This window comes from Oncorhynchus clarkii, chromosome 18 (assembly GCF_045791955.1).
Source record: "Oncorhynchus clarkii lewisi isolate Uvic-CL-2024 chromosome 18, UVic_Ocla_1.0, whole genome shotgun sequence".
Taxonomy (NCBI): domain Eukaryota; kingdom Metazoa; phylum Chordata; class Actinopteri; order Salmoniformes; family Salmonidae; genus Oncorhynchus; species Oncorhynchus clarkii.
In genome coordinates, this window is record NC_092164.1 from 48702954 (window position 1) to 48847132 (window position 144179).

Here is a 144179-nt window from a genome sequence, read left to right on the forward strand (position 1 = left end):
TTCTTTCTGCATCTTGAGATGCTGTCAGCATCATAAAAGCTGATATTATTTCAACCACAAAATATGCATTGAAGCCGAATTGAAATGTTAACAGAAACACTTTGGGTCATTTTCACAGCTTCTATATTCCTACAACACGTTAAGCTGATGTCATTTGGACATTTTGCACAGAAAATCTTTCAATTTGTTTTGTTTTTTTTACATATTGTATTTTCTCCCCAGTCCTTAAACATCTTTGCTCCGCGAAAGAAGTTGACAGAGAAAACTTTACCTAGTAGTAGATTGAAGTATTAATTCTATTGACCTATTACATAATTTGGTTGTGCAAGGGTTTATTTAGTCTTCTAGGTCAACATATAATGACAAAAGAGAAGCTGACTAACAAATAGCCTACCCAAATTTTAGAAATTATAATCAGAAATATATCTAAATCAGGCAAAAACTAAAAATCCTGCATCCCATGTCAATTTGTTTTTGGTATCTTTGACTGTAGCCTACAGCACATTTTCTATATTAGTGGGTGAGGGTTGGGTGCAGGCCTCAGATTTTCACTTGATCACATAATGTCTTGTGGTTGCTGATTATTAGCAATTGCGGGCGGTTGCGGGTTAACAAACACCTGACCCGCGCAACACTAATGTGTATGTTTGTGTTGAGGCCAACGCTGTCAAAACATAGATCTACCTGATTAACGTGTGACATGTCATAAATATAAATACTAGGGCTAACTGGAGAGGAGAAGCACAGACAGTTTGTCCACTTTTTACTGCTAAGCTAAGAAACCTTTCACCCAGTTGTTTCTGCAAGAAGTGTATTAATGACAGGCAAATAAGAAGGATATCAAAGCATCTAAAACCTGAAATACTATTTCTACATTGTAGCATTTTGTTATAATCATAGATCAGCACATCAACTTAAGCAGCCCTGTTGTCGATAAGCTGTTCAACATCAAGAAAACATCCCTTCATAAAGAGGACATATACAGTATAAAGAAACAGGGCGTGGGATCACATCTCCTTGGCCCTGTGTATGGCCTCAATAAGATCATTTTTTGTTGTTGCATTAATTCCGCCTGGTTTCAGGGTTAAAACAGAAACAACTCAAATGGTTAAGTTTAGGTATTAATTCCTAGTGGTTAAGGTTAGGGCTATGGTTTGGGAAAGGCTTAAAACAAAATAATGAAAAACAAAGTGCTGTTTCCATCAACTATCATCAACTATTCTCATGGCTTGCTAGAGCATTGGGAATTGTGTTGGTGCAGTGGTCTAAGTAGTGCCCTCTTACTCTGAGCATCACGAGTTTGTGCCCAGTGCTGGGCAATCATTTATTCTATTCTTTGTGAGCACCGAGGAAGGCATATATTCAGGGGCGCAACTTTGGTTTAAGAAACTGCGGGAACATAATTATACATTTTATTTACATTTTATTTTTATCCAGTCCGATAAACACCCGACTGCTCGGAGGTGTCCGCATGGTCCTAAATCACACTGTTGCCCTGTTTTGTATCACATTCCAATGATAAAACTGTGGGGACCAAAAGGCAATTTCAGAATGTGTTGGGGAGGGGCATTCCTCCCCCCCCATTCCCAGTTGCGCACCTGCATATATTGTTGTTCTCAGGACCTTTTCAAATGTCTGAAATCCGCCATCTATGTATGGCCACACATAAAGAAACATTAATACATGAGTGCTTTGTTCATTCTTCTCTTTTGCTCTAGACAGCTGGCTGTTGATCTGTATAAGGACTTTTAAGACCTGTGCTGCGACTGTAGATAGGAGTGTAGACGAGAGATTGGCGGGGCACGCACACAGATTGGCGGAGCAAGAGGCGACGGAGCGGGCCACTGTCATTAACGTGCCCATCGCTGTTATTGCAGGCCTAATGACATCCTTCTCAGATGGCATGCTGGGAAAACGGAGGCGGGAGGCCCGGCTCTATCGTCTGCCGGCACCAGCCGCCCCTCCCATCAAAGAGCATTGTAACATGTCTCTTCCTTTTCCTGAACGAGGGACACACACACACTCTTCTCTCTCTTTTCCTCCCACAAAAAGGAGAGACACAGGCCCTCCAGATAATGTCTTTCACGGTTCAGCGGCTGTACAGGGGTTCCCTCCTGCCTCCCTGACATGGGAAAATGAATAGTTCCTTTTTGAAACAAATTGGCATTACACCCCTCAATGAATTAATGCCTGGATGCTTCTCCGTGCCTTGACATGGGGGATGGGGACAGGGGTTTGTGAGGCGATAAAATATAAAGATCCATCTGACAGCGTTTCATTTTTCAATCTTTTTGTATATTAATGTGTGTGAGAGGGACAGAGAAGCAGACAGAAAGGAGAAAAGAAAGAGAGACTGAAGGAAGGAAGAGGGGGGAGGAAGAGTGTGTGTTTGTGTATAAATGTTCGGAGGATTGTAAAGATAAGCATGAGTGTGTGTGGAGCACCGCCCCCTACTAGTGCTGGCACATGACTGCAGTTTAAATGGGGCTGAGTCCTTTGTGAGGATAAATAATATAGAGCAACACATTATGACCCAAGGAACACAGAGGAGTCACTGTGCTGTCTCTGGTCCTACGCAACACTCCATTACTGTAGGCTAGGATCTAGCATGGATCCCAAATGGCACCCTATTCCCTATATATATTTAATGTAAAATGATCAAGCAGAATGGTTGCAATTTCCTTTCTCATTTTTATGACTGCAGTTGACCCAGACTGCCGTTGTCCCAAAGCTTTGTATAAGGAGGGTTCTTTTTGGATGTTAACAAAGTCAAATTGAATGAATGTCATAGAGACAGAGACGATATTAAAACCATACTATATTTGTGGAAATTAAGTTAATTGGTATTTAAACATTTCCAAAGTATCTAAATACATACTCTTGGCAAATGCATATCCCCCCCAGGAAAAAAAAAGACATTTTCCTTGTTGCGTTCATGTTAAATCAAAACATAGAATAATACATTGGTAGCACTTAAACAGGCAAATCAAAGGCAAAACGCGTTGACTTGGATTGTAGTTTCTAGACAGCCTGTGTTAAACGCCTAAGAAATCCTACTTGTGTTTGTTTCCTTTGACTTGTAGAGCGGCCACAAACAAAGCTGATCGCTGACGTCAAATGGATTGTGCTACCAACAGGCCACATCATGTGTATAAGGTTACTGACATGTCAGACAGTATGAACATAAATGCATACAAATATAAAACTAAAACTAGACCAAATAGCACCAAAACAAAAGTGATACAAGACCTGTACGACAAAACTATTTCAATTCAATGGTGATGAGAGATTGTATAAGAAATACTCGCCACCACTGAATACTCAACATACAGTGTATGTAAGCCAGGCATTGAAGATATAATAAGATCCCAGATCTGTTGGTGCTGTGCAGCCAACTCTAATGCAGCCAACTCTTCTTGTTTGTGACAGCACAAACAGATCTGGGATCAGACTACTGAGAACATCATACTGTATTCTGATTAGTGTATGAAAATAGATCTGAGGGAAAAAGTTTAGTTGGTCAAGTTCATAAAAACATCAAGCAGGTACATATCCTTTAACAGTCTGACTGGACTGGTCCAGCCAGGCACTTTCCCTGGGTTTTATATTTATTTGATTTCATCTCTGCTGCAAATTAAATCCAGGATGGATGCCCCTGAAAACACAAATCTATTACTGGGCCCCGCTGAATGAAAACCTTCTCTGTCAGAATACATTGATGTGCTTTTTCATTAAGTTCTTATATACAAACCATAGAAAAACATTTTAGAATATATATCCTAGAATAGATTCTAGATTGTATGATAAAACCTACATATCAGTGACATCTCCAGTTACCATAGCGAGTGTGAGGGTTCAACCCTGTCCCGTTAGAAAACACATACTATTCCCTCTAAAAGATAACCAAATGCATTCTGTTCTCTAAAATATACTGTTCCTCTGGCTACAAAACTAACGTGGGTAGTACCTCTGTGCTCTGTCCCATATCTTACTGAAGAGAAAAGATGAGTTAGCATGGTCCCAGATCTGTTTGGGCCATCTTGTGGTTGTGTAGTCATTAGCTGCAAGAAAGCACAAACAGATCTGGGACCAGGCTAGAGATGAGCAGTAATGGCAGTAAAACGGTGAGACACTGCAGACTGTCCTGTTTGCCTCAGATCTTTCAAGCGGAATTGACGACACTGACCATTCGGTGACCACTAACATTTGATCATTGTGCTCAAGATATGGTAAAACTGTTGTTTTTGTTTCAGTTGGGAATTTCGTATGGGAATTTGTGCTCTGTCGTTTCCTCTTGGACAGAATCGTCCTCTTCATGTTCCTCCTGAAACATAAAACAACATATAAATCGGGTCAACACAGAATATTCAGGCACGGTATTTTCCTCACCTGGGTCCCCAAAATGGGTCCGTAGAAGTTGAAACATATCAAAGTCCTTTAGACCATAGTTGGACAAATCACATTCACATGCATCCTCACAACCACAAATTAGATTTTTAGAAAGGTCTGTCAAAATACTAACAGGGATAAGTAGTTAGTGTTGGTAGGTTAGTGTTGTGCCGGTGTTAGTTAGTGGTGACTTCCCTGCTAACAACATTGCTCAGCAGCCATTTCCTATTAAAACATAGAGCTGTAGAGAGGCTGGGCCCAGAGGGGGCAGGCGACAGCAGCAACAGTGACTAAACGACTCTGACAGATGCAATTATCTCCATCTCTAGAGGTTAATATACACACTGAGTTAGAACCACATCTACACACTATACACACTGTTAGAAACAGCTGGCCTTTACATCTACACCAAGAATCTACACTAGGCCTACACCTCATGTAGGTCTGTCCATCTGCACGTTCGTGTGTATGTACAGTGGGGCAAAAAAGTATTTAGTCAGCCACCAATTGTGCAAGTACTCCCACTTAAAAAGATGAGAGAGGCCTGTAATCTTCATCATAGGTACACTTCAACTATGACAGACAAAATGAGAAAAAAAATCCAGAAAATCACATTGTAGGATTTTTAATGAATTTATTTGCAAATGATGGTGGAAAATAAGTATTTGGTCACCTACAAACAAGCAAGATTTCTGGCTCTCACAGACCTGTAACTTCTTTTTTAAGAGGCTCCTCTGTCCTCCACTCATTACCAGTATTAATGGCACCTGTTTGAACTTGTTATCAGTATAAAAGACACCTGTCCACAACCTCAAACAGTCACACTCCAAACTCCACTATGGCCAAGACCAAAGAGCTGTCAAAGGACACCAGAAACAAAATTGTAGACCTGCACCAGGCTGGGAAGACTGAATCTGCAATAGGTAAGCAGCTTGGTTTGAAGAAATCAACTGTGGGGACAATTATTAGGAAATGGAAGACATACAAGACCACTGATAATCTCCCTCGATCTGGGGCTACACGCAAGATCTCACCCCATGGGGTCAAAATGATCACAAGAACGGTGAGCAAAAATCCCAGAACCACACGGGGGGACCTAGTGAATGACCTGCAGAGAGCTGGGACCAAAGTAACAAAGCCTACCATCAGCAACACACTACGCCGCCAGGGACTCAAATCCTGCAGTGCCAGACGTGTCCCCCTGTTGAAGCCAGTACATGTCCAGGCCCGTCTGAAGTTTGCTAGAAAGCATTTGGATGATCCAGAAAAAGATTGGGAGAATGTCATATGGTCAGATGAAACCAAAATAGAACCTTTTGGTAAAAACTCAACTCGTCGTGTTTGGAGGACAAAGAATGCTGAGTTGCATCCAAAGAACACCAAACCTACTGTGAAGCATGGGGGTGGAAACATCATGCTTTGGGGCTGTTTTTCTGCAAAGGGACCAGGACGACTGATCCGTGTAAAGGAAAGAATGAATGGGGCCATGTATCGTGAAATTTTGAGTGAAAACCTCCTTCCATCAGCAAGGGCATTGAAGATGAAACGTGGCTGGTTCTTTCAGCATGACAATGATCCCAAACATACCGCCTGGGCAACGAAGGAGTGGCTTCCTAAGAAGCATTTCAAGGTCCTGGAGTGGCCTAGCCAGTCTCCAGATCTCAACCCCATAGAAAATCTTTGGAGGGAGTTGAAAGTCCGTGTTGCCCAGCAACAGCCCCAAAACATCACTGCTCTAGTCTTTTACCAAATAGGGCTATCTTCTGTATACCCCCTACCTTGTCACAACACAACTGGTGGCTCAAACGCATTAAGAAGGAAAGACATTCCACAAATGTACTTTTAACAAGGCACACCTGTTCATTTAAATGCATTCCAGGTGATTACCTCATGAAGCTGGTTGAGAGAATGCCAAGAGTGTTTAAAGCTGTCATCAAGGCAAAGGGTGGCTACTTTGAAGAATCTCAAATATTAAATATATTTAGATTTATTTAACACTTTTTTGCTTACTACTTGATTCCATATGTGTTATTTCATAGTTTTGATGTCTTCACTATTATTCTACAATGTAGAAAATAGTACAAAAAATAAAGAAAAACCCTTGAATGAGTAGGTGTGTCCAAACTTTTGACTGGTACTGGATATATATATTTTCTTTCTAAGATGCACATTCTCTCCTCTCCTCAGTTCCTGAATTCATGTGCTGCTGCTGTAGGGAGGGGGGCATTGTCTAGGCAACTGAAGACTGGTTTGCTACAACACCTTGCTTGTTTCAGCAAGGAGCAACAAAGTTTGGACTCAACCTCACGAATGCCCGGCCGTTCAGTCATCTGTTCGTTCCACAAAAAAAAAACATTGTTATGACGATTTTGTTTTTATGAGTCTTCATCCATAACCCTATTTCCTATGGAGCAAATCTCCCAAACCTCCCAAGTGCACTTCAACAGCAGCTAATTGGGTGAATTGAGTATCTAAACATCAAGCCCCCTCCCAGGTATTCAGAGTATCAGAGTACAGTATCTAAGGATGCGTCCCAAATGGCACCTTTTCACCTATCTAGTACACTACTTTTGACCAGAGCCCTATGGGCCCTCCCTATTGGCCCGGTGAATAGAGTGAACTGGGACTAGGGTGCCAATTGGGACGCAGCCTAACTACGTAGCAGGATCCCCCAGGCTTGTTAACTATAAGACAGTAACTGTGGAGTCATAAATCAACCAGGGGCCAGAGTTTAGTTCTGGTTCATATATCACCCTGTAACTCACACAAACCTTGTCTGTGTCTGCACCTCTCTGGACACACTTTTGATATGCAGCCTGCCCCTGGTGAAAAATGCCTTACTTTTTCCTGAACTCAGGATGCTTCTCTACTTCCCTCCTCCGCCCGGTCCTTGTGGGCCGATATAAATCTATCGTTGCCGGGGATGACATGTTGTGAACCCCGGCCGCCGTACATATCGGCCTGTGCCATCCACCAAATCTCTCTGACAAGCCTGCCAATTTTCCAATTACCTGTGGTACCATTCACTATCACATCCCCAGGCAGATCTCTCTCTCCCTCCCTCTCGCTCTCCCTCTTTCTCCTTCCTTGATGTAGTGTCTGTCCCTGGAGAGAAGGGGGAGGGGAGACACCCCTGTTCCTGGCCTCTTGGGGACTGATTTGCAGGGCCTGCTGCTAATCTCCTCCTCTCCCCTCCATCCACCTCCCTCCCAGGAGTATGACGGCACTACACAATATACACTGAAGGAGCTAAGGAGAGAGATGGCCAATAGAAACGTGCTGATATGATCATTACTATCACTGCTGTGGGATTCATTAGATACGCCATTGGAAATGGAGGACATGAACAATGACAAGTAACTAACCGCAACTATATGCTGTGGTGTACCCTTTCCATTATGACCACGGCCATTAGATCTGGCACCAGGCTAGGAGAAACCCTGGGCCTGTTCTGTAACAGAAACAGGAGAGTGAGATAGTGGGTCCAGCCTTGTGTCAGGGTCCCTGACAGACAGAGTGATATTTGCTCTGTGAGGAGCAGAATGGAGAGGCAGAGAGCCACCAGAAAGATGTCTCAGAGGGCCTGGCGAAAGGGAGAGAGCAGTGGAGGAAGAGGGGATAAGAGGGAGAAACTGACAGGCTCTGGCATATCTCCATCCCTCCCCTCTGGAAGAGAGGTAGGGGGAGAGGGGGATGGAGGGGATGGGGGAAAGAGAGAGACAGGAAGGGAGAGCTCTCCATGGGTCCCCAGCCCTCTGGCACCAGCAGCATATACAGATGATAATGAAATGCCATACTTTTTATTCTAATTGAGTTTGGTGTTCTTAAAGGGCATGCAGAGCCTGTCGTCCACCGCGCTCCTGCTTTCTCACACACTGCTACTGCTGCTCTCAACATGTGAGTCTGGAAGGAGAGGAGGAGGAGAGAAAAGAAGGTGGGTAGAGAGGAGGGGGAGAGAGAGAAACAGGGAGACTACTCCCCCCACACAGGAGAAGGAGAGGAGGAGGAGAGGAAAGAAGGAGGGTAGAGAGGAAGGGAAGAGAGAGAAACAGGGAGACTACTCCCCCCATAAGGAGAGCAAGGAGGAGAGGGGGAGGAGGAGGAGAGCGAAGAGAGGACAGAAGTGAACCCTAGGTGGCAACAAAGGCTCATGGAGCTGCTAATGTGCGTGAGGCTGAGACCCCGCTGCCTGGTAGGAAGAACGACATTGCTCTAAAAGACGAGTGAAGCACCCCCCTCCTCCCTCCCTCCCTCCCGCCCTCCCACACACGCCATGCAGGCAACTTCATAAAGCGGGATTAAAAATAATGCTGTAAAAGAAATGTAAATGTCCAACGCTGCATGTCTCATTCTTTAATGAGCTTTAGCACTGGTCCTTTATCAAGCCGGCGCAGTCCTCAGAAGAATTAGCAGCTAATTAGTATGACTTATTTTCCTTATCGTGTTTTCTGCTTTTATTGTATTTAGTAGTGTGGTTGTCTGCGGTGCACTGTGTGTGTGTGGTGGAGGAAGCAGTGCTATGGTACTGGGTTTCTTTGATAGGTGCTGCTGGGTGGTTCTGGGGGTTTCACAGCATCCCAGCAAGGTATTGATGCTCCTAGAGCCACATGAAAACACCCACAGTGTAAACAACATTAAAGCACACAAATAACTACCGATCAAAACACCTCATGTAACCCAAACTAAAGACCAAAAAAGAGCACACACAGACAGACACTGGTGTGAAGCCCTGTGTGTATTCATAGTCATCAAACACAATTTTTTCATAAAGATGTTTAGTCATTTTGAAAAGGACAGATTCAATTCCAATGGCACAAAACAAATTGATTAAGCCAATGAAGAGTCGTGTGTCTGTGTGAAGAGCTGTGTGTCTGTTTGAAGAGCTGTGTGCCTGTGTGTGAAGAGTCGTGTGTCTGTGTGAAGAGCTGTGTGTCTGTGTGAAGAGCTGTGTGTCTGTGTGAAGAGCTGTGTGCCTGTGTGTGAAGAGTCGTGTGTCTGTGTGAAGAGCTGTGTGTCTGTGTGTGAAGAGTCGTGTGTCTGTGTGAAGAGCTGTGTGCCTGTGTGTGAAGAGCTGTGTGCCTGTGTGTGAAGAGCTGTGTGTCTGTGTGTGAAGAGCTGTGTGTGTGTGTGAAGAGCTGTGTGTCTGTGTGTGAAGAGGCGTGTGTCTGTGTGTGAAGAGGCGTGTGTCTGTGTGAAGAGCTGTGTGCCTGTGTGTGAAGAGCTGTGTGCCTGTGTGCGAAGAGCTGTGTGCCTGTGTGTGAAGAGCTGTGTGTCTGTGTGTGAAGAGTTGTGTGTCTGTGTGTGAAGTTATGTGTCTGTGTGTGAAGAGGCGTGTGTCTGTGTGAAGAGCTGTGTGCCTGTGTGTGAAGAGCTGTGTGCCTGTGTGCGAAGAGCTGTGTGTCTGAAGAGATGTGTGCCTGTGTGTGAAGAGCTGTGTGCCTGTGTGTGTGTGAAGTTGTGTGTCTGTGTGAAGCGCTGTGTGCCTGTGTGTGAAGAGCTGTGTGCCTGTGTGTGAAGAGCTGTGTGCCTGTGTGTGAAGAGCTGTGTGTCTGTGTGTGAAGAGCTGTGTGCCTGTGTGTGAAGAGCTGTGTGCCTGTGTGTGAAGAGCTGTGTGCCTGTGTGTGAAGAGCTGTGTGTGAAGAGCTGTGTGTCTGATGAGTCGTGTGTGCATGTGTGTCAGTGTTTGAGCATGAATGTGTGTGAATATGTGTATAAGTGTGTGTGTGTGTGTGTATGAGAGTGGGAGGTTATGAGCGTGAATGTGTGTGTGTGTGTGCACTGGTGTGTTTTAAAGCCTCTTTTGCCATTCAGGTGAGGACACAATAGCATTGGTTGGGTCATAAACAGTCGCTTCATTAGCTTGCTCAGACTGTGCGTTACGCGCTACATTTAGCCCCCTCTCACTCACACACTCCGCCTCTTCTCCTCTCTCCCCTCCTCTACCTCGCTCTTCTCTGGTCCTCTTCTCCCTCACTTTTCCCTCCTCTCTCCCCTACTCTTCTCCCTCTCCTAATGTCTTCCTCTCCATTGCTCCCTACACACCACCGCCCAGCCAAACCAGTTACCAGAAAGCAGCACAATTACATTTCATGACTGGGCATATTTGCGATTCCCATTTCATTTATTACAAAGGGCATTCATTAATCTCCCTTCTTTTCCGAGAAGTGGAATTTCATTTTAGTGAGCCGTGACAGATACTAGGTGAGCCTACCAGGCCAGGTCTAATTTAATCAGAGGTAAAATGCACAAGCGGGAGGTTTTTTATCCTCTGTTTGATAAGCGCTGATGCTCACAGGGAAAGTATATGGTGGTGGTGGGAAGATAAGTCATTTCTCTCTGTTTCCAATTTCAACCATTTAAAAAGTGGCACGGAATCATAAATAGCGGCTAAAGTGCTTGGTAGGAATCTGCAGGCCAAATTGGCCCAAGTGCCTCCTCCATTATCTCTGAGTGCTGGAGAGGAGAAACGAATCAGGAACAAATAAAAACAACAGAAACATCAAAGAAGCGGAACATGAGGGACCAGAGGACATGCCAATGAGAAGCCTGGCTGCTTGAGAGATTGTTGACTGCTGAATGTGGCTATGAAGGACTGGAAAGAGCACTAAGATGCATTCCAATAATCTCTTCTTTCTCTTGTGCACTTGTTCACTTCCCTCCACGTATTTGACAGGAAATGACTGTCGCAAGTAGTGAACACGTCAGGAGGAATAATTCATTATTGGGAAATACCCCTAGAGAGGTAATATATGGTGATTAAACTACAGGACTCTACACTAAAGAGGTTGACTGGTCTGTTGACTGATCATGTAACTACAGGACACATGAGAGGTACTGTACTGAGACTGGTCATCTAACAACAGGACACTAGAAAGAGGTACTGTACTGTTGACTGGTCATCTAACTACAGGACACTAGAAAGAGGTACTGTACTGTTGACTGGTCATCTAACTACACGACACTAGAGAGATACTGTACTGTTGACTGGTCATCTAACTACACGACACTAGAGAGGTACTGTACTGAGACTGGTCATCTAACTACACGACACTAGAGAGAGGTACTGTACTGTTGACTGGTCATCTAACTACAGGACACTACACTAAAGAGGTACTGTACTGTTGACTGGTCATCTAACTACAGGACACATGAGAGGTACTGTACTGTTGACTGGTCATCTAACTACAGGACACTAGAGAGGTACTGTACTATTGACTGGTCATCTAACTACAGGACACATGAGAGGTACTGTACTGTTGACTGGTCATCTAACTACAGGACACTAGAGAGGTACTGTACTATTGACTGGTCATCTAACTACAGGACACTAGAGAGGTACTGTACTGTTGACTCGTAATCTAACTACAGGACACTAGAGAGGTACTGTACTGTTGACTGGCCATCTAACTACAGGACACTACACTAGAGAGAAGTACTGTACTGTTGACTGGTCATCTAACTACAGGACACTACACTAGAGAGGTACTGTACTGTTGACTGGTAATCTAACTACAGGACACTAGAGAGGTACTGTACTGTTGACTGGTCATCTAACTACAGGACACTAGAGAGGTACTGTACTGTTGACTGGCCATATAACTACAGGACACTACACTAAAGAGGTACTGTACTGGTGACTGGTCATCTAACTACAGGACACTAGAGAGGTACTGTACTATTGACTGGTCATCTAACTACAGGACACTAGAGAGGTACTGTACTGTTGACTGCTAATCTAACTACAGGACACTAGAGAGGTACTGTACTGTTGACTGGTCATCTAACTACAGGACACTACACTAGAGAGAGGTACTGTACTGTTGACTGGTCATCTAACTACAGGACACTACACTAGAGAGAGGTACTGTACTGTTGACTGGTCATCTAACTACAGGACACTACACTAGAGAGGTACTGTACTGTTGATCTAACTACATGACACTATAGAGAGGTTCTGTACTGTTGACTGGTCATCTAACTACAGGACACTAGAGAGAGGTACTGTACTGTTGATCTAACTACATGACACTATAGAGAGGTTCTGTACTGTTGACTGGTCATCTAACTACAGGACACATGAGAGGTACTGTACTGTTGACTGGTCATCTGACTACAGTACACTATAGAGGTACTGTACTGTTGACTGGTCATCTACCTACAGGACACTAGAGAGGTACTGTACTGTTGACTGGTCATCTAACTACAGGACACATGAGAGGTACTGTAATGTTGACTGGTCATCTAACTACAGGACACTAAAGAGGTACTGTACTGTTGACTGGTCATCTAACTACAGGACACTAGAGAGAGGTACTGTACTGTTGACCAGTCATGTAACTACAGGACACTACACTAAAGAGAGGTACTGTACTGTTGACTGGTCATCTAACTACATGACACTAGAGAGGTACTGTACTGTTGACTGGTCATCTAACTACAGGACACTAGAGAGGTACTGCACTGTTGACTGGTCATCTGACTACAGTACACTAGAGAGGTACTGTACTGTTGACTGGTCATCTAACTACAGGACACTACACTAGATCGGTCAACAGTACAGTACCTGTTATCTAACTACAGGACACTACACTAGAGAGGTACTGTACTGTTGACTGGTCATCGAACTACAGGACACTACACTAAAGAGGTACTGTACTGTTGACTGGTCATATAACTACAGGGAGATACAGTACAGATTCATTGCAGCCAAAATTAAGCGGGGGCCTGTAGGTCTAGTTGGGGTGTCACTTCATTATAGGCTGACTCTCGGTGCTTATCTTAATGATTCCCCTCATGTGGTGGAAGACTGGTGCTCATCAAGGTTCCAGGAAGGTATAGTCTATTATGGACAGGAGAGAAAAATCTCTCTCTCTCTAAACTATTATATTATGGACATGAGAGTACAGTCTCTCTCTCTCTCTCTCTAGACTATTATATTATGGACATGAGAGTACAGTCTCTCTCTCTAGAATATTATATTATGGACATGAGAGTACAGTCTCTCTCTCTCTCTAGACTATTATATTATGGAAATGAGAGTACAGTCTCTCTCTCTAGACTATTATATTATGGACATGAGAGTACAGTCTCTCTCTCTCTCTAGACTATTATATTATGGACATGAGAGTACAGTCTCTCTCTCTCTCTAGACTATTATATTATGGACATGAGAGTAAAGTCTCTCTCTCTAGAATATTATATTATGGACATGAGAGTACAGTCTCTCTCTCTAGAATATTATATTATGGACATGAGAGTACAGTCTCTCTCTCTCTAGACTATTATATTATGGACATGAGAGTACAGTCTCTCTCTCTCTAGACTATTATATTATGGACATGAGAGTACATTCTCTCTCTCTCTAGACTATTATATTATGGACATGAGAGTACAGTCTCTCTCTCTCTAGACTATTATATTATGGACATGAGAGTACAGTCTCTCTCTCTCTCTAGACTATTATATTATGGACATGAGAGTACAGTCTCTCTCTCTCTAGACTATTATATTATGGACATGAGAGTACAGTCTCTCTCTCTCTCTAGACTATTATATTATGGACATGAGAGTACAGTCTCTCTCTCTCTAGACTATTATATTATGGACATGAGAGTACAGTCTCTCTCTCTCTCTCTCTAGACTATTATATTATGGACATGAGAGTACAGTCTCTCTCTCTCTAGAATATTATATTATGGACATGAGAGTACAGTCTCTCTCTCTAGAATATTCTATTATGGACATGAGAGTACAGTCTCTCTCTCTCTATACTATTATATTATGGACATGAGAGTACAGTCTCTCTCTCTAGAATATTATATTATGGACATGAGAGGACAGTCTCTCTCTCTCTCTCTCTCTCTCTCTCTAGACTATTATATTATGGACATGAGAGTACAGTCTCTCTCTCTATAGACTATTATATTATGGACATGAGAGTACAGTCTCTCTCTCTCTAGACTATTATATTATGGACATGAGAGTACAGTCTCTCTCTCTGTAGACTATTATATTATGGACATGAGAGTACAGTCTCTCTCTCTCTCTCTCTAGACTATTATATTATGGACATGAGAGTACAGTCTCTCTCTCTCTAGAATATTATATTATGGACATGAGAGTACAGTCTCTCTCTCTAGAATATTATATTATGGACATGAGAGTACAGTCTCTCTCTCTCTAGACTATTATATTATGGACATGAGAGTACAGTCTCTCTCTCTAGAATATTATATTATGGACATGAGAGGACAGTCTCTCTCTCTCTCTAGACTATTATATTATGGACATGAGAGTACAGTCTCTCTCTCTCTCTCTCTCTCTCTCTAGACTATTATATTATGGACATGAGAGTACAGTCTCTCTCTCTCTAGACTATTATATTATGGACATGAGAGTACAGTCTCTCTCTCTCTAGACTATTATATTATGGACATGAGAGTACAGTCTCTCTCTCTAGACTATTATATTATGGACATGAGAGTACAGTCTCTCTCTCTCTAGACTATTATATTATGGACATGAGAGTACAGTCTCTCTCTCTCTCTAGACTATGATATTATGGACATGAGAGTACAGTCTCTCTCTCTCTCTCTCTCTCTCTCTCTAGACTATTATATTATGGACATGAGAGTACAGTCTCTCTCTCTCTAGACTATTATATTATGGACATGAGAGTACAGTCTCTCTCTCTCTAGACTATTATATTATGGACATGAGAGTACAGTCTCTCTCTCTAGACTATTATATTATGGAAATGAGAGTACAGTCTCTCTCTCTAGACTATTATATTATGGACATGAGAGTACAGTCTCTCTCTCTCTCTAGACTATTATATTATGGACATGAGAGTACAGTCTCTCTCTCTCTCTAGACTATTATATTATGGACATGAGAGTACAGTCTCTCTCTCTCTAGAATATTATATTATGGACATGAGAGTACAGTCTCTCTCTCTAGAATATTATATTATGGACATGAGAGTACAGTCTCTCTCTCTCTAGACTATTATATTATGGACATGAGAGTACAGTCTCTCTCTCTCTAGACTATTATATTATGGACATGAGAGTACATTCTCTCTCTCTCTAGACTATTATATTATGGACATGAGAGTACAGTCTCTCTCTCTCTAGACTATTATATTATGGACCTGAGAGTACAGTCTCTATCTCTCTAGACTATTATATTATGGACATGAGAGTACAGTCTCTCTCTCTCTAGACTATTATATTATGGACATGAGAGTACAGTCTCTCTCTCTAGAATATTATATTATGGACATGAGAGGACAGTCTCTCTCTCTCTAGACTATTATATTATGGACATGAGAGTACATTCTCTCTCTCTCTAGACTATTATATTATGGACATGAGAGTACAGTCTCTCTCTCTCTAGACTATTATATTATGGACATGAGAGTACAGCCTCTCTCTCTCTCTAGACTATTATATTATGGACATGAGAGTACAGTCTCTCTCTCTCTAGACTATTATATTATGGACATGAGAGTACAGTCTCTCTCTCTCTCTCTAGACTATTATATTATGGACATGAGAGTACAGTCTCTCTCTCTCTAGACTATTATATTATGGACATGAGAGTACAATCTCTCTCTCTCTAGACTATTATATTGTGGACATGAGAGAAAAGTCTCTCTCTCTCTAGACTATTATATTATGGACATGAGAGTACAGTCTCTCTCTCTCTAGACTATTATATTATTGACATGAGAGAAAAGTCTCTCTCTCTCTAGACTATTATATTATGGACATGAGAGTACAGTCTCTCTCTCTCTCTAGAATATTATATTATGGACATGAGAGTACAGTCTCTCTCTCTCTCTCTCTAGACTATTATATTATGGACATGAGAGTACAGTTTCTCTCTCTAGACTATTATATTATGGACATGAGAGTACAGTCTCTCTCTCTCTATAGACTATTGTATTATGGAAATGAGAGTACAGTCTCTCTCTCTAGACTATTATATTATGGACATGAGAGTACAGTATCTCTCTCTCTCTAGACTATTATATTATGGACATGAGAGTACAGTCTCTCTCTCTCTCTAGACTATTATATTATGGACATGAGAGTACAGTCTATCTCTCTCTAGAATATTATATTATGGACATGAGAGTACAGTCTCTCTCTCTAGAATATTATATTATGGACATGAGAGTACAGTCTCTCTCTCTCTAGACTATTATATTATGGACATGAGAGTACAGTCTCTCTCTAGACTATTATATTATGGACATGAGAGTACAGTCTCTCTCTCTCTCTAGACTATTATATTATGGACAGGAGAGTACAGTCTCTCTCTCTCTCTCTCTCTCTCTCTCTCTCTCTAGACTATTATATTATGGACATGAGAGTACAGTCTCTCTCTCTCTAGACTATTATATTATGGACATGAGAGTACAGTCTCTCTCTCTCTCTCTAGACTATTATATTATGGACATGAGAGTACAGTCTCTCTCTAGACTATTATATTATGGACATGAGAGTACAGTCTCTCTCTCTCTCTAGACTATTATATTATGGACAGGAGAGTACAGTCTCTCTCTCTCTCTCTCTCTCTCTCTCTAGACTATTATATTATGGACATGAGAGTACAGTCTCTCTCTCTCTAGACTATTATATTATGGACATGAGAGTACAGTCTCTCTCTCTCTAGACTATTATATTATGGACATGAGAGTACAGTCTCTCTCTCTAGACTATTATATTATGGACATGAGAGTACAGTCTCTCTCTCACTAGACTATTATATTATGGACATGAGAGTACAGTCTCTCTCTCTCTCTAGACTATGATATTATGGACATGAGAGTACAGTCTCTCTCTCTCTCTCTCTCTCTCTCTCTCTAGACTATTATATTATGGACATGAGAGTACAGTCTCTCTCTCTCTAGACTATTATATTATGGACATGAGAGTACAGTCTCTCTCTCTCTAGACTATTATATTATGGACATGAGAGTACAGTCTCTCTCTCTAGACTATTATATTATGGAAATGAGAGTACAGTCTCTCTCTCTAGACTATTATATTATGGACATGAGAGTACAGTCTCTCTCTCTCTCTAGACTATTATATTATGGACATGAGAGTACAGTCTCTCTCTCTCTCTAGACTATTATATTATGGACATGAGAGTACAGTCTCTCTCTCTCTCTAGAATATTATATTATGGACATGAGAGTACAGTCTCTCTCTCTAGAATATTATATTATGGACATGAGAGTACAGTCTCTCTCTCTCTAGACTATTATATTATGGACATGAGAGTACAGTCTCTCTCTCTCTAGACTATTATATTATGGACATGAGAGTACATTCTCTCTCTCTCTAGACTATTATATTATGGACATGAGAGTACAGTCTCTATCTCTCTAGACTATTATATTATGGACATGAGAGTACAGTCTATATCTCTCTAGACTATTATATTATGGACATGAGAGTACAGTCTCTCTCTCTCTCTCTAGACTATTATATTATGGACATGAGAGTACAGTCTCTCTCTCTCTAGACTATTATATTATGGACATGAGAGTACAGTCTCTCTCTCTCTAGACTATTATATTATGGACATGAGAGTACATTCTCTCTCTCTCTAGACTATTATATTATGGACATGAGAGTACAGTCTCTCTCTCTCTAGACTATTATATTATGGACATGAGAGTACAGTCTCTCTCTCTCTCTCTAGACTATTATATTATGGACATGAGAGTACAGTCTCTCTCTCTCTAGAATATTATATTATGGACATGAGAGTACAGTCTCTCTCTCTAGAATATTATATTATGGACATGAGAGTACAGTCTCTCTCTCTCTAGACTATTATATTATGGACATGAGAGTACAGTCTCTCTCTCTAGAATATTATATTATGGACATGAGAGGACAGTCTCTCTCTCTCTAGACTATTATATTATGGACATGAGAGTACATTCTCTCTCTCTCTAGACTATTATATTATGGACATGAGAGTACAGTCTCTCTCTCTCTAGACTATTATATTATGGACATGAGAGTACAGTCTCTCTCTCTCTCTAGACTATTATATTATGGACATGAGAGTACAGTCTCTCTCTCTCTAGACTATTATATTATGGACATGAGAGTACAGTCTCTCTCTCTCTCTCTAGACTATTATATTATGGACATGAGAGTACAGTCTCTCTCTCTCTAGACTATTATATTATGGACATGAGAGTACAATCTCTCTCTCTCTAGACTATTATATTGTGGACATAAGAGTACAGTCTATCTCTCTCTCTAGACTATTATATTATGGACATGCGAGTACAGTCTCTCTCTCTCTAGACTATTATATTATTGACATGAGAGAAAAGTCTCTCTCTCTCTAGACTATTATATTATGGACATGAGAGTACAGTCTCTCTCTCTCTAGACTATTATATTATTGACATGAGAGAAAAGTCTCTCTCTCTCTAGACTATTATATTATGGACATGAGAGTACAGTCTCTCTCTCTCTCTAGAATATTATATTATGGACATGAGAGTACAGTCTCTCTCTCTCTCTCTCTAGACTATTATATTATGGACATGAGAGTACAGTTTCTCTCTCTAGACTATTATATTATGGACATGAGAGTACAGTCTCTCTCTCTCTATAGACTATTGTATTATGGAAATGAGAGTACAGTCTCTCTCTCTAGACTATTATATTATGGACATGAGAGTACAGTATCTCTCTCTCTCTAGACTATTATATTATGGACATGAGAGTACAGTCTCTCTCTCTCTCTCTCTAGACTATTATATTATGGACATGAGAGTACAGTCTCTCTCTCTCTAGACTATTATATTATGGACATGAAAGTACAGTCTCTATCTCTCTAGACTATTATATTATGGACATGAGAGTACAGTCTCTCTCTCTCTCTCTAGACTATTATATTATGGACATGAGAGTACAGTCTCTCTCTCTCTAGAATATTATATTATGGACATGAGAGTACAGTCTCTCTCTCTAGAATATTATATTATGGACATGAGAGTACAGTCTCTCTCTCTCTAGACTATTATATTATGGACATGAGAGTACAGTCTCTCTCTCTAGAATATTATATTATGGACATGAGAGGACAGTCTCTCTCTCTCTAGACTATTATATTATGGACATGAGAGTACATTCTCTCTCTCTCTAGACTATTATATTATGGACATGAGAGTACAGTCTCTCTCTCTCTAGACTATTATATTATGGACATGAGAGTACAGTCTCTCTCTCTCTCTAGACTATTATATTATGGACATGAGAGTACAGTCTCTCTCTCTCTAGACTATTATATTATGGACATGAGAGTACAGTCTCTCTCTCTCTCTCTAGACTATTATATTATGGACATGAGAGTACAGTCTCTCTCTCTCTAGACTATTATATTATGGACATGAGAGTACAATCTCTCTCTCTCTGGACTATTATATTGTGGACATAAGAGTACAGTCTATCTCTCTCTCTAGACTATTATATTATGGACATGCGAGTACAGTCTCTCTCTCTCTAGACTATTATATTATTGACATGAGAGAAAAGTCTCTCTCTCTCTAGACTATTATATTATGGACATGAGAGTACAGTCTCTCTCTCTCTAGACTATTATATTATTGACATGAGAGAAAAGTCTCTCTCTCTCTAGACTATTATATTATGGACATGAGAGTACAGTCTCTCTCTCTCTCTAGAATATTATATTATGGACATGAGAGTACAGTCTCTCTCTCTCTCTCTCTAGACTATTATATTATGGACATGAGAGTACAGTTTCTCTCTCTAGACTATTATATTATGGACATGAGAGTACAGTCTCTCTCTCTCTATAGACTATTGTATTATGGAAATGAGAGTACAGTCTCTCTCTCTAGACTATTATATTATGGACATGAGAGTACAGTATCTCTCTCTCTCTAGACTATTATATTATGGACATGAGAGTACAGTCTCTCTCTCTCTCTCTCTAGACTATTATATTATGGACATGAGAGTACAGTCTCTCTCTCTCTAGAATATTATATTATGGACATGAGAGTACAGTCTCTCTCTCTAGAATATTATATTATGGACATGAGAGTACAGTCTCTCTCTCTCTAGACTATTATATTATGGACATGAGAGTACAGTCTCTCTCTAGACTATTATATTATGGACATGAGAGTACAGTCTCTCTCTCTCTCTAGACTATTATATTATGGACAGGAGAGTACAGTCTCTCTCTCTCTCTCTCTCTCTCTCTCTCTAGACTATTATATTATGGACATGAGAGTACAGTCTCTCTCTCTCTAGACTATTATATTATGGACATGAGAGTACAGTCTCTCTCTAGACTATTATATTATGGACATGAGAGTACAGTCTCTCTCTCTCTCTCTAGACTATTATATTATGGACATGAGAGTACAGTCTCTCTCTAGACTATTATATTATGGACATGAGAGTACAGTCTCTCTCTCTCTCTAGACTATTATATTATGGACAGGAGAGTACAGTCTCTCTCTCTCTCTCTCTCTCTCTCTCTCTCTAGACTATTATATTATGGACATGAGAGTACAGTCTCTCTCTCTCTAGAATATTATATTATGGACATGAGAGTACAGTCTCTCTCTCTCTAGACTATTATATTATGGACATGAGAGTACAGTCTCTCTCTCTCTAGACTATTATATTATGGACATGAGAGTACATTCTCTCTCTCTCTAGACTATTATATTATGGACATGAGAGTACAGTCTCTCTCTCTCTAGACTATTATATTATGGACATGAGAGTACAGTCTCTCTCTCTCTCTCTAGACTATTATATTATGGACATGAGAGTACAGTCTCTCTCTCTCTAGAATATTATATTATGGACATGAGAGTACAGTCTCTCTCTCTAGAATATTATATTATGGACATGAGAGTACAGTCTCTCTTTCTCTAGACTATTATATTATGGACATGAGAGTACAGTCTCTCTCTCTAGAATATTATATTATGGACATGAGAGGACAGTCTCTCTCTCTCTAGACTATTATATTATGGACATGAGAGTACATTCTCTCTCTCTCTAGACTATTATATTATGGACATGAGAGTACAGTCTCTCTCTCTCTAGACTATTATATTATGGACATGAGAGTACAGTCTCTCTCTCTCTCTAGACTATTATATTATGGACATGAGAGTACAGTCTCTCTCTCTCTAGACTATTATATTATGGACATGAGAGTACAGTCTCTCTCTCTCTAGACTATTATATTATGGACATGAGAGTACAGTCTCTCTCTCTCTCTCTAGACTATTATATTATGGACATGAGAGTACATTCTCTCTCTCTCTAGACTATTATATTATGGACATGAGAGTACAGTCTCTCTCTCTCTAGACTATTATATTATGGACATGAGAGTACAGTCTCTCTCTCTCTCTAGACTATTATATTATGGACATGAGAGAAAAGTCTCTCTCTCTCTAGACTATTATATTATGGACATGAGAGTACAGTCTCTCTCTCTCTAGACTATTATATTATTGACATGAGAGAAAAGTCTCTCTCTCTCTAGACTATTATATTATGGACATGAGAGTACAGTCTCTCTCTCTCTCTAGACTATTATATTATGGACATGAGAGTACAGTCTCTCTCTCTCTCTCTCTAGACTATTATATTATGGACATGAGAGTACAGTTTCTCTCTCTAGACTATTATATTATGGACATGAGAGTACAGTCTCTCTCTCTATAGACTATTGTATTATGGAAATGAGAGTACAGTCTCTCTCTCTAGACTATTATATTATGGACATGAGAGTACAGTCTCTCTCTCTCTCTAGACTATTATATTATGGACATGAGAGTACAGTCTCTCTCTCTCTCTAGACTATTATATTATGGACATGAGAGTACAGTCTCTCTCTCTCTAGAATATTATATTATGGACATGAGAGTACAGTCTCTCTCTCTAGAATATTATATTATGGACATGAGAGTACAGTCTCTCTCTCTCTAGACTATTATATTATGGACATGAGAGTACAGTCTCTCTCTCTCTAGACTATTATATTATGGACATGAGAGTACAGTCTCTCTCTCTCTCTCTAGACTATTATATTATGGACATGAGAGTACAGTCTCTCTCTAGACTATTATATTATGGACATGAGAGTACAGTCTCTCTCTCTCTCTAGACTATTATATTATGGACAGGAGAGTACAGTCTCTCTCTCTCTCTCTCTCTAGACTATTATATTATGGACATGAGAGTACAGTCTCTCTCACTCTAGACTATTATATTATGGACAGGAGAGTACAGTCTCTCTTTCTCTCTCTCTAGACTATTATATTATGGACATGAGAGTACAGTCTCTCTCTCTCTCTCTAGACTATTATATTATGGACATGAGAGTACAGTCTCTCTCTAGACTATTATATTATGGACATGAGAGTACAGTCTCTCTCTCTCTCTAGACTATTATATTATGGAAATGAGAGTACAGTCTCTCTCTCTAGACTATTATATTATGGACATGAGAGTACAGTCTCTCTCTCTCTCTAGACTATTATATTATGGACATGAGAGTACAGTCTCTCTCTCTCTCTAGACTATTATATTATGGACATGAGAGTACATTCTCTCTCTCTCTAGACTATTATATTATGGACATGAGAGTACAGTCTCTCTCTCTCTAGACTATTATATTATGGACATGAGAGTACAGTCTCTCTCTCTCTCTAGACTATTATATTATGGACATGAGAGAAAAGTCTCTCTCTCTCTAGACTATTATATTATGGACATGAGAGTACAGTCTCTCTCTCTCTAGACTATTATATTATTGACATGAGAGAAAAGTCTCTCTCTCTCTAGACTATTATATTATGGACATGCGAGTACAGTCTCTCTCTCTCTCTAGAATATTATATTATGGACATGAGAGTACAGTCTCTCTCTCTCTCTCTCTAGACTATTATATTATGGACATGAGAGTACAGTTTCTCTCTCTAGACTATTATATTATGGACATGAGAGTACAGTCTCTCTCTCTATAGACTATTGTATTATGGAAATGAGAGTACAGTCTCTCTCTCTAGACTATTATATTATGGACATGAGAGTACAGTCTCTCTCTCTCTCTAGACTATTATATTATGGACATGAGAGTACAGTCTCTCTCTCTCTCTAGACTATTATATTATGGACATGAGAGTACAGTCTCTCTCTCTCTAGAATATTATATTATGGACATGAGAGTACAGTCTCTCTCTCTAGAATATTATATTATGGACATGAGAGTACAGTCTCTCTCTCTCTAGACTATTATATTATGGACATGAGAGTACAGTCTCTCTCTCTCTAGACTATTATATTATGGACATGAGAGTACAGTCTCTCTCTCTCTCTCTAGACTATTATATTATGGACATGAGAGTACAGTCTCTCTCTAGACTATTATATTATGGACATGAGAGTACAGTCTCTCTCTCTCTCTAGACTATTATATTATGGACAGGAGAGTACAGTCTCTCTCTCTCTCTCTCTCTAGACTATTATATTATGGACATGAGAGTACAGTCTCTCTCACTCTAGACTATTATATTATGGACAGGAGAGTACAGTCTCTCTTTCTCTCTCTCTAGACTATTATATTATGGACATGAGAGTACAGTCTCTCTCTCTCTCTCTAGACTATTATATTATGGACATGAGAGTACAGTCTCTCTCTAGACTATTATATTATGGACATGAGAGTACAGTCTCTCTCTCTCTCTAGACTATTATATTATGGAAATGAGAGTACAGTCTCTCTCTCTAGACTATTATATTATGGACATGAGAGTACAGTCTCTCTCTCTCTCTAGACTATTATATTATGGACATGAGAGTACAGTCTCTCTCTCTCTCTAGACTATTATATTATGGACATGAGAGTACAGTCTCTCTCTCTCTCTCTCTAGACTATTATATTATGGACATGAGAGTACAGTCTCTCTCTCTCTCTCTAGACTATTATATTATGGACAGGAGAGTACAGTCTCTCTCTCTCTCTAGACTATTATATTATGGAAATGAGAGTACAGTCTCTCTCTCTAGACTATTATATTATGGACATGAGAGTACAGTCTCTCTCTCTCTCTCTCTCTCTCTCTAGACTATTGTATTATGGACATGAGAGAAAAGTCTCTCTCTCTCTCTCTAGACTATTATATTATGGACATGAGAGTACAGTCTCTCTCTCTCTCTAGTAGACTATTATATTATGGACATGAGAGTACAGTCTCTCTCTCTCTCTAGTAGACTGTTATATTATGGACATGAGAGTACAGTCTCTCTCTCTCTAGTAGACTATTATATTATGGACATGAGAGTACAGTCTCTCTCTCTCTCTAGACTATTATATTATGGAAATGAGAGTACAGTCTCTCTCTCTAGACTATTATATTATGGACATGAGAGTACAGTCTCTCTCTCTCTCTAGACTATTATATTATGGACATGAGAGTACAGTCTCTCTCTCTCTCTAGACTATTATATTATGGACATGAGAGTACAGTCTCTCCCTCTCTCTAGACTATTATATTATGGACATGAGAGTACAGTCTCTCTCTCTCTAGAATATTATATTATGGACATGAGAGTACAGTCTCTCTCTCTAGAATATTATATTATGGAAATGAGAGTACAGTCTCTCTCTCTCTAGACTATTATATTATGGACATGAGAGTACAGTCTCTCTCTCTCTAGACTATTATATTATGGACATGAGAGTACAGTATCTCTCTCTCTCTCTAGACTATTATATTATGGACATGAGAGTACAGTCTCTCTCTAGACTATTATATTATGGACATGAGAGTACAGTCTCTCTCTCTCTCTAGACTATTATATTATGGACAGGAGAGTACAGTCTCTCTCTCTAGACTATTATATTATGGACATGAGAGTACAGTCTCTCTCTCTCTAGACTATTATATTATGGACATGAGAGTACAGTCTCTCTCTCTCTCTCTAGACTATTATATTATGGACATGAGAGTACAGTCTCTCTCTAGACTATTATATTATGGACATGAGAGTACAGTCTCTCTCTCTCTCTAGACTATTATATTATGGACAGGAGAGTACAGTCTCTCTCTCTCTCTCTCTCTAGACTATTATATTATGGACATGAGAGTACAGTCTCTCTCTCTCTAGACTATTATATTATGGACATGAGAGTACAGTCTCTCTCTCTCTAGACTATTATATTATGGACATGAGAGTACAGTCTTTCTCTCTCTCTCTAGACTATTATATTATGGACATGAGAGTACAGTCTCTCTCTAGACTATTATATTATGGACATGAGAGTACAGTCTCTCTCTCTCTCTAGACTATTATATTATGGACAGGAGAGTACAGTCTCTCTCTCTCTCTCTCTCTCTCTCTAGACTATTATATTATGGACATGAGAGTACAGTCTCTCTCTCTCTAGAATATTATATTATGGACATGAGAGTACAGTCTCTCTCTCTCTAGACTATTATATTATGGACATGAGAGTACAGTCTCTCTCTCTCTAGAATATTATATTATGGACATGAGAGTACAGTCTCTCTCTCTCTAGACTATTATATTATGGACATGAGAGTACAGTCTCTCTCTCTCTAGACTATTATATTATGGACATGAGAGTACAGTCTCTATCTCTCTAGACTATTATATTATGGACATGAGAGTACAGTCTCTCTCTCTCTAGAATATTATATTATGGACATGAGAGTACAGTCTCTCTCTCTAGAATATTATATTATGGACATGAGAGTACAGTCTCTCTCTCTCTAGACTATTATATTATGGACATGAGAGTACAGTCTCTCTCTCTCTAGACTATTATATTATGGACATGAGAGTACAGTCTCTCTCTCTCTCTCTAGACTATTATATTATGGACATGAGAGTACAGTCTCTCTCTAGACTATTATATTATGGACATGAGAGTACAGTCTCTCTCTCTCTCTAGACTATTATATTATGGACAGGAGAGTACAGTCTCTCTCTCTCTCTCTCTCTAGACTATTATATTATGGACATGAGAGTACAGTCTCTCTCACTCTAGACTATTATATTATGGACAGGAGAGTACAGTCTCTCTTTCTCTCTCTCTAGACTATTATATTATGGACATGAGAGTACAGTCTCTCTCTCTCTCTCTAGACTATTATATTATGGACATGAGAGTACAGTCTCTCTCTAGACTATTATATTATGGACATGAGAGTACAGTCTCTCTCTCTCTCTAGACTATTATATTATGGAAATGAGAGTACAGTCTCTCTCTCTAGACTATTATATTATGGACATGAGAGTACAGTCTCTCTCTCTCTCTAGACTATTATATTATGGACATGAGAGTACAGTCTCTCTCTCTCTCTAGACTATTATATTATGGACATGAGAGTACAGTCTCTCTCTCTCTCTCTCTAGACTATTATATTATGGACATGAGCGTACAGTCTCTCTCTCTCTCTCTAGACTATTATATTATGGACAGGAGAGTACAGTCTCTCTCTCTCTCTAGACTATTATATTATGGAAATGAGAGTACAGTCTCTCTCTCTAGACTATTATATTATGGACATGAGAGTACAGTCTCTCTCTCTCTCTCTCTCTCTCTCTCTAGACTATTGTATTATGGACATGAGAGAAAAGTCTCTCTCTCTCTCTCTAGACTATTATATTATGGACATGAGAGTACAGTCTCTCTCTCTCTCTAGTAGACTATTATATTATGGACATGAGAGTACAGTCTCTCTCTCTCTCTAGTAGACTGTTATATTATGGACATGAGAGTACAGTCTCTCTCTCTCTAGTAGACTATTATATTATGGACATGAGAGTACAGTCTCTCTCTCTCTCTAGACTATTATATTATGGAAATGAGAGTACAGTCTCTCTCTCTAGACTATTATATTATGGACATGAGAGTACAGTCTCTCTCTCTCTCTAGACTATTATATTATGGACATGAGAGTACAGTCTCTCTCTCTCTCTAGACTATTATATTATGGACATGAGAGTACAGTCTCTCCCTCTCTCTAGACTATTATATTATGGACATGAGAGTACAGTCTCTCTCTCTCTAGAATATTATATTATGGACATGAGAGTACAGTCTCTCTCTCTAGAATATTATATTATGGAAATGAGAGTACAGTCTCTCTCTCTCTAGACTATTATATTATGGACATGAGAGTACAGTCTCTCTCTCTCTAGACTATTATATTATGGACATGAGAGTACAGTATCTCTCTCTCTCTCTAGACTATTATATTATGGACATGAGAGTACAGTCTCTCTCTAGACTATTATATTATGGACATGAGAGTACAGTCTCTCTCTCTCTCTAGACTATTATATTATGGACAGGAGAGTACAGTCTCTCTCTCTAGACTATTATATTATGGACATGAGAGTACAGTCTCTCTCTCTCTAGACTATTATATTATGGACATGAGAGTACAGTCTCTCTCTCTCTCTCTAGACTATTATATTATGGACATGAGAGTACAGTCTCTCTCTAGACTATTATATTATGGACATGAGAGTACAGTCTCTCTCTCTCTCTAGACTATTATATTATGGACAGGAGAGTACAGTCTCTCTCTCTCTCTCTCTCTAGACTATTATATTATGGACATGAGAGTACAGTCTCTCTCTCTCTAGACTATTATATTATGGACATGAGAGTACAGTCTCTCTCTCTCTAGACTATTATATTATGGACATGAGAGTACAGTCTTTCTCTCTCTCTCTAGACTATTATATTATGGACATGAGAGTACAGTCTCTCTCTAGACTATTATATTATGGACATGAGAGTACAGTCTCTCTCTCTCTCTAGACTATTATATTATGGACAGGAGAGTACAGTCTCTCTCTCTCTCTCTCTCTCTCTCTATTATATTATGGACTGAGAGTACAGTCTCTCTCTCTCTAGACTATTATATTATGGACATGAGAGTACAGTCTCTCTCTCTCTAGAATATTATATTATGGACATGAGAGTACAGTCTCTCTCTCTCTAGACTATTATATTATGGACATGAGAGTACAGTCTCTCTCTCTCTAGAATATTATATTATGGACATGAGAGTACAGTCTCTCTCTCTCTAGACTATTATATTATGGACATGAGAGTACAGTCTCTCTCTCTCTAGACTATTATATTATGGACATGAGAGTACAGTCTCTATCTCTCTAGACTATTATATTATGGACATGAGAGTACAGTCTCTCTCTCTCTCTCTAGACTATTATATTATGGACATGAGAGTACAGTCTCTCTCTCTCTAGAATATTATATTATGGACATGAGAGTACAGTCTCTCTCTCTAGATTATTATATTATGGACATGAGAGTACAGTCTCTCTCTCTCTAGACTATTATATTATGGACATGAGAGTACAGTCTCTCTCTATAGAATATTATATTATGGACATGAGAGGACAGTCTCTCTCTCTCAAGACTATTATATTATGGACATGAGAGTACAATCTCTCTCTCTCTAGACTATTATATTATGGACATGAGAGTACAATCTCTCTCTCTCTAGACTATTATATTATGGACATAAGAGTACAGTCTCTCTCTCTCTCTAGACTATTACATTATGGACATGCGAGTACAGTCTCTCTCTCTCTAGACTATTATATTATTGACATGAGAGAAAAGTCTCTCTCTCTCTAGACTATTATATTATGGACATGAGAGTACAGTCTCTCTCTCTCTAGACTATTATATTATGGACATGAGAGTACAGTCTCTCTCTAGACTATTATATTATGGACATGAGAGTACAGTCTCTCTCTCTCTCTAGACTATTATATTATGGACAGGAGAGTACAGTCTCTCTCTCTCTCTCTCTCTAGACTATTATATTATGGACATGAGAGTACAGTCTCTCTCTCTCTAGACTATTATATTATGGACATGAGAGTACAGTCTCTCTCTCTCTAGACTATTATATTATGGACATGAGAGTACAGTCTTTCTCTCTCTCTCTAGACTATTATATTATGGACATGAGAGTACAGTCTCTCTCTAGACTATTATATTATGGACATGAGAGTACAGTCTCTCTCTCTCTCTAGACTATTATATTATGGACATGAGAGTACAGTCTCTCTCTCTCTCTCTCTCTCTCTAGACTATTATATTATGGACATGAGAGTACAGTCTCTCTCTCTCTAGACTATTATATTATGGACATGAGAGTACAGTCTCTCTCTCTCTAGACTATTATATTATGGACATGAGAGTACAGTCTCTCTCTCTCTAGAATATTATATTATGGACATGAGAGTACTCATGAGAGTACAGTCTCTCTCTCTCTAGACTATTATATTATGGACATGAGAGTACAGTCTCTATCTCTCTAGACTATTATATTATGGACATGAGAGTACAGTCTCTCTCTCTCTCTCTAGACTATTATATTATGGACATGAGAGTACAGTCTCTCTCTCTCTAGAATATTATATTATGGACATGAGAGTACAGTCTCTCTCTCTAGATTATTATATTATGGACATGAGAGTACAGTCTCTCTCTCTCTAGACTATTATATTATGGACATGAGAGTACAGTCTCTCTCTATAGAATATTATATTATGGACATGAGAGGACAGTCTCTCTCTCTCAAGACTATTATATTATGGACATGAGAGTACAATCTCTCTCTCTCTAGACTATTATATTATGGACATGAGAGTACAATCTCTCTCTCTCTAGACTATTATATTATGGACATAAGAGTACAGTCTCTCTCTCTCTCTAGACTATTACATTATGGACATGCGAGTACAGTCTCTCTCTCTCTAGACTATTATATTATTGACATGAGAGAAAAGTCTCTCTCTCTCTAGACTATTATATTATGGACATGAGAGTACAGTCTCTCTCTCTCTAGACTATTATATTATTGACATGAGAGAAAAGTCTCTCTCTCTCTAGACTATTATATTATGGACATGAGAGTACAGTCTCTCTCTCTCTCTAGAATATTATATTATGGACATGAGAGTACAGTCTCTCTCTCTCTCTCTCTCTAGACTATTATATTATGGACATGAGAGTACAGTTTCTCTCTCTAGACTATTATATTATGGACATGAGAGTACAGTCTCTCTCTCTCTATAGACTATTGTATTATGGAAATGAGAGTACAGTCTCTCTCTCTAGACTATTATATTATGGACATGAGAGTACAGTCTCTCTCTCTCTCTAGACTATTATATTATGGACATGAGAGTACAGTCTCTCTCTCTCTCTAGACTATTATATTATGGACATGAGAGTACAGTCTCTCTCTCTCTAGAATATTATATTATGGACATGAGAGTACAGTCTCTCTCTCTAGAATATTATATTATGGACATGAGAGTACAGTCTCTCTCTCTTAGACTATTATATTATGGACATGAGAGTACAGTCTCTCTCTCTCTAGACTATTATATTATGGACATGAGAGTACAGTCTCTCTCTCTCTAGACTATTATATTATGGACATGAGAGTACAGTCTCTCTCTCTCTAGACTATTATATTATGGACATGAGAGTACAGTCTCTCTCTAGACTATTATATTATGGACATGAGAGTACAGTCTCTCTCTCTCTCTAGACTATTATATTATGGACATGAGAGTACAGTCTCTCTCTCTCTCTAGACTATTATATTATGGACATGAGAGTACAGTCTCTCTCTCTCTCTAGACTATTATATTATGGACATGAGAGTACAGTCTCTCTCTAGACTATTATATTATGGACATGAGAGTACAGTCTCTCTCTCTCTAGACTATTATATTATGGACATGAGAGTACAGTCTCTCTCTCTCTAGACTATTATATTATGGACAGGAGAGTACAGTCTCTCTTTCTCTCTCTCTAGACTATTATATTATGGACATGAGAGTACAGTCTCTCTCTCTCTCTCTAGACTATTATATTATGGACATGAGAGTACAGTCTCTCTCTAGACTATTATATTATGGACATGAGAGTACAGTCTCTCTCTCTCTCTAGACTATTATATTATGGAAATGAGAGTACAGTCTCTCTCTCTAGACAATTATATTATGGACATGAGAGTACAGTCTCTCTCTCTCTCTCTAGACTATTATATTATGGACATGAGAGTACAGTCTCTCTCTCTCTCTAGACTATTATATTATGGACATGAGAGTACAGTCTCTCTCTCTCTAGACTATTATATTATGGACATGAGAGTACAGTCTCTCTCTCTCTCTCTAGACTATTATATTATGGACAGGAGAGTACAGTCTCTCTCTCTCTCTCTAGACTATTATATTATGGACATGAGAGTACAGTCTCTCTCTCTCTCTCTAGACTATTATATTATGGACATGAGAGTACAGTCTCTCTCTCTCTCTCTAGACTATTATATTATGGACATGAGAGTACAGTCTCTCTCTCTCTCTCTCTCTCTCTAGACTATTATATTATGGACATGAGAGAAAAGTCTCTCTCTCTCTCTCTAGACTATTATATTATGGACATGAGAGTACAGTCTCTCTCTCTCTCTAGTAGACTATTATATTATGGACATGAGAGTACAGTCTCTCTCTCTCTCTAGTAGACTGTTATATTATGGACATGAGAGTACAGTCTCTCTCTCTCTAGTAGACTATTATATTATTGACATGAGAGTACAGTCTCTCTCTCTCTCTAGACTATTATATTATGGAAATGAGAGTACAGTCTCTCTCTCTAGACTATTATATTATGGACATGAGAGTACAGTCTCTCTCTCTCTCTAGACTATTATATTATGGACATGAGAGTACAGTCTCTCTCTCTCTCTAGACTATTATATTATGGACATGAGAGTACAGTCTCTCTCTCTCTCTAGACTATTATATTATGGACATGAGAGTACAGTCTCTCTCTCTCTCTCTCTAGACTATTATATTATGGACATGAGAGTACAGTCTCTCTCTCTCTCTAGACTATTATATTATGGACATGAGAGTACAGTCTCTCTCTCTAGACTATTATATTATGGACATGAGAGTACAGTCTCTCTCTCTCTCTCTCTCTAGACTATTATATTATGGACATGAGAGTACAGTCTCTCTCTCTCTCTCTAGACTATTATATTATGGACAGGAGAGTACAGTCTCTCTCTCTCTCTCTCTAGACTATTATATTATGGACATGAGAGTACAGTCTCTCTCTCTCTCTCTCTCTCTAGACTATTATATTATGGACATGAGAGTACAGTCTCTCTCTCTCTCTCTCTCTCTCTCTCTAGACTATTATATTATGGACATGAGAGAAAAGTCTCTCTCTCTCTCTCTAGACTATTATATTATGGACATGAGAGTACAGTCTCTCTCTCTCTCTAGTAGACTATTATATTATGGACATGAGAGTACAGTCTCTCTCTCTCTCTCTAGACTATTATATTATGGACATGAGAGTACAGTCTCTCTCTCTCTCTAGTAGACTATTATATTATGGACATGAGAGTACAGTCTCTCTCTCTAGTAGACTATTATATTATGGACATGAGAGTACAGTCTCTCTCTCTAGTAGACTATTATATTATGGACATGAGAGAAAAGTCTCTCTCTCTCTCTAGACTATTATATTATGGACATGAGTGTACAGTCTCCCTCTCTCTCTAGTAGACTATTATATTATGGACATGAGAGTACAGTCTCTCTCTCTCTCTCTAGACTATTATATTATGGACATGAGAGTACAGTCTCTCTCTCTCTCTAGACTATTATATTATGGACAGGAGAGTACAGTCTCTCTCTCTCTCTAGACTATTATATTATGGACATGAGAGTACAGTCTCTCCCTAGACTATTATATTATGGACATGAGAGTACAGTCTCTCTCTCTCTCTCTCTCTAGACTATTATATTATGGACATGAGTGTACAGTCTCTCTCTCTAGACTATTATATTATGGACATGAGAGTACAGTCTCTCTCTAGACTATTATATTATGGACATGAGTGTACAGTCTCTCTCTCTAGACTATTATATTATGGACATGAGAGTACAGTCTCTCTCTCTCTAGACTATTATATTATGGACATGAGTGTACAGTCTCTCTCTCTCTCTAGACTATTATATTATGGACATGAGAGTACAGTCTCTCTCTCTCTAGACTATTATATTATGGAGATGAGAGTACAGTCTCTCTCTCTCTAGACTATTATATTATGGACATGAGAGTACAGTCTCTCTCTCTCTCTAGACTATTATATTATGGACATGAGAGTACAGTCTCTCTCTCTCTCTCTAGACTATTATATTATGGACATGAGAGTACAGTCTCTCTCTCTCTCTCTCTCTAGACTATTATATTATGGACATGAGTGTACAGTCTCTCTCTCTAGACTATTATATTATGGACATGAGAGTACAGTCTCTCTCTCTCTCTAGACTATTATATTATGGACATGAGAGTACAGTCTCTCTCTCTCTAGACTATTATATTATGGACATGAGTGTACAGTCTCTCCCTCTCTAGACTATTATATTATAACATGAGAGTACAATACAGAATGTTATAAAGGGGAAGATACAGTATACAGGAGGCCCTCTCTCTCTCTCCCCTGATCCCCATTAGTGTGATTTATGCCATTGATGAGACACACTCCTCCACCCAAGGTAGACCCCCTCCCCATTTAAAACAATTCCACATAAACCACGTTGGACAAACAGCCATCAAACTCAAAGTAATTTGAAGAAATGTAATGAAATACACAAGAGGCCCAGTTAGATCTAGCCAATGGACCTTAGTTGCATCAACATCAGGTGTGTGTACATAGGGATACTCAATGTCACCTTTGTGTTGCTGATAAGTTAGCTCTATTAATAATGCATTGTCTGTCTGGGAAGCTACAGATGCTGGAGAGGGAGCGAGGGAGAGAAGGAGAGAGAAGGGGGAGAGAGAAGGAGAGAAGGAGAGAGAAGGGGGAGAGAGGAGGAGAGAGAAGGGGGGAGAGAGAAGGGGGGAGAGAGAGAGACAGAGAGAGAGAGAGAGACAGAGAGATACTTGGGAGAGAGAGGGAGAGATGCTGGGAGGAAGGGAGGGAGAGAAGGAGAGAGAAGGGGGGAGAGAGAGAGAGACAGAGACAGATATTTGCGAGAGGTGCTGGGAGGAAGGGAGGGAGAGAAGGAGAGCGCGAGAGAGAAGGGGGGACAGAGAGATAGAGAGAGATGCTTGGGAAAGAGGGAGAGACAGAGAGATGCTGGGAGGAAGGGAGGGAGAGAAATAGGGAGAGACAGAGAGATGCTGGGAGGAAGGGAGGGACAGACAGAGATATGCTGGGAGGAAGGGAGGGAGAGAAGTAGGGAGAGACAGAGAGATGCTGGGAGGAAGGGAGGGAGAGAAGTAGGGAGAGACTCTAGCTATTCTCCTGCAGTCTTCTTGTCATCTGGAGGGTTGACATAACTTTTTCTCCAAACCATTTCCACACTGTCTTTTATTTTAGTTTTTAACCCATTTTTCTCCCCAATTTCGTGATACCCAATTGGTAGCTGCAACTGCCGTACGGACTCGGGAGAGGCGAAGGTCGAGAGCCGTGCGTCCTCCGAAACATGACCCCGCCACACTACTTCTTGACACACTGCTTGCTTAACTCGGAAGTCAGCAGCAACAATGTGTCAGAGGAAACACTGTACACCTGGCGACCGTGTCAGCGTGCACTGCGCCCGGCCCGCCACAGTCGCTAGACTGTATTTGCTCAGCCACATGCAAGATGCTTAGCCCAAACACTGGTGATTATTCCTACGTTACCTTTACGTGTCCTGGTCATAAATGTTGTAGCCACAAAATGTTTGTTTTTGATTTTCACTTGCAATTAAATCTGGCCACGTTTGAAAAAGGCCATTATCAAAAGATGAGCTGAACTCACCTAATGCCCTAAGACCATTGCTTTACTTCCACCAACAAAACGGCATCGCAAAGAGGTTATAAGCTGCATCAGCAGGTCTCAGAGTGTGGTGGCATGTGCAATCTTTTCTGTCTTTGTGTCTGCTGCTCCCACAGTCTTCATAGAGTACACATCCAGTATGTAGTGGAGCTGGTCCTGGGAGCTGAGTACACATCCAGTATGTAGTGGAGGTGGTCCTGGGAGCTGAGTACACATCCAGTATGTAGTGGAGGTGGTCCTGGGAGCTGAGTACACATCCAGTATGTAGTGGAGGTGGTCCTGGGAGCTGAGTACACATCCAGTATGTAGTGGAGCTGGTCCTGGGAGCTGAGTACACATCCAGTATGTAGTGGAGGTGGTCCTGGGAGCTGAGTACACATCCAGTATGTAGTGGAGGTGGTCCTGGGAGCTGAGTACACATCCAGTATGTAGTGGAGCTGGTCCTGGGAGCTGAGTACACATCCAGTATGTAGTGGAGGTGGTCCTGGGAGCTGAGTACACATCCCGTATGTAGTGGTGGTGGTCCTGGGAGCTGAGTACACATCCAGTATGTAGTGGTGGTGGTCCTGGGAGCTGAGTACACATCCAGTATGTAGTGGAGGTGGTCCTGGGAGCTGAGTACACATCCAGTATGTAGTGGAGCTGGTCCTGAGAGCTGAGTACACATCCAGTATGTAGTGGAGGTGGTCCTGGGAGCTGAGTACACATCCAGTATGTAGTGGAGCTGGTCCTGAGAGCTGAGTACACATCCAGTATGTAGTGGAGGTGGTCCTGGGAGCTGAGTACACATCCAGTATGTAGTGGAGCTGGTCCTGGGAGCTGAGTACACATCCAGTATGTAGTGGAGGTGGTCCTGGGAGCTGAGTACACATCCAGTATGTAGTGGTGGTGGTCCTGGTAGCTGAGTACACATCCAGTATGTAGTGGAGGTGGTCCTGAGAGCTGAGTACACATCCAGTATGTAGTGGAGCTGGTCCTGGGAGCTGAGTACACATCCAGTATGTAGTGGAGCTGGTCCTGGGAGCTGAGTACACATCCAGTATGTAGTGGAGCTGGTCCTGGGAGCTGAGTACACATCCAGTATGCAGTGGAGCTGGTCCTGGGAGCTGAGTACACATCCAGTATGTAGTGGAGGTGGTCCTGGGAGCTGAGTACACATCCAGTATGTAGTGGAGCTGGTCCTGGGAGCTGAGTACACATCCAGTATGTAGTGGAGCTGGATCTGAGTTGCCACCATGTAACAGGGTCATTATGCCGCCTCAGCACATTTCAGGGAGTGGTGGCGTAGTCCCATTTTCATCATATCTTCATGGTCTGCTCCAGTCTGAGAGTCTATTAATTCATGGCAATACAGCAGGTATTGTACTGTAGGGGTCCCAGTAGTGAAGTGGCCACCATGTAACAGGGTTATTACTTGGCTCCTGAGTAATGCTCCTATGGCGGTGGTCACATGGGACCCCAGCAGAACAGCAATCACAGATCACACAATGCTGTTTACTTTCTGCAAATTGGCCCCTGAGAGGGGCGGCCGGAGGCCCGTGGTGGCTTAGTTAAAGTGATGGAGGTGACGTCTGGTCATTGATTTTCCCTCCGTCTTCAGTTCAGCCTCTCTCCCAGCCTACTCGGCCACCCTGGGCCGCGGACCGCTGATACGGCAGTCCCCACGATCGAGTTTAGCCGTCCCCTCTAGCCTTTAAATCACACTAAACTGTGGTTAAACTTGGGCCGTATGTGAAACACAACCTCCGTTTATGAGTTCATCATGCTTTGGTTGGATTGAGAAGGAGTGGCTTGTTATTGATCTGGTAAGTCTTTAAGGCATGCAGGTGTCCTTACGGAGGGAATATTGAATAGTGTAGGGATCACACACTAGTACAGGGATTCTTGTCTTCAACTATGCTGGACCAAACTATTTTATTTGACAGGTTTTCCTCATTGAGATAACATCTCTTTTCCAAGAGAGACCTGGTCCAATAGCAGCAGGGGGAACAACGTTTCAGACAAAACAACAATACACTAACACAACAATAAACAAAACTATAAACACACAAACAGTACAACAAAAAACATTGTATGTTAAAAACACAAACATCCTGACTAAAAACAGCTGATATGTACATCGATCAAGTGTTTAAACTCCACCAACAAAACTAGATCACCACAAAGTTCAGGAGAGAATTCCAGGACCACGTTGCTAAGTAACTAAAACTATTTCTACCATGTCCTGTTCTAATTTTTGGTATGTTAGAAGCAAATCAGAATGGGACCGTAATTTATATATATTTACTGACCTGACTAAAAAAGAACAGAGATAAAATGGCATTTTACCCAACATGGCCTTATAAATCAGTGTATACCAGTGTTTAAGCCTACAATACGGCCTTATAAATCAGTGTATACCAGTGTTTAAGCCTACAATATGACCTTATAAATCAGTGTATACCAGTGTTTAAGCCTACAACATGGCCTTATAAATCAGTGTATACCAGTGTTTAAGCCTACAACATGGCCTTATAAATCAGTGTATACCAGTGTTTAAGCCTACAACATGGCCTTATAAATCAGTGTATACCAGTGTTTAAGCCTACAACATGGCCTTATAAATCAGTGTATACCAGTGTTTAAGCCTACAATACGGCCTTATAAATCAGTGTATACCAGTGTTTAAGCCTACAATATGGCCTTATAAATCAGTGTATACCAGTGTTTAAGCCTACAACATGGCCTTATAAATCAGTGTATACCAGTGTTTAAGCCTACAATACGGCCTTATAAATCAGTGTATACCAGTGTTTAAGCCTACAATACGGCCTTATAAATCAGTGTATACCAGTGTTTAAGCCTACAATACGGCCTTATAAATCAGTGTATACCAGTGTTTAAGCCTACAACATGGCCTTATAAATCAGTGTATACCAGTGTTTAAGCCTACAATACGGCCTTATAAATCAGTGTATACCAGTGTTTAAGCCTACAACATGGCCTTATAAATCAGTGTATACCAGTGTTTAAGCCTACAACATGGCCTTATAAATCAGTGTATACCAGTGTTTAAGCCTACAACATGGCCTTATAAATCAGTGTATACCAGTGTTTAAGCCTACAACATGGCCTTATAAATCAGTGTATACCAGTGTTTAAGCCTACAACATGGCCTTATAAATCAGTGTATACCAGTGTTTAAGCCTACAACATGGCCTTATAAATCAGTGTATACCAGTGTTTAAGCCTACAACATGGCCTTATAAATCAGTGTATACCAGTGTTTAAGCCTACAACATGGCCTTATAAATCAGTGTATACCAGTGTTTAAGCCTACGCAAGGTCAATGACGACCAGCCAACAGCGCTGTAGAGATCACAATGATGTGTTAGACGTTTCTGATTTGTACTGAACCTGAGGGCTGCATGATACACTGAATCAAGTGCTCTCAGAGTAGTGGCTGAGGCCTGCATATATATAACATCACTAAACTGTAAAACCGACAGTAATGTGCATCGTACCAGCTCCTTCCTGGCCTCAAAAAACAAATAGGTTGAAATTCAAACTGAGTGGGAAAGGATTGTCAATAGAAAAATCAGTACAATACTAACTGAACTGTTTTTATTTTTCTGAGATAAAACCTGATCTGATGTTAGTTGGTGAAACATTGTCTCCCCCATCTCTCATATCAGACGTGAGCGTTATAAATGTCATTCCATCTGATGAGTAATGATTCCTATTTTTCTTTCAATTCCCTCTCCTCTAGTAAAACCAGCGGTGTGTGACAAGTCATTAAGTTAATTAGGCTAACTTAATTAGCTACCTTCACAGGTCAAGCGCAAAGCCTCCTGATTGATGGCGCCGCGTGTAGAAGGTAATCGTCCTCCGAATCGGGTAGAACATCAAAACAACATCCAAACGCACATTAACTGCAACCCTGTAAACAATTACAAAACACTTAGTGTGCATCCCAAATGGTACCCTATTCCCTACAGATGAATCTGTTCGACCAGGGCCCAAATAGAGAATAGAACGCCATTTAGAATTCCTGAGAAACTGCATCAAAAAGCACATTAATTGTAAACCCCAGTAAACAAGGACAAAACACTAGAGTAGGTCTGACTCATTAACGGCTCATACCATCAAATGAAACACAGTAACGCACGCGCACGAAACCACCAACGTTGACGACTTTAAACACACAAGTGGTGTTGAACTTCAAGGTCACGCTACAAACAAATGACGCCATTTTGAACTTGGTCATTTCTTGGTAAAAAAAAAAAAAAGGACAAAATCATCACTCTTTCATGGACATTTAGAAGTCTTTTGATGACAAGAAAAGTCCCAAGTGTATCTAAAGAAGCTCTGCCCACACACTAACCCTCCGTCCAGCCGCTGCAGAGCGTTCCAACTGCTTTAACTGCTGCCTGGGCAACTTGAAGCTGCTGGCATTTCAAAGCCCTCCACCCCCTCTCCTCTCCACATCTCCAGGCCCAATACATTACAGAGGCGTCTAGATAGAGAGCAGGCCGGCCGGTAGAGACACGGCCACGATGCGGGGTAGAAATAAAGCTGTAAACAAGCCCCTCCCGGCACCGTGGCTGCCGAGTAACGGGCTCTGGAATTAAATGCCATCTGTATGTTACGGTAAGACTGTCAGTTTAATACTGGGATCTATTGGGCCAGGACCTGGAGTGATGGGGGAGGCAGGGATGTCAGGAGGGATCTGGCCTTGGTCAGGCCACAGGTTTATCTAAGCCAGGCAGGCAGGGAGAAACAGAGCCTCTGTAATGAACTCCTGGCTGTCTAATAAAGACTTTTATTACCCTGTCCTAGCCGCGCTCACACACACACAAACAGAAATGTGTGCGACTGCCGACACCAACGAGTGCATTCCTACATGCAACCGTAGAGCGATGGCGACGCAGGGAAAGACCACTCATAACGCATTCCATGTTATAATCGAAACAGACAAATCATCCTCGGAGATTTCAGAATTAATCAAGAGCTCCGAGGCAGAACCTTATTTACTGTGACCTTTAGAGAGAGAGAGAGAGAAACACTCTGAAACAAAGAGAGAGGATTGATGGATGGAAGGTAGACAGAGTGACTACATGTGGGCTCCACAATATCATGGACCAGACTCATCATCAAGTGAAATCTTGCTGCTGTACTACTTCAACCCAATGTTTGGACCAGACAAACGGTTCACAGGCATATCTGTGTGCTTTATTCAAAGGACGGTGAAGGCATGAACAGGGCACACTGCCCTGTAACACAAATATTTGTTGGTCACACAAAAACAAAATAAGTTTAAAAGTTCATTGACTATTTCAAGCTTAATCAAGCTTCATATTGTGTTACCTCAACTTACATCCAATTTACTTTGACTCACTCGCTGGCACCAGTGTCCTCGCTGACAACCTACCTCCCAATTGTCTTTCCTTCTCTTCCTTAACTATGTTCCTTCCACTCAGCTACCAGTCAGCCAGGGTGGGGACGGACACAAATCATCATCCACGTTGCAGCACGTTCTGTTCATCCTCCCCCACTGTCAGACCAACAGGCTGACACAGCTCTGTGTGACCCACCCACACCCACTAGCTCCTCTCCTCTCACAGGTAAATCACCGTTGAGATGTTTGGTCAGGTACGATTCAGTTGCACTTAAAGTTGGCATTTAAAGCAACATTGCTATCCCACAGGCACAAGCGATTTCGCAGCAGGCCGCAAAGGCTTGGCATTTACAAGCTCCATATTATAGAATAACTTTCCTTAAATACTGCTCTCATCTCCCAGAGGGCAAAGTCGAGGAAATTATCTCCAACACGCACTTCCACTTCCGTCTATTACTGCCGTAAAACCTTAAAACACATTGGAAGGTTTTTGAACCGTTTGTGTACCATTTATCAAAAATAGGACATTGTGGTATTTGTACAAACAAGCTGAATGTACGTAATGATTGTGAGATGTTTTGACAAACACTAACTCCACTATTGTCTGCTGAAGAGGAGTTAAAGTCCCCTCTACTAACTCCACTATTGTCTACAGAAGAGGAGTTAAAGTCCCCTCTACTAACTCCACTATTGTCTACTGAAGAGGAGTTAAAGTCCCCTCTACTAACTCCACTATTGTCTACAGAAGAGGAGTTAAAGTCCCCTCTACTAACTCCACTATTGAGTTAAAACTAACTCCACTATTGTCCCCTCTACTAACTCCACTATTGTCTGCTGTCTGCTGAAGAGGAGTAAAAGTCCCCTCTACTAACTCCACTATTGTCTAAAAGTCCCCTCTGAAGAGGAGTAAAAGTCACTCCACTATTGTCTGCTCTACTAACTCCACTATTGTCTGCTGAAGAGGAGTAAAAGTCCCCTCTACTAACTCCACTATTGTCTGCTGAAGAGGAGCCCTCTACTAACTCCACTATTGTCTGCTGAAGAGGAGCACTAACTCCACTATTGTCTGCTGAAGAGGAGTTAAAGTCCCCTCTACTAACTCCACTATTGTCTGCTGAAGAGGAGTAAAAGTCCCCTCTACTAACTCCACTATTGTCACTAACTCCACTATTGTCTGCTGAAGAGGAGTAAAAGTCCCCTCTACTAACTCCACTATTGTCTGCTGAAGAGGAGTAAAAGTCCCCTCTACTAACTCCACTATTGTCTGCTGAAGAGGAGCAGAGTAAAAGTCCCCTCTACTAACTCCACTATTGTCTGCTGAAGAGGAGTTAAAGTCCCCTCTACTAACTCCACTATTGTCTACTGAAGAGGAGTTAAAGTCCCCTCTACTAACCCCACTATTGTCTGCTGAAGAGGAGTTACTAACTCCACTATTGTCTGCCCTCTACTAACTCCACTATTGTCTGCTGAAGAGGAGAGTTAAAGTCCCCTCTACTAACTCCACTATTGTCTGCTGAAGTCTGCTGAAGAGGAGTAAAAGTCCTGCTGAAGAGGAGTAAAAGTCCCCTCTACTAACTCCACTATTGTCCTCTACTAACTCCACTATTGTCTGAAGAGGAGTTAAAGTCCCCTCTACTAACTCCACTATTGTCTGCTGAAGAGGAGTTCCCCTCTACTAACTCCACTATTGTCTGCTGAAGAGGAGTAAAAGTCCCCTCTACTAACTAACTCCACTATTGTCTCTACTGAAGAGGAGTAAAAGTCTGCCCTCTACTAACTCCACTATTGTCTACTGAAGAGGAGTTAAAGTCCCCTCTACTAACCCCACTATTGTCTGCTGAAGAGGAGTAAAAGTCCCCTCTACTAACTCCACTATTGTCTACTGAAGAGGAGTAAAAGTCCCCTCTACTAACTCCACTATTGTCTGCTGAAGAGGAGTAAAAGGCCCCTCTACTAACCCCACTATTGTCTACTGAAGAGGAGTAAAAGTCCCCTCTACTAACTCCACTATTGTCTACTGAAGAGGAGTAAAAGTCCCCTCTACTAACTCCACTATTGTCTGCTGAAGAGGAGTAAAAGTCCCCTCTACTAACTCCACTATTGTCTACTGAAGAGGAGTAAAAGTCCCCTCTACTAACTCCACTATTGTCTACAGAAGAGGAGTTAAAGTCCCCTCTACTAACTCCACTATTGTCTACTGAAGAGGAGTAAAAGTCCCCTCTACTAACTCCACTATTGTCTGCTGAAGAGGAGCAGAGTAAAAGGCCCCTCTACTAACTCCACTATTGTCTGCTGAAGAGGAGTAAAAGGCCCCTCTACTAACTCCACTATTGTCTGCTGAAGAGGAGTAAAAGTCTGTCTGCTGAAGAGGAGTAAAAGTCTGAAGAGGAGTAAAAGTCCCCTCTACTAACTCCACTATTGTCTGCTGAAGAGGAGCAGAGTAAAAGTCCCCTCTACTAACTCCACTATTGTCTGCTGAAGAGGAGCAGAGTAAAAGTCCCCTCTACTAACTCCACTATTGTCTGCTGAAGAGGAGTTAAAGTCCCCTCTACTAACTCCACTATTGTCTGCTGAAGAGGAGTTAAAGTCCCCTCTACTAACTCCACTATTGTCTGCTGAAGAGGAGTTAAAGTCCCCTCTACTAACTCCACTATTGTCTGCTGAAGAGGAGTTAAAGTCCCCTCTACTAACTCCACTATTGTCTACTGAAGAGGAGTAAAAGTCCCCTCTACTAACTCCACTATTGTCTGCTGAAGAGGAGTTAAAGTCCCCTCTACTAACTCCACTATTGTCTGCTGAAGAGGAGTAAAAGTCCCCTCTACTAACTCCACTATTGTCTGCTGAAGAGGAGCAGAGTAAAAGTCCCCTCTACTAACCCCCTACTCCTCAACCCTGCTGTTATCTGCCTTGGGGCACAGAGAGGGAGCCGCCACTGCCAAGGTTTACACAGTGATGTAGAGAGAGGTGGGAGGGAGGGAAGGGGAGGATGAGGACAAGATACTCTGGGGGGATGAAACGATTTCAGTAGTGTGTGTAACGAGAGAGAGGGCAAGTGTGTGTGTGTGTGTGCACGTTGTGTGCTATATCAGATGGATGTGTCTGTGTATGTGTCTATATCAGATGGATGTGTGTGTGTCTATACCAGATGGGTGTGTGTGTGTGTGTCTATATCAGATGGATGTGTCTGTGTGTGACAGTATGTTCATGTAAGAGATGCTGAGTGTGTGCAGGCCAAGTATTCTAGTGTGTGTTTGCCTGGTTGTGTATGTGTTTTGTTTGTTCCAGTGTGTGTTGCACGGGGGTGATTAAAGAGGATTGGGTCTGGTCCTGGGGGTCTCTCTCTCTCTCTCTCTCTCTCTCTCTCTCTCTCTCTCTCTCTCTCTCTCTCAGCAGGCTGCTAACAGCAGCACTTTTAATAAGAGACTTGTTTAATCCCTGTGTGCCCCCCTTCCCTTCCCTTTCCACTTCTTTCCCACCTACCAACCTTGAAAATCTCCTTTCCATTGTTTGTGTGTGTTTGTGTGCTTCTTCCAGTGAGTGTGTGTCCTCACACAGCCTCTGTTCAGATCAACACACTCCACACACACTAACAGCAGGAGTCTGTCTTCTCCCCTTTGACTAATACTATTTACACTAGAGCAGTAGACACAGGCAGAGCAGTAGACACAGGCAGAGCAGTAGGCAGAGCAGTGGACACAGGCAGAGCAGTAGACACAGGCAGAGCAGTAGACACAGGCAGAGCAGTAGACACAGGCAGAGCAGTAGGCAGAGCAGTAGACACAGACAGAGCAGTAGACACAGGCAGAGCAGTAGACACAGGCAGAGCAGTAGACACAGGCAGAGCAGTAGACACAGCCAGAGCAGTAGACACAGGCAGAGTAGTAGGCAGAGCAGTAGACACAGGCAGAGCAGTAGACACAGGCAGAGCAGTAGACACAGGCAGAGCAGTAGACACAGACAAAGCAGTAGACACAGACAGAGCAGTAGACACAGGCAGAGCAGTAGACACAGGCAGTAGACACAGGCAGAGCAGTAGACACAGGCAGAGCAGTAGACACAGACAGAGCAGTAGACACAGGCAGTAGACACAAACAGAGCAGTAGACACAGGCAGAGCAGTAGGCAGAGCAGTAGACACAGGCAGAGCAGTAGACACAGACAGAGCAGTAGACACAGACAGAGCAGTAGGCAGAGCAGTAGACACAGGCAGAGCAGTAGACACAGGCAGAGCAGTAGACACAGGCAGAGTAGTAGGCAGAGCAGTAGACACAGGCAGAGCAGTAGACACAGGCAGAGCAGTAGACACAGGCAGAGCAGTAGACACAGACAGAGCAGTAGACACAGACAGAGCAGTAGACACAGGCAGAGCAGTAGACACAGGCAGTAGACACAGGCAGAGCAGTAGACACAGGCAGAGCAGTAGACACAGACAGAGCAGTAGACACAGGCAGTAGACACAGGCAGAGCAGTAGACACAAACAGAGCAGTAGACACAGGCAGAGCAGTAGGCAGAGCAGTAGACACAGGCAGAGCAGTAGACACAGGCAGAGCAGTAGACACAGACAGAGCAGTAGGCAGAGCAGTAGACACAGGCAGAGCAGTAGACACAGGCAGAGCAGTAGACACAGGCAGGGCAGTAGACACAGGCAGAGCAGTAGACACAGGCAGAGCAGTAGACACAGGCAGAGCAGTAGACACAGGCAGAGCAGTAGACACAGGCAGAGCAGTAGACACAGACAGAGCAGTAGACACAGGCAGAGTAGTATGCAGAGCAGTAGACACAGGCAGAGCAGTAGACACAGGCAGAGCAGTAGACACAGGCAGAGCAGTAGACACAGACAGAGCAGTAGACACAGGCAGAGCAGTAGACACAGGCAGTAGACACAGGCAGAGCAGTAGACACAGACAGAGCAGTAGACACAGGCAGTAGACACAAACAGAGCAGTAGACACAGGCAGAGCAGTAGGCAGAGCAGTAGACACAGGCAGAGCAGTAGACACAGACAGAGCAGTAGACACAGACAGAGCAGTAGGCAGAGCAGTAGACACAGGCAGAGCAGTAGACACAGGCAGGGCAGTAGACACAGGCAGAGCAGTAGACACAGGCAGAGCAGTAGACACAGGCAGAGTAGTAGGCAGAGCAGTAGACACAGGCAGAGCAGTAGACACAGGCAGAGCAGTAGACACAGGCAGAGCAGTAGACACAGACAGAGCAGTAGACACAGGCAGAGCAGTAGACACAGGCAGTAGACACAGGCAGAGCAGTAGACACAGGCAGAGCAGTAGACACAGACAGAGCAGTAGACACAGGCAGTAGACACAGGCAGAGCAGTAGACACAAACAGAGCAGTAGACACAGGCAGAGCAGTAGGCAGAGCAGTAGACACAGGCAGAGCAGTAGACACAGGCATAGCAGTAGACACAGACAGAGCAGTAGGCAGAGCAGTAGACACAGGCAGAGCAGTAGACACAGGCAGAGCAGTAGACACAGGCAGAGCAGTAGACACAGGCAGAGCAGTAGACACAGACAGAGCAGTAGACACAGACAGAGCAGTAGACACAGGCAGAGCAGTAGACACAGGCAGTAGACACAGGCAAAGCAGTAGACACAGGCAGTAGACACAGACAGAGCAGTAGACACAGGCAGTAGACACAGGCAGAGCAGTAGACACAGGAAGAGCAGTAGACACAGGCAGAGCAGTAGACACAGGCAGAGCAGTAGACACAGGCAGAGCAGTAGACACAGGCAGAGCAGTAGACACAGGCAGAGCAGTAGACACAGGCAGAGCAGTAGACACAGGCAGTAGACACAGGCAGAGCAGTAGACACAGGCAGAGCAGTAGACACAGGCAGTGCAGTAGACACAGGCAGAGCAGTAGACACAGGCAGTAGACACAGACAGAGCAGTAGACACAGACAGAGCAGTAGACACAGACAGAGCAGTAGACACAGGCAGAGCAGTAGACACAGACAGAGCAGTAGACACAGGCAGTAGACACAGGCAGAGCAGTAGACACAAACCGAGCAGTAGACACAGGCAGAGCAGTAGACACAGGCAGTAGACACAGGCAGAGCAGTAGACACAAACAGAGCAGTAGACACAGGCAGAGCAGTAGGCAGAGCAGTAGACACAGGCAGAGCAGTAGACACAGGCATAGCAGTAGACACAGACAGAGCAGTAGGCAGAGCAGTAGACACAGGCAGAGCAGTAGACACAGGCAGAGCAGTAGACACAGGCAGAGCAGTAGACACAGGCAGAGCAGTAGACACAGACAGAGCAGTAGACACAGACAGAGCAGTAGACACAGGCAGAGCAGTAGACACAGGCAGTAGACACAGGCAAAGCAGTAGACACAGGCAGTAGACACAGACAGAGCAGTAGACACAGGCAGTAGACACAGGCAGAGCAGTAGACACAGGAAGAGCAGTAGACACAGGCAGAGCAGTAGACACAGGCAGAGCAGTAGACACAGACAGAGCAGTAGACACAGGCAGAGCAGTAGACACAGGCAGAGCAGTAGACACAGGCAGAGCAGTAGACACAGGAAGAGCAGTAGACACAGGCAGAGCAGTAGACACAGGCAGAGCAGTAGACACAGACAGAGCAGTAGACACAGGCAGAGCAGTAGACACAGGCAGAGCAGTAGACACAGGCAGAGCAGTAGACACAGGCAGAGCAGTAGACACAGGCAGTAGACACAGGCAGAGCAGTAGACACAGGCAGAGCAGTAGACACAGGCAGTGCAGTAGACACAGGCAGAGCAGTAGACACAGGCAGTAGACACAGACAGAGCAGTAGACACAGACAGAGCAGTAGACACAGACAGAGCAGTAGACACAGGCAGAGCAGTAGACACAGGCAGTAGACACAGGCAAAGCAGTAGACACAGGCAGTAGACACAGACAGAGCAGTAGACACAGGCAGTAGACACAGGCAGAGCAGTAGACACAGGAAGAGCAGTAGACACAGGCAGAGCAGTAGACACAGGCAGAGCAGTAGACACAGACAGAGCAGTAGACACAGGCAGAGCAGTAGACACAGGCAGAGCAGTAGACACAGGCAGAGCAGTAGACACAGGCAGAGCAGTAGACACAGGCAGAGCAGTAGACACAGGCAGAGCAGTAGACACAGGCAGAGCAGAGCAGTAGACACAGGCAGAGCAGTAGACACAGGCAGAGCAGTAGACACAGACAGAGCAGTAGACACAGGCAGAGCAGTAGACACAGAGCAGTAGACACAGGCAGAGCAGTAGACACAGGCAGAGCAGTAGACACAGGCAGTGCAGTAGACACAGGCAGAGGCAGAGCAGTAGACACAGGCAGTAGACACAGACAGAGCAGTAGACACAGACAGAGCAGTAGACACAGACAGAGCAGTAGACACAGACAGAGCAGTAGACACAGGCAGAGCAGTAGACACAGACAGAGCAGTAGACACAGGCAGTAGACACAGGCAGAGCAGTAGACACAAACCGAGCAGTAGACACAGGCAGAGCAGTAGACACAGGCAGTAGACACAGACAGAGCAGTAGACACAGACAGAGCAGTAGACACAGGCAGAGTAGTAGGCAGAGCAGTAGACACAGGCAGAGCAGTAGACACAGGCAGAGCAGTAGACACAGACAGAGCAGTAGACACAGACAGAGCAGTAGGCACAGACAGAGCAGTAGACACAGGCAGTAGACACAGGCAGAGCAGTAGACACAGACAGAGCAGTAGACACAGGCAGTAGACACAGGCAGAGCAGTAGACACAAACAGAGCAGTAGACACAGGCAGAGCAGTAGGCAGAGCAGTAGACACAGGCAGAGCAGTAGACACAGGCAGAGCAGTAGACACAGGCAGAGCAGTAGGCAGAGCAGTAGACACAGGCAGAGCAGTAGACACAGGCAGAGCAGTAGACACAGGCAGGACAGTAGACACAGGCAGAGCAGTAGACACAGGCAGAGCAGTAGACACAGGCAGAGCAGTAGACACAGGCAGTAGACACAGGCAGAGCAGTAGACACAGGCAGTAGACACAGGCAGAGCAGTAGACACAGGCAGAGCAGTAGACACAGGCAGAGCAGTAGACACAGGCAGAGCAGTAGACACAGGCAGTAGACACAGGCAGAGCAGTAGACACAGGCAGAGCAGTAGACACAGGCAGAGCAGTAGACACAGGCAGAGCAGTAGACACAGGCAGAGTAGTAGGCAGAGCAGTAGACACAGGCAGAGCAGTAGACACAGGCAGAGCAGTAGACACAGGCAGAGCAGTAGACACAGACAGAGCAGTAGACACAGGCAGAGCAGTAGACACAGGCAGTAGACACAGGCAGAGCAGTAGACACAGGAAGAGCAGTAGACACAGGCAGAGCAGTAGACACAGGCAGAGCAGTAGACACAGGCAGAGCAGTAGACACAGACAGAGCAGTAGACACAGGCAGAGCAGTAGACACAGGCAGAGCAGTAGACACAGACAGAGCAGTAGACACAGGCAGTAGACACAGGCAGAGCAGTAGACACAGGCAGTAGACACAGGCAGAGCAGTAGACACAGGCAGTAGACACAGACAGAGCAGTAGACACAGGCAGTAGACACAGGCAGAGCAGTAGACACAGGCAGAGCAGTAGACACAGGCAGTAGACACAGGCAGTAGACACAGGCAGAGCAGTAGACACAGGCAGAGCAGTAGACACAGGCAGAGCAGTAGACACAGGCAGTGCAGTAGACACAGGCAGAGCAGTAGACACAGACAGAGCAGTAGACACAGGCAGTAGACACAGGCAGAGCAGTAGACACAGGCAGAGCAGTAGACACAGGCAGTAGACACAGGCAGAGCAGTAGACACAGGCAGTAGACACAGGCAGAGCAGTATACACAGGCAGAAGACACAGGCAGAGCAGTAGACACAGACAGAGCAGTAGACACAGGCAGTAGACACAGGCAGAGCAGTAGACACAGACAGAGCAGTAGACACAGGCAGTATTTATAGCGACTAATGTTCTCCACAGGGCTCTTTATTATCAGAGTTCAGCTCTATGTATGGAAATAAGCTTCCTCTCCATTTATGCTTTGTAGAAACTATTTGGGTTACATTAATGTGTATTATCTCTTTGTGAACCAGCATGGCACTGCTTGAACAAGACAGCTATGAGAACAATATAAATATGCAAACATACAGGACTTTAATGTTGGGCAGAAACAGGATAGTTGTTGATCATGTACACCGATGCATCTTCATGAACCCTTTCCAACAGCGCTATAGCAACACGCTTTACAACAACGACAAGTCTCCAGTCAGCTACCTAACATTTTACATTCACAGTCCGCAAACATTTTAACTCTGCTATCCACCATTTTATCCCTCCACTAACTCTGCTATCTACCATTTTAACCCTCCACTAACTCTGCTATCCACCATTTTAACCCTCCACTAACTCTGCGATCCACCATTTTAACCCTCCACTAACTCTGCTATCTACCATTTTAACCCTCCACTAACTCTGCTATCTACCATTGTAACCCTCCACTAACGCTGCTATCTACCATTGTAACCCTCCACTAACGCTGCTATCTACCATTTTAACCCTCCACTAACGCGGCTATCTACCATTTTAACCCTCCACTAACTCTGCTATCTCTGCTAGCTTCAATGCCATACAACACTACTTCCATGGCCTTCAACTGCTCTTAAACGCTAGTAAAACCAAATGCATGCTCTTCAACAGATCGCTGCCTGCACCTGCCCGCCCGACTAACATCACTACTCTGGACGGTTCTGACTTAGAATATGTGGACAAATACAAATACCTAGGTGTCTGGCTAGACTGTAAACTCTCCTTCCAGACTCATATTAAACATCTCCAATCCAAAATGAAATAGAGAATCGTCTTCCTATTTCGCAACAAAGCCTCCTTCACTCATGCCACCAAACATACCCTCGTAAAACTGACTATCCTACCGATCCTCGACTTTGGCGATGTCATTTACAAGATAGCCTCCAATACTCTACTCAGCAAACTGGATGCAGTCTATCACAGAGCCATCCATTTTGTCACCAAAGCCCCATATACCACCCACCACTGCAACCTGTATGCTCTAGTCGGCTGTCCCTCGCTACATATTCGTCGCCAGACCCACTAGCTCCAGGTCATCTATAAGTCTATGTTAGGTAAAGCTCCGCCTTATCTCAGCTCACTGGTCATGATAACAACAGCAGGTATATCTCACTGATCATCCCCAAAGTCATAACCTCCTTTGGCTGCCTTTCCTTCCAGCTCTCTGCTGCCACTGACTGGAACGAATTGCAAAAATCTCTGAAGCTGGAGTATTATATTTCCCTCACTAACTTTAAACATCGGCTATCTGAGCAGCTAACCGATCGCTGCAGCTGTACACAGCCCATCTGTAAATAGTGCATCCAATCTACCTACCTCATCCCCATATTGTTTTTATTTACTATTCTGCTCACCACTAACGCTGCTATCTACCATTTTAACCCTCCACTAACTCTGCTATCTAACATTTTAACCCTCCACTAACGCTGCTATCTAACATTTTAACCCTCCACTAACGCTGCTATCTAACATTTTAACCCTCCACTAACTCTGCTATCTAACATTGTAACCCTCCACTAACTCTGCTATCTAACATTGTAACCCTCCACTAACTCTGCTATCTAACATTGTAACCCTCCACTAACTCTGCTATCTAACATTGTAACCCTCCACTAACTCTGCTATCTAACATTGTAACCCTCCACTAACTCTGCTATCTAACATTTTAACCCTCCACTAACTCTGCTATCTAACATTTTAACCCTCCACTAACTCTGCTATCTAACATTAACCCTCCAGTAACTCTGCTATCTAACATTTTAACCCTCCACTAACTCTGCTATCTAACATTTTAACCCTCCACTAACTCTGCTATCTAACATTTTAACCCTCCACTAACTCTGCTATCTACCATTTTAACCCTCCACTAACTCTGCTATCTACCATTGTAACTCTCCACTAACGCTGCTATCTACCATTTAACCCTCCACTAACGCGGCTATCTACCATTTTAACCCTCCACTAACTCTGCTATCTACCATTGTAACTCTCCACTAACGCTGCTATCTACCATTTAACCCTCCACTAACGCGGCTATCTACCATTTTAACCCTCCACTAACTCTGCTATCTACCATTGTAACTCTCCACTAACGCTGCTATCTACCATTTTAACCCTCCACTAACTCTGCTATCTAACATTTTAACCCTCCACTAACTCTGCTATCTAACATTTTAACCCTCCACTAACTCTGCTATCTACCATTTTAACCCTCCACTAACTCTGCTATCTACCATTGTAACTCTCCACTAACGCTGCTATCTACCATTTTAACCCTCCACTAACTCTGCTATCTAACATTTTAACCCTCCACTAACTCTGCTATCTAACATTTTAACCCTCCACTAACTCTGCTATCTACCATTTTAACCCTCCACTAACTCTGCTATCTACCATTTTAACCCTCCACTAACTCTGCTATCTAACATTTTAACCCTCCACTAACTCTGCTATCTAACATTTTAACCCTCCACTAACTCTGCTATCTACCATTTTAACCCTCCACTAACGCTGCTATCTACCATTGTAACTCTCCACTAACGCTGCTATCTACCATTTAACCCTCTCTAACTCTGCTACCTAACATTTTAACCCTCCAATAACTCTGCTATCTAACATTTTAACCCTCCACTAACTCTGCTATCTAACATTTTAACCCTCCACTAACTCTGCTATCTAACATTAACCCTCCAGTAACTCTGCTATCTAACATTTTAACCCTCCACTAACTCTGCTATCTACCATTTTAACCCTCCACTAACTCTGCTATCTACCATTTTAACCCTCCACTAACTCTGCTATCTACCATTTTAACCCTCCACTAACTCTGCTATCTACCATTTTAACCCTCCACTAACGCTGCTATCTACCATTTTAACCCTCCACTAACTCTGCTATCTACCATTGTAACCCTCCACTAACGCTGCTATCTACCATTTTAACCCTCCACTAACTCTGCTATCTAACATTGTAACCCTCCAGTAACTCTGCTATCTAACATTAACCCTCCAGTAACTCTGCTATCTACCATTTTAACCCTCCACTAACTCTGCTATCTACCATTTTAACCCTCCACTAACTCTGCTATCTACCATTTTAACCCTCCACTAACTCTGCTATCTACCATTGTAACCCTCCACTAACGCTGCTATCTACCATTTTAACCCTCCACTAACTCTGCTATCTAACATTAACCCTCCAGTAACTCTGCTATCTAACATTTTAACCCTCCACTAACTCTGCTATCTAACATTTTAACCCTCCACTAACTCTGCTATCTACCATTTTAACCCTCCACTAACTCTGCTATCTACCATTGTAACCCTCCACTAACGCTGCTATCTACCATTTTAACCCTCCACTAACTCTGCTATCTAACATTAACCCTCCAGTAACTCTGCTATCTAACATTTTAACCCTCCACTAACTCTGCTATCTAACATTTTAACCCTCCACTAACTCTGCTATCTAACATTGTAACCCTCCACTAACGCTGCTATCTAACATTTTAACCCTCCACTAACTCTGCTATCTAACATTTTAACCCTCCACTATAACTCTGCTATCTAACATTTTAACCCTCCACTAACTCTGCTATCTAACATTTTAACCCTCCACTAACTCTGCTATCTAACATTTTAACCCTCCACTAACTCTGCTATCTAACATTAACCCTCCACTAACTCTGCTATCTAACATTAACCCTCCAGTAACTCTGCTATCTAACATTTTAACCCTCCACTAACTCTGCTATCTAACATTTTAATCCTCCACTAACTCTGCTATCTAACATTTTAACCCTCCACTAACTCTGCTATCTAACATTGTAACCCTCCACTAACGCTGCTATCTAACATTTTAACTGAGCTTTAACCTTTACATTTTGCCTGTAATTTAACGTATCATTCCCAGCATGCAGCGTTTTCAGTATGCCTCAGGCTTTTATGTTTCTCTTCCTCCTTCTGCAACATCAATTAACCCCCATTTTCCACGCACATAGAGCCAATAGGACAGGCTGACCTTTCCCGGAGAAATTGAAATGTGCTTTACATTTATCAACTTAATTAGGTTCACAAGCTGCCGCACGCTACCCTTGATTACACTGTAATTCAATAAGAAAAACATTATTTCAAATGCAGATAGAGGAAAATAATAAAAAAAGCCCTTCTGGTGGGACTTGCCATTTTCAGTTAGGGACATTTCAAATGAAAATGTATGACAATGGAGCAACTATGAGGACACTGGTGATGGTAGCGGCCATTTTGGCCGGCTGTCAGGTTCGGTTTCAAGGTAAAAAAGACACAGACGCGTGCTTCTGCTGTCATGTCATACGAACTTCACCCTGTCGCTCACAGAGATACCACAGCCCGGGAAGCAGATCGGGGAATTTAAGTGAAGCCATGGCTGTTGTCAACACTAGTTTCTTACCACTTCAAACACGTGCTTCTCTCCCATCGATCCTTAATACTCATAGAACTATAGATGTCCTTGTAAGATGTGTTGTAGGTTCAAATTCAGCTGTTTAGCTGCTGCTTCAATAATGTGATGGCGTCAGAATAAGCCAAAAGAAGACGTCACCACCACCACCCTGTGTGCCCACACACACACCTTGGAGGAGGAAGTGTCACACTCCTGGCAGATCCAGCCGTATCCTGTCTGCTTGGGAGACTTCTTCAGGGGAGGGTCCAGACAGCCAAAGTGGTAGCACAGACAACACTCATCACACCTACAGGAGAGAGAGGTGGGGCAGGTGTTACATACAGTGGAACACACACACACACACACACCACACACCACACACCACACACACACACAGTTCCAATAGAACTCAGAGTATTCTTCAATGGAAGCTTGTTTAACATCAGATATGTGCAGTGTGGTGTCCGTCAGGGCAGTTGCCTTGGGCCGCTGCTCTTTTCTATTTTTACAAATGATTTGCCACTTGTCTTACAAGAAGCTAAAATGACTATGTAGGCTGATGATTGCACACTCCACACATCAGCACCTACAGACAGTAAGTTCACAGGGAGTCTCATCACTGTCGAACGCTCCCTAAAACACTTTTGCGAGCAGGCCATTCTGATCAACCTGGCTGGGGTATCCTGGAAGGATATTGACCTCATCCTGTCAGTCGAGGATGCCTGGTTGTTCTTTAAAATGAATTTCCTCACCATCTTAAATAAGCATGCCCCTTTCAAAAAATGTAGAACTAAGAACAGATATAGCCCTTGATTCACTCCAGACCTGACTGCCCTTGACCAGCACAAAACCATCCTGTGGCGGACTGCACTGGCATCGAATAGTCCCCCCGATATGCAACTTTTCAGGGAAGTCAGGAAACAATACATGCAGTCAGTCAGGAAAGCAAAGGCTAGCTTTTTCAAACAGAAATTTGCATCCTGTAGCTCTAACTCCAAAAGGTTTTGGGACACTGTAAAGTCCATGGAGAATAAGAGCACCTCCTCCCAGCTGCCCACTGCACTAAGGCTAGGTCACCGCCGATAAATCTAAGATAATCAATAATTTCAATAAGCATTTCTTTACGGCTGGCCATGCTTTCCTCCTGGCTATCTCAACCCCGGCCAACAGCTCTGCACCCCCCAGCTACTTTCCCAAGCCTCCCACCTTCTCCTTCACCCAAATCCAGATAGCAGATGTTCTGAAAGAGCTGCAAAACCTGGACCCGTACAAATCAGCTGGGCTTGAAAATCTGGACCCTCTCCTTCTAAAATTATCCGCTGCAATTTTTGCTACCCCTATTACCAGTCTGTTCAACCTCTCTTTCATATCATCCAAGATCCCTAAAGACTGGAAAGCTGCCGCGGTCATCCCGCTCTTCAAAGGGGTGACACTCTAGACCCAAACTCTTATAGACCTATATCCATCCTGCCCTGCCTTTCTAAAGTCTTCAAAAGCCAACTTAATAAACAGATCACCGACCATTTTGAATCCCACGTACCTTCTCCGCTGTGCAATCCAGTTTCCGAGCTGGTCACGGGTGCACCTCAGCCACGCTCAAGGTACTAAACGATATCATAACCGCCATTGATAAAATACAGTACTGTGCAGCCGTCTTCATCGACCTGGCCAAGGCTTTCGACTCTGTCAATCACTGTATTCTTACCGGCAGACTCAACAGCCTTGGTTTCTCAAATGACTGCCTCACCTGGTTCACCAACTACTTCTCAGGTAGAGTTCAGTGTGTCAAATCAGAGGGCCTGTTGTCCGGGCCGCTGGCAGTCTCTATGGGGGAGCCACACGGTTCAATTCTCGGCCCGACTCTTTTCTCTGTATATATCAATGCTGCGGGTGATTCCCTGATCCACCTCTATGCAGACGACACCATTCTGTATACATTTGGCCCTTCTTTGGACACTCTGTTAACTAAACCTCCAAATGAGCTTCAATGCCATACAACACTCCTTCCATGGCCTTCAACAGCTCTTAAACGCTAGTAAAACCAAATGCATGCTCTTCAACAGATCGCTGCCTGCACCTGCCCGCCCGACTAACATCACCACTCTGGACGGTTCTGACTTAGAATATGTGGACAAATACAAATACCTAGGTGTCTGGCTAGACTGTAAACTCTCCTTCCAGACTCATATTAAACATCTCCAATCCAAAATGAAATAGAGAATCGTCTTCCTATTTCGCAACAAAGCCTCCTTCACTCATGCCACCAAACATACCCTCGTAAAACTGACTATCCTACCGATCCTCGACTTTGGCGATGTCATTTACCAGATAGCCTCCAATACTCTACTCAGCAAACTGGATGCAGTCTATCACAGAGCCATCCATTTTGTCACCAAAGCCCCATATACCACCCACCACTGCAACCTGTATGCTCTAGTCGGCTGTCCCTCGCTACATATTCGTCGCCAGACCCACTAGCTCCAGGTCATCTATAAGTCTATGTTAGGTAAAGCTCCGCCTTATCTCAGCTCACTGGTCATGATAACAACAGCAGGTATATCTCACTGATCATCCCCAAAGTCATAACCTCCTTTGGCTGCCTTTCCTTCCAGCTCTCTGCTGCCACTGACTGGAACGAATTGCAAAAATCTCTGAAGCTGGAGTATTATATTTCCCTCACTAACTTTAAACATCGGCTATCTGAGCAGCTAACCGATCGCTGCAGCTGTACACAGCCCATCTGTAAATAGTGCATCCAATCTACCTACCTCATCCCCATATTGTTTTTATTTACTATTCTGCTCACCAGTATTTCTATTTGCACATCATCATCTGCACATCTATCACTCCAGTGTTGATTTGCTAAATTGCAATTACTTCGCTGCTATGGCCTTTATTTTGTCTCTATTGTGTTATTGACTGTACGCTTGTTTATTCCATGCGTAACTCTGTTGTTGTTTGTGTCGCAGTACTTTGCTTTATCTTGGCCAGGTCTCAGTTGTAAATGAGAACTTGTTCTCAACTGGCCTACCTGGTTAAATAAAGGTGAAATAAAGAAATATGCAATGAGTTAAGGTCAGTGTCAGAACTGGTAATTATCAATAAACTGGTCTTAAATACCTCTAAAACCAAAAGCATTGCATTTGGTTCAAAGTATTCTCGTAGACCTAAACCTCTACTGGAGATATGTGTAAAGGGTGTGACCATTGAACAAGGGGAAGCAGCTGAACTCCTAGGAGTAACATTGGATGGTCAGTTATCATGGTCAAGCCATATTGACAAAGTTGTTGTGAAGATGGGGAAGGGCATGTCTGCTTTGTTTTTGACACAAGAATAAACTGTACTAAGATATTCAGGCTCTGATCGTTTCCCATCTTGATTCCTGTCTGGTAATATAGTCAGGTGCAGTAAAGAAAGACCTAGCAAAGCTGCAGCTGACTCAAAACAAAGCAGCACGTCTTTAACCGCACAGACACTACTAACATTAACAACATGCATCATAGTCTTTCATGGTTGAGGTCAAATGGTCTACTTCTCTTCTAAAGAAACATTTGTGTGTTGAAAATGCCTAACCACTTGTATAATCTATTTGCATACACTTCAAACAGACAAACACACCCCACCAGACAGGCCACTACGAGTTTCTTCAGTGCACCCAAACCAAAAACAGATGTAATGTGTCGCTCAGTTCTGTATAGAGCCATGTCATCATGGAATGATCTGTCACCAGAGGTTACACAGGCAAAAAGCAAGGTCTTCAAGATCTACTTTAATGTAGATATGAATAGTGTGTATAGTATTTGTATTTTTCTCTTTGTTTCCAATATATAACTCTTATTTGAATTGGATGTAATATCTTATGTTGTTCTTGTCTACAACTGTTCTGTACTTTGTCATGTATTTGTACGTTTTGTGTGGAGCCCAGGAAGAGTAGCTGCTGCATGTGCAGTAGCTAATGGGGATCCTAATCAACTAAACAAACACACACACTAAGAATGACAGATCATGACAGGGCAGGTAGTTGTCAGGGATTAGATGATTATGAAATCAAACCACACTGTTACTACTCCTTCCCTTGACCTTACACACGTGTCATACTATGAGCATAGCTTTTTGTATAGTTTGGCTAGCCAGACAGCTTTATCATTACACAAGCCAGTTAACCGTCCTACCATGGTGTCCTCGGGTCAGGCAACAGGGTTTTGCAACCTTACAGTACAGGCAGTAAAAAACAAAATATGAATATCGACTATCACACACATCAATATGGTTTTGTGTGTGTGTGGTGTTTACCTGAGTGAGTTTTTCTGTGTTGGAAACAGAATGAGACAACTAAAACTCAATTTAGCATTCATGAGATTCCAGTGGTTGAGCCTGAATGCCCTTCAGTCCATACATCCTTCTCTCCCTCCTCTCCTTCCAGTCCATGATCAACTAATTATGTCCTAATCAATGTGGGAGATTCAGATTTTTCAATGAAAATCTGATCAACCAGATACCAGCCCAGTGAGTGTTAATTCGCTCTTCTCTTCTCTATTACGGGAGGGGGAGAGGAGAGGAGGGGGGAGGAGGGGGAGAGGAGAGGAGGGGGGAGGAGGGGGACAGGAGAGGATGAGGGGAGGGGGGAGACAGGGAAGAGGAGCGGGGGGAGGGGAAGAGGAGGAGAGGGGGGGTGGAGGGGAAAAGGAGAGGAGGGGAAAAGGAGAGGAGAGGGGAGGAGGGGAAGAGGAGAGGAGGGGAGGAGGGGGAGAGGAGAGGAGGGGGAGAGGGACTTGGGGAAGGTGAACCACATAGGATGAAGATCGATTTCTGTGCAAATGTCTCATGGATATCTATGCATGATTTAGGCTACCTGAAAGTCCAATAGACATGACTGTACTTGTCTAGGATAGAGAGACTGTAACACAACAGCATATCGAAACAGAGCCAGACGTGTATTTAAGTCCCAGTGAACTTGTGATGACAACTGGTGAAGTTCCGGAGGGTTGAACCCAGCACCTCCTGTCAGAGGAGCCCTTTTCACCACAACAACTACCAGGAACCGCTATTCTAATTAAAGAACCTATTATGAATAAAGGCCTTAGTCTACTTCACAGACTAAGTAACCCAACCATATGGACATCTCCCCGTGACCCCGTCATACAGGACTGTAGGTGACTGTTGTAAGTGTTGTTGTCACAACACATATCGCCACAGCAGAGTCACTGTGTTTCTTGAACACATACAGTGGCCTATCTCTTCCAGACAGGCAAGGCTATTTCCAATCCCACTATTCCCACAGGATCAACCACCACTGGGGATCATTCTAAGCTAAGCCCCCCAACATAATCTATCTGTTCCAATTCTCTGTCAATATGCTGAGCAGGGGTTTATTGTGAAATCTATGGGTGTTCAGTCAACGCTCCTACAAATTCATTCTGCTGCATGTAGTCGAACCAGAAGGAAATAGAGAAGGCAACCTTCCCACGTTGATGTGAATATCTGAATATGAATGTACACAGTATGACCAAAAAGGCTACTGCCAATAACGCAAAGAAGCAGCATCTGTTGAAAGACTGCATGCTGTAGTGTGCAAAAAGCAAGTACTGATTAATAAAGTCTACCAACTGTCCTGTGTGGGAAGTCATAGTACAACCAATAAGATACTAGTGCAGCAGCCATACCATGAACGCTGATAACTAAAAAGGTAAGACAGCTACAATCCCTGTGCCTTCACTGATACAGACAGTAAATAACAAACACATTACGACTAGAAGATAAAATGTAAAACATCCAACACCGCTTCCCGGAAAGCGTGGCCAGAGGACGTCTTTTTGCTACCATGGTGTTCACCTCAAGTAAAATGGGTTATCTTTCATAACCCTGAGGTATTAAACATTAAAACAACCGTGTACATATATCAATGTGAATTAATTCCACGGCAGGCAATATTTTACATACTACAGTAGTTGTCTGTATTCGTCTATTGCCTCTCCTCTGTCCCTATCTCCTCCATATATTCACTGTGACAGGCCAATGTAGAAACGTGTTGCCGTCGACAGCAGACTGTCAGCTCAGAACAGCTTCTCTTACATGATCTGCAGTTAAAGGAGACGCCATCAGAGGAAACCGGTAACCACTGCTTTGTTCACATCCTATTCAACCTATTCAAATCGGTAGTGGAATAGCTAATGGGTGTTAAAGTCCGCCCAGTTCATCATCCTCTTTAACTAACGAAGTGTAAATCATTTAGTTTAGGGTCTGGAATTAAGTACATTAACATCATATGAGAGAGTGTGACTGGTGATTGGGAATAGGGAATATGCAGTAGGGGAGGTTTTGGGGTTGAGAATGGGGTGTGGATGACATGTCTTCTATTTGCACATCAAGACCTGGTTTCCTGGACTTATTCCATGTTTTTAGTCCAGGACCAAGCATATTATGTGTCAGCCCCTAAACCTGTTAGATTGGCTAAAACCAGAGTAACAATTCAATTCATAGATAATTGGTATCTTACTAAGTCAGTGTTTCCCAACCCTGGTCCTCCAGTACCCCCAACATTACACATTTTTGTTGTAGCCCAGGACAAAAACACCTACGTTGAGGGCTTGATGATTAGTTGACAAGATGAATCAGGTGAGCGTGTCCAGAGCTACAATACAAACGGTGTACTGTTGAGGGTACTTGAGGATCACGGTTGGGAAACGCCGTACTAAGTTGTAGAAGCAGAGACGAACAGCTGGTGCACATCAGCAGGGAACCTGCAGAGGCAGGTGGTCCACACCCACACTAGATGGGCTGAGCAGGCATATCTGTCTAGGAAACAAGGGGGAATTTAAAGCACCCTCTGGCCTCATCAGTGAAAAGAAGACAAATGACCACAAGTGTGTCTGCGACGCTAATAAGTTACCCTCCTATTGTGGCACACAATCACCAATTGATTAACCATGAATCTCCTCTACAGGGCCAAGAGAGGAGGAGGTAGACTCCTCTGCCGGACACATGCACACACACACGCACGCGCACACACACACACACACACACACATGAAACACCTCCCAAAACTTTTATTAGGCGAGTGCGTGTGTGTTTATTTGTGTGTGTGTGTGCACACGACACTTAGCCCTGCTTACTTATTTTAATTACTTGACCTTAAAACCTCTTAAATGTAACATCCCCATATTTGGGGACCTTATTTGATTTTTTACATTTCAATTCAGTCTGGTATGAGAACGGTAGCCCCTATCTACAGAAGCAGGGTGTGGACGGAAAGCTGAGTATCTGATCTGTGCCTTCTTTGGTGTGACATACTACCATATACGGGCATACAAATGTATACGGTCAGGCCGAGCCGATGACCTCATTTCAAGATGGCTGCTACCTACATTCTGATTAGCGTTGTGAAGCATAAACCAAATAAACACGAAGTACGTCTAGACACACCAACAGCTGGGACTCCACAGATCATGAGGATGTCTTATTTGTCCACCTGTGACCACCAGCCCAGAGAGTCAACATTTTTATTTTACACACCGTTTTCACCAAACAGCAAACATCTTACAAGGTAAGCTTCAATTTGGTCTGTGTTTGAGCTGTAGCTACATGGAGGATATTAAATTCATCCTTAGGTTGGTAAGAACAAATCTAGCCTATTGTCAATGTTATCTGATGATGTATGACTTAATGGCAACATCGAATGGACACCAAGTCACTATATCTTTGCACACTTGTCCCCCGACACCACAATGTTTGAGAGGTTGGTGTTGTAGAAATGTAGCTTTTCTAGTGAACAATAACTTTTAGGCACATCAAGTGTGCAAAAACAGTGCAATTACTACATTTGGACACTTTGGAGAGGTTGAAAGGACACTTGAATGTACCCTGGATACCCCATAACACCACCACAATGTTTGAGTGAGGTTGATATGGTAGAAATTGTGTTTTTATACTGAACAAATAGCATTTAGGGATTGCAAATATGTAATAGCACTGTAATGATCTAATTTACAGTCATATGCCACTTTGGAGGGGTTCACATATATACATCAATCACATTTTATTCCTGATATTGTTCAATATTGTGGAAGCCAAATGATGTGTTTCCAACTCTAGGCATCAATAATTCCCTTCTAGCTTGTCAATGAAATACTATTTAAAAAAATAAATTTAAAAAACAGTTATTTTGTGTGTGCTTGATCTTGTGTATTCTGAACTATGTAACTCCTATCTATCTTCTGATCATTTCCTCATAATCTCCCAGATGTCTTCTTTCCAAATATACCAAGTTTTGACATGAACAGCAGTTACTTTTGGGTATGTATATTTAGGCGGAAATCTACATTTTGCCATTACATCTGTTTTAATGAACCTATTGTGTATCTCGGTGAGCATCTTTGAATTAAAACACTGCTCATGATGCTGACCCAGCCGCCTGGCTGCTGGTTAATGAGTAGATGATTATTAGTTCATTAAAATTCAAAATGACGAGTCCTGCATTTTGCAATAAGTTCACGAGGAAGAAACATTTCCTTTCGGTTCTACTGGATCGCCTTCTGTTTTCCACTTCTTTCAATTTCAGTCAGAATCTTTTATCAAATGCATTTATATTTAGGAGTATTTCTTTAACATTGTACAACACACAAACATTCTATGTTATTTTCACAATTTGTACATTACAAAGTGCCTTCAGAAAGTATTCACACCCCTTGACTTTTTCCACATTTTATTGTGTTATTGGGATTAAAGTGGATTTGTCTTTTTTTTTGTCAACGCAAAATACTCTAATATCAAAGTGGAAGAAAATGGTTTATTTAAATGTTTTATTAATGGTAAATAAAACTAATATATCTTGATTAGATAAGTATTCAACCCCCTGAGTCAATACATGTTAGAATCACCTTTGGTAGCAATTACAGTCTTTTTGGGTAAACACCCTAAGAGCTTTGCACACCTAGATTGCACAATATTTGCCCATTATTCTTTTAAAAATTCTTCAAGCTCTGACAAGGTGATTTTTGATCATTGCTAGACAGACATTTTCAAGTCGTTTTTTTAAGCCGAAACTAACTAGGCCACACAGGAACATTCAATTTTGTCTGATAAGCAACTCCAGTGTATATTTGGCTGTGTTTTAAGTAACTGTATTTCTGAAAGTTGAATGTCTCCTAGTGGAAAGCAGAGTCAAAATCCTAGAGGAAACTTGGTTCACTCTGCTTAGCTCTATTCCTTTTTATCCTAAAAGAAACTCATACCCATAACATGATGCAGCCACCAATATGCTTGAGAATATGAGGAGTAGTATTCAGTGATATGTTGGATTTGCCGTACTTGCAGTATTTCTTTAGTGCCTTATTGCAAAAAGGATGCATGATTTGGAATATTTGTATTCTGCACAGTCTTCCTTCTTTTCACTCTGTCATTTAGGTTAGTATTGTGGAGTAACTACAATGTTGTTGATCCATCCTCAGTTTTCTCCTATGACAATAGTTAAACTCTTACAGTTTATTTTACTCCACCCTTCTCACCTTCTCCCCAATTTCGTGATATCTAATTGGTAGTTACGATCCTGTCTCATCTCTGAAACTCTCCAGCGGGCTCGGGAGAGGTGAAGGTCAAGTAATGCGTCCTCCCAAACATGACCCACCAAGACTTGCTGCTGCTTAACACCTGCTCACTTAACCCGGAAGTCACCCGCACTAATGTGTCGGAGGAAACACTATCCAACTGACTACTGAAGTCAGCTTGCAGGCCCCCGCCCTCCACAAGGAGTTGCTAGAGCACGATGTGACTAGGAAAGCCTCCCTGGCCAAACCCTCCCCTAACCCGGACGACTCTGGGCCAATTGTGTGCCGCCCTATGGGACTCCCGGTCACTGCCAGCTGTGACACATCCTGAGATCGAACCCCAGGCTGTAGTGACCGCTACGCTACTTGGGAGCCAACTCTGTAACTCAATTTAGTCACCATTGGCCTTATGGAAATCCCTGAGCATTTTCCTTGCTCTCCGGTAACTGAGTTAGGAAGGACGCCTGTATCTTTGTAGTGACTGGGTGTATTGATATAACATCCAAAGTGTTATTTTTACCCATCTACCAATTGGTGCCCTTCTTTGCAAGTCATTGGACAATCTCCCTGGTCTTTGTGGTTGAATCTGTGCTTGAAATTCACTGCTTGACTGAAGGACCTTACAGACTTATGTATGGGCTACAAAGATGGGGTAGTCATTTAAAAATAATGTTAACACTTTTCTTGCACTTTTGTGACTTGTTTACACATGTTTACTCCTGAACTTATTTAGGCTTGCCATAACAAAAAAGGGTTGAATACTTATTGACAATACATTTTAGCTTTACATTTTTTAGTATTGTGTGTAGATCAGTGGCACAAAATCTAAATGTCATCCATTTTAAATTCAGACTAACACAACAAAATGTGGAAAAGGTCAAGGGGTGTGAATACTTTCTGAAGACAATGACAACAGGTGCTGTATGACAATAGTTATCTATGGTGTCCCTCAAGGATCAGTTTTAGGCCCACTACTCCTTCATTGTATATGCTACCACTTGTTTTCCAGTTCTTCCTCACAGAGCTTATATACATTATCAGTGGCGCAGGCCAGTCCTTGGCTACCTGGTCTGAGAGTTAGGTGATGCAGTAGCCCCACCATCCTCTTCACATACTGTGTCCATCGTACGTGGTCACTCAACCTCTATCAGCACTGAACACTGCCCTTATAGACCTCCCCACAGCAAGGTCCTTGATGTTATCAAACCAATTTGTCTCCGCTTTAATCATTGGGAAAATGTAGACGCTCGCTCGCTCGTCCCCCCTTCTCCATCTCTCCCTCCTCAACTCTCCTCTGGAAGGAGACAGAATCCAATCACTCAAAAGTGCAGTTATTGATTGATGTAATCTTATTGGGCATGAGGTAGGCGATTGATTGGTTTTGTCTGCTACACATGTTGCTTTCGGCGGACGACTAATATCCCCTTTCATCTGCTGTTTAATCTCTGACAGGAGTTCTTAGTGGCCCTCCTCTCTGCCACATCCTCCCCTGTACCCTCTCTCTCTTTTCCTTTCCCCATTCCCCTCTCTCCGTCTCCCTCTCTCCGTCTCCCTCTCAGTAGGATGACAAGCAGGTGGCTTAGCCGTGGTTTGATCTGCTCTCATCACAGGTCTCACAACTTCACATTACATTTCCCCTCTTCAAAGGGTCTGGAGTGTGTGGCCTCTATAGGGGTCCTCATAGACTTGTTCCCTTGTTCCTCCTCCCCCACAGGCAATCACAGCCGATGCCTCACACACAAACACACACGACTCAATGAAATCAAAGGGAATTTTAGAGATTAGACAGATATGAAACACAGTAAGAAAAAGGATTCACAGGGTTTAAAGTTAAAAGGATGTGTTTAAGCCAGAAGGCAGTACATGGGCTAGCGTGAAGATGTAACCTAGATCAATGTTCATTTCATTTAATCATCACTTTTTTACCATAGATACATTGGGAGGGAGTCAGATCCGAGGTACTTAAGCCAAGTGAGTTATAATTGGATATTAAAAGGAATCAGAGCAATTAGAGTTGTTTAATTTAAAATGAGATCAGCATGAAACTGAAGGCAACTTTTCATCCTTTAAAGCATCCATACTTTAAGCATCTGCAAACCCTAACTCAATTGAGGTAAAACCATTGGATTAGACAACAAGGTTGGAGCTGGGATCCAAAATGTAAGTATTTAATCTACAATATACGTAAATGTACACACATACATGGTCATAAGAAGATTTGAGAAAAAAAGAATCCACTTACAGTATACACATGCCCAGGGTTCTGCTCTGGGGAGAGTGATACTAGTGGTTGTGGTACAGCTGCTGGACAACCAAAGTGTAACATAACGTGCTGTAGCGTAAATCAGATAGATGAAAAACACTTAAATGAGTCAAGTCAAGAAAATATACATTTTCTACATGTTTGTTAGTGGTGAATAAATGTTGTTTACTTGTTTGGGGATTAATCCTCATGCAGTACTTTGATTAGCCTCTTTGTAGATGAACTACATGGAAAACAACGCGGCGTCGGTTGGCCTTGAATAACACACTCCAAGATGATCATCATCAACAACAACATTGTCATCATCACAACCATCACTATTGTCAAACACATTGACAAAGTCATCCTTTGGTTAAAATAATGTCAAACAAGCAACAAATAACCCCATGAACACATCAAATCCGGGCCGAGGATCCTTTGATATGGGATTTCTTTACAGCGTCTTTGTTGCACCACATGCAAAGAGAAAGAGTCGTCCATTTATGGAACAGTCGCAGCTCTCTCTTCTTCCCGGGCCAGCACAGGCCTTGCGGTGTGGTGCCTTGGGAGTGTCCGAAACAACGGCATTGAATTTATCACAAGAGGGCAGTGCAATTACATGGAGGGTGTTCACGTGACGGGAGATCAATACGCCACAAAGCACTCAGCCATTGACTCCCGCATCCCGCCCCGTGACAAAGTAGTTCTGTGAATTTTCTCTATAGAAATGGTGTTAGCGGATTATGGGAATTCTCCTATAGCCTCCCACTTTTTGATTTAGTGTCGGGCGGTAGAACGGTACTGAGATATTATTAAAGAGGCATTGTTTTACAAGGTGGTCAAGAGGAGGTAATGAATGGGGAGAGAGAGAAAGAAAGAGAGAAAGAGAGACCATTGCAAGGCATTTACAAGCTCATTAGAACAACTCACTCACTACAAGCAGACAGGATACCGTAGCATAGTACTAGAACATAGGACACTGTAGCATAGTACTAGAACATAGGACACTGTAGCATAGGACTAGAACATAGGACACTGTAGCATAGGACACTGTAGCATAGTACTAGAGCATAGGACACTGTAGCATAGTACTAGAACATAGGACACTGTAGCATAGTACTAGAACATAGGACACTGTAGCATAGTACTAGAACATAGGACACTGTAGCATAGTACTAGAACATAGGATACCGCAGCATAGTACAAGAACATAGGACACTGTAGCATAGTACTAGAACATAGGATACCGCAGCATAGTACAAGAACATAGGACACCGTAGCATAGAACACTGTAGCATAGTACAAGAACATAGGACACTGTAGCATAGTACTAGAACACAGGACACCGTAGCATAGGACACTGTAGCATAGTACAAGAACATAGGACACTGTAGCATAGTACAAGAACATAGGATACCGCAGCATAGTACTAGAACATAGGACACTGTAGCATAGTACTAGAACATAGGACACTGTAGCATAGTACTAGAACATAGGACACTGTAGCATAGTACTAGAACATAGGACACTGTAGCATAGTACTAGAACATAGGACACTGTAGCATAGTACTAGAACTTAGGATACTGTAGCATAGTACTAGAACACAGGACACCGTAGCATAGGACACTGTAGCATAGTACAATAACATAGGACACTGTAGCATAGTACTAGAACACAGGACACCGTAGCATAGGACACTGTAGCATAGTACAAGAACATAGGACACTGTAGCATAGTACTAGAACACAGGACACCGTAGCATAGGACACTGTAGCATAGTACTAGAACATAGGATACCGCAGCATAGTACAAGAACATAGGACACTGTAGCATAGTACTAGAACACAGGACACCGTAGCATAGGACACTGTAGCATAGTACAAGAACATAGGGCACCGCAGCATAGTACAAGAACATAGGACACTGTAGCATAGTACTAGAACATAGGACACTGTAGCATAGTACTAGAACATAGGACACTGTAGAATAGGACTAGAACATAGGACACTGTAGCATAGTACTAGAACATAGGACACTGTAGCATAGTACTAGAACATAGGACACTGTAGCATAGTACTAGAACTTAGGATACTGTAGCATAGTACTAGAACACAGGACACCGTAGCATAGGACACTGTAGCATAGTACAAGAACATAGGACACTGCAGCATAGTACTAGAACACAGGACACCGTAGCATAGGACACTGTAGCATAGTACAAGAACATAGGACACTGTAGCATAGTACAAGAACATAGGATACCGCAGCATAGTACTAGAACATAGGACACTGTAGCATAGTACTATAACATAGGACACTGTAGCATAGTACTAGAACATAGGACACTGTAGCATAGTACTAGAACATAGGACACTGTAGCATAGTACTAGAACATAGGACACTGTAGCATAGTACTAGAACTTAGGATACTGTAGCATAGTACTAGAACACAGGACACCGTAGCATAGGACACTGTAGCATAGTACAATAGCATAGGACACTGTAGCATAGTACTAGAACACAGGACACCGTAGCATAGGACACTGTAGCATAGTACAAGAACATAGGACACTGTAGCATAGTACTAGAACACAGGACACCGTAGCATAGGACACTGTAGCATAGTACTAGAACATAGGATACCGCAGCATAGTACTAGAACATAGGACACTGTAGCATAGTACTAGAACACAGGACACCGTAGCATAGGACACTGTAGCATAGTACAAGAACATAGGGCACCGCAGCATAGTACAAGAACATAGGACACTGTAGCATAGTACTAGAACATAGGACACTGTAGCATAGTACTAGAACATAGGACACTGTAGCATAGTACTAGAACATAGGACACTGTAGCATAGTACTAGAACATAGGACACTGTAGCATAGTACAAGAACATAGGATACCGCAGCATAGTACAAGAACATAGGACACTGTAGCATAGTACTAGAACATAGGACACTGTAGCATAGTACTAGAACACAGGACACCGTAGCATAGGACACTGTAGCATAGTACTAGAACATAGGATACCGCAGCATAGTACAAGAACACAGGACACTGTAGCATAGTACAAGAGCATAGGATACTGTAGCATAGTACTAGAACATAGGACACTGTAGCATAGTACTAGAACATAGGACACTGTAGCATAGTACTAGAACACAGGACACCGTAGCATAGGACACTGTAGCATAGTACAAGAACATAGGATACCGCAGCATAGTACAAGAACATAGGACACCCTAGCATAGTACTAGAACATAGGACACTGTAGCATAGTACTAGAACACAGGACACCGTAGCATAGGACACTGTAGCATAGTACAAGAACATAGGATACCGCAGCATAGTACAAGAACATAGGACACTGTAGCATAGTACTAGAACATAGGACACTGTAGCATAGTACTAGAACACAGGACACCGTAGCATAGGACACTGTAGCATAGTACTAGAACATAGGATACTATAGCATAGTACTAGAACATAGGACACCCTAGCATAGTACTAGAACATAGGACACTGTAGCATAGTACTAGAACATAGGACACCGTAGCATAGCTGCCTACAACCTTGTTCAAATTAGGGCTGTCCCTGACAAAATAAAATAGTCGTCGACTAAGAGTCGTTGGTTCTTTCAACCAATTGATGTTTAACCAAAATATTATACGGTGTATTTTTCCACATATAGACACATCCTCTGTGTTTTAATCATATCCACTATATGCACTGAGCTTGTCTGATGCTTTAAGCAAACCGTTTGATAAAAAAATTAAGACACACAAATGACTAGCGGGGATCCGACCGCAATTGATTTGATTGTGCCGCCTGGCTCAGACTTGTGTTACTAGCACCCATTGTCTCGCTCTCCTCCCTGCTGTAGTGACCACCACATAACAGTGTATAGCCCTGTCCTCTCTGCTGCAGTGACCACCACATAACAGTGTATAGCCCTGTCCTCTCTGCTGCAGTGACCACCACATAACAGTGTATAGCCCTGTCCTCTCTGCTGCAGTGACCACCACATAACAGTGTATAGCCCTGTCCTCCCTGCTGTAGTGACCACCACATAACAGTGTGTATAACCCTGTCCTCTCTGCTGTAGTGACCACCACATAAGTGTATAGCCCTGTCCTCTCTGCTGTAGTGACCACCACATAAGTGTATAGCCCTGTCCTCTCTGCTGTAGTGACCACCACATAACAGTGTATAGCCCTGTCCTCTCTGCTGTAGTGACCACCACATAAGTGTATAGCCCTGTCCTCTCTGCTGTAGTGACCACCACATAAGTGTATAGCCCTGTCCTCTCTGCTGTAGTGACCACCACATAACAGTGTATAGCCCTGTCCTCCCTGCTGTAGTGACCACCACATAACAGTGTATAGCCCTGTCCTCTCTGCTGTAGTGACCACCACATAACAGTGTATAGCCCTGTCCTCTCTGCTGCAGTGACCACCACATAACAGTGTATAGCCCTGTCCTCTCTGCTGTAGTGACCACCACATAACAGTGTATAGCCCTGTCCTCTCTGCTGCAGCTGCAACATGAATACAGCCATTTTTGACTGAAAAGTTGTTACTGAAATCCCTAATTAGTTTAGGAAAAACATTCCCTCAACCCTTGCTCTCTTTATGTGACACATGTATGCTTCGAATGCACGTGACCATTAGGGCCTGACCTATAGCATATCCTAATCACATCAATAAATTGGTTAGAACAAACTCTGAACACCGTAACACGTGACAAACACCGTAACAAAATGGATGCCAAAGATGGATGACAAAGAATATTTAAAAGAAGGAACGGACAAGCGCTGCGTGAATATTAGGGCTATGCATCCCAAACAGGTGCTGTTAGATTACAATATAATTTTTCTGACCGTTTGGAACAACGTAAACACCACAAACAACACTAAAAATAGTCACATTCATTCGTGAATGCACTTTCCGAAATGGAAGGGTGTAGGCCTATTTATTGTTTAAGCGAACTAAATCAATCTTGGTTGACCAACAGGCTATCAACCCCCCCCCAAAAAAAACGAAACAAAAAACTGTCAACTAAATGGGGTCAGCCCTAGTTCACATACTTTGCCTGGAGCAACAGAACCAATAGAACAGTGTAACCCCCACCCAGTTGTCACTCTAGGCAGACAAGCAAATGCTGAATGTAACTGTGAGACAGGTCTGGAGCTGTTCCCCTAGTTCACCAGTAGGGGGCCTCAGAGGGCTGAGCTCAGACATACAGATACAGAGCCAGGCAGAGAGTGAGTGTGTGTGTGTGTGTGTGTGTGGATTTGAGCAGTAGCACCAGTAGAGCCTGACCCCTCTAGCCCCTGACTGACCTAACTAAGGCCCCAGCCTGCTCACTGAGGGCCTCTCCATGTGCTGTCTCCCCTTGGCCTTATGTTATGTTACAGGAAGGAAAGATATTGTCTATGATACACACACCCCTTAACAGTGTACATCTGTCTGTGTGCTGGGGCAAACCCTACACTAATTAGGATATAAGGCACCTCTGGGGGTTGGGTGATTCATCTTAGTGTGTAGTCACTGAGCCATAGGTGGGGAGGTGGGAGGGGCCACAACTGCACTGCAGAGGAAAAAGGGAATAAAAAAGGAGAGGATAAGAGGAAGAAAGTGCAATCAGGAAGTGAGCGGAGCGGACACACACACTGCGGTGGAATCAGTGGGATAAGAGAAGGGAAGGAAGAAGCTAGCTGGCTGGCTGGCTAGCAGGGGAATAATAGACTGGAGCTGCATGGCTTCTCTACCCACACAGCAGCACAGCTCAGCCCTATGCCTTTTCTCTTCCCTTTTAATGGTAGTAGAGAGAAAAAGTGAAGTCAGCAAAAACAAAATGCCACCATTAAATCATCTCAGTGGATCCTGTGTCAGGACGGTAATGGGAAACACACTCATCATCCCAAAGGTTACTGCTCTTCCAGAACCTCCCTCCTTTCTCTCCATCCTTCCCCTCTCTCCCTCCATCACCCAGTGCCTGTCTCAAATTCACTCATCCCCATGGTCGGAACACAGCTGTAGCAACCCTTCCTCACTCAATCCCTCTGCCAAGGCCTGCTCTCCTTGTGTCTCTGTGGACCCTGGGCTGAGAGAAGGCTGCAGCAATGAGGGATTGGGGCACTTACAGTTCTCCACGCTGTGCTGATTCCATCTCTCTGAGTCTCAACCTCGATGTGAGACAGCTGCCTGTCTGTCTGTCTTTCTACTGGGCCCAACACAGGGTACTTCCCCTCCAGTCCTGGATTCAAATACCATTGGAAATGTTTGAAATACTTCAGCGTTTGCTGTAGCCTTCCTAGAGTGCCAGATGGGCAGGGTTTGCACTTTTGGAACTATTCTATTGGTCCAATAAGCCAGGCAAGCTCAATTAAACCCATCTCTATTGAATCCAGGTCTGGGCCCAGCATGGAGAGTGTCTCTCTGACTATTTTCTGTTGCTGCTGCCTATCCGTCTAGTGCCAGACACATTGGAGGCTTTTGTTAACCAGAGTGTACACAAAAGCCTCTATTCTCCCTCTCTATCTGGCACTGTGTGTGAGGGAGAAAGAGAGAAGAGAGAGCAGTGAATTGGTGCAGGAACAGGAGAGGCCACAGAATCGGGGCTTAGCTGAAATAAACAGATCAACTTTGTCTCGAAGAGAAGGAGAGAAAGAAAGAGAGGGAGAGAAAGACCACCGCCCACTCTCCTCTTCTCACCAACTCTACTGGCCTGTTAACGGTCAGCAGCCGACGAGGGGGCACTTCCCCCGTGATAAATCAGAGATGGCAGAGGGCGTTGACGCACAAACGGACCGCTGCCCGCCATCGACATGGCCGCCGACACACCTTTACAACAATTAATTAGCTGTCTAACTCTCATTTATCACTATGGCAATAAGGTGAAAAAGTCAAGAGTTTATTAAAGCTCCGCTGTAATGCTGAGGGCCACAGGGGCTGGGAGTTCGGGATACTTCACATTCACACATATCATGAGAGCAGCAACATTCTTACTCCATACAGTATATCACAGTTACTGAATGAACTTCTACCAAATGTGGTAATACCACAACATGTTAGAAATAATTACATATAGAAATAAACATATAATACTAATCACATATAGGCATGTGTGTAAACAAATAGTAGCATAAAGGCATGTATTGTAAACAAATATGTAAACAATTAATGTGTCTAGCAAGGAGTCCTTTAAGGTTCCTACACAAAAGTGAGCTTAACTCAATTTCTTCACAATACAGTAATAACAAAAGGCGTATTGCGATATAAAATCAAGAATGAATGCACAAATAAAAGACACAAAAAAGCATGGACTTCAATCAATCAATAAATACTGTACACACCGATCACACAACACAGCTACCAGGTGTTCATTCACACACTCTAAACAGATGGAACACACCACGTATTGCCATGTTAAAAGTACATTTACTGTAGGCTACAGTCAGATACACAGTTGGCCATAGCCTAACCCTTGGTCTGATGGTTATATATATGCAGAGCCAGAGCTAAGGTTAGTAGAGGTAGGGTTAGCTGGTTAGCTGTAGTAGGGTAGGGTTAGCTGGAGTAGGGTTAGCTGGTTAGCTGTAGTAGGGTAGGGTTAGCTGTAGTAGGGTAAGGTTAGCTGTAGTAGGGTAGGGTTATCTGGAGTAGGGTAGGGTTAGCTGTAGTAGGGTAGGGTTAGCTGTAGTAGGGTAGGGTTAGCTGTAGTAGGGTAGGGTCAGCTGTAGTAGGGTAGGGTTAGCTGTAGTAGGGTAGGGTTAGCTGTAGTAGGGTAGGGTCAGCTGTAGTAGGGTAGGGTTAGCTGTAGTAGGGTAGGGTTAGCTGTAGTAGGGTAAGGTTAGCTGGAGTAGGGTTAGCTGGTTAGCTGTAGTAGGGTAGGGTTAGCTGTAGTAGGGTAAGGTTAGCTGGAGTAGGGTTAGCTGGTTAGCTGTAGTAGGGTAGGGTTAGCTGTAGTAGGGTAGGGTTAGCTGGAGTAGGGTAGGGTTAGCTGGAGTAGGGTAGGGTTAGCTGGAGTAGGGTAGGGTTAGCTGGAGTAGGGTAGCTGGTTAGCTGGAGTAGGGGTAGCTGGTTAGCTGGAGTAAGGTAGGGTTAGCTGTAGTAGGGTAGGATTAGCTGGAGTATCTAGTTAGCTGGAGTAGGGGTAGCTGGTTAGCTGTAGTAGGGTAGGGTTAGTTGGAGTAGGGTTAGCTGTAGTAGGGTTTGCTTTAGTAGGGTTAGCTGTAGCAGGGTAGGGTTGGTTAGTTGGAGTAGGGTTAGCTGTAGTAGGGTTTGCTTTAGTAGGGTTAACTGGAATAGGGTTAGCTGGAGTAAGGTTAGCTGGTTAGCTGTAGTAGGGTAGGGTTAGTTGGAGTAGGGTTGGCTGTAGTAGGGTTGGCTTTAGTAGGGTTAACTGGAATATAATTAGCTGAAAGTAGGGTTAACTGCAGTAGGGTTAGTTGCATTAGGGTTAGCTGGAGTAGGGTTATCTGTAGTAGGGTTAGCTGGTTAGCTGTAGTAGGGTTAGCTAGAGGCTGTCCTCTAATTTTTGTTGAGGAGGAGACGGAAGAGGATGAGAAGGATTAGGGATGAGGAGGGCTCGTGGGGGTGACATGACGTGGTGAGTGACCAGGTCATCCTGTACAGGCATCTCTAATCTTCACAGGAAAACTACCAAACCACCATATTTATTTCCTCAGCAGATTTTCCAGTGGACCTAAGCATTATGTGAGGTTTGGCAGCTCCCAGAGCCATGGATATAGGGTCCCCAGACAGATGGGCAGAAGAGAGGAGTAGTGACATAGAGGGTCCTGGGATGGGGGAGATGAGCGGAGGAGTGACATGTGAGGGCAAACTGTGACACTTCTGTCAAGGACCCTGACAGACAGACCACATGGCAGCTGCTCAGTTGACAGCACTCACTATGGGGCACTGGGGAGGCGCGTGCACACACACACTTCCAATAGAACTCAGAGTTAAACTGTCACTTTAAAAATATTAAAGAGAGGAAGGAAGGGATACTAAAAACCTACTGTACACACACATTCACATTAGAAGTTACAATAACCATTACTACGAATGTTGCTATTTTCAATATGTTAAACCTTATCTAAGCAGCTACTTACAGTACTTCTCAAACACCAGAAAGGAAAATCATTCTACTAAAAATCACTACTTTTCCTCTACTCTAGAAAGTTCTACTTGACGACAACACAACACTAGAAGAAGATGATGACAGCTTAAGTTCAAGTGCATCTCCAATTAAAGGCCTTTACTGAGGAAAACACTATGTGATTGGACCACAAATGACTCGAGTCAATACAACTGATTGGATGTGGTGATAAGATGCTTAGGGAGGTCAAAGGAGTGAAGTGCCAACATAGAATGGATGAGAGAGGGAAGGGGGCTGAGGAGAGAGTGAAGAGACAGGGGTAGAGAAACAGAAAAGGGAACAAGGGAGACAAAAAAGGGGAAGAGAAGAAGCACCATTGTTAGAGGAATAGAGAGGAGCAGACAGACAGGTAACCAATGAGATGCTACTAGTAATATTGTTCAGTTTCAGAATCACTCCTTACTCTAGATAGACCTTAGTCCTTAGAGATGGACTCTTAGAGTTGGCAGTGACGATCATAAAGGGCCTGTTGTTTCTTCCAAGAATGACCAGTTCAGTAATACTGAACCTTCCAAAACTTAATTTGCTAATTTCAACAAGTATTTTAGAATTCATCAAAGTTCATTTCCATTTCTGCCTCTCTCCCTCAATTTTAATTGGACGGCCAGTAGAAGGTCCAATTTGGGTCACGAAGAAGACCGTGGTTGGAAGGTCAAAGATGGCCATCTGATCCCACACCGCCGCTGTCATTCTTCCACGTAATTAAGTCCCTCTCTGCCTCTAAGCCAAAGGTCTGCTTCTCTCTCTCATCTGTCCAGCTGTGTCAAGGTGTGGGGAGGTGAGGAGAGGTGTCTGCCCCGGCTCTCACAACCTGTGCAATGCAAAGATAGAAAGAGTCAGGGCAGGCAGCACACCTCACAGCCCCCGACCTCCTTAACCTATAAAACACTGACAGAACCACACATTATTAGCTCAACCTTACATACACTAATAATACCAAATACAGCTCACATAAAGAACCCTACGTTAAGTGGATAAATTAAGTAAATTCTAACAAATTATTAAGTGAATAAAGCATACAGTTTCTGTTGAAATGAGCTAATGACAGTGCCAGTTTGTAAGCCAAATATAACGCAATTAAGGGTGGTCTACCTCATAAATAAATACACTCTGATGAATCAGTCAGTCTACAGTGTGTAAATGCTGACTGCTGTAATTCACACACTACTGAGGGATCTAGTAGAGTTATGGTCCTGTTGAAGCAGCGGGAGACCGCTGAATCTCATAGGAGATCAGGGCAGATCAGACTGTTCACTACATCTTGATGAAGTGTGTAAATGTAGGTGGTTGTTCAATACAGGTGTTCTACAGAGCTGCTGGCCTCAGCCCCCCTCACCAGCCCCCCTGCACGTGGCCTTCTGCCTACGCAAGGCAACCAAGGCCTACTAATGAAGACTGAACATAAAATCATCAGGAGGATATGGTTCCACACACACACGCACACACACACACCCTTCCAACCTCCCATTCCATGGCGACACCCACATTATCCCACACACCACCCTTTTCACATACAGTACCAGTCAAAAGTTGACACACCTACTCATTCAAGAGTTTTTCTTTATTTTTACTATTTTCTACATTGTAGAATAAAAGTCCAGACATCAACACTAGGGAATCATGTAGTAACAAAAAAAGTGTTAAACAAATCCAAATATATTTTAGATTCTTCAAAGTAGCCACCTTGATGACAGCTTTCCACACTCTTGGCATTCTCTCAACCAGCTTCATGAGGAATATTTTCCAACAGTCTTGAAGGAGTTCCCACATATGCTGAGCACTTGTTGGCTGCTTTTTCACTCTGCGGTCCAATTCATCCCAAACCATCTCATTTGGGTTGAGGTCGGGTGATTGAGGAAGCCAGGTCATCTGATGCATGACTCCATTACTCTCCTTCATGGTCAAATAGCCCTTACAGAGCCTGGAGGTGTGTTTTGGGTCACTGTCCTGATGAAAAACAAATGATAGTCCCACAAACCAGATGGGATGGCTTATCGCTGCAGAATGCTGTGGTAGCCATGATGGTTAAGTGTGCCTTGGATTCTAAATAAATCCTAGACAGTGTCACCAGCAAAGCACCCCCACACAGTCACACCTCATCCTCCATGCTTCACAGTGGGAACCACACAGTGGGAACCACACAACCACACATTCACCTACTCTACATCTCACAAAGACACAGCCTCATCAGACCAAAGGACAGATTTCCACTGGTCTACTGTTCTTTGCTCATGTTTCTTGTCCCAAATAAGTCTCCTCTTCTTATTGGTGTCCTTCGGTAGTGGTTTCTTTGTAGCAATTCAACCATGAAGGCCTGATTCACACAGTCTCCTCTGAACAGTTGATGTTGAGATGTGTCTGTTACTTGAACTCTGTGAAGCATTTATTTGGGCTGCAATCTGAGGTGCAGTTAACTCTAATGAACTTATCTTCTGCAGCAGAGGTAACTCTGGGTCTTCCTTTCCTGTGGTGGTCCTCATGAGAGCCAGTTTCATCATAGTACTTGAGATGGTTTTTGCGACTGCACTTGAAGAAACTTTCTTGAAATGTTACGTATTGACTGACCTTCATGATGATGGACTGTCGTTTCTCTTTGCTTATTTGAGCTGTTCTTCCCATAATATGGACTTGGTCTTTTACCAAATAGGGCTATCTTCTGTATACCACACCTACCTTGTCACAACACAACTGATTGACTCAAACGCATTAAGAAGGAAAGACATTCCACAAGTGAACTTTTAACAAGGCACACCTGTTAATTGAAATGCATTCCATGTGACTACCTCATGAAACTGGTTGAGAGAACGCCAAGAGTGTGCAAAGCTGTCATCAAGGCAAAGGGTGGCTACTTTGAAAATCTCAGAAATTAAATATATTTTGATTTATTTAACACTTTTTTTGGTTACTACATGATTCCATATGTGTTATTTCATAGTTTTGATGTCTTCACTATTACACAATGTAGAAAATAGTAAAAATAAAGAAAAAACCTTGAATGAGTAGGTGTGTCCAAACGTTTGACTGGTACACACAAACACACGCAGTGGCCCACCTGACGAGGTTCTCGTTGTCCCCAGGTCCTTTGCAGGATGTACAGTCGGTCCTGGTGTCGTCTGCTTTAGGTGTCTTCTTCTGCATCGCAGACTGGCGCTGATGCCGCTCCCGTAGAGCCGGTTCCTATGGAAACACACAGGCTGATTAGACCCGACACTGTCGTGTGTGTGTGTGTGTGGTAATGGCTGGGAAGAAAGAGTACTATGCAGGCTAATAGAGTGAATAGAGTAGTCCCGTAAGTAACACAGGGGATGTGTATGTATTAGTTCTGAGTATGTTTAGTAACACATTTAGACCAATTACATACCTGCACCTCAAACTTTTCTTCTTCACAGACGGACACCCTTTTCCTCTTCTGCCCTCTGGTTCTCTGTGGAATACAGAACAGCATGTTAGGTTCATTTCGGACCCTTTTAACGAAGCTAGATTTTTGTGCTAATTGATTGATCTGTGTGAATTGATGAGAGATAATTGACCTGAGCTCTGGTCAGTCTCATGATCCTTGTGAAAGGTTATCAGCTAGCCATGCAAGGCACAAGGTCACAACAAGGTCACAATATTTCTCTACTTTGAGTTGTTGAGTGGTCAGGCAAATCTTTAGTTTTTGGTATTTTGTCTGTGAGAATCTGTCAAAATAATAATTTGACTTAATTAGAGATATGCTCCACAAGCTATTAGCAGCATCAGAAAAATCTAACTTTATTTGTAGCTCTCCTGTTCTCGAAAAGATTCTGGAGCCAGTGGAAGTTTGTTTATGACGCCGTCAGCTCCCTCAGCTGATTAATCAGATTGTCAAACAAAGAAAACCCACTGTGGTCTCTGCCTTTTGCTACAATACAACAGAAAGCATAAACTGTTTCCAAATACATGTTTTGTTTGTCCTGTATTTAATCCTCTACTGCCCAGTGAGGCTGGTGTTTTGTTTTACCTCTGGACATACAAGACAAGAGAGCCACACAGTGCTGTCTGTGGACTAGGTTCTATTCAACTGCACCAGAGAGAGTGAGAAAGAGAGGGGTGGGATAGACAGAGCGATAGAAGGGAGAGAAAGAGCTGTGGCGATATGGCTGCTCCCTCCCTCACTCCCTTTCTCCCTCCACCTCTTCATGGAACCCACTTATCTACAGCCACCATACCCTGATCCTCCTCCGATATACCCCCCCATCCCTGCTTCCCCCCCGCCTCCCTATTCTCCCTCCCAGTCTCAGCTCCCCGAAAAAACACAACAGATATTCATCAGAGAAGAGGTGAGAAAAACACTCTCCAGTCCTCTTCCATTTTATTTCCCCCCAGTCTTTTGTTTTTAGACTGTCAATAACCAACCCCCTCCACACCTGGAAGGAGAAAGCCTGAGGAACACTCATTCTCTGTGGCCACTCACTGCCTGGCAAGAGTCAGAGAATAGCCCAGCGTCTGTCTGGTTGGCTGGCTGGCTGTCGCCATCTTAGATAACACCCCAAAACACCCTGCTATTCCTTAATACAAAAAAAAGTATATAAAAAATAAATAACAAACAACCACAGACGTCTTCTACTCCTTCTGGAGGTTTTCGCTCTCTGTATGTTCTGTCAGAGAGGGATGGAGAAAGGCAGGAGGGATAGAGGGGAGTGGGAGGAGGTGGTGAAGGGAGGATGGAGAGAGGAAGGTGGTGTAGAGGGAGGTGGTGTAGAGTGCTGTGGCGGTGAGTCTGGGTTAATGAGTTTTTCTGTTAGCGCGTCTAAAGCAGAGTGCCCAGAAGTACGCTGGCCTGAGGACCCTGCTGCTGGAAGTACTCAGGGATTAAGCCAGCTTTTTCTGATTTCCTCTCGCCGCGTCCGCTCCAGTCGAGGAGCTTCAATGCTGCATTTATCTTCAAATGCGAGGGCAGCTGCTGAAAGGGCCCTGCTTTGCATTTTTAATGCTTTTACCAGGGCACCCTAGCGCTGGCACCGCTCTAAAGCCCTGTTTCAATTTATCAGGGCTGGCTAATCGACCTCCCGCTGGCCCCTGCATGGGGACGAGTGTTGGAGTGTGTGTATGTGTGTGCGGGGCCACAGGGGTAAGATGGCCCACTGCCACTCTGTGGTGCAGCTCAGCCTCCTCTGGCCCATGTTCAGGACCTTCTGACTGAGTACACTGCCTACTGCAGGGTAGTGCCCTCTTCTAACTCAACATGTGCCCTCAAGGTCACAGAGTGTGGAGGATATCTGTTAGACATCCTACACACCGCCTGACAGCTATACTCCATAACGCATCACTACTTTCAACACTCATTGAATGATTACATCTCAGAACCATCAGTTCCCGGACCCAAACTGTAACAAATTTTCAAGGAAGCTTGGCATTTGCTTCTTCTAGTAGAATCTACTGCCAAGATATCTAATTATTATCTCGAAAAAGAATAATTGCAGACCAAAACCATCCTGCATTTTCAAGGAGGCTTGGTTGTCATTGCGTCTTCTTCTAGAATCTTCTGTGTGACAGTGTGTGTAATGGGGTGGTGATTAAACATGGCCCTGCTGCAACACCCCTCCATGATTACACAGGAACATCCTGTATGAACATATGCCATTAGTCTAGTGAAAATGATGATGAGAATGAAGTTACTACATCTAGTTACTGCTGGGTCCTCTGCTCCGTTAACTTCTCTAATCCTGCATGGTGCTGTGACATGATTCATGGCTGTTAAAGATGCAATGATGTACTTAATTAAAAGATTGATTTAGCTCAGTCGTACAAACTGCCCCCAGTTTTAATTTCCTCACCTGAACAGAGACCTTGATTAGGTATGCTGTGTGTGTGTGTTTGCACACTTTACCTTATATCTTATTTATTTTTAACCTTAGTCTGCATTGCACTGAACTCCGCATTGGATGTGTTGATCTTTCCCTGGCCAATCATAGATTACCTTAATGGAGTCAACCACTATAGAAACCAAACAGTTAAATAAACTCATACTCTGGGCCCTTTGTAAGGTGGTGCCACCCGCTCACCCGTCGCAAGAAGGCAGAAGTGGCTTAGAAGGGAGCGAGGAAGGAAGAGAGGGAGGGAGCTAGTGGAAGGAGGGAGGGCTGAAGTGAAGGAGCCAAGTAGCTGTGGTTCTAGCATTTAGCAGTTAGCATTTCTAATGATACGCGCTCCATCTGCCAAGTGGTGGCAGAGGAGCCAAAGGCAACAGATGGAATTGTTTTCACAATCTGTTTAAATATGTTGTTGATTTTTCTTCCTCCTTTAAAAAAAAACATACAACCCGGCTCCATCATTCGTTCGCTCGTATCAGGAACAACAAGGAGATGTTTGATTCCCCCCTTTTTTAATATTCCAACTTCCTCTTACATGATTGTAGATTGGAAATAGTTCCGTCCATTTGGATCAGTTTCAATCTGATGGCGGACCTGAAACAATGAGCCAGCGGGGTGTTTGGGGATGAACACCAGAGGAAGTGTGTTTTTGGATCCACCAGCTCTAGTTTACTGGCATGTCCACTAGCAATCCTGTTTAGTACAGCAGCGTTACCTATGTGTGCTGAATGGCCAGCCAGTAGCCCGTGAGTCTGGCCTGTTATGATCTATATCTGTTGGGCTCTATTAGTCTGGCCTGGGCTATCTGTTGGGCTCTATTAGTCTGGCCTGGGCTATCTGTTGGTCTGTTGGTCTGAACTGGTATATCTATCTGTTAGTCTGGCCTGGCCTATCTATCTGTTGGGCTCTGTTAGTCTGACCTGGGCTATCTATCTGTTTGGCTCTGTTAGTCTGGCCTGGGCTATCTGTTTGGCTCTGTTAGTCTGGCCTGGGCTATCTGTTTGGCTCTGTTAGTCTGGCCTGGGCTATCTATCTGTTTGGCTCTGTTAGTCTGGCCTAGGCTATCTATCGGTTTGGTTCGGTTAGTCTGGCCTGGGCTATCTATCTGTTTGGCTCTGTTAGTCTGGCCTGGGCTATCTATCTGTTTGGCTCTGTTAGTCTGGCCTGGGCTATCTATCTGTTTGGCTCTGTTAGTCTGGCCTGGGCTATCTATCTGTTTGGCTCTGTTAGTCTGGCCTGGGCTATCTATCTGTTTGGCTCTGTTAGTCTGGCCTGGGCTATCTATCAGTTTGGTTCGGTTAGTCTGGCCTGGGCTATCTATCTGTTTGGCTCTGTTAGTCTGGCCTGGGCTATCTATCTGTTTGGCTCTGTTAGTCTGGCCTGGGCTATCTATCTGTTTGGCTCTGTTAGTCTGGCCTGGGCTATCTATCTGTTTGGCTCTGTTAGTCTGGCCTGGGCTATCTATCTGTTTGGCTCTGTTAGTCTGGCCTGGGCTATCTATCTGTTTGGCTATGTTAGTCTGGCCTGGGCTATCTATCTGTTTGGCTATGTTAGTCTGGCCTGGGCTATCTATCTGTTTGGCTATGTTAGTCTGGCCTGGGCTATCTATCTGTTTGGCTCTGTTAGTCTGGCCTGGTATATCTGTTGGGCTCTGTTAATCTGGCCTGATATACACATCCTATGATGGAGTACATTTAACCCCAGGTATAGGTTAACAGATTACTGTCTGTTTCTCCAAATCAGGATTATATAGTAGATGGCTACCCCAGAAATATCAACCCAATCAACCCCTAAACTAGCAAAGTGGAGGCATTTAAAACCCAGGATGAATGCCTTTTATCTACTTCCCGAGTCAGATGACCTTCTGGATACAATGTGTATGTCTCTGTGTCCAGTATGAAGGAAGTTAGAGGTCATTTCACAAACAAATGCTAACTAGCATTAGCACAATGACTGAAAGTCTATGGGTATCTACTAGCATGCTTTTAGCAATTATACGGGCTTGTGTAAACAAAATAATATTTTTCTATAATAATACAGTGCCTTCAGAAAGTATTCACACCCCTTGACTTTGTCCACATTTTGTTGTGTTACAGCCCAATTTTGTGTCACTAATCTACACACAACACCCCATAATGTCAAAGTGGAATTATGTTTTTATAAATTTTTACAAATTCATAAAAAAAAGTAAAGCTGAAATGTCTTAAGTAAATAAATATTCAAACCCTTTGTTATGACAAGCCTAATGAACTTCAGGAGTAAAAATGTGCTTAACAAGTCACATAATAAGTTGCATGGGGTATTTGTGGGCAATAACAGTGTTTAACATGATTACTTAATGACTACCCCATCTCTGTACCACGCAAATACAAATGTAAGGTCCTTCTGTCGAGCAGGGAATTTCAAGCACAGATTCAATGACAAAGACCAGGGAGGTTTTACATGCCTCACAAGGAACATGGGTAAAAAAGAAACTCGAATAAAAAAGCAGACATTGAATACCTGGTTCAGTCTGCTTTCCAATAGACACTGGGAGACAAATCCACCATTCAGCAGGACAATAACCTAAAACGCAAGGCCAAATATACACTGGAGTTACTTACCAAGACGACATTGAATGTTTCCTAGTGGCTTAGTTACAGTTTTGACTTAAATTGGCTTGAAAATCTATGGCAAGACTAGAAAATGTCTAGCAATAAATCAACAACCAACTTGACAGAGCTTGAAGAATTAAAAAAAATATTCTACCATCTAGGTTTGCACAGCTCTTAGAGACACACCCAGAAAGACTCACAGCTGTAATCGCTGCCAAAGATGATTCTAACACGTATTGACTCAGGGGGTTGAATACAAATCTAATCAAACTATATTAGTGTTTTATTTTCCATTAATAAAAAATAAAACAGTATTTGACAGAGTATTTTCTCTCGATAGTTGACAAAAAAATGACAATTAAATCTATTTTAATTACACTTTGTAACAACAAAATGTGTAAAAAGTGAAGGGGTGTGAATACTTCCTGAAGGCACTGTAAATAATAATATATATATTTTTAAAGTGTGTGTTATTACACACCGTGCCCCTCACATCTCGTTTCTTGGGCTCTGGGGACATCTCCTGAGGGATGAATTTGATTGGTCCTTTAATCTGTCTCCGAGACCTTTTGGTGCCGTCGGGCAGGGTCTCCATGGCAATGTCGGCATCATCGCTACTGGCCTGGTCACACTCTGAACATTGCCTGAGGAGATGGAGGGAGGTAGAGAGATAGGAGGGAGGGAGAGATAAAAAGAAAGGGAGAGAGAGAGTAAGAAATAGATGTTTCAGGGCCCAGAAACTGTTCTCTCCTATGCAGGTGTATTGATTTTACTATCTGTGAACATCTTATGCATGGAAAATAGGTTTGGGAAGCCTTTCTCTCTGATTACTATCCATGTCTGAACAACAGGACCTATATGCTGCTAATTATTTGGGGGAGAAAAACAAAACACTGACACTAAGACTTTGTTCTGTAATGTCTGTGTTGAAATTTATAAAAAATAATATGATTTGTTCGAAAAATACAGGTTTCCCAAAGCACTGAAATCTGAGCCTCGAGGTCCGACACTGGATTTGAGGAAAGGGGTTTCTGCTGACCCAGGCAAAGCGTAAGACTGTGACATGGGTTTCTATCAGTATTATAAGTTAGACAAAGTTAATAACAGTCTTAAAAGGTTCATATCAGTATTATAAGTGAAGACAAAGTGAACTTGTGGATCCTGTATGTGTTTCTGATTCTGACTGAGAAACCCTGTCTGCACCTTCCTTTCTGCCTCTGTGAGATTCCTGCCGTGCAGATCCTGATAATAAGGTAGGCTATGACTTGGCCTCAGCTCCACACAATTTCATCCATCCAAATGCTTTCTAATTTCCGCCCGCTGGAGCAGAACGCCACCACCCTCTCTTTTTCATGGTTAAATGAATTACTCCCAATCACAGACACGAGGAACGTGCAGGTTGAGGTGCCACAGAAACAAACAATACACACACGTCTAAGACGTGCGCACGCGCACACACACACACACACACACACACACACACACACGTATATGCAAACGCATGTACACACACTACAATCCCCCATCCTCCTTCACTTCGGAAGTAAAAAGATTAGACTAGCTGCTCTATGGAGATAACTCACTGTGGAAGTATCTCACTAAGCGACAGAGATGGAATACTATTGAAACTATTGAGACAGATACACAAAAGAGCTCCTCTATCTATCTATCCAGATAAGGACATCTAGCTCTGTGTGAAGTGGGACATTTCCACCATCTCTGCATTCTCTATCTGATAAATCTACTGCCACTGAGTAAGCTGAAATGTCACACTAAATATAAATAAATAAATGGTGGACATTAATGCATCTCCTACTACAAGTTATTATAAAACGGGTTGTTTGGATCCTGATTGGTTGATATACGAGAGTTACCATGACGTGTTAATCTCATCAATCCACTGTCCCGCAGTCCAGGCAGGAAATTCATCAACTTCATCTCCCTCCCACATTATTTTCCCATGCTACTAATTGGTTTGCAACAGTTGGGAAAACTAATAATTCACCATGGAAACCGTAAACACACAGAATTCCATTAATTCATTAACCAACGCAGAGCGGCCCGTGTCGGCCTATTTGACATATTGAAGTTCTTGTCTCTCATCATCATTGAATCTCTGCTAGCATGCCTGGAGGCATGGGAAATAATGGCTGTGAGTGGCCATCGATGTGAGAGCTCACTCAAGAGTTATTGGCAGCCTCGAACATGGAGAACAGAAAGTGCTTGAGTGCCATTTTAGCTGGCAAAGACGTGAGTGGGGCGTCCCATTCCCCGCCAAAGAAGAGGCAAGCACTGGCTGTCACCAACCAGCGCCAGATCCACGGACAGTCCTTCCATCGAAGTCACTATTAACATCACCAACTAGCTTGGTTAGTTGGGACTCGCCAACCATGATAGTTGTTGCCTACGTAGGACTATTGGATATTTTTTAAATCATTATTTATTGAAGTTCTTGTGTCATCATCATTGAATCTCTGCTAGCTAGCTACAAGCCAATGATTTGTTTAGCGTAGCCACGTCAAATTAATAGAATGATTAGAACTAATGACTGGGTCAAACATGAGAGAAGCTCTAACGACCAGCCCGCTTCGGTAGAAACTTCAGAATGCAAAAACAAATGTATTCGTTAAAATAATGTTTTTAATGAAAACATTTCATTAATATCTGTATAAATATGTTGACAAGTGTTTTATAAAAGCAATAAGGCCCTCTAACCGGGAGATTAGTGTGTGATAACTCCCTCCTAAGGGCTGTTCACAGCTCTTGGCTTCACCTCGGTCCTAAGAACTGCCCTAAATCGGGAATTATCACACAATAATCCCCGGATTCTCATGCCTTATTGCTTAAATGACATGTTTTTATACAACAATGGTAAAACAATGTCATACCAGATTTACAGTGCAGAATGTCATTGCGATGGGTTGTGTGTTTGTGCTATGGACAGCACTTGATCCAACTTTGGCAACTCTTGTACCACCGAGTCCTCTAGCACCCATTCACATGTTCTCTCTCTCTCTTCCCCATCTACCTCCCACTCTCTTTCTTCCCCATCCACTTCCCCCAGTCCCTCTCTTTCTTCCCCATCTACCTCCCTCAGTCTCTCTCTCTCTCCCTCACCAGTAGCTGTTCTTGGTCTTCTTGGGCATGCGTGTCAGCGGAGGCTCCAGACAGCCCAGATGGTAGTAGAGCTTGCAGGTGTCACACAGGAGCAGGAGATGCTGGTCCTGGTTTTTCTTACAGATCCCACAGCTAAATAGGAACACACACACATACAGTACCAGTCAAAAGTGTTTAAAAAATATTTATATTTTTTATATTTTAGATTCTTCAAAGTAACCATCCTTTGCCTTGATGACAGTTTTGCACACTCTTTGCATTCCCTCAACCAGCTTCATGAGGTAATCACCTGGAATGCATTTCAATTAACAGGTGTGCCTTGTTAAAAGTTAATTTGTGGAATTTCTTTCCTTCTTAATGTGTCAATCAGTTGTGTTGTGACAAGGTAGGGGTGGTATACAGAAGATAGCCCTATTTGGTAAAAGACCAAGTCCATATTATGGGAAGAACAGCTCAAATAAGCAAAGAGAAACGACAGTCCTTCATTACCTTAAGACATGAATGTAAGCCAATCTGGAAAGCGCAGTCGCAAAAACCATCAAGCTCTATGATGAAACTGGCTCTCATGAGGACCGCCACAGGAAAGGAAGACCCAGAGTTACCTCTGCTGCAGAGGATAAGTTCATTAGAGTTAACTGCACCTCAGATTGCAGCCCAAATAAATGCTTCACAGAGTTCAAGTAACAGACACATCTCAACATCAACTGTTCAGAGTCTGCATGAATAAGACCTTCATGGTTGAATTGCTGCAAAGAAACCACTACTAAAGGACACCAATAAGAAGAAGATACTTTCTTGGGGCAGGAAACACGAGCAATGGACAGTAGACCAGTGGAAATCTGTCCTTTGGTCTGATGAGTCGAAATTTGAGATTTTTGGTTCCAACCGCCGTGTCTTTTTGAGACGTAGAGTAGGTGAACGGATGATCTCCGCATGTGTGGTTCCCATCGTGAAGTACAGTATGGAGGACGAGGTGTGATGGTGCTTTTCTGGTGACATTGCCTGAGATTTATTTAGAATTCAAGGCACACTTAACCAGCATGGCTACCACAGCATTCTGCAGCGATACGCCATCCCATCTGGTTTTCGCTTAGTGGGACTATCATTTGTTTTTCAACAGGACAATGACCCAACACACCTCCAGGCTGTGTAAGGGCTATTTGACCAAGAAGGCCTCCACAATCATCCGACCTCAACCCAATTGAGATGGTTTGGGATAAGTTGGGCCACAGAGTGAAGGAAAAGCAGCCAACAAGTGCTCAGCATATGTGGGAACTCCTTCAAGACTGTTGGAAAAGCATTCCTCATGAAGCTGTTTGAGAGAATGCCAAGAGTGTGCAAAGCTGTCATCAAGGGTGGCTACTTTGAAGAATGTAAAATCTCTATTTGATTAACACTTTTTTGGTTACTACATGACTCCATATGTGTTTATGTCTTCACTATTATTCTACAATGTAGAAAATAGTAAAAATAAATAAAACCCTTGAGTGAGTATCTGTGTCCAAACTGTCTAGTACAGTACATACAGGAAATACATCAAAATCAACTAAGTGGATAGTTCTCAGATGAGAAGCTAGATATAAAGAGCATATAAAGAAAACAGGAATGATAATACATACTCCTTAGGAATAGTCAAATCAAATCAAATGTTATTTGTCACATACACATGGTTAGCAGATGTTAATGCGAGGGTACGTTCTTTGCTTCACAGAAACATGGCTCATAGTGATGGTTGTAGAGTGTTGGAGTGCCCCAGGGTTGAATACTGGGACCTCTGATTGCCCAGCCACTCAATATGAGACTTTTACTTGTTTGTAATGCCTGTTGTTTGAATGTTTGTGTGTTTGTTTGTTTACCTGTAGAGGACAGCTGGTAGGTTGGAGGACTTCCCAGGAGCTCCTCCCTCCTTCTTGCTGGGCTTCCTCTCTTTAGGGGCTTTCAGGACCGACGGGGAGTTGAGTTTCTGTCACGGAGAGAGACACGTCACACAATCAACTCATAGGAGTAGTGGAGACATCAGAGAGAAGCAGTGAAGGACAGAGAGGTCAATGGTGTCCACAGAGAGGAGGGAGTGGGACGGAGGGATGGGGGAGAGAGAGCGAGAGCGAGAGAGAGAGAGAGAGAGAGAGAGAGAGAGAGAGAGAGAGAGAGAGAGAGAGGGAACCTATTGTTGGTCAGTAGACAGACAGACAGCACGACATATGTCGGATGTGGGTCTATTTCTCCCCAGCATCTCGTTGGCTGCATGGTGGCTACTGTCTGTCGCAGGTTAATTAGAAAACGGATCTGCTAGGGAGCTACTGGGGAACTGGTGGGCCACTAAACAGACAGGCTTCTCACTTGGGCAGTTCTAATCTGAGCACGCTCAGTACGCCGCTGCCCACGGCTCCCAGGGACCTGTCCTATAGGGGGACCTAAGAGAGAGGGGCCAGGGCCACAGGACCCCAGGGTGTGTGTGTGTTTGTCTGGAGTGTGTTATCTACTAATTGTGGACCACAGTCTCCTGGTGCAATAGCTCAGTGAGTAAAAAATCCCTCCACTACTGATAGAGGGAAGTCCCCTGTCAGTTAGAGTTAATATCAAAGAGATGTGTGTGTATGTGTGTGAAGGTATCTGCTAAAATAAGAATTGGAGACAGGGAGTGAGAACCAGCACAGCCTCAGGCCATCTGTCTGGTTCATACTGGGAGTCAGACAGGCTCTGAGGCAGTGGGGGACTGAGCGGCGAGCACACACACACACTAACACAGCCTAAACACACACAGCACACACACAAACGGCACCCTGGGAAGGGTCAGCTGATTGGCACGCTTCAAGGAAGAGTCTCGGTGTGCGACACACACGTGCACAGCATTTCAAATGGGATGCTTTCCCTCCGTGCCAAACGGAACACTGCCTGGCAATGTTAATGAAGTATCTCAATGGTTAAAAAGCTGTGACCGAGGTGTTTTAAGTTGCACAATGTCTTCACTTTTAGAGAGTACCTCCCTCTCCCTGAGGCGTGCCCCACAACGACAACACTGAGTCAGTGTCTGGGATGAGGGCTGGGGCTGGTAATGTAAGGGATGGGACGGGCGGAAGCAGGGGAAATAGGAAATTAAAAGGGATCAGATAGATGACAAAGCAACTCGGGGACGTGACTGATGTAGCCACTTAAACCTTTCTACGTTTCTAATTATGGGATGTATGGAGGTCGTTGCAGATTCACGTCGTTCGTTCAGTCGTTCTTTCATTCCAGTCTTTCTTCACATCCTAGCTATATCGCCCCATCCATTTATCTGAAGACAGCCCCCATCGCACCCCTATCGCAAGCCACACTTTTAATCAAGCATCATGCATTCAGTTAGCCGCTTACGTAGATTTCTAAAGGGCTGATTACATATGCAGTCTACGGGCAACTGTATGACTGTCTTATCTAGGACTACCCCCTAACCTTAGAGAGACTGGGTGTAACCAGAGGGGTGTCTGTGTACATCTATAGCATCCTGTCAGAACACCAGCTCTCTGCAGGCCTCTCCGCCTCAGTTCTCATTCTCACCTAAACACAGCACAACACACACCTCACACACACGCAAACCTCGCACAGATACACACACACCTCGCACAGACACCTTACACACACACACACACACCTCACACAAACCTTGTCGTTTCCATAGTGTCATGTGAAAGAGGCTGTCTGAGACTGCGTCAGTGTCGGTACATTACCATGCTGTCTCCCCTCTCACAGTACAGAGCCTGTCTGGTTATTAATCTCTTCATCTCTTCAGTGTCAGTACATTACCCTGCTGTCTCCCCTCTCACAGCACAGAGCCTGTCTGGTTATTCATCTCTTCAGTGTCAGTACATTACCATGCTGTCTGCTCTCTCACAGTACAGAGCCTGTCTGGTTATTCATCTCTTCATCTCTTCAGTGTCAGTACATTACCCTGCTGTCTGCTCTCTCACAGTACAGAGCCTGTCTGGTTATTCATCTCTTCATCTCTTCAGTGTCAGTACATTACCCTGCTGTCTGCTCTCTCACAGTACAGAGCCTGTCTGGTTATTCATCTCTTCAGTGTCAGTACATTACCCTGCTGTCTCCTCTCTCACAGTACAGAGCCTGTCTGGTTATTAATCTCTTCAGTGTCAGTACATTACCCTGCTGTCTCCCCTCTCACAGCACAGAGCCTGTCTGGTTATTCATCTCTTCAGTGTCAGTACATTACCCTGCTGTCTCCCCTCTCACAGTACAGAGCCTGTCTGGTTATTCATCTCTTCAGTGTCAGTACATTACCCTGCTGTCTCCCCTCTCACAGTACAGAGCCTGTCTGGTTATTCATCTCTTCAGTGTCAGTACATTACCCTGCTGTCTCCCCTCTCACAGTACAGAGCCTGTCTGGTTATTCATCTCTTCAGTGTCAGTACATTACCATGCTGTCTGCTCTCTCACAGTACAGAGTCTGTCTGGTTATTCATCTCTTCAGTGTCAGTACATTACCCTGCTGTCTCCCCTCTCACAGTACAGAGCCTGTCTGGTTAATCATCTCTTCTGTCCCTGTTTATATCTGTTTGTTTAAGTTCCAGTTATCACATAACATTGTTGACTTGGGCACCGTTTGAATTTCGATCATCTTGGATTCAGTCATTCCACACACTACCTGAGTGTGAATAATGTTTCACTGGCTGTTGCTTTGGACAGAATGTCTGAATAAAATATTGTTTAATGGCACTTCCAAACAGGCTCTGTTACTTAAAAAAGTAAAAAGGTCTCACAGAGCAATTTCTGTAGAGCCGCATTTCGCACTCATTAAACGACCCATCACCCGTGGCGACGCACCTTGGCGATTTGGTTGCCATGGCAAGTGGGAACGTGATAGAAAGCAAGCAGACCGTGTCTAACTTCATTTAGAGTGAAGCAGAGCCAGGTCTGGTCTGCCTTTATGGCAAATGACAGGTCAATCACTTAGTGTAAATGAAAGATGTTGTTTTTTACAGGAGCCCATTACGGGCTGCAGAATTACCCCACGGTAACTTTGTGGGTTGCTACGGCGGGTTGCTATGGCCAATCTAGATTCCTCTCAATCCCTCATCATCACCAGCTCCTGGGCATGTAGCAGGGAGACCTGCCCGGTTGCAGTTTAGTCCTCTGACTTTCTAACCAACGTTTCTGTTCTGCGTAGGCATGATGAAACAACCAAGGAAGGACCGGTGCTGGAGCTTGGTTTAGTGGGAGGGTTGCAAACTCACTAATAAACATTCAAAAAGAAAGATAGGAGGAGGAGAATGGATGAGGAGGAAAGGAGGATGAGAAAGTGGACAGAGGAGCAAGAGGGAAGGAGGGGAGGAGAAAGTGGTGTGATATTAACAGACCTGTCCTAGGATTCCTCCCAGCATGGTCCATATGACCTGGCCCTCACTCCTCAGAACACCGTTGACATTCTGCAGGTCCTCCAGAGACTCACACAGCTACAGAAAGGGAGAGACAGACAGGTTATGTTGTGTGTATGTGTGAGTGTGAGAGAGATGCACACACATACCCTTGTACTCCCCCTTACATACTCATACAAAGAGAAACATCAAAGGACACACACACACACACGTAAAAACACCTGTCATGTCTATATTTGAAGACAGACAATAGATAAGACGTGAAGCTCCTCAGAGAGATGAGAGGAGAAGAGTATTATTAACTGGGTGTGAATCTCAAGTACTGTAATTCTCTGTCTGTCTGTCTCCTTCTGTCTCTTCCTCTCCATCTCTCTGTCTGTCTCCTTCTGTCTCTTCCTCTCCATCTCTCTGTCCGTCTCCTTCTGTCTCTTCCTCTCCATCTCTCTGTCCGTCTCCTTCTGTCTCTTCCTCTTCATCTGTCTGTCTCCTTCTGTCTCTTCCTCTCCATCTCTCTGTCTGTATCCTTCTGTCTCTTCCACTCCATCTCTCTATCTGTCTGTCTGTCTCCTTCTGTCTCTTCCTCTCCATCTCTCTGTCTGTCTGTCTGTCTCCTTCTGTCTCTTCCTCTCCATCTCTCTGTCCGTATCCTTCTGTCTCTTCCTCTCCATCTCTCTGTCCCTCCTTCTGTCTCTTCCTCTCCATCTCTCTGTAATTCTCTGTCTGTCTGTCTCCTTCTGTCTCTTCCTCTCCATCTCTCTGTCCGTATCCTTCTGTCTCTTCCTCTCCATCTCTCTGTCCGTCTGTCTCCTTCTGTCTCTTCCTCTCCATCTCTCTGTCCGTCTGTCTCCTTCTGTCTCTTCCTCTCCATCTCTCTGTCCGTATCCTTCTGTCTCTTACTCTCCATCTCTCTCTGTCTGTCTGTCTCCTTCTGTCTCTTCCTCTCCATCTCTCTGTCCGTCTCCTTCTGTCTCTTCCTCTCCATCTCTCTGTCTGTCTCCTTCTGTCTCTTCCTCTCCATCTCTCTGTCCGTCTTCTTCTGTCTCTTCCTCTCCATCTCTCTGTCCGTCTCCTTCTGTCTCTTCCTCTCCATCTCTCTGTAATTCTCTGTCTGTCTGTCTCCTTCTGTCTCTTCCTCTCCATCTCTCTGTCCGTCTCCTTCTGTCTCTTCCTCTCCATCTCTCTGTCCGTATCCTTCTGTCTCTTCCTCTCCATCTCTCTATCTGTCTGTCTGTCTCCTTCTGTCTCTTCCTCTCCATCTCTCTGTCCGTCTCCTTCTGTCTCTTCCTCTCCATCTCTCTGTCTGTCTCCTTCTGTCTCTTCCTCTCCATCTCTCTGTCCGTCTTCTTCTGTCTCTTCCTCTCCATCTCTATGTCCGTCTCCTTCTGTCTCTTCCTCTCCATCTCTCTGTCTGTCTGTCTGTCTCCTTCTGTCTCTTCCTCTCCATCTCTCTGTCCGTCTGTCTCCTTCTGTCTCTTCCTCTCCATCTCTCTTTCTGTCTGTCTGTCTCCTTCTGTCTCTTCCTCTCCATCTCTCGGTCTGTCTGTCTGTCTCCTTCTGTCTCTTCCTCTCCATCTCTCTGTCTGTCTGTCTCCTTCTGTCTCTTCCTCTCCATCTCTCTGTCCGTATCCTTCTGTCTCTTCCTCTCCATCTCTCTGTCCGTCTGTCTCCTTCTGTCTCTTCCTCTCCATCTCTCTGTAATTCTCTGTCTCCTTCTGTCTCTTCCTCTCCATCTCTCTGTCCGTATCATTCTGTCTCTTCCTCTCCATCTCTCTGTCTGTCTCCTTCTGTCTCTTCCTCTCCATCTCTCTGTCCGTATCCTTCTGTCTCTTCCTCTCCATCTCTCTGTGCGTCTCCTTCTGTCTCTTCCTCTCCATCTCTCTGTCTGTCGGTCTCCTATCTCTTCCTCTCCATCTCTCTGTCTGTCTGTCTCTCCCTCTCCATATCTCTGTCTGTCCGTCTGTCTCCTTCTGTCTCTTCCTCTCCATCTCTCTGTCTGTCCGTCTGTCTCCTTCTGTCTCTTCCTCTCCATCTCTCTGTCTGTCTGTCTCCTATCTCTTCCTCTCCATCTCTCTGTCTGTCTGTCTCTCCCTCTCCATATCTCTGTCTGTCCGTCTGTCTCCTTCTGTCTCTTCCTCTCCATCTCTCTGTCTGTCCGTCTGTCTCCTCCTCTCTCTTCCTCCCCCCCATCTCTCTGTAATTCTCTGTCTGTCTCCTCCTGTCTCTTCCTCTCCATCTCTCTGTAATTGTCTGTCTGTCTCCTTCTCCCTCCATCTCTCTGTAATTATCTGTCTGTCTCCTTCTCCCTCCATCTCTCTGTAATTCTCTGTCTGTCTGTCTCCTTCTGTCTCTTCCTCTCCATCTTTCTGTAATTCTGTCTAACTCCTTTCTCTTCCTCCCCCTCTCTTTCACCAACTTCTGTAACTCTGTCTCCTTCTCTCTCTTCCTCCCTCTCTCTTTCTCTATTACTCTGTCTGGCTCCTTCCCTCTCTTCCTCCCCCTCTTTCTCCACCTCTCTCTGGACTTTACTTCATCAGCTCTGCCAGAGGAGGTGAAAGGAAAACATTCACTAACACCTCACATTATCTCCCAGAGATGACTGAGTCTACATCCTTCTCCAAACACCCCCCCTTGTCAGGGACTTTATAGCTGTATCAGTAGCTAGACTTCTAATCTTAATTATCCTTCTCCCTCTTTCCCTCTCTGTGTTTCTCCATCTCTCCCAGGGCCGCTTCTCCCTCTCTGTGTTTCTTAATCTCTCCCAGGGCCACTTCTCCCTCTTTCCCTCTCTGTGTTTCTCCATCTCTCTCAGGGCCACTTCTCCCTCTCTGTGTTTCTCCATCTCTCCCAGGGCCACTTCTCCCTCTTTCCCTCTCTGTGTTTCTCCATCTCTCTCAGGGCCACTTCTCCCTCTCTGTGTTACTCCATCTCTCCCAGGGCCACTTCTCCCTCTTTCCCTCTCTGTGTTTCTCCATCTCTCCCAGGGCCGCTTCTCCCTCTCTGTGTTTCTTCATCTCTCTCAGGGCCACTTCTCCCTCTTTCCCTCTCTCTGTTTCTCCATCTCTCCCAGGGCCACTTCTCCCTCTTTCCCTCTCTGTGTTTCTCCATCTCTCCCAGGGCCACTTCTCCCTCTCTGTGTTACTCCATCTCTCCCAGGGCCACTTCTCCCTCTTTCCCTCTCTGTGTTTCTCCATCTCTCTCAGGGCCACTTCTCCCTCTCTGTGTTTCTCCATCTCTCCCAGGGCCGCTTCTCCCTCTCTGTGTTTCTCCATCTCTCCCAGGGCCACTTCTCCCTCTCTGTGTTTCTCCATCTCTCCCAGGGCCACTTCTCCCTCTTTCCCTCTCTGTGTTTCTCCATCTCTCCCAGGGCCACTTCTCCCTCTTTCCCTCTCTGTGTTTCTCCATCTCTCTCAGGGCCACTTCTCCCTCTTTCCCTCTCTGTGTTTCTCCATCTCTCTCAGGGCCACTTCTCCCTCTCTGTGTTACTCCATCTCTCTCAGGGCCACTTCTCCCTCTCTGTGTTACTCCATCTCTCTCAGGGCCACTTCTCCCTCTCTGTGTTACTCCATCTCTCTCAGGGCCACTTCTCCCTCTCTGTGTTTCTCCATCTCTCCCAGGGCCGCTTCTCCCTCTCTGTGTTTCTCCATCTCTCCCAGGGCCACTTCTCCCTCTCTGTGTTTCTCCATCTCTCCCAGGGCCACTTCTCCCTCTTTCCCTCTCTGTGTTTCTCCATCTCTCCCAGGGCCACTTCTCCCTCTTTCCCTCTCTGTGTTTCTCCATCTCTCTCAGGGCCACTTCTCCCTCTTTCCCTCTCTGTGTTTCTCCATCTCTCTCAGGGCCACTTCTCCCTCTCTGTGTTACTCCATCTCTCTCAGGGCCACTTCTCCCTCTCTGTGTTACTCCATCTCTCTCAGGGCCACTTCTCCCTCTCTGTGTTACTCCATCTCTCTCAGGGCCACTTCTCCCTCTCTGTGTTACTCCATCTCTCCCAGGGCCACTTCTCCCTCTTTCCCTCTCTGTGTTACTCCATCTCTCCCAGGGCCACTTCTCCCTCTTTCCCTCTCTGTGTTACTCCATCTCTCTCAGGGCCACTTCTCCCTCTCTGTGTTACTCCATCTCTCTCAGGGCCACTTCTCCCTCTCTGTGTTTCTCCATCTCTCTCAGGGCCACTTCTCCCTCTTTCCCTCTCTGTGTTACTCCATCTCTCCCAGGGCCACTTCTCCCTCTTTCCCTCTCTGTGTTACTCCATCTCTCTCAGGGCCACTTCTCCCTCTCTGTGTTACTCCATCTCTCTCAGGGCCACTTCTCCCTCTCTGTGTTTCTCCATCTCTCTCAGGGCCACTTCTCCCTCTTTCCCTCTCTGTGTTACTCCATCTCTCCCAGGGCCACTTCTCCCTCTTTCCCTCTCTGTGTTACTCCATCTCTCCCAGGGCCACTTCTCCCTCTCTGTGTTACTCCATCTCTCTCAGGGCCACTTCTCCCTCTTTCCCTCTCTGTGTTACTCCATCTCTCTCAGGGCCACTTCTCCCTCTTTCCCTCTCTGTGTTACTCCATCTCTCCCAGGGCCACTTCTCCCTCTTTCCCTCTCTGTGTTACTCCATCTCTCCCAGGGCCGCTTCTCGCTCCTTCTCTGTTTTTCTCTTTCCATCTCCATGTAAAAGCAAGTCGAGCGGTGCAATTAGCAACACACACTCCATTAATAACGCCTAATACGTGTGGCAGAAAGACTGAACGCAACATTAACTCCTCTGACTTTTACTCCGCTATTTTATTCCCTTCTTCATCGGGCCTGATGGAGCGAAGCTGCCCTGCGCCACTGTACCCAGGTCACATGGGGAGGACAGATGAAAGGAGGTAGATGGAGAGACAGAGAGAGAGAAAAGGCAAGGGACACAAGAGATTGAGGGAGAACGAGATGGATAGAGCGAGAGACAGAGATGAGAGATGGCGAGAGCTAGACGGAGGAGGAACAAGAACGCTCTTAAAATGCAATTTTTCACGGTATGTCGTAAAACAGTGGTTAATGTGTCATTGTCGGTTTATGAATGACGCACTGTCTGTGTTTCTGAAGACCAGAGGCCATGTCGTACAAAGACATAGCACAGCTTCAGTGTGAGGACTCAGAGCAACGCTGCTGGAGAATCACTGGTAAACCCCTAGTGACTGGTTGATAACAGTGTGGATTAACCTTTTGTCCACCATCTCCCTGGCCGTGTCTACTACCACAGAGCAGTCAAGCAAGCATTTTTCCCCGGTAGTTTTTACGGCTTGTACCCCTACTAACCTTGTTGTAGTCGACGTGCAGCTTCTCCTGCTCACTCTCCAGCTTGTCTTTGAGGCTCTTCTGCTCAGAGATATTGTCCTGGATCTGCACCATCTTCATGTTCCTCTCTGCATAGCAATAAGGACACCAATCAATAAACCACCATCCCAATCTATACACACACATCAATAGGACCGATCCCAATCTATCTCCATCTATATACAGGAAAAGGCACATGAGAAACAGGGTGTACTGATCTGATGGGAGATAGCTGGGGGATGTTGTTCAAGGTTACTGGCACGCTGTGTCGTCACACAAACACGTGCGAGCGCACACATTCACGCACACCCGCAAACACACATCTGGCAATGGCATCATCATCATTCATTTTGGGGAAGAAAATGTATTTTTTTCCAGGGCTGCATGCTGAGAGCCTATAGAACTCTGGCACAGACTCTCAAAGACAGTTCACATTTAGTAACAACATGAAGTATAATCGTGTATTAGGTTGGTAATGTAAGTCTATGTAGCCATCCGTCAGATTGTTTCCCTGCTCACCCAGGTAATAGTTGACGAAGTCTGCAGTGAGGGCGGGCTGCTTGTGTTTCCTGCGTCCGTCCACACTGGCGCTGATGTGTGACGTGTCTACGGGGAAGATGTCCGTGCTGAAGAAGAAGAAAACAGGGCAGACCCGGGATTTGAACCGACAACCCTCTGGTTGCCGGTCCACTTCTCTAACCTCTAAGCCCCTCCCTGATGAGGGGAAAAAGGTGCAGCTCTCGCACTTCCAGTTAAAACTAATCTTTGTGAATTCTAGGGGTGTGCCGAATAGTCGGACAAAACGAGTATTGTAACTGATTTGGCCAAGTTATGGATATGATTATGATCTGAGTATTACCCGTGATTGGAAAAACAGTTATTTTCGGGTGCCAGCAAGCATCTTTCTCATGTCATTCAGATACTATATTTGATTCAGTCATGTGTGTAGTCTAAATAACTCAACTGGCTAGTTCGTCTGTCTGTAAAGAGAAGGGGTTGCTGTACGTTGATCCTGCTGCTCTGATTGGATAATTTCACCGGATTACTTTATTTTTTAATTGAACCTTTATTTGAACTTTACCTCACATGTTTTCAGTTTGATGATTTAGATTGCTGCTGCCTGCTACTATGATAAATCACATGGTGAGAACATTTGCTATCAATGTGCATAATATCTCAAAATTGGGGCAAGGGTAGGGAAAAAATATGCTGATAAACTGATGCAATAAACTGATGCACATTCTGACTGAGTGACAGCAAACTTGACGGTCCACTGCACGTTGAGGACACACACACACACACCCCTCCGGGCACTGCTCCTAATTTGCAGCTTTTTTTCAGTGAGAACATGCAGGGAGGTATTTTGCCAATACCTATTTAGGCATAATAAAACAAGTTTTTTCCTATCACGAGTATCATCCGATCCGAATATCAACTGTCAATTTAAGGATACGATTACGAATATGAGTACTGCCATGTTGGCACAACCCTAGTAAATTCTAAATTTGGGCTACACCTCAGCTATTGGTCGATTTGAACACTGTCTTTTCCCGCAGACATAAATCCTCTACAGGAACGATGCCCCCCCCCATCTAAATTGCGCCTGGGCTGGAATAATACATTATGGCCTTTTTCTTGCATTTCAAAGATGATGTTATTATCTTCTACCAGATCTAATGTGTTATAGTCTCCTACATTAATTTCACATTTCCACAAACTTCAAAGTGTTTCCTTACAAATGGTATCAATAATATGCATATCCTTGCTTCAGGTCCTGAGCTACAGGCAGTTAGATTTGGGTATGACATTTTAGGCGAAAATTAAAATAAAAGAGTTGGATCAATTAAGAGGTTTGAACTCCTACCTGATGCCCATGAGCTCAGCCTTCCTCATGAGTTTCCTGATGGCGGAGGCGCTGGAGGTCAGGGGTCGCGGCAGCTTTTCCCGGGGGACCCAGGCCTGGGGCCGGGTGTTACGGGACAGCTCTGCCCTGGACCGGTACTGCTGCAGCCGGGTGGTAATACGGGCCTGCCAGGGGTTCAACACAACACAAAGAAACACACACTTCATTATCTAATGACAGTTTGACTGCGTCCCAAATGGTACTCTATTCCCTATAGGTCCTGGTCAAAAGGAGTGCACTATATAGGGAATAGGATGCCATCTTGGACGCAGAAATTACAACTTAAAACCTCCCCAGGTTGTTGCTGCTGGGTTCTCCTTCAATTCACTCCTGCCTGGCTCAGTTGGTAGAGCATGGAGCTTGCAACGCCAGGGTTATGAGTTCAATTCCCATGAGGGACCAGTATGAAAAAGTACCAAAATGTATGCACTCACTACTGTAAGTCGCTCTGCATAAGAGCGTCTGATAAATGATTAAAATGTCAAATGTAAATGTAAAATAAAAATAAAAAAGTGATACATGGGTAACTTACTGTCGAAGACAGGTCATTGTTCTATGTACAAGAATCAATGACGCAAACACTGACAAGCATTTCTATTTATTTACAGTGTGAGTCTGAGCCAGTCTTGACCTCTCACCTGTGCCTCGGGGGCCAACTGCTTCTCTTTGTCCTGTAGAGACGCCTTGCAGTAGGACTGGAGAGCCAGGTAGTTCTTCCTCTTCCACTTCCTGTCATAGCGGTCCGCATGCTGCTTACAGTACGCAAAGAAGGGATCAGCTATGTCCTGGGGAAACACACACGTGTTCAAAACACGATCGACCACAGGTCAACATTGTTCCTTGTGTACCGTGTATGCCATGCCTTTCAGCACTCTTAAGTCAAGAGATCAATTTCCCTGTGTAAAATACAGTCAATTACATTCAAAATAACATGTTAGATTCTGGGTTAAACATGGAACATTGTTATACTAGAGACATGATACATCAGAAGTAATACTATAGTACCTGAGGAGTGATAGAGACTGTTTTTCTTTTTTACATCAATGGTTATCTGTAGGAGACAGATGGCTTTGGAATGTGCTGGGTGGACGGGAGGCAGTTAACTTCTTAAGGTATAGGGGGCAGCATTTTCACTTTTGGAGAAATTGCGTGCCCAATTTCGACTTCCTGCTACTCATGCCAGGAATATAAGATATGCATATTATTAGTAGATTTGCATAGAAAACACTCTGAAGTTTCTAAAACTGTTTGAATCATGTCTGTGAGTATAACAGAATTATGTAGCAGGCAAAACCCAGAAGACTAATCGTTCAGAATTTGTATTTTTTGGTCTCTGTCTGTTCACTGACTTCTCATTGGCAAATGATATTTCTTAGGAACCTGTTTTCAGTTCCTACCGCTTCCACTGGATGTCACCAGTGTTTGGAATTTGGTTGTGGTTATTAATTTGTGCAATGAAGAAGTAGGCCATCTAGGAACTGGGTAACACTGTTGAGAGTGCGCAAGACGTGAAAAGTAGCATGGTTTGTTATCTTCCTGTATTGAACACAGATAGACCCGTCTACAATTTGATCGACTATTAACGTTTAAAAATACCTAAAGTTGTATTACAAAAGTAGTTTGAAATATTTCGGCAAAGTTTATAGGAAACTTTTGAAATATTTTGTAGTGACGTTGCGTTTTTTGGAAGCTGTTTTTTTCTGGATCAAACGCGTCAAATAAATGGACATTTGGATATATATGGACGGAATTAATCGAACAAAAGGACCATTTGTGATGTTTATGGGACATATTGGAGTGCCAACAAAAGAAGCTTGTCAAAGGTAAGGTGGTTTATATTTTATTTCTGCAGCGCCTGCAGGGTTGAAATATGCTACTCTTTGTTTACTATTGTGCTATCATCAGATAATAGCTTCTTATGCTTTGGCCGAAAAGCCTTTTTAAAATCTGTCATGTTGGCTGGATTCACAACGAGTGTAGCTTTAATTTAGTATAGTACATGTGTGATTTAATGAAAGTTAGATTTTTATATAATTTTTTTGAATTTGCCGCGCTGCATTTTCCCAGTTTTTTTGCCCAAGTGGGACGCAACCATCCCCTATCCTAAAGTTGTTAAGGGAGTGCTATAGGTGAAACAGGTAGAGAGTTTTGGATTAGACATCAAAGGGGTTGAGGTCAGGTCACCTTCAGGGAGAAGGAATGGTTTATTACCCAATCACTTTGTCTTCCTGTCAAACCATAACAGATGTAAGGGTTGGAGAGGAGGAGTGCATCTAAATTGGAGTTGGTGGAAACATGTTTTGTCTAATGCAGCTGTATGGACCCTCTGGGAAGAATAAACTTGGTTAAGCTTTCATAGTGTCTGTAGAGTTTTTACTCTGAGAATTAGAAACTAACAAATACTAATGGTTTCATTGTTATCTGAGATCAAAATAACATCAATGTAGTGCTCCCATAGAGTGATGAACTGTGCTCACTGGTGAAAAAGAGTGCATCTTATTCCTACAACGGAGTATGGCGATGGGGATTTTTTTCTCAGTAATGGTCTTCCAAATTCCAGGTAAGAAAACAGTGAATTACAATAAAAGCCTGTATTTCTTAATTATATTCCCTATCCACAACAACCATACAGCTCACCTTCAAGGTCCTAAAACATTCATCTCGCTCTTTCCTCTTCATCCTCCGTCATAGGGATAAAACACACTACAAAACCCGCCGGCCATTTCCCAGGCAGGCCCCTGGCTCCCCTAGAACCGTTTAGGCTTAAGGTGTTTTCGGTGGATTTTTATCAGAGGCTTCACCTGTTGATAGGGGCCCTTTGCCACAGCTCACTGGATTAAGTGGATAACGGTGAGTAGGCACTTTCTGGGCTGGGTTTATCGGTGCGCCGGCTGGGTTTATCGGTGCGCCAGCCACCTTTATGCCGCCGAAATAAGTGAGGCGATTCGCATATGAGCTGCACTGCAGAAGGATCCTGAATACTAACTATAACCAGACCGTTATAGTGTACAGACTTAGATTTGTTATTACAATTTCCATGTAAGCAGGAGGTTGGTGTAGGAGCCAGGGCCGGTTTAAGAGACTGTTTTAAAGAACTACTCGTTTGGGACCAGAGGAACTTACAGTAAATAAATACCTTACTGTCTCATTGACAAACTGATTCCAAGTAAGGAAGGCAATCAATTGATCAGATGAATTAAGGCTACTGATGGGAGGTCTGGAAACTGGGATCTGATGGATATCCTGCTCTAAGAACATCCTCACCCCCGCTATGTTGTTGAAACGCATAACAGGGTCTTTAAAAACAGACTGAGATTTAATAAAATCCCACTTCTGACACCATATGTGAGGAATTTGACAAAAAAAAAAAAAAACAGGGTCACATGATTCATGTCCTGTTTTCTTATCTTACCTCCTCCGCAGCTGCCTCGGAGAGAAGCCCCTCCCTCTGAGCACAGGTCACATGGAAGTAGGATCGGCACATGCCAGCATCACAACTGATACACACGCCTGTCCGGGCGAACCGGGTGTCCTCGCAGAAACTGCACTCCTGGACACAGAGGAAGCAAAAACATTGGTCAGAAACCCCACTTATGCAATAGAGAGCTCAGAAACTGCACTCAGGGACAAAGGAGACCATAAAAGGTTCAGAAACCTTCGACAATGACTTCCCTCAGTTCAATCAAACAAACAAAGTGACCACATGGAGAAACTTGCAAATGCTTTAATTATTCTCCTCTCAAATATAGTAATACCAGTCTTCTAGCAGCAATTCATTTTCCGTTTGAAAAGGCCCTGAACCACAGCAGGAAGCCTTTTCAAGTGCTTCTAAAAATCATTCTCCTCCACAAAAGTCTTCTATTGGCTTAGTGACCCTCAAAAGGGATCCATCTAGAATGAATGTCAGAGTGACTCCACTGATTGATCACTCCACTGATTGTATAGTTGGATGTAAAGTTTGACAGTAACCAACCACACAAGAGTCATTGTATTACTGTCTTAACTGTGCTGCTCCTCATAAACCAGACTAATTCATCACAGACAACGGAAGTCTATTGTCTGTGTTGTCAAAAACAGGGAGTCCAAAAATCTAAAACCCATTCCTCAGTCTTCCACTGTGAAAAAGCATGTTGGAAGTAATATGGATTGATTTTGTTCCACACGATTTACATCATCTTTATTCTTTGAATCATATAAAAACATGTCATTTGTACTTGCCTTGGCCCCATACTTGGAGTAATTCATCTCTGTGAGAGTCACTGGTCGTAGTTTATCAATGTCCCCAAACGCTACTCCAGGGACGTAGAGCGCACAAACCACATGGACCCATCTAGAAAATACACATGAAAAGAAACAAGGATACATTAGCAAAGGCGCTATTTGAAGCATGTGTCTACTACACCTACTCATTCAAGGGATTTTCTTTGTTTTTACTATTTTCTACATTGTAGAATAATAGTGAAGACATCAAAACTATGAAATAACATGTATGGAATCATGTAGTAACCAAAATTATTCAAAAGTAGCCACCCCTTGCATTGACAACAGCTTTGCATACTCTTGGTATTCTCTCAACCAGCTTCATGAGGTAATCACCTGGAATGCATTTCAATTAACAGGTGTGCCTTGTTAACAGTTAATTTGTGGAATTTCTTTCCTTCTTGCATTTGAGCCAATGCATTTGAGCCAATCAGTTGTGTTGTGACAAGGGCGGGGTGGTAAACAGAAGATAGCCCTATTTGGTAAAAGACCAAGTCCATATTATAGCAAGAACAGTTCGAATAAGCAAAAGAGAAACAACAGTCCATCATTACTTTAAGACATGAAGGTCAGTCAATATGGAACATTTCAAGAACTTTGAAAGTTTCTTCAAGTGCCGTCGCAAAAACAATCAAGAACTATGATGAAACTGTCACTCATGAGGACCGCCACAGGAAAGAAAGACCCAGAGTTACCTCTGCTGCAGAGGATACGTTCATTAGAGTTAACTGCACCTCATATTGCAGCCCAAATAAATGCTTCACAGAGTTCAAGTAACAGACGCATCTCAACATCAACTGTTCAGAGGAGAATCAGGCCTTCATGGTCAAATTGCTGCAAAGAAACCACTACTAAAGGACACTAATAAGAGACTTGCTTGCGCCAAGAAACATGAGCAATGGACATTAGACTGGTGGAAATCTGTCCTTTGGTCTGATTTGCCATGTCTTTGTGAGGTGTTGAGTTGGAGAACAGATGATCTCTGCATGTGTGGTCCCTACCGTGAAGCATGAAGGTGGTGGTGTGATGCTGGTGATACTGTCTGTGATTTATTTAAAATTCAAGGAACAATTAACCATCATGGCTACCACAGCATTCTGCAGTGATAAGCCATCCCATCTGGTTTGCGCTTAGTGAGACTATAATTTGTTTTTCAACAGGACAATGACCCAAAACACACCTCCAGGCTGTGTAAGGGCTATTTGACCATGAATTTGACAATTACCCGACCTCAACCCAACTGAGATGGTTTGGGATGAGTTGGACCACAGAGTGAAGGAAAAGCAGCCAACAAGTGTTCAGCATTTGTGGGAACTCCTTCAAAACTGTTGGAAAAGCATTCCTCGTGAAGCTGGTTGAGATAATGTCAAGGGTGTGCAAAGCTGTCATCAAGACAAAGGGTGGCTACTTTGAAGAACATAAAATCTAAAATCTATTTTGTGTTATGTGTTATTTCATAGTTGTTATGTCTTCACTATTATTCTACAATGTAGAAAATAGTAAAAATAAAGAAAAACCCTTGAATGAGTAGGTGTGTCCAAACTTTTGACTGGTACTCTATATATATATTATTTTTTTGCAGGACGTAACATAATACGTAATATAATATGAAATGTATGACGTTGTACACTACTGGCTGAAATTATACAAAACCTTTATAAAAGCATCTTTAAGTTATACAAGTAAATGTGTGCTGACAAAGCTCTATTAAATTAGGTACTGCAAAATTAGAAAATGTAAACATAGCAAAATATGAAAACTTCACTCAGATAATGAACAGAAATGAATCACTTAAACACTTAAAAAGCTTTTAAAACTTCAGTAGTTGATTTCAGCAGCCCAAGCCACACTCTCTGACTGAGCATCAGTTTGGTGTGACACATTTTCACATGCGGACTTTGGGGACGAGAATCCGAAGTCCAATATAAAGATATCCATCTCCAGCAAGCAAGCGAGCGCTCCACAGTTTAATTTGCTGTGTTTTTCATGCTCTAGTGAAGTAGTAAATTCGGGTGCAGGCTGGCTGAGGAGCCTTATCAGCGACAGCGTGGCTGGAGTCTCCACGCTTCACATAACACACTTTCTCTCTCTCTATCCCTCACTGTCTCTCCTCTCTTTTTCTCCCCCTCCTATCTTTCTCTCCTTCCCTCACTTGCCTTCTTTCCCTCTCTCCATTCCCTACCCTTCTATCTTTTTCTTTTTCTTCCCCTACCCCTCCCTCTCATTCTCTCTCTCCCGGTCTTCCCTCTCTTCTCTTTCCCTCTCTCCACCTGCTATACTTTCTCCAAAGCTGAATGCATGCACAATTTAAATGGAGAGAGGCTTTAGGTCGCCTACAATAAATTACCATTAACGGCCAACTACTTTTGTTGATGTGGTTGAAGGCAATTCCTATAGTGTAGGCAATTCCTATAGTGTAGGCAATTCCTATAGTGTAGGCAATTCCTATAGTGTAGGCAATTCCTAGTGTGTTGATTGCAATTTCAAGAGTGTGCGTGATTGGTCCAATGTAATTCACCCAAATGAGCAAATTAAATCATGTGAAAAATCATAAAATCAGTGTGTAGAATCATGGCCCACCTCCCAGCATCAGTCTCTTTGAAGATCCCGTCCTGATTGGGGCAGAGCTCACAGCTGGGCGTGACTCCGTTCTTGCAGGCATCACAGAACCACGGTTCCGTAGAGTTCTCCGAGGCAGAACTCATGATGGAATCGCTCTCCCCGTCCACTCCATAGCAACCTGGAACACATGTAGAACGTCTGTCAGTCACATCGTCAGAGGTGCTTTCAATAATGCTGATCGGTAGCTGAGAACAGTTAACATATTCCATTAGCTTTTACGTTTGCTGCGAACATTCAATGACTAACTATCATGCAATAGCTCTATCAGAGTAAGGGTTGCAGAATCCATTACATTGTCTAACAACAAGGTGGTGGATCTTCTTAAAAGGTGTGAGTCACACCTAGGACCCAGAACAAGCACACAACGTGTTTACTTGTTTCCCCTAAAACCTCCAGAGAGCTTTCAGTCTACTCTAAAACTTTTTACTCCAGCGTTCTAAGAGGGAATATTTTATCATATTGTCGAGGCCTCAGACTAAGAGAGAGAGAGAAGCCACACGCAAAGCACGCTAATATTTTTTCCAGGGTTCCCAAAACAATTACTTTCGTTGATGCGGTTTCTATGGCTGCTATTACACTGGCCAAACGTGGTCCGCGCTACAAATGAGGGCAGCAATCAGCCTCTCTGCCTTCCATTGGAGAGATAACACACTGGCTCCTAATTCAGTCAACCAGCCTCCAGGCTCTCTGAGCGATGGGAGACTCACAAATCAAACGTCAATGTTGTACATGCTCTGCATGCTTGTCACTCTGGACCACACTCGGGAATCAGTCGAGTCTGACGACCAACCGACTGCAAACATTGAGAAGCCACACTAGACGGCAATGTTTATTCAGTTGTATGTTGTTTTTTCTCTCAGTGCATACATGTCCTCTATATGTGCTCTCTGATTTTGACCATTTGCTTTGCATCACAGTGAACAGATTAGAGTGGCTTGAAAACGATGTTTGTCTGTGTGGAAAATAGGCGGGTTATATAGGGTACTGCTGTATCCAGGTCGTCATTGTAAATAAGAATTTGTTCTTAATTAACTGACTTGCCTAGTTAAATAAAGGTTCAATTTACAGCAGGTTTATTTATGTCCAGGTCAGGAAGTCCAAGTCAGGATGACATCAATCAAGTCAGGATGACATCAATCAAGCACTGATTATTTCAATAGGGCAATGAGTACAGCTGGAGCTTCATCCTGACCTCCAAACCACGATCTCTGCCTCACATTTAACTACAACAAACTACAATAAATGTCCTTTCTCAATGATTCCCCCCACAGTATGTAGGCAAGGGCAAGAGGCTAAGTCCCCAGGTGCTCCAATATAGCTCAAGGTTTATTTTCAACAAAAAAAAAGATATTACTGAAAATACTGCTGGCAACAGTTGGGTGCTTAATAGTGATTGGTGCTTTGAACCAAGGGAACCGGGAGCTGTGAACGATAACCACGCTGGTTTTACCGACTTACGGCTGAACCGTCGCCGTAAATCTCCGATGTTCCTTTTGAACCGAGATACAAAGCTGGAAGCACTAAGCCATGGGGTGCTGGCTAATGTGAGCTAAGCTGACCAAAAGTGATGACTACAGGGTAGCTTCATAATCCTCCAAGTGAAGATTATCCTTGTCACAAATGACGAGCTTGGCAGTTAAAGAGGTTATAGGGGGTAGGGTATAGTGTTGACTAAATCAAGAGAAGAAGAAGTCATTTGAACTGTATTACGATTTTAAAGGGAATGAAAGGTCTCACTGGGTATATGGTGCTGCTGAGGAAGGAAGGATGCAGTAGTGCTTACAAGACATTAGGTGTTAACATATAAGTGTGAATATGAGTGTGTGTGTGGTTCTGAATCTCCATCTGTTCTAATATGAAGATGAGTGTTTTTCTTTTTCCCCAGGATCAAACTAATAGGCACACATCATTTTGGTGAGAGAGCAATCAGTTATTTTGACAGTGCAGAGATGGGTTCCTATTTTCATGTTGGCAGCGATGTCACACTAATCATCTCTGTACGGTTCTCAACACACCCAACATAATGTCCATCTCTGCCTCCTCCTGAGAGTGAGGTGGAGAGAAAACACCTACACACCTGTCAGAGCAGCGCCATTAAAGGGGAATTCAGTTCAGTGTTATCGATGCTGCTTCAGTGTTACCGGTTCCATCAGTACATCTCATTTAGATTTCAGACACAAATTATTTCAGATGGAAGTCAAACAAATCAATATTGTTTGAATATTGTGAGAAATGTACATAACAGCTGTCTCTTCATACATATGCAGTTAAATAATTGTTTAATCAATTCAATAAACTAATATCCTATGTAAAAACAACTCAATAAACTAATATCCTATGTAAAAACAACTCAATAAACTAATATCCTATGTAAAAACAACTCAATAAACTAATATCCTATGTAAAAACAACTCAATAAACTAATATCCTATGTAAAAACAACTCAATAAACGAATATCCTATGTAAAAACAACTCAATAAACGAATATCCTATGTAAAAACAACTCAATAAACTAATATCCTATGTAAAAACAACTCAATAAACTAATATCCTATGTAAAAACAACTCAATAAACTAATATCCTATGTAAAAACAACTCAATAAACTAATATCCTATGTAAAAACAACTCAATAAACTAATATCCTATGTAAAAACAACTCAATAAACTAATATCCTATGTAAAAACAACTCAATAAACTAATATCCTATGTAAAAACAACTCAATAAACTAATATCCTATGTAAAAACAACTCAATAAACTAATATCCTATGTAAAAACAACTCAATAAACTAATATCCCATTTAAAAACAACTCAATAAACTAATATCCCATTTAAAAACAACTCAATAAACTAATATCCTAGGTAAAAACAACTCAATAAACTAATATCCTATGTAAAAACAACTCAATAAACTAATATCATATTTAAAAACAACTCAATAAACTAATATCCTATGTAAAAACAACTCAATAAACTAATATCCTATGTAAAAACAACTCAATAAACTAATATCCTATGTAAAAACAACTCAATAAACTAATATCCTATGTAAAAACAACTCAATAAACTAATATCCTAGGTAAAAACAACTCAATAAACGAATATCCTATGTAAAAACAACTCAATAAACGAATATCCTATGTAAAAACAACTCAATAAACGAATATCCTATGTAAAAACAACTCAATAAACTAATATCCTATGTAAAAACAACTCAATAAACTAATATCCTATGTAAAAACAACTCAATAAACTAATATCCTATGTAAAAACAACTCAATAAACTAATATCCTATGTAAAAACAACTCAATAAACTAATATCATATTTAAAAACAACTCAATAAACTAATATCCTATGTAAAAACAACTCAATAAACTAATATCCTATGTAAAAACAACTCAATAAACTAATATCCTATGTAAAAACAACTCAATAAACTAATATCCTATGTAAAAACAACTCAATAAACTAATATCCTATGTAAAAACAACTCAATAAACTAATATCATATTTAAAAACAACTCAATAAACTAATATCCCATTTAAAAACAACTCAATAAACTAATACCCTAGGTAAAAACAACTCAATAAACTAATATCCTATGTAAAAACAACTCAATAAACGAATATCCTATGTAAAAACAACTCAATAAACGAATATCCTATGTAAAAACAACTCAATAAACTAATATCCTATGTAAAAACAACTCAATAAACTAATATCCTATGTAAAAAACAACTCAATAAACTAATATCCTATGTAAAAACAACTCAATAAACTAATATCCTATGTAAAAACAACTCAATAAACTAATACCCTAGGTAAAAACAACTCAATAAACTAATATCCTATGTAAAAACAACTCAATAAACGAATATCCCATTTAAAAACAACTCAATAAACTAATATCCTATGTAAAAACAACTCAATAAACTAATATCCCATTTAAAAACAACTCAATAAACTAATATCCCATTTAAAAACAACTCAATAAACTAATATCCTATGTAAAAACAACAATAAACTAATATCCCATTTAAAAACAACTCAATAAACGAATATCCCATTTAAAAACAACTCAATAAACTAATATCCTAGGTAAAAACAACTCAAACTAATATCCTATGTAAAACCAGGTCTGTAAAGAGAATCTTTTTGGCATTTAACTCATGAGGTTTAAGTCAAATGTCCTCTATTCTAATCTCCATCTCATCTATTCACTCTGTGGCTACCTGTCAAAATATTTCCTTTTCTCCCCCCCAGAAATAAAAACTCCAGCATCCAGCGTTTTCAAGGTGGATGCTCTTAGATTAGTTCAATTCAATTTCTCCCTCAATGGTTACACTTTCGATTCCAAGATTAAGTGGACCTATTCAAAAGCACTCATATAAGCAGAGCATATGTGCAAAATGAAGCATCACAGTGACAACACCCACACACACAGAGCCCAGATCTCACTAAATAACACCAATTACATATGATGTAATTGACGGTTTTCATGACAGATGTGTGTGTGTGTTTTCAGATGGAATGAGCAGAAAACAACTGCCAGCTGTCTTCCTCTAAATCACCGGCACTGAATTAAAACTCCATAATAAGATGGAGACCGATCTCTCAAAACATGACTTTATTCTGCTCCTTTTAAAAAACAATGCAATCATTCTCATGGCCAGTAAACCATAGAATAAATCATTTCCTCGTTGTAAGGGGGAGAAAAACCAAAAGGCTGCTACGGCTTGATATCGTTTTCATTTCAATTCGACTTTCTAAACCTGTTTTGAAAGGAAGACAGAGAGAGGGAGAGCGAAAGACAGAGAGGGAGAGAGAAAGAGTGGAGTAATTCAATAATAAGTATAATTCAATGTTCTCGTCTGACAAAGGCCTGATAATGGATTACAACGCTTTTTCTAAAATGAAAATGAACTGTCAATAAGCAGCTTCACAATGCATTGTTTTCTTCTATGGGTCCCATTCATTCCTTCATCATCTGCACTTCTCCTCTAGGATGGAATTCATCTGAAAACACTGGATATAAACACAAAACCAGCTTAATATGTTGTGGATCACTTAAAGGCTCACTCTGTGATATTTACTATGAATTTCAGAGTGGTTAGGCCACATTTCTCCAGCCTCATTATAGAAAATCAAGTAGCAGGGCTGGCATCTTGTCATTATTTTATTAAGGTGTGGGCCTTTAAATGCATTTCAGGGGCTTCGGGAGCTGCCCTTGAGGCACTAAGGTCTCTGCAGTTAGTTGAAACAGCATGAGGGAAAACATGGTTTTTAACCTTGAGCTGAGCTCTTAACCCACATGAATGTGATAATTACCCTGGTGTATAACAGGAGATACGGAGGATGTACAGAAGGCATCTCACTGCCATGGATAACGCCATATGTCTGCTAAGCACTAAGAACTTCATGAACCTCGTCTAAGGCAAGGCTGCCTTCAAATGGCACTACTAAGAGGACTGCGTGACGGAGGAACAACAAGCGCGGGTATTGACGATGCTAACGCTACCAGGCCTATACTTCAAACAGTACGAAGGGTAGGCTCTTTACAGTTCTGTAACAGACTAAACGATGCAATACATAGGAAATGAGGTGCCATTTCACACGCAGCCATACACTAGCACCCTTACAGTGAAGGGGGATAGAAGGAAACAGTGTATGATTTGTGCCTTGAATTGGATCTGTTTTACAGTAGTAGGCCCCAAGGACACTGTCAGAGTGTCAGAGAGAGAGGACCTGTGTCATCTGCTGGTACTACAGTATGACACACGCCAGACCAGTTAGTCACACATTGGCGCTGTCCATTGCAGAGACAACAAAAAACAGCGCTCCTAAAGATAGATAATATGCATTTAAACAAATGAGCCCAAACAGTAGCGCCTAAATGAATTAAGCACATTTGAGAAAATAATTAACTTTACGGTCCAGAACTCGTTAGGTAGCCGAGTGAAATCAATAGCACAGGGATTTAATTGGTGGTAGAATGATGTATGTCCCAAATGGCACCCTATTGCTTATTAGTGCACTACTTTTGACCAGAGCCCTATGTAGGGAATATGGTGCCATTTGGGATGCAAGCAAGGCCTATTAATGACAATGTCATGTTCTTATATTGGGGAGAGCATTTTAACAGCCACGCTGCTTTAAAATTACACTGGATACCAGCACACTGCTGAAACAGGAAAACTGAAAAACAAGAGAGACTAGAAATTGTAAAGGGACATAAAAACAATCAAGAAGTGAGTGTCTTCTCTACTGAAAAGCTAAAAGGAGCATTTAGGCTTGAGAGAGAGAAACACAGAGATAGAGAGAGAGAGAGCGAGAGACAGAGAGAGAGCGAGAGACACAGAGAGAGAGAGAGCGAGAGACACAGAGAGAGAGAGAGCGAGAGACAGAGAGAGCAAGAGACACAGAGAGAGAAAAAGAAAGAGAGAGAGAGAGACACAGAGAGAGAGACACAGAGAGAGAGAGACACAGAGAGAGAGAAAGAATCAGAGCTTTTTTAATGGCGGTGCAGTTAATGTCGTCTGATCATTCAACACACACTAGCCCATGCTAATCAAAAGCAGCTAGTCTGCAGGTTGCAGGGCTGTGACAGATACAGGCTGTGTCTGTACAGACAACTGGCTATCTGAGCCTCTGCTGTGCTCACCAAGGCTTTTGATCTCTCTCTCCCCCTCTACCCCTCCCTTCCTCCCCCCCTCCCTCCCTCCCTCCCTGCACTGGACTTCCTGCATCTTCTCCTTTCATCCATCGTTCCTTCCCTCTGGTCCGAGGAGGAGAGTGTCTGTCTGAACGAGGGAATGTGTAGTGCTCCTGAAAGGAGAACAAAGAGTTCTGGAGTCAAGCAGAGACGAGGTGGTCGGACGACTCAACCAAACTGCAGATAATGACAGCTCATCTCTCATCTCTTCCTCACAGTCACTCCCTAGTTCTCTCTCTCTTTCCTGTTACAATCCATTGTTCTCCCTCCACCCTCACTCTCTTATTTTCTCAGAATAGTGAGTCAGGAACATCACAAAGAGCACTGTGCCTCTAAAGCCCAGAGGAGGATGGAGGATAACCCAGCACCTTTTGACCACAAAACGATGAGCTAAACATGAGCTAGTTGGAGCCAAAAAGGCTAACAGAACAATCCATGCATAGCTTTAGCATCCAGCATCCTCTCTTCCTCCCACTACAGTTGAAACTCCTGAGTTGGCAAAACACCAGCTCACCCTCCTCCTCTCATCAGGGTGGGTAGGGCACTGGGCACAGAATCTGTAGAAAGGCCCTGGCTATTCCTCTGTTTCCCATTTCATGCCAGCATCATCCCATGCATATGACAGGTTCTGCCTTGACGTGTGTGTGTGTGTGTGTGTGTGTCAACTTTCTGAGCTGCTGCGCAGAGCTGCAGGTGAGACATGGAGGCAACCGTGTGGGCCAACCCTCTCCTGAATCAACCAACCTCCCTCTCCCTCAGGGCGTCTGGCACTGTGGTGCTGCTGGCTCAAGAGGGGGGGGGGGCCCGTGTGTGTCTAAGAAATGGCTTGCGAGGGAGGGGCAGTGCTCAGTATGGAACAGCTGTCTGTTCAGTCAGGGGGCGGACACAACACTCCTACCTGCCAGCCTCTCTCCACCACGGGAGGAGAAAATGCCTGTGAGGCTAATGAAGGAGAAAGAGTTCCTACTTGTCACTTTCTTGCTCTTCTACAGTCCTCCAACCTCTATGCATGTCTTACTATGCCTTTTCTACAGTCCTCCAACCTCTATGCATGTCTTACTGTGCCTTTTCTACAGTCCTCCAACCTCTATGCATGTCTTACTGTGCCTTTTCTACAGTCCTCCCACCTCTATGCATGTCTTACTGTGCCTTTTCTACAGTCCTCCCACCTCTATGCATGTCTTACTGTGCCTTTTCTACAGTCCTCCAACCTCTATGCGTGTCTTACTGTGCCTTTTCTACAGTCCTCCCACCTCTATGCATGTCTTACTGTGCCTTTTCTACAGTCCTCCAACCTCTATGCATGTCTTACTGTGCCTTTTCTACAGTCCTCCAACCTCTATGCGTGTCTTACTGTGCCTTTTCTACAGTCCTCCAACCTCTATGCATGTCTTACTGTGCCTTTTCTACAGTCCTCCAACCTCTATGCGTGTCTTACTGTGCCTTTTCTACAGTCCTCCCACCTCTATGCATGTCTTACTGTGCCTTTTCTACAGTCCTCCCACCTCTATGCGTGTCTTACTGTGCCTTTTCTACAGTCCTCCCACCTCTATGCATGTCTTACTGTGCCTTTTCTACAGTCCTCCAACCTCTATGCATGTCTTACTGTGCCTTTTCTACAGTCCTCCAACCTCTATGCATGTCTTACTGTGCCTTTTCTACAGTCCTCCCACCTCTATGCATGTCTTACTGTGCCTTTTCTACAGTCCTCCCACCTCTATGCGTGTCTTACTGTGCCTTTTCTACAGTCCTCCCACCTCTATGCATGTCTTACTGTGCCTTTTCTACAGTCCTCCAACCTCTATGCGTGTCTTACTGTGCCTTTTCTACAGTCCTCCCACCTCTATGCATGTCTTACTGTGCCTTTTCTACAGTCCTCCAACCTCTATGCATGTCTTACTGTGCCTTTTCTACAGTCCTCCAACCTCTATGCGTGTCTTACTGTGCCTTTTCTACAGTCCTCCAACCTCTATGCATGTCTTACTGTGCCTTTTCTACAGTCCTCCAACCTCTATGCGTGTCTTACTGTGCCTTTTCTACAGTCCTCCCACCTCTATGCATGTCTTACTGTGCCTTTTCTACAGTCCTCCAACCTCTATGCGTGTCTTACTGTGCCTTTTCTACAGTCCTCCAACCTCTATGCATGTCTTACTGTGCCTTTTCTACAGTCCTCCAACCTCTATGCATGTCTTACTGTGCCTTTTCTACAGTCCTCCCACCTCTATGCATGTCTTACTGTGCCTTTTCTACAGTCCTCCAACCTCTATGCGTGTCTTACTGTGCCTTTTCTACAGTCCTCCAACCTCTATGCGTGTCTTACTGTGCCTTTTCTACAGTCCTCCCACCTCTATGCATGTCTTACTGTGCCTTTTCTACAGTCCTCCAACCTCTATGCGTGTCTTACTGTGCCTTTTCTACAGTCCTCCAACCTCTATGCATGTCTTACTGTGCCTTTTCTACAGTCCTCCAACCTCTATGCGTGTCTTACTGTGCCTTTTCTACAGTCCTCCAACCTCTATGCATGTCTTACTGTGCCTTTTCTACAGTCCTCCAACCTCTATGCGTGTCTTACTGTGCCTTTTCTACAGTCCTCCAATCTCTATGCATGTCTTACTGTGCCTTTTCTACAGTCCTCCAACCTCTATGCATGTCTTACTGTGCCTTTTCTACAGTCCTCCAACCTCTATGCATGTCTTACTGTGCCTTTTCTACAGTCCTCCCACTCCCTTTATCTCTCTCTCTCTCAAAACTTGCATCCTCTCCATCTCTCATTGCAATAGAAAGAAAAGGAAATCTTGTAATACAAGCCGTTTGCCTGATGCGTGCAATTCTGATGAAATACATGTCATAATACCTGGAGAAAGTCTGCTTGGTGGTTGGCATCAACTGTAATTGAGCAAGATATTAGGAATAAATGGACCCAAATAATTAGATGCTGCATGTTAGTAAAAGCAAAAACATTTGTAGTCTTGCATTTTCTTATGGAGCACAACTTGTTCTGTGGCACTGTAGAATATTAGAACAAGAATATGCAGTGTTTGACCAGGCACTTATTAACACAGGGAGGGAGAGATAAGTGTGTGTGTATGTGTGAGGTGTGTGTTGTGTTGGGGTGAGAATGAGAACTGAGGCGGAGAGAGAGAGTGGGGGTGCACTTGAAAGACCCTCTGATTTAGTGCTGCCAATGGCCATGGCGTGTGTGTGCCAGCATGTGTGCCTGCATGCATTCCATTTATAGGTGCTTTAAAATCAGTAAAACATCTAAATAAATAAATAAAGTGATTGTAATTGAAAATTAGCGCTGTCACATTGATTCAGGGGTGTGCATGGGCAACGTTACCACACCTGTCCAGAGGAGAAGGCCACATCTGAGAACGATTTAAGAAGCCATTGATTTTGTTTCCAACCAGTCAGAGGGAGACACAATGAGCTAATAATGCTAGATGAAGAGGAATAGGGTTAGTCTGTTAGTTCCCCAGCCAGAGCTGTATGGGGAGAATGCACTTCTGGTTTGCTGGTTTCCCTGCTATGTTAAGGTGTGGGGTGGACAATGAAGTGGTGATAATTTAGAGTTTGTTTCTGGTTGTGGGTATATGGAACATGCTACCAAAACCCAACCTGGCACCCAAAACACCAGCTCATCCTTAAATCTCTGCCTTACAGAAAAAACACAAACCTTCTGACCCAAACCTGAACAGCTACCAAGGTAGTTCTATAGCCCTTCTGAACAGCTGTGTTTCTGACCTGTGCTTACCGTAGAAGTAAAATAGGAAAAAGCTACATATATCTCTTACCTTCGTGTACAGTCACACCACAGTTGTCACACTGGATGATCTCGTCAGCGTCCTCGCTGTTGTCTCCCAGACACACGCAGCAGATCAGGATGTGTTCCATCCTCTGGGCCACCGCGCTCCACGCCTGGGCACGCTCCAGCAGGGCATCCTGGGTAGACAGGAAGTGGGAGACACAGTAAAGTTTCAGTAAAACCATTATCAATGCACCCTTATACACTATATTGCGGCTGTTGTACACATGTTCTGTTTTTAACTAGGTGGAATGTATAGGTCTCGAATGTCTTCATCTCCGTGTCTGAATGTAATACACTATTACATGTGATTCTAATATGCTTGTATACAACAGACCGCAAAAAATAAAGTTTCCAGACTCTGCAAACAAAGTTCCTCCAAGTCCTAAATCTAAAGCCTCTCACAATCTCCCCTCTCATCTGACCACAGATCGTTATTGATAGACAGCAGTAGGCTAAATCTCATTCACACGGATGGACTCTTAAGCTAAGTCGATTAGCCTAACACAAAGCTGTATCTCTCTAGCAGTCTCTGTGGTTCTCTCACTCTGATACCATGCAATCTCCTCATTGGATTATATGATAACTCTGTGGCACATAGCAACACAGTGCTGGGCTGGCTAACACACTGGATCCAATGAAGGGATCAGAGAGTTATATAAACTTCTCTAACAACTTTCACGACTACATGCTAAATGCTGAGGGCGAGAGGCAGTTTGCGAACAATAAAGTGTGATACAGAGGACATAAAGTTGTGTTTACCTTGTTGCTCTTTCCCTGTGACATGCTGTCAATGGTCAGCTCCTTGTCAAACACACTGCTGCTTATCACTTTCTTATTGGGTTTCTTCACCTCTTTATCACTGTCGCTACTGCTCCCTTCTTCGTTCTCATCTTCATCATCACCACCATCGTTGTCATCATCCTCACTACCGCTCCCTCCGTCGTCATCTTCCTCCTCCGCCTCCTCCTCTCCCTCGCTTCCTCCTCTCTGAGTGGCCGCTGTCTTGGCTTTCTTCTTGCCGGAGGTGGGCCTCCAGTCATTGTCGTCTTCGCTGTCGTAGTCGTCCATCTCGTTGAGCTCTTCCATGGTGGTGAAGTCCAGCATAGGGCGTTTACAACGCAGGTTCCACTTCTTGGGCTCCTGTGTCGCGGCCGTCCTCCGCATTACCACTACCGCATTACCACTACCCACATTACCACGACCTGGATCAAGGTTCAAGGGTTTTTATTTTTCACGTTTATAAAAATATTATTATTTCAAAACATGAATGTAACAAAAACATTTTAAAACATAGCCTACCTGTGCCACTCCCGCTTCCTCCACTCCCAGCCTCTGTGTTCGAGGCTTTCTCCTCTCTCCTCCGTCGGCCCCTGGGCACCCCTGATTGAGCAGGGTCTTTAGTGGTGGTGGTGCTAGTGTCAGAGGACGACTGCTCTTCCTTGGTCCTCTCCTCTTCCTCTGTGGGGGTGTCGTCACCTGTCAGCTCCTTGGTCTGTTCCTCACCGTCCATTGCAGAGCCGATGTTGTCAGAGTCGCTGTCGTTGTCAGAGTCCTCAGCAGCGCTCTCCTCCTTGGATCCCTCCCCCTCCTCATCACTCCCAATGGCACTACCCTCTGACCCTAGAACAGAGGAGAGAAGGACAGAGGGAATGTTCAACATGGAGTATGAATGAGGGCATGTTCAACATGGAGTATGAATGAGGGCATGTTCAACATGGAGTATGAATGAGGGCATGTTCAACATGGAGTATGAATGAGGGCATGCTCAACATGGAGTATGAATGAGGGCATGCTCAACATGGAGTATAAATGAGGGCATGTTCAACATGGAGTATGAATGAGGGCATGTTCAACATGGAGTATGAATGAGGGCATGTTCAACATGGAGTATGAATGAGGGCATGTTCAACATGGAGTATGAATGAGGGCATGTTCAACATGGAGTATGAATGAGGGAATGTTCAACATGGAGTATGAATGAGGGCATGTTCAACATGGAGTATGAATGAGGGCATGTTCAACATGGAGTATGAATGAGGGCATGTTCAACATGGAGTATGAATGAGGGCATGTCTGCTGTCTTAATCTCGTTTGTATTGACACTTTAAATAAAGATGAACATGATCAAATCATGTTGCTAAGTGATAAAAACAAAGTTGAATTCAGCTCTCTAACATTATATCATGTAGTCTAATCTGCCATGCAGATTAACATGAGCTGTTGGATTTCAAGGTGTCAGGTGACAGGTCCAGAGTCCAACACTCCAACACCACAGAGCCCAGGAGGTTCACGGTACTGTAGAATCTCATTATCAGCTTCTGGCTTCAGTGTGTGTGTTTCAGATAGGGTGGATGAAGACCTCAGGGCCAACAGAGTGATAAATCCAGCCCAGGCAGAGTGGCAGGCCCGAGATCGCCTCAGCGGCCACAGCCTCTCTAGATCATGCCGAGTCAGTGAGAAACACCGCTCTACAAGGTCACTACAAGACACAGACAAGCAGGGTGATGAGGATTTCATCTAAACCTTGGAATGCCTGCATCTGAGAGTGGGGCGGCACTGACAGACGGACCGGGCAGAAAGTAATGGTGGAGATAGTCTTCTGAAAGCTGTGTTGACATGGAGAATATCACAGCTAGGAAAATCTCAAAGATGGACATTGAAGTGTCATTTAAAGCTATTCAAGCCACAGCTAAATAGAGCCTTCATGACTATGAGTAGTCCATGATGGCCAACTTCTAAAAGGGATACACAACCAAATAGCAACAAACAACAATATGAAATCCATGCCTTGCTTTTGGGTATATTTCAAGTTGATTTGAATAATTAATTCTGAGCTCCATCTTTCTCCTCTCCAGTTCTATCTGAACTGACAGAAGAACATAACAGGAATGAACTGAGTGTGTGGGGGAAGAAAAGGTGTCATTTACAGGGGGAGTGGATGGAAGAGGACCCCCACTGCGGTTGGTTACCTGAGGCATCTGCGTCTCCCACTTCGAAATCACTGTCGTCTGAGCTGTCATAATCTAAGGCGTCCAGCAGAGAGGCAGCCAGAGGCTTCACCTGCCTGTGCTTCGACCCACGGTCCACTGGGAAGAGGAGGAGAACAAAGGAGATTCAGTGCCATGGTAGAGAAGTACCACCACCTTCCCCTACGCTCAACAAACCAAATCAACAATGAATTGGATTTTGGTGCAAATTTTCAGCTGCCATTGCCTTCCTTTGCTATTTTATTCTCATCAAAAGCCATATTGCAGTAATTGCCATGATCTCGGTATCAGACATATAATATGAATATAGGCTAGCCTATGCAAGCAGGTGTCGTGGTGTTGATAATCATAGCAATGCACATAACTAACTAGTCACAATGCTAGTAGCTGTGGTGGTTGAGACAAGAGTAAAGTACATGTTGCTATGCAGGCATCACAGCTTGACCTGCAGGGATATGGCTAGCTAAACTAGCTAGCTAGCTGGCTAGCATTATCCATTCAATTGTTATGGGAACAATGCTAACGCTAGCTGCTTTCGGGAACACGTTTTGACAGATAATGGAAATGCATAGCTATTAGTTACAACTGTAACATTAGCGGAATTGCTCGTCCAGTAAAAATGTAGCTAACATTAGCTAGCTCAGTAGATAACCATATTGTTTATAAATTGGCTAGTTAGCTAAACAGCATTCAACTGTCAGACTAACTAAACGGCTAGACAGCTAGCTAGCAATGACTCGACCCGCTAGTAGTATTTATTATCTTCAGAAAATAAAACAAATTGTGGGCTTCTCTGCATAAAAGCATACTACTTTTTTGTCAATTATTCCTTATATTGAAAATATCACTCACTTTATCCGTTTTCTCGTTTTTACTTGATTGAACAATGTCACAAAGAACGCCTCCTCAACATGTTATGTGCACAACGTTAGCCACAAGAAGTGGTGACGTTCAGCACAAAGTGATGTTGTAACCATGGTAGCCGTCGAACGGTGTCTCAGATGATGAAGAAAACTTGTGTAAATTATCGAGGGTGGAGTATGATGAGATAACACAAATACGTTTTTTTTAAATGGCATTTGACACAGATGACATAAGCCCATAACCCTCAATAGTCATGAAAAAATATGTTCAACATTGTAGGCAGTGTTTTCTTTGAGAGGATCAAATACACCTCAGTGATGTTACTGTAAGCCAAAGTCCTGCCAATATGTCACATTGGCACCAAAATTGTGTCTGTCAAAACCAGATCTGATAGAACAAAACCAACATATCTTTATCTGGGTTAAGCAGAATGTTGTGGGGAAACAAATACTACAACTCTCATGTACCCTCTTCTTCGTTAACCTTATTCTCTGACATTCATATTAACTTCTGAATGATTATTTCTGAGTTGATGGTGAGTAGGTAGAGAAACTACTCTCTGAGCAAGTCTTCCTGAAGGTACCAGATGATTTTCTTTTTATGTTGATGGACCATACATGACTGTGTTGGTGCTGGTTAGTTAGATGCATATTATACTGAACAAAAAATATAAACACAACATGGAACGATTTCAAAGATTTTACTGAGTTACAGTTCATATAAGGAAATTAAAATAAATAAATTAGGCCCTAATCTATGGATTTCACATAACTGAGAATACAGATATGCATCTGCTGGTCAAAGATACCTTTAAAAAAAGTAGGGGCGTGGATCAGAAAACCAGTCAGTATCTGGTGTGACCACCATTTTCCACATGCAGCACGACACACCTCCTTCGCATAGAGTTGATCAGGCTGTTGATTGTGGCCTGTGGAATGTTGTCCCACTCCTCTTCAATGGCTGTGAGAAGTTGCTGGATAATGTCAGTAACTGAAACACGCTGTCGACACGTCGATCCAGAGCAACCCAAATATGCTCAATGGGTGACATGTCTGGTGAGTACACAGGCCATGGATGAACTGGTATATTTTCAGCTTGCAGGAATTGTGTACAGAACCTTGCGACATGGTATAACGATACAGACCCAGATGCAGACACGGGAGGCAGATGGTTCGAGTCTCTGATGTTTATTATAATCCAAAGAGCAGGCTAGAGACGGGTCATGGACAGGCAAAATATCTTAAACAGGTCAGAGTCCAGGAGATACAGAATGGCAGGCAGGCTCGAGGTCAGGGCCGGCAGAATGGTCAGGCAGGCGGGCTCAGAGTCAGGGAAGGCAAGGGTCAAAACCGGGAGGACTAGAAAAATGGCGATAAGGAAAAAGCAATAGCAAAGAAAACCACACTTGTTGACTTGACAAGACAAGACCAACTGGCAACAGACAAACAGAGAACACAGGAATAAATAACCAGGGACTAATGGGGAAAACAGGTGACACCTGGAGATGGGTGGAGACAATCACAAAGACAGGTTAAAAAGATCAGGGTGTGACACATGCGGCCGTGCATTATCATATCATGCTGAAAAATGACGTGATGGCGACGGATGAATGGAACGACAATGTGCCTCAGGATCTCGTCATGGTATCTCATCTTATCGTCATGGTGTGCATTCAAATGGCCATTGATAAAGTACAATTGTGTTCATTGTCCGTAGCTTATGCCTGCCTATACCATGACCCCACCGCCACCATGGGACACTCTGTTCACAACGTTGACATCAGCAAACCGCCTGCCCACACAACGACATACACGTGGTCTACAGTTATGATGGCGGTTGGACGTACTGCCAAATTCTCTAAAACAACGTTAAAGGCAGCATACGGTAGAGAAAATAGCATTCAATTCTCTGACATTCCTGCAGTCAGCATGCCAATTGCACGCTCCCTCAAATGTATTTTTCATGTATTTTTCCTTTTTTTGCGTGGTAGAACAGCTTTAATATTGCAGATATATTGTGACTTCCATCAATGTAATTGTCTGCATCATTTCTAATCCACCATACATTTTTTTGTAAATCTATACAGTATATTCATACAAATATATACATATTTTAGATTTTCTTTATTATTTTCCCCTAACCCTAATATCCCTCCCCTAAATGGAGTAAACTAATGCACAACAACTCTTATGGTTCTACTTCCAGTTTGTACACACTATGTACATGTTACAGACACAATATAGTTTACAATAATTCTCTTTTGTTTGTTTTTAGTCCCATCCTTCACTCAACCCGTGTGGTTTACCACACTGAGCCCTGCTGATCTGTCTGCCAACGTAACAGCACGAGGGTGCCACAACAGACTTTCTTCCGTTGCAACGTCCCTCAAAGGCCCTTCTGCTAGCTTGCTAGCCCCGGCCCGCTAGCTGCCTGAAGCCACTCACTGGACTCCTGTGATCACTCGGCTACGCATGCCTTTCCCTAACGTCAATATGCCTGGTCCATTGCTGTATTGGTTAGTAATTATTGCCTTATTTCACTGTAGAGCCTCTAGCCCTGCTCAATAAGCAGTTCCACCTCCCACACATGCAGTGACATCACCTGGTTTAAATGACATTTCTAGAGACAATATCTCTTTCATCGTCACTCTATGCACAGGTTTACCTCCAGGTTTACCTCCACTGTATTCACATCCTACCATACCCTTATCTGTATATTATGCCTTGAATCTATTCTACCGTGCCCATATATCTACTCATTTTAATCTCTGTTCTGAACGTACTAGACGACCAGTTCTTTTAGCCTTTAGCCGTACCCTTATCCTACTCCTCTGTTCCTCTGGTGATGTGGAGGTTAATCCAGGCCCTGCAGTGCCTAGCTCCACTCCCATCCCCAGGCGCTCTCATTCGTTGACTTCTGTAACCGTAAAAACCTTGGTTTCATGCATGTTAACATTAGAAGCCTCCTCCCTAAGTTTGTTTTATTCACTGCCAACTCTTACACTCTGCCAACCCGGATGTCCTAGCCGTGTCTGAATCCTGGCTTAGGAATACCACCAAAAACACTGAAATTCCCATCCCTAACTATAACATTTTCCGACAAGATAGAACTGCCAAAGAGAGCGGAGTTGCAATCTACTGTAGGAATAGCCTGCAGAGTTCTATCTTACTATCCAGGTCTGTGCCCAAACAATTTGACCTTCTCCTTTTAAAAGTCCCCTCTCCAGAAACAAGTCTCTTACCGTTGTCGCTTGCTATAGACCACCTTCTGCCCCCAGCTGTGCCCTGGACACCATATGCGAATTGATTGCTCCCCATCTATCTTCAGAGCTTGTGCTGCTAGGTGACCTAAACTGGGGCATGCTTAACACCCCGGCCATCCTGCAATTTAAGCTTGATGCTTTCAATCTCACGCAAATGATCAATGAACCCACCAGGTACAACCCCAAATCCGTAAACACGGGCACCGTCATAGATATCATCCTAACCAACCTGCCCTCCAAATACACCTCTGCTGTCTTCAACCAGGATCTCAACGATCACTGCCTCATTGCCTGCATCCGTCTGTGGTCAAGCGACCACCTCTTATCACTGTCAAACTCTCCCTAAAACACTTCAGCGAGCAGGCCTTTCTAATCGACCTGGCCCGGATTTCCTGGAAGGATATTGACCTCATTCCTTCAGTTGAGGACGCTGGTTGTTCTTTAAAAGTGCTTTCCTCACCATCTTAAATAAGCATGCCCCATTTAAAAAATTTAGAACCATGTATTTTTTGCTAAGAGTATTATGATATTATTAATCGATTGACTATGACTTTTTAAATCACCAAGCAGTGCTATTTGCAGAGTTACTTCCAGGTAAATGTGGCATTGTGTGCCAAAATGGAACAGGTTATTAGAGTGGCATTTTATTGTCCCCAGCACAAGGTGCACCTGTGTAATGATCATGATCAATGATCATTATTTATATTTATTTATTTTTACCCCATTTTCATGGTATCCAATTGGTCAGTCTTGTCTCATCACTGCAACTCCCATACGGACTAGGTCGAGAGCCGTGCATCCTCCGAAACACAACCCAACCAAGCCGCACTGTAATATTTGTGTTGTGGAGAAATGACCAGACCAGTTAGTTTTTGTTTAGTCAAAACCCCTCGTGCTCTACAGTTCCCGGCACCCCAGTGCGCATGTGCATTTCCTATTAGGTGTATTATTAGGTTAGTGCTAACACTGCCGTAATGCATTACTGCTTAGTAACAGCACAGTAACTAATATAACTAATATAAACAGACAGACACAATGCCCACTTAACCCGGAAGCCAGCAGCACCAATGTGTCAGAGGAAACACCATGCACTTGACGACTGTGTCAGTATGCACGGACCGCTACAAGAGTCACTAGCGCGCAATGGGACAAGGACATCCCTGACGGTCAAGTCCTCCCCTAACCCGAACAATGCTGGGCCAATTGTGCGCCGCCCCATGGGTCTCCCGGAGCCTGGACTCGAACCCAGAATCTGTAGTGGCACAGCTAGCACTGTGATGCAGTGCCTTAGACCACTGTACCACTCGGGAGGCCCATGATCATGCTGTTTAATCAGCTTCTTGATATGCCACACCTGTCAGGTGGATGGATTATCTTGACAAAGAAGAAATGCTCACTGACAGGGATGTAAACAAATTTGTGCACAAGATTTGAGAGAAATAAGCTTTTTTATGATTTCTGGGATCTTTTATTTCAGCTCATGAAACATGGGACCAACACTTTACATGTTGCCTTTATATTTTTGTTGAGTGTACTTTGGATTTGATCTTCACTTTAATTGCTTTTGGCAATCAACTTAAAGAGCAGGTCCTGAGAGTTCTGACGTATCATGATTACTGGCCTCCCGTGTTTGCACAACCTGTCGCCACCACAATAAGATGTGGGAGTCAATAGGGTTCGCTGGTGATTGCCTTATCTCTCACTCTCTCATTCTCTCCACATGAGTGTCTCTCTTACTGTCAACTGATGAGGGATATTGAAGGATAAATGACTTGAGATTTAGGCCTGTCACATAATTTCACAGACTTCCAGTAGGCTAGGTCTGCTTTCCAAAATGACACCCTATTTCCTATATACTGCACTATTTTTGACCAAAACACTGTGGGCCCTGGTCAAAGGTAATGCGGTACATAGGGAATAGGGTGCCATTTGGGGAAAGCATGTTGTGTGTTGAGTGATTAATATCAAATATGCATTACATTTAAAAGGTTTTTCCTGCCTGCGGGTGGCGAGCTGTTTAATTTAAAAAAACAACATTGGTTATATCATTTCTATTTAAACATGACATTTTTGACAAGTTATCACAACCACAGACACTGTAATAGCTACATTAATTTAAAATATCATTTAACTCTATGTCAGAAATGCCAATAGCAACAACATTAGATTATTTCATGTCTTAGTTCAACCTAAGCCATATTCTCGAAAAAGTTGTCGTCTGAATAGCGGGCTCCCGAGGGGCACAGCAGTCTAAAGCACTGCATCTCAGTGCTAGAGGCGTCACTACCGACACCCATGCTCAATTCCAGGCTGTATCGCAACCGGCCGTGATTGGGAGTCCCATAGGGCGGTGCACAATTGGCCCAGCGTTTTCCAGGTTTGGCCGGTGTAGGCCGTCATTGTAAGTAAGAATTTGTTCTTAACTAAGTTGCCTAGTTACATAAAGGTTACAATTAAAATGTAAAAATAGCAAACACAGGCTAATAAAACCCTGTTTTGGCTTGTTTGCAGACAGGTTTGTTTCTATTGTCCTCCTTTGACTTTGGCAGTTTAGCAAACAGGAGATGATTAAAATAAATGAGCCTAGATTGATCCTGATATACGGCGAGGGGAAGACTGATGGGGGAGGTGAGCGGAAAGGATGATTATGACTGTCCTTGCCCGCCGATGACAAATGGCACTGTATCGTGTCTCTAAAGCCCTAGATTTGTATCTATTGCCTGGCATCAAAACACTTCTGGGATATCATCATAACCACCAGCGTCATCATCAATGACATCAACATTGTCACCTTTCTCCCTATTTCCACACTGTTTTGTTTCACTCATACATCCTATGTGCATTTGTTGACTGAGGAAGAAGTGAAAAGAATTCACACTAAACTAGTCAAGGTCAATACAGTATGATAATACGAATATGCCCAGAACAATCCTTTATTCTGCATTGCTATAGTTGGTAAAACAACAAGGGAGCCATTTTGGCCTGATTCTGTAGTTATTGTGTAAGTTTAGTTTGTATTATTCCATAAACATTTTTTTATTTTCAATATTAATGTTTATATTTGTCAATATTGAACAATTATTGTAAGAAATCAAAAATCAAAATACTTTTCCTATTACGGAGCAATCGGTATGACAGATGAAACATTATGCATGGAGTCTTAAAGGAGGCCTGAGGAAGGCCAATAGTTCCCAAATGCTCCAACTACATACACATTATTTCTCAATTATGCTTTAATATACAAACGTCAAATATATGTGAGCAATCCTTCCTTCAAAGGACCTTCTATGGATTAAATGTCATATAATTCCCCCCAAAATCTTTCCATGACATGAATTGACCAGATGAATCCAGGTGAAAGCTATGATCCCTTATTGATGTCACTTGTTAAATCCACTTCAATCAGTGTAGATAAAAGGGGAGGAGACAGGTTAAAGAAGGATTTTTAAGCCTTGAGACAATTGAAACATGGATTGTGTATGTGTGTCTGTCATAGGGTGAATGGGCAAGACAAAAGATTTAAGTACCTTTGAAAGGGCTATGGTAGTAGGTGCCAAGCGCACCGTTTTGTGTCAAGAACTGCAACACTGCTGGGTTTTTCAAGCTCAACTTTTTCCCGTGTGTACCAAGAATGGTCCACGACCCAAAGAACATCCAACCAACTTGACACAACTGTGGGAAACATTGGAGTCAACATGAGCCAGCATCCCTGTGGAACTCTTTCAACACCTTGTAGAGTCCATGCCCCGACGAATTGAGGCTGTTTTGAAGGCAACTCAATATTAGGAAGGTGTTCAGTATATGTAGGCCTAGAGAAGGAATCATATGGAATCCTATACTTTCTGGAAGCTTTGTTTTTACGGATTGGGTAAGATGAATTGTAGGCTCTATATTCAGTCCTAGGAAGGAATCATATGGAATCCTATACTTTCTGGATGATGAGAGGTAACTGGAATCGTAGGCACCATAGGCAAGCCTAGAGAATGTACAAAGGCCTGAGCCATATAGAGATATATGGCCCTGACAAAGGCAGTCATGTCACATTTGAACATATATTTACGGCTATGGAGAGGAGTTGTAAAGCATGTCTTATTGAATCCTGACTGTGACCCCATGCTGGAAACCTTTCCACAGTACCCCTCTCATAAGTCAGTCAAAGTATAATAAAATACTATACCATTACAAAGATTCTCACCAAGTCAGCACTCTGTAGGCTATATCTCCCTCTCTCTCTTAGACAGGACAAACTGCATAAACATCAGAAAGCAGAAATGGTGGAGGCTAGAGGTGGTTGATGTTGATAAACCAGGTTAGGAGATGAGGTGTGGGGAGTGTAGAGGGTGATTTAGGAGTGGAGGAGGTAGAGGGGTTCACTGGCCTCTGGAAGGAAACACACACACAGATACACACACACACACACACAGGCCCCTTACGTCTGAGTGTGTTCCTGCTGGGATCTTGAGAAATTGTCCCGCTGCAGATATCTGTCAACTCGATGAGCCAGAGGACAGAATCAATTACATTAAGAACAAGAACAACACAGGGTTTAGGAAATAAAAACATTACTGTAAAGAACACTGCATGCCACAGAAGGCTTAAAACCTCATTTGAATAGGAATAATTACAGTGAATGATTATTTATGAATCCTCCAGTAGCATGTAACTGAAATGCAGCAGTTGATATAACCCCCCACTACCACCTCAGCGTTTTGCATTTAAATTGAAATATTTATCCATTCTTACTTTGCAAATCATGTGACAACATAGTCTGTAGCATTTATCTTTACCTCCCTGAGACTCTTTGCCTTTCTGCTTCTCCCTCTCTCTCTTTCTCCCCACCTCCGTAGCTTAGATCTGCAAAGAAATGTGGGGAAATGTGATTACCAACACAGTGACTCGTTGTGAGAGGCGACAGGAGATGTTATCAAGTGTTATCTTAATGTTCCTCTCCTCACTACGGACAGATTAATTGTCATTTCAAGTATTATTACAGGTTATTTTCACCTTGGGCAGGAGCAAATCTAAGCTACAAATGCGACTGATGCACACTGGCTCAATTATATGGGTTTTTTTTCTGGCTTTTTGCAATTATTGTACGTTTGTAAGTAGAAAAGTGGCACAGTTCCAACTCTATCATCAAGTTCGCTGACGACACGACAGTAGTAGACCTGATTATCAATAACGACGAGACGGCCTACAGGGAGGAGGCGCTCTCCCTCAACGTCAGCAAAACAAAGGAACTGATTGTGGACTTCAGAAAAAAACAGGCTGGGCATGCAACCATCCTCATCAATGGTCCACCCCGGAGATGGTCAACAAATTTAAAGTTCCTCAGCGTGCACATCTCCAAGGAGCTGAAATGGTTCAACAGCACGGACAACGTGGTGAGGAAAGCACGACAGCGACTCTAACTTCAGGAGGCTGAAGAAATCTGTACTGTCCCCGAGGGCCCCTTACAGTGTTCTACAGGAGCACCATCGAGAGCATACTGTTGGGCTGCATCACAGCCTGGTATGGCAACTCCACCACCACTGACCGCAAGGCACTAGTCAGCTACCTGATCCCCCTGTCTTCCTGCTGCTTCACCCCCTGTCTTCCTGCTGCTTCACCCCCTGTCTTCCTGCTGCTTCACCCCCTGTCTTCCTGCTGCTTCACCCCCTGTCTTCCTGCTGCTTCACCCCCTGTCTTCCTGCTGCTTCACCCCCTGTCTTCCTGCTGCTTCACCCCGTCTTCCTGCTGCTGCTCCCACTGTCTTCCTGCTGCTCCCACTGTCTTCCTGCTGCTCCCACTGTCTTCCTGCTGCTGCTCCCCCTGTCTTCCTGCTGCTGCTCCCCCTGTCTTCCTGCTGCTGCTCCCCCTGTCTTCCTGCTGCTCCCCCTGTCTTCCTGCTGCTTCCCCTGTCTTCCTGCTGCTCCCCCTGTCTTCCTGCTGCTCCCCCTGTCTTCCTGCTTCACCCGTCTTCCTGCTACTCCCCCTGTCTTCCTGCTGCTCTTACTGTCTTCCAGCTGCTTCACCCCTGTCTTCCAGCTGCTTCACCCCTGTCTTCCAGCTGCTTCACCCCTGTCTTCCAGCTGCTTCACCCCTGTCTTCCAGCTGCTTCACCCCTGTCTTCCAGCTGCTTCACCCCTGTCTTCCAGCTGCTTCACCCCTGTCTTCCGGCTGCTTCCCCACTGTCTTCCTGCTGCTTCCCCACTGTCTTCCTGCTGCTACCACTGTCTTCCTGCTGCTACCACTGTCTTCCTGCTGCTCCCACTGTCTTCCTGCTGCTTTGGACATCATTGTTTCATTCACCCCTGCAGTGTTGGAGCTTGAACATTAAGTATTTCACTATACAATGCAACTACATCTGTGACCCTGTGCATGTGATCAACAAAAAAAGGAAAGTATAATGATAATGGTGATGTCATCACACAGATGATTCAGTGCCATTTACATTCATAGTATGATTTACAATGATTTATTTGTGTTTTTTTGTGTGTGTCAGATGCCCAGTCCACATGGCGTAATGAGACACTGAATACCCAGAGAGTGTACAACAGGTTGTTTTACTATGATTCTGAGTGTAATGGACTCTCTCTCTAGGGTGTTCCTTGTCTCTATGTCTGTGGCTTGTTCCACTACACGAGAGATGAAAGGGGAGGAAGACTACAAATCCATACAGGACATTCTGTCTGAGCCCTCTGGCTATACCTCCTCTCATCTCTCTCAGCATGAAGGCCACTCATACAGACCACCTGCCATTTCCATGTGCAGCGAAAGCAAACTTTAATCAACCACTCCGACCGACATTATCATCTGAATTAGACACAGTGCACTGCCTCTTTGAAGTTCAACATTGGGAGTCCTTCCCGAATTTACCTTCACAATGACCATTGGTTTTCAGTAACCTAAAGGCATGATGGAATTCAGAATCCATGCTGAAACTATCTCTGGTGAGAGTATTTAGACTGATTATTCACTGCATGTAGTTGTAGCACATTGTGATTGACATGTGTACAGTTGAAGTCGGAAGTTTACATACACTTAGGTTGGAGTCATTAAAACCCGTTTTTCAACCACTCCACAAATTTCTTGTTAACAAACTATTGTTTTGACAAGTCTGTTAGGACATGTACTTTGTGCATGACACAAGTAATTTTTCCAACAATTGTTTACAGACAGATTATTTCACTTATCATTCACTGTATCACAATTCCGGTGGGTCAGAAGTTTACATACATATGTTGACTGAGCCTTTAAACAGCTTGGAAAATTCCAGAAATTATGTCATGGCTTTAGAAGCTTCTGATAGGCTAATTGACATCATTTGAGTCAATTGGAGGTGTACCTGTGGATGTATTTCAAGGCCTACCTTCAAACTTAGTGCCTCTTTGCTTGACATCATGGGAAAATCAAAATAAATCAGCTAAGACCTCAGAAAAATAATTGTAGACCTCCACAAGTCTGGTTCATCCTTGGGAGCAATTTCCAAATGGCTGAAGGTACCACGTTCATCTGTACAAACAATTGTATGCAAGTTTAAACACCATGGGACCATGCAGACGTCATACCGCTCAGGAAGGAGACGCGTTCTGTCTCCTAGAGATGAATATTGTTACGCTCGTCGAAATGATCGGACCAAGGTGCAGCGTGGTAGGCGTACATTTTATCTTTATTAAAAATGAACACCTAAAAACAACAAAAGGAAAACGAACGTAACGTTCGGTAGGCTACACAGAGCTGTACAAAAAACAACATCCCACAAAACAGGCTGCCCAAGTATGATTCCCAATCAGAGACAACGATAGACAGCTGTCCCTGATTGAGAGCCATACCCGGCCAAAACATAGAAACAAAGAACATAGAGTTTCCTACCCGAGTCACACCCTGACCAACCAAATAGAGAATAAAAAGATCTCTACTGTCAGGGCGTGACAAACGTACTTTGGTGCGAAAAGTGCAAATCAATCCCAGAATAACAACAAAGGACCTTGTGAAGATGCTGGAGGAAACAGGTACAAAAGTCTCTATGTCCACGGTAAAACGAGTCCTATAGGGACGCTCAGCAAGGGAGAAGCCACTGCTCCAAAACTTCCATAAAAAAAGCCAGGCTACGGTTTTCAACTGCACATGGGGACAAAGATCATACTTTTTGAAGAAATGTCCTCTGATCTGATGAAATAATATATAATAATAATAATATAATAATAATATAACTTTGCTGCAGGAGGGGCTGGTGCACTTCACAAAATACAGTAGATGGCATCATGAGGTAAGAAAATTATGTGGATATATTGAAGCAACATCTCAAGACATCAGTCAGGAATTTTTAAGCTTTTCCACAGTTGTGGCACAATGGCTTAAGGACAACAAAGTCAAGGTATTGGAGTGGTCATCACAAAGCCCTGACCTCAATCCAATAGAAGATTTTTGGGCAGATCTGAAAAAGCATGTGCGAGCAAGGAGGCCTACAAACCTGACTCAGTTACACCAGCTCTGTCAGGAGGAATAGGCCAAAATTCACCCAACTTATTGTGGGAAGCTTGTGTAAGGCTACCCAAAACGTGTGACCCAAGTTAAACAATTTAAAGGCAATGCTACCAAATACTAATTGAGTGTATGTAAACATCTGGCCCACTGGGAATGTGATGAAAGAAATAAAAGCTGAAATAAATCATTCTCTCTGCTATTATTCTGACATTTCACATTCTTAAAATTAAGTGGTGATCCTAACTGACCTAAGACAGGGAATTTTTACTAGGACTAAATGTCAGAAATTGTGGAAAAACAGAGTTTAAATGTATTTGGCTAAGGTGTACGTAAACTTCCAACTTCAACTGTACTTAGCAGGATCTCTCTCACACACACACACACACACACACACACACACACACACACACACACACACACACACACACACACACACACACACCACCATAATGCAACGAAGATGAAGTTCTGAAAAGGGAGACACTACAATGCAGTAAACTCTATTTTCCAGCCCGACTAGAGTGCCACTCCTTGACATGGTGGCATTTGACCAGGAATACACTCATCTTCCTGCTCCAAGGAAATTCAGCACCTTGCAGGTTAGCCTTTCAAACCCCTGCTACTTGGTATTCTGGGATGTTTCAATCATGTTCCCCCGAGCCGCACGTCAACAAGTCTAGAAGGAGAGATCCTAAAAAAAAAATCTAAGCGGATGGCATATGTCTGACAACTTCCAATTTCCTTTAAAAATGCGCAACTATTTCTAAAGCTTGGGGGCCTCTCTCCTTGGTGCCAGAGACAGAGGCTCCATTTCCCCTGATGGATTGGCTGTCATATCCCCACAGAAAGGTGCTTCTTTTACTTTATAGACGCACGTCTCTGCTGTGCTCTTGTCTGCACTGTGGAGTGGATCCCAGCCCAGCTCACCGCTGAGCCACCATCGTTTTTCTCCCCTTATCGCTACCCTGCCGTTTCCTTCCCCAGTCTCCCAGACATAAACACCAACACACAGCAACTAGAAGGGAGAGAATATCATCATTTTTTTCTGTTTTCAACTTTCGCTTTGATGTCGTTCACATGCAATATTATAATCATCATTAATCAGTTAGTTATAGAGGGTAATTACAGTACATGGGTATTTGTATTATCATGTGTGGATGTAGTGTGTGAGGCTGGAGTCTGTGTGTGTGTGTGTGTTGGGTAGAGCCGTGAGCCGTGAGTGTTTGTGTGTGTAGTGCTATGCAGTTCCTATGTTGCCTGGCTACCCAGACTCCATGCTCCAGCCAAACGCTATGCCACGCACACAGACGTTAGTTCATTCTCCTCAATGAGTCTGGATCTGACTACCCCTTCGACCCTTCACCGAATGCAAACACGGAAACCGATGGGTTGGGCCAGAGCCAGAACACACGCGGGTAAATCTGCCGTTTGAAATTGTGTCATTGGCTTTGATATGCTGATTGGTTAGAGACCCTCGTCACCACAAACGACTTCAACGATAGCAGTCTCAGACTAAAGAATGTAGTGAACAACAGAGCAGCGGGACAATTTAGTGTGAGTTGTCAGGCTAGGGCCTATGTGACGTGTGTATGTGTCTGAACAATTTGGTGTGTGTGTGTGTGTGTGTTTGCTCGCGCTCACACTCGCCTGTATGTGTGTGTTTGACCTAGTGGACATTGTCTTCCTGGAAAATCTGGTCCCTCCAGCAGGCCTTCTTGTGAGCAGCGGCTTATCAGCTCCGACCAGAGTCCCCCTCTCCCTCTCCCTCTCCCAACCACCTCCATCGCCTTAGAGGACAGTAAATTGTACCCAAGCAGTTAATAAGAATACAAAATATTGTGAGTGAAGTTTGCTCATGCAACCATAAAAATACTGCATGGAAACATCTGCAGGGAAAAGTTTGGTATTAAAGAAACTCCATCTTCTCGGCGGTGGCTCTCTACAAGAGCCAACATCACATGTTCCCGCACCAACCAGCCAGCCGCGCAGTCTTGCGTTTGGCTAGCGTTCGACGGACGACCCACATCTCATGATTAACAATGCAGGTGGCTTTCTCCCTCCTCCACACACACAGTAGCAAAACAAACATTTATTTCCATGGCATTACACTAGGAAGTGTCATGGGTGCATATTGAATTCTCTACAACAGCGTGACTGGCTGCTGTGTGTATGGAGAGAAGGAAGGTAATTACATATTGAATGTTCTTTTTGTTCAGTCAGCTCCTGGAGGGGAAAATCCATCTGTTGCACACACTGCAGAGATTGTGTGGAATGTGTGTGTGTGTGTGTGAGGTGTGTGTGCATAAAAGGCATGTTTCCTCCAGCCACCTCAAACACACACAACACCAACCATTTACAGCAATATCAAAACAGGTATCACTTCTGCCAGATGTCTGTACCACGGCAAATTAGGTCCTTGGCACGCCACACATCATACATTTCTGTTCTACATGTTCTGTGAAATAAGAGAGAGGGATGATATGAGACACACGTTTGAAAGAAGAAAATCTGCATGCTTGGGCTTTAGTCTGAACATCACATTTCTATACTCCGTGAATACAGGTATCCATCGACAATCTGCAAAAGAGCCCGTAGCTAGTTCGTCTTGCTAAAACTAATCTTGGCACCCAGAACAAAATCTCACATACTTCCTGGCCAGCTACTAGGTTTTGCTAAGCATGTTACAATAGACTATGCCAACACAGATAAAAACATGATCAAGCATAAGTCCACTCCACACTTTGTCTGGCTTACATGTCCAGTCATTTCATTAGGTTGTTCAAGCACTCAGTTGGAGTATGTCTCATGTATTCAGGTGTTCTAATAGTGCTATATGATTAGTCAACTGGCCCTTTTCTTTTGACTAGACAAAGAACCTCTTCCTTTGTAATAACATAGAGATAGATATCTGTTACTATAGTTGGTCAGTTGTTCACTGTGGATTATCCCAACTCTCGTAGCACTGTTTGTGTCTATTAGTAGCTAGCTCGTTCTCCCTCACCTCCATCCATCACCCCTCCATTCCTCCCCATGAACCCTCCCTCCCTGCCAACCCTAATGCTGTCTCCACAAATCTGTGTCTGCTGTGCCTGTGCCTCTGTCAGATTTGGGAAGGAGAGCCATTGTTCTCAGATGTAAGATCCCCTGCTTCAGCTTGTGGGATTAGGGCTGGTAATGCGCTGGCTTGGCAGGGCTCTGGCAGGACTCTAGCTGTATATGGACTAGCCTAGCTAGCGCTCTACGCTACTCAGAATGTCAGGGGTTTTAGCTGTGGACTAGCCTGGCGCTCTACGCAAAGTGTCTGTCTGGTGCTCTGCACCACCCACTGCAGAACCAGGGACCAGGGTGGAGGGGCTATAGCAGAGGGAGACAAGACTCAAAGAGGTGAGCCTACTGTGGGGAGGCTGGCCAAGCTTCACCCTACCATGACCTCAACCACCCCCTCCACTTTTCTTATGATAGCTCTGCTGTTTGACTCTATTGCATTTGGTCTTTGTGGGTCATTATCTTATTATATATTTGCTATTCATAGACTATTCATTTAAAGACATTGACGTTCCTCACTTTAGATTTGTCCACAACATCAAGGAACTAGACTGATTTGCAGGTGTGCTATTCAGACAGTCAGGGAGTGTACTGTACCGTCAAAAGAAAACATTTACCTTATCACACCATCCGCAGCCAGACCAATCACTCTCTGAATATCAACTTTGCTTTGCTTTGTTCGATGTCCCTCATATTCATATTCATATGAATTTCCTCTTCATTATGTCTTACCCATGTCAGTGATTACCCTCAGACAGACAGCACACTGCGGCCGCTCACTACAGAATACATCATCAACAATTTACACGTCATTAGCTTTGTTTCGATCATATTTGTTTGATGAAATGTCTCCCTGCATCGTGGAGAGAGCGAAGACCGGGTTATTTACCATGTTTAGAGAGAAGGGGAAGGCAAACCGTGGTGTGTTGGGTTGATTAATTGCCTTGCCTCGAAGGAGGGAGAGTTTCAAAGAAGGGAGTGTGCGTGCGCGTGTGTGTGTGTGTGTCTGTGTGAACATCCATCCCTGTGTGTGTAGTCAGGTGGGTCGGTTGAGTTCAGTGTGTGTTGATTGGTTTATTAATCTCTGCCAGGCCAGTCAGCTGATAGGATAGTAATGCAGGTGATTTAATTAGTGTATATGAGCTGCTGTCCACTCATCCAAATGCAAACACCCTGTAGAGGACATGCATCTAACTCTGTCAGCTAGAAGGGTAAATGTGTGTTTGTGTGTGCTTCCGCCTGATGCATGTGCATGTGCATGTGTGTTTGTGTGTGCGTGCATACGCGTGTCATGAGATCGATGGAGGGGAAGGCACCACTCCCTGCTTTCCTGCAGAGGGCAATGATGAGACAACACCAACAGCAGAGGAGCTCACATCTGTGTGCAATAGCAGAGCAAACCAACTCCTAACAGACAGATCTCACAAGAACACACAACTGGAACACTTACTACTCTCAGTTCATTTCAAAGCATTTAATGTGTTTCTATGGGCACATATCATGGGAAATAAATGTCAGTATTTACTCATCTCTCACCAAATAGTTTTCTGAAGGACCTTTGAAATGCAATGCGACTGCAATTATATGAATACAACTCAACATTAGCAAGAAACACTTTTTAATAGTCAAATCAATTATTATCTAGGCCAGTGGATCCCAAACTTTGTATAGTCCCGTACCCCTTCAAACATTCAACCTCCAGCTGCATACCCTCTCTAGCACCAGGGTCAGCGCACTCTCAAATGTTGTGTCTTGCCATCATTGTAAGCCTGCTGCACACACACTATACGATACATTTATTAAACATAAGAATGAGTGTGAGTTTTTGTCACAGCCCGGCTCGTGGGAAGTGACAAAGAGCTCTTATAGGACCAGGGCACAAAAAATAATACAATAATAATGTCACGTTCTGACGTTATTTCCTTTGTTTTGTCGTTATTTAGTATGGTCAGGGCGTGAGTTGGGGTGGGCAGTCTATGTTTGTTTTTCCATGATTTGGGGATTTCTATGTTTCGGCCTAGTATGGTTCTCAATCAGAGGCAGGTGTCATTAGTTGTCTCTGATTGAGAATCATACTTAGGTAGCCTGGGTTTCACTGTGTGTTTGTGGGTGTTTGTTTCCGTGTCTGTGTTTTTCACCACACGGTACTGTTTTGGGTTTCGTTCATTCCACGTTTATTGTTTTTTGTATTCAGTTGTTCATGTGTACTATTTCTTATTAAAAGAACCATGGACACTTACCATGCCGCATATTGGTCCTCCGATCCTTTTCGCCTCTCCTCTTCGGAAGAAGAGGAGGAAATCCCTTACAAATAATAAATCATTTTACTCTTTATTTAGCCATCTTACAAATAAAACCTTATTTGTTACTCAAAAATGGTGAATAACTCACCACAGGTTAATGAGAAAGTTGTGCTTGAAAGGATGACATCTCAGTCATTAAATAATTTTCCACACACATTCTGTGCCTGTATTTAGTTGTCATGCTAGTGAGGGCCGAGAATCCACAGAGGGCCAAGAATCTCACATAGGTACGTGGTTGCAAAGGGCATCAGTGTCTTAACCGCACGATTTACCAAGACAGGATACTCTGAGCGCAGCCCAATCCACAAATCTGGCAGTGGATTCTGATTGAATAAAATTTTCACTGAACAGCTTGTTGCAATTTCGATAAGGCTCTCTTTTTCAGATATCGATAAGTGGGCTGGAGGCAGGGCATGAAAGGGATAACGAATCCAGCTGTTTGTGTTGTCCATTTCGGGAAAGTACCTGCGTAATTGCGCACCCAACTCACTCAGGTGCTTTGCTATATCACATTTGACATTATCCGTAAGCTTGAGTTTGTTTACACACAAAAAAATCATACAATTATGGAAAGACCTGTGTGTTGTCCTTGTTAATGCAAACAGAGAAGAGCTCCAACTTTTTGATCATAGCCTCAATCTTGTCCTGGACATTGAATATAGTTGTGAAGAGTCCCTGTAATTCTAGACTCAGAACATTCAGGCTAGTACAAAACATCACCCAGATAGGCCAGTCGTATGAGAAACTCCTCATCATGCAAGCGGTCAGACAAGTGAAAATTATGGTCAGTAAAGAAAACTTGAAGCTCGTCTCAATAAAAAAAAACATGTCCATATGTTGCCCCTTGATAACCAGAGTACTTCTGTATGTTGTAAAAGCGTTACATGGTCGCTGCCCATATCATTGCATAATGCCGAAAATAGTTCTGGGGCCTTGCTTTAACAAAGTCAACCATTTTCACTGTGGTGTCCAAAACGTCTTTCAAGCTGTCAGACATTCTTTTGGCAGCAAGAGCCTCTCGGTGGATGCTGCAGTGTACCCAAGTGGTGTGGGGAGCACCTGCTTGCATGCGAGTTACCACTCCACTATGTCTCCCTGTCATGGCTTTTGCGCCATCAGTACAGATACCAACACATCTGGACCACCAAAGTCCATTTGATGTCACAAAGCTGTCCAGCAGGGCGCCAGAAGAAATGGCAGCAGTTTTACGGGCGCCTAACCAATTGTGCTATTATGTTGTTTTTTTTTTTGCGTTATTTGTAACTTATTTTGTACATGTTTCTGCAACCGTATCTTATGGCAAAAAAGAGCTTCTGAATATCAGGACAGTGATCACTCACCTCGAATTAGATTAAGATTCTTTCTTAAACAAGCAGGAAGCACAATAAGGACGGCATCCCCGTTATTGGCAAGAGAAAGAGATGCAGGTACAGAGTACACAGAGCGGGGTGCTTCATAAGGATCCGGAGAAGGCGAGTGGGAAAGCTGCCGTTACCGTCAATATTACTCGCCAACGTACAATCATTGGACAATAAATTAGACGAGGTACGATCACGAATATCCCACCAACAGGACATCAAAAACTGTAACATCTTATGTTTCACGGATTCGTGGCTGAATGATGACATGGATATTCCGCTAACAGGATATACCCTGAACCGGCTAGATAGAACAGCACAGGGGCGAGGGGGGACGGTCTGTGCATATTTGTAAACAACAGCTGGTGCACGAAATCTAAGGAAGTCTCTAGATTTTGCTCGCCTGAAGTAGAGTATCTTATGATAAACTGTAGACCACACTATTTGCTAAGAAAGTTTTCATCTATATTTTTCGTGGCTGTTTATTTACCACCACAGATGGACGCTGACACTAAGACCGCACTCAGTCAGCTGTATAAGGAAATAGGCAAACAGGAAACCGTTCATCCGGAGGCGGCATTCCTAGTGGCCGGAGACTTTAATGCAGGGAAACTTAAACTCCACACACAGAAACACGTACAAAGCTCTCCCTCGCCCTCCATTTGGTAAATCTGACCACAAGTCTATCCTCCTGATTCCTGCTGACATGCAAAAGTTAAAGCAGGAATCACATGTGACTCGGCCTATAAAAACAGTGGTCAGATGAAGCAGATGATAAACTACAGGACTGTTTTGCTATTACAGACTGGAACATGTTCTGGGATTTTTCCGATTGCATTGAGGAGTACACCACATCATTCACTGGCTTTATCAATAAGTGCATTGTGGATGTTGTCCCCACAGTAACTGTACGTACATACCCCAACCAGAAGCCATGGATAACATGCAACATTCGCACTGAGCTAAAGGGTAGAGCTGCCTCTTTCAGTGTGTGTGGGACACTAACCTGGAAGCTTATAAGAAATCCTGCTATGCCCTCAGCCACGAGCTGCCCAGCAACACAATCCTACCAGACGAGCTAAATCACTTCTATGCTTGCTTCGAGGCAAGCAACACTGAGGCATGCATGACAGCATCAGCTGTTCCGGATGACTTCAGTAAGACCTTTCAACAGGTCAACATTCACAAGGCCGCGGGACCGGACGGATTACCAGGACATGTGCTCCGGCATGTGCGGACCAACTGGCAGGTGTCTTCACTGACATTTTCAACATGTCCCTGATTGAGTCTGTAGTATCAACATGTTTCTATCAGACCACCATAGTCCCTGTGCCCAAGAAAACTAAGGCAACCTGCATAAATGACTACAGACCCACAGCACTCACGTCCGTAGCCATTAAGTGCTTTGAAAGGCTGGTAACGGCTCATATCAACACATTTATCCCAGAAACCCTAGACCCACTCCAATTTGCATACCACCCAAACAGATCCTGAGATGATGTAATCTCTATTCCATTCCACAATGTCCTTTCCCACCTGGACAAAAGGAACACCTACGTGAGAATGATATTCATTGACTACAGCTCAGAGTTCAATACCATAGTACCCTCAAAGCTTAGCGCTAAGCTAAGGATCCTGGGACTAACCACCTCCCTCTGCAACTGGATCCTGGACTTCCTGACGGGCCACCCCCAGGTGGTGAGGGTAGGTAGCAACACATCTGCCATACTGATCCTCAACACTTGAGCCCTTCAGGGGTGCGTGCTCAGTCCCCTCCTGTACTTCTTGTTCACCCATGACTGAGTGACCAGATACGACTCCAGCACCATCATTAAGTTTGCAGACGACACAACAGTGGTAGGCCTGATCACCGACAACTACAAGACAGCCTATATGGAGGAGGTCAGAGTCCTGGTCATGTGGTGCCAGAATAACAACCTATCCCTCAACGTAACCAAGACTAAGGAGATGGTTGTGGACTACAGGAAAAGGAGGACTGGGCACACCCCCATTCTCATCGACGGGGCTGTAGAGGAGCAGGTTGAGAGCTTCAAGTTCCTTGGTGTCCACATCAACAACAAACTAGAATGGTCCAAACACACCAAGACAGTCGTGAAGACGGCACGACAAAACCTATTCACCCTCAGGAAACTAAAAAGATTTGGCATGGGTCCTGAGATCCTCAAAAGGTTATACAGCTGCAACATCCTGAGCATCCTGACTGGTTGCATCACTGCCTGGTACGGCAACTGCTGGGGCTAAGCTGCCTGCCATCCAGGACCTCCACACCAGGCAGTGTCAGAGGAAGGCCCTAAAAATTTTAAAATACCCAAACCACCCCAGTCATAGACTGTTCTCTCTACTACCGCATGGCAAGTGGTACCGGAGCACCAAGTCAAGGACCAAAAGGCTTCTCAACAGTTCTTTACCCCCAAGCCATAAGACTCCTGAACAGGTAATCAAATGGCTACATGGACAATTTGCATTGTGTGTCCCCCACAACCCCTCTTTTACGCTGCTGCTACTCTCTGTTTATCATATAAGCATAGTCACTTTAACCATACCTACATGTACATACTTCCTCAATTAGCCCGACTAACTGGTGCCTGTATATAACCTCCCTACTGTATATAGCCTCGCTACTGTTATTATTCATTGTCTTTTTACTGTTGTTTTTTATTTCCATACTTATCTATTGCTCCCCTAATACCTATTTTTTACTTTAAAATTGCACTGTTGGTTAGGGCCTGTAAGTAAGCATTTCACTGTAAGGTGTTCACCTGTTGTATTCTGCGCACGTGACAAATAAACTTTGATTTGAGTACTTTAAAAATATCCTCTCCTGTTGTCCTGGTTTCCAGTGGTTTTCAGAAGACGATGTATTCCTTAATTGACCCCCCATAAACATACCAGGAGCTGTGCCAGGCCCGCCACATCTGTTGACTCATCCATGTGTACGCATAGAATTCACTGGCTTGCATGCAAAGCTGTAATTGTTTCAAAACATGCCATGTCACTTACGCGTTGCGAAACAGTGTTGTTTGATGAAGGCATTGTCTTTATAGTTTTTCTTGTCCTTTTCCCTCAGCATTGTCCCAGCCATATTCGCGGCAGCAGGTAGAATTAAGTCCTTAACAATAGTATGGGGCTTGCCTGTCACTCGGTAGTTCACCATATAAGACGCTTCTAGCCCCTTCTTATTAATGGTATCTGTTGCTTTTATACATGTCTTACTACTCTAAAGTCGTCTTACTTCTCACTCAAAAAACTCATGTGGCTTATTTTTCAAATTGGCATGTTTCGTCTCTAAATGTCTGCACAAGAGTGAAGGTTTCACCCACGAGAGAGTAACAGTTAATGTGATTGGATGTTAATTATTTGACTAGGCTACCTGTATTTGACATTTGTGTTGTTATTTCGCTGAACACTAGATGGTTTCATTTCATCTTTGGCAGTGAAACGAGGCTACTCAGGTGAGACAAAAACCTCACCCAAACGTATAGCCCTGTTGGAAAATATAAATGGACTGGTTGAAAATGTGAAGACATTTTTTTTCACATTGTTATTTGGCGTACCCCCGACGGCGTTGCGCGTACCTTTGGGGGGTACCTGATCTAGGCTATTGGCAATCCCTGTTTCAGTTTAAGGCATTTTCTCCTATAAAACAACAAGACCAAAGTCTCTGTTCTGGTCAGTTCCCTCTAGCTTCCCGCCCGGCAATCAGTTCATTGGCAGTGTCCAAAAAGCTACACACTAACAAAGGGGAAGGACGTGGTGATTTTTCCTGTTGACTGATCTGTTCCCAGACCCTGATTCCATTATTCCTCAGGCTTGCAGTGGTGTGTGTGTGTGTGATTCCTAAGGCTTGCAGTGGTGTGTGTGTGTGATTCCTAAGGCTTGCAGTGGTGTGTGTGTGTGATTCCTCAGGCTTACAGTGGTGTGTGTGTGTGATTCCTCAGGATTACAGTGGTGTGTGTGTGTGATTCCTCAGGATTACAGTGGTGTGTGTGTGTGATTCCTAAGGCTTGCAGTGGTGTGTGTGTGTGATTCCTCAGGCTTGCAGTGGTGTGTGTGTGTGATTCCTCAGGCTTACAGTGGTGTGTGTGTGTGATTCCTCAGGCTTGCAGTAGTGTGTGTGTGTGATTCCTCAGGCTTGCAGTGGTGTGTGTGTGTGATTCCTCAGGCTTACAGTGGTGTGTGTGTGTGATTCCTCAGGCTTGCAGTGGTGTGTGTGTGTGTGATTCCTCAGGCTTACAGTAGTGTGTGTGTGTGATTCCTCAAGATTGCAGTTGTGTGTGTGTGTGTGTGATTCCTCAGGTTAGCAGTGGTGTGTGTGTGTGATTCCTCAGGTTAGCAGTGGTGTGTGTGTGTGATTCCTCAGGTTAGCAAAGGGCACAAAGTCATCCTGGGATGAAAGCCCTGCGAGCCATGCTGCACCCTGATATCTCCAGCAGCACTGCCCAATCTATTTGCTGACTACCACAGTCACTCAAACAGAACCACCATTCCACCCATCGCTCCCAGCCTAGTCCAGATTACTGACACCAGGTTCAGGTACTTTTGGTGAGATTAAATGAGGGAAGGACTGACATGGTATTGTGTGTGTTTTGTATGTATGTGTGTGTGTGTGTGTGTGTGTGTGTGTGCTGGTGTGTGTGGATGTGCTTCTTAAGGCTAACATTATCCCATCATTATATATTTGTTTCATCTTAATACCTTGTTTTAAGAATTTCATTATGTTTTTTAATGCTTCTACTAAACAGAAAAGAGAGATATTCCTCCTCCTTCCTCCTCCTTCCTCTTCCTTCCTCCTCCTTCCTCCTCCTTTCTCCTCCTTCCTCTTCCTTCCTCCTCCTTCCTCCTCCTTCCTCCTCCTTCCTCTTCCTTTCTTCCTCCTCCTTCCTCCTCCTTCCTCTTCCTTCCTTCCTCCTCCTTCCTCCTCCTTCCTCCTCCTTCCTCTTCCTGGCTCACAGAAAGGCGTATTACCTGCATGTTTAGCAGCCCTTCTCGTCTGCTCAGCTCTTATCTCAGATGACATAGCTAGTTCCTCTGTACCGGTTGAGTTATGATCCTGCTAGAAATGAAATGCAAACCACACCGCCTATCTGGGGGATATCAGCTATTACTCAGACCAGACCGAGGAGGGCTTGAGGT

At 43.2% G+C, this 144179-nt stretch overlaps 1 protein-coding gene across 3 annotated transcripts; it reads right to left on the reverse strand.

The window, feature by feature from the left end:
- Positions 1–2801: 2801 nt before the first annotated feature.
- Positions 2802–120644, reverse strand: LOC139373607 (PHD finger protein 14-like). 3 transcript variants are annotated; one of them, XM_071114303.1, is made up of 21 exons: positions 120577–120599; positions 119707–119823; positions 118037–118357; positions 117497–117939; positions 116724–116871; positions 106169–106328; positions 103547–103658; positions 102741–102878; positions 99967–100113; positions 99290–99453; positions 97945–98051; positions 97408–97514; positions 92109–92204; positions 88614–88720; positions 86758–86889; positions 84122–84284; positions 83549–83611; positions 78574–78636; positions 78265–78389; positions 54445–54562; positions 4143–4324 (listed from the first exon to the last, which is right to left on the reverse strand). In XM_071114303.1, coding segments are annotated over exons 1-21 (2907 nt in total). In that variant the 5' UTR covers positions 120578–120599; the 3' UTR covers positions 4143–4249. The 3 variants fall into 3 exon arrangements, with proteins under 3 accessions (XP_070970405.1, XP_070970404.1, XP_070970406.1); XM_071114304.1 differs by lacking the exon at positions 83549–83611 and having other exon boundaries at positions 2802–4324; positions 120577–120644; XM_071114305.1 differs by lacking the exons at positions 4143–4324; positions 54445–54562 and adding an exon at positions 75888–76023.
- Between the last annotated feature and the right edge of the window lie 23535 nt (positions 120645–144179).

What these genes read in the sequence shown, in the direction of transcription:
- LOC139373607 (XM_071114303.1), bottom strand. An exon ending in TGGTGTGACTGTACACGAAG is followed by an intron (nt 106,329 to 116,723) that starts GTAAGAGATATA and finishes CATGTGTTCCAG; the next exon opens with GTTGCTATGGAGTGGACGGG. An exon ending in ACTCCAAGTATGGGGCCAAG is followed by an intron (nt 102,879 to 103,546) that starts GCAAGTACAAAT and finishes CTCTGTGTCCAG; the next exon opens with GAGTGCAGTTTCTGCGAGGA.